Raw genomic sequence first — 117,885 nt, forward strand, 5'->3', positions numbered from 1 at the left:
CATCCTGTCACTGGGAACGACTTAAAAGAGTCCGACACCATCCTCTTGGCACCCACCTCTGAGATACTTACATGTATTCATTAGATCCCCTTCAGTCTTTTCTGACGCCCTCATAAGAGAGATGTTCCAAACCCCTAATAATCTTTGTGTCCCTTCGCTGACCCCCCTCCTGGAGCTCCTTGTCTTTCTTGTACTGCAGGGTAAATATCTGCTGTTGTGAGAAAAACAGTCTGTGAGAGACAGCATCCTGCAGGGGGCTGTGCATATGCTTAGTCCTACACACCATGTGCCGGGCTAGGCACGGGATGGGGACTGCTCTGGTTGTGAACCATCTCAATCCATCTCCTTTTTATTTTCTTTTTTCTTTCTTTCTTTTTTTAAAGCTTTTCCTGCTATGTGCAGAAACAATTGAAAATAGTAACTCCATTTTTTCTACCCAATCCCGGTAGTACACACCCAATTTGGATTAAAATAGTCAGCCTGAGGTTAGTAGTAGGTTGCAGCCCACATATCACATACCAAATTTAAGTAAAACTCATCAGCTTAAGGCTGGTCCTCTGAAATCAATTAAGAATAAGTCATAACCATTCTGCTCTTGGTATGCATGGTTCAAGAATTTTTGGACAAGGGCTGTACACAATAACCCCAGGAAGGCAGAAGAGCATCATCCATCAGATATTTTAAATCAGAGCCTCTCTGTTCTGCTTACAGTTTTATTTTGGCTTCTCGCCCCCCCCCAAATTTATCAGGTAAAATTGCTAAAGGGAATTGAAGAAAATCTTGATAATCTTGATCAGTCATTGTGAGATTACTGCCAGGTCATTAGATGCTTCCTGGCAATAAACTATTGTGGCATTCATTATAACACTAATTAGTTCCACATGGAGTCCTGCACTCACACCAATAGGCTGGATGGAGATGTTTGCCCACTTCCAGGGATCCCAAATCCTAGGCCAAGGAAATGCCTGGAGCAGAGCAGTTGTTATCTCCATGGAGGAAAGCACTGAAGTATTGCTAGCAGAGTATTCACAGCCTGTCAGGAGAGAGATTATCAAAAGACAGAGATCAAAGAAGAGGCTCATCAGAGGGATGTTTTTGATTTAATTAAGCTTTTTTTTTTTTTAGGAGAATTTAGCAGAGAAACAAAACAGCAGGTTTTTTAGACAACCAGTAAAGAACATTGCAAGGATTCTGGCTGCTTGTTGCCTTTCCACAAGAATGTCTTATACACTAAAGTATTGCAATAAGTGCATGGGATACACTCCCTGATGTGGAAAAATTACAGTTTGCACTCACGACATTCAGTTTAAAGCAGCTTCTAATTAGTTTTCCAAATTTCAGACAGTAATTAGTTGTACAAATTGACAGAAGATTTTTAAGGTTTTACACCATCCCACTCCATTCTTTTACAAAGAGTGTTGTGGTTCAGGATCACCTTTCCATAGATTCTTTTGGGGGCTTTGTGATGTTTTTTAAAATTTCTGTATCTTTCATATGTGCTATTAATTATCTACCCCCTTCCTTTGGTCCAGATTTTGTAATCCTTGAAGTCTGGGATTTTTTTCATTACTTTATATGTGAAACATTATGCCACCTGAATTAATTTCAGCAAGACACACTGGAATTACATTTTCATAGAATCATAGAATGGCTTGGGTTGGAATGGTCCTGAAAGATCATCTAGTCCCAAGCCCCACTGCCATGGGCAGGAGCACCTGTCCATTTTTCAGACAGTAAACATCTCACTGACTTCAAAGCCATATATAACTACATGTCCACTTGCTGTCTGGATTCAGTACCACCAAAATACGAGACAATGCCTGAGATATTTGCCCAGGAAGGCAAGTCAGATCCTCATCTTTCATCCTACCTGGGGAAGTTTCTCAAATACACACTGATCTAGTGTGAGCTCTCACTAAAAGAAGTTACAGCCCAGACTTCAAAAGTTTCTTGCTGATAGAACTAATAGCTAATTAGCTACCTACAAACAAGCAAACTGTTTAAAACAGTAGCACAAAGATGACCCAGTGGAAGTTGTTGAGGCTGAAACAGCAGAAGAGAGGTTGTTAAGGGCAATTTTATTGCACAGTCAAAAAATATTGTACAACCGAACAAAAATTAACAACCAGAGGAAAAAGTAACATATGGTACTTATATAGTTTAAACTAAGAGCCTATGAACAACAAAAACAACAAAAAAGGTATCCCCAAAAATTTTGAGTATCCCCAAAATTAGGGAGGTAAGAAGAGAGAAAAACAACAAACAGACATGTTCTAGTATTAAAAAAAGCTACTGATGCTCACTCTTCCAGGAACTGGCATAATCCTTGTGTTTGTCTGCATGCAAGACGCTGTGGTCAGGAAAACATTTTTGTAGAATTGGTCATGTTGCAGTGTTTTCAAATGGCTGATTAAAAATAAAGGAAAGCAAATCTTTGCATCCCAGAAGTTTTCTTTCTTTTTTTTCCCCCTTCCTTTTGTAGCATTTTATTCAATGAATAATTGTAAGTTTTGAAGCAATGGTGTACCTCACTTCTTTCTAACCAACTGTATTTTGGTTTTGGGAAGTACAAAGCCAAGTGCCTTTGGTTTTTAGCAGCCTTCCTCTAGAGCTTTCAAGTGATGGCATGGTGTCCTCCAGTGGTCTGGAGCAATGGCAGCTGGGGCTGCTGCTGCCCTTCTCTTTGCCCCTACTGACATGTGTCTGCCCCAGTGTGGCTCATGCTGGTAGAAGTGTAGTCCTATGTTTAAAAGTTTTCTATGACCTCAGTCATGGTGTCCTCCAGTGGTCTGGAGCAATGGCAGCTGGGGCTGCTGCTGCCCTTCTCTTTGCCCTTATTCTGCCCCATGCTGGTAGAAGACTAGTTTAAATGTTTTCTAGTTTTCTATGTTTAAAAGTTTTCTATGAAAACTCCTCCTCTCTAGAAGTGGTGTCATGGTATTTAGAAAGCCTGTAGTGGTAGGAAACTGGATGCTTTTGAGGTTCCGGCAGTGTTTGTAAGCTTATGAAGGCATCTTTCTCCTTCTGCTTTCTTTCTCTGTGAGTGACGTATTCTGCCCCATGCTGGTAGAAGACTAGTTTAAATGTTTTCTAGTTTTCTATGTTTAAAAGTTTTCTATGAAAACTCCTCCTCTCTAGAAGTGGTGTCATGGTATTTAGAAAGCCTGTAGTGGTAGGAAACTGGATGCTTTTGAGGTTCTGGCAGTGTTTGTAAGCTTATAAAGGCATCTTACACTTTCTCCTCCTGCTTTCTTTCTCTGTGAGTGACAAAGGTAGAGAAAGATCCATCCAAGACCCTGATGTGTACCCAGATCCTGAAACTGCTGTTGTCTGTCCCAAACACTGATGAGTTACTTCCTTTCTCCCATGTTACTTCCCCTCTCGATTTCTTGGCAAACATCTTTCTCACACAAAAATGTTATCCCCCCCCTTCACTGGCGAATTCAATCCCGACCCTCCTACTATGGGCTGCCATCCCAGCTCTTATTCCCAAGGCAGGGAACAGGAGGCAAGTTAACTCCCTGCTGCCCAGGAAGAAATGCCTCTGCATCCCTTGGATGACATAAACTTGCAGACAGTAATGCCTGCCACCACAGAAATCTTTCTGGTTCTTGCCCAAGAAACTGACAAAATCTCTTAAAAGGAAAGCAGCTGCTGCTGAGCAAGCTGTTCCTTGAGTGGGAGGAGCAGCTTCCAGCTCCTAGATCCCATGCAAAATCCAGTGTTTATGAAATGGCTAAAATTCTGAGAGATGCTATTTTTGTTTGTTTGTTTACTTGATCGAAGTAAATGTTTACTTAATCAATGTTTGCTTATTTAAACAAAGGCTAGAAAAGGACTGCCCTGGAAAAGCATCATGAGAGTCCTGAGACATGAAAGCCAGAGGAGTACAGGAATGATCCAGTGGAAATAAGAGCATGATTCTGATGTCAGCTACACAGGTCTTAAGCCACTGCAATTTATTTTTGTTTAGTTTGAGAAGGGTTATTCCATTTCATTGCACATGCAAAAAGTGAATTAGGTTCTTTATAACTCACTGGTTCCAGCATTAATGCCTGGAGATTATGTAGCTGGCTGCTACTTCATTTTGTTGTAGAGTTGCTTCATGTTTTAACGTCTTCTGTTTATGGCACTTGGATGGTTCAGTCACTCCCTGCTGAAGAGAAAAATCTGCTGGAAAAGGTTAGAGGGGAGTAAACCTCTACAAGATGCTACTTGCAGCTTGACTACCAAGAGCTCCAAAAAGCACCATCATTGCTATTGGGCGAAACCTGGGAATTGTTTGTGTAAAGCTTACCAGCAGGCTTCTTGTAGGACCTTGTAAGAGATGCAGTGTTCCTAAAGTATTTGGGAAACATTTTGACATCTCTGGCATTAGAGATGTATGTTTGTCAAGAGGGTCAAGATTACTCTCCTTATTCACTGCTAATCCCCAAGGCAATCTCCTATCAAAGGAGTGAAAAATGATGCAAGGCTTCTCATTCTTTTCAAATGATGTCCAATAGCCTCAAGCTAGTGATAGTGCAACTTTTCTCCACTGTTAGATGGGGAAAGAATTTTTAAAAAAGCTTTTTGCTTACATCAGAAAAACAGAAGCTATGGTATAACTTGAGAACACTGCAAATACCATAGCAAATTAGGCACCAAGAGGGGACAAGAACTAGCTAAAGCAAAATATTGGCTCAATTAAAGAAGAGACCTAAATTAGCTTCAGATGGATTTAGTATGGAAGCTAGGATTAGGGCTTTCTAAGTCTTTGAAAAGCTCAGTCAGAACAATAAATAATTGTAAATTGTAAATAATAAAGGTACAGCCTTATACAGGTAAAAAGAAATTTCTGAGAAGTCTTGGAAAGCAGAAGTCAAGACTCAGTGATCCAACAGATTATTTGTCCATATTGCTAAGTAAATTGGCCAGTGGGCTGGGTTTGGCTGGGGTAGAGTTAATTTTCTTCCCAATGACTGGGATGGGGCTGTGTTTTGGATTTGTGCTGAACACAAATTAATAGGATTGGTAATACAGACATGTTTTTGTTATTGTTGAGCAGGGTTGACACAGATCCAAGGCCTTTTCCGCTCTTCATACTGCCGTGCTGGGGAGGAGGCTGGGAGCATGTGGGAAACTGGGAGGAGACACATCTGGGGCAGCTGACACCAACTGACCAAAGGAATGCTTATTTGACATCATGCTCCATTTATAAAGTGTGGGAATAAGGAAGAAGGGGGGGACATTTGGAGTGATGGAGGCTCTCTTCCCAAGTCTCTGCCATGTGTAATGGGGCCCTGCTCTCCTGGAGTGGCTGAACACCTGCCTGCCCATGGGAACCAGTGAATTTACTCCTCTTTTTGCTTTGCTTGCGTGTGCAGCTTTTGCTTTGCCTATTAAGTGGTCTTTATGGGAACTCGCGAGTTTTCCAGATTTCACCCTTCTTCTCTCCTCAATCCCACTGGTGGGGCGGAGAGTGAGTGGCTGCCTGGGGCTTGGTTGCTGGATGGGGTGAAACCATGACAGCCAGTCAACACCAGCTGTTGAGGTTGGACATCAGGTCACAAAGGAATCAAGTTAGAGCTCTTTCTGCGGAGACTGAAATAATCTATATAAATTTATGGAATCAGTCCAGCAAAGTCAATCCACTTGCTGCATCCTGGAAATTCTTTATACTGTGTGAATTCATACAGTAAGTTCTTGATGAAAGCTCTGTATCTTTTTATCAAACTCATTTTCCACATGAACCTTATGAAAACACTGATGTGAGCTCACAAGGCTGCACGAATCCTTTGTCGTGTATCATTCCATACAAAACCATGCCTGAGCATGCAGGTGTTTGCAGTGTCAACACCAACCCAAACAAAAGGCTGTTGTGATTTCCTGTACAAGGCACAGTTCAAAACAGGGGCTCACTATCTGGGGGATATTCAAGGCTGCAGTTTTGTCATGTCTGTAGCTCTTGTAACATGCTCTGTTTTGCAGGTCCTCATTTGGGCTGCCAGTTTTGAGAACAGTTTGTAAAGATGGTGTGACAGTTGTCCTGAATGAATCTCTGGAGATGACAAGACATGTCCAGTTTTCTTTTGGTGGTGCTGATATTGGTTTGCTGGGCTCCTTTCATGCTTCTGGCCTAGGTGACACCTGTTACTTGCTGCTTGGAAAGGGAATGTGAAGGTCAATTATTGGTTGTCTGGTTGGAGTGACAACTGGAGATCTCTACTTCAAAATTCAGGCAGTCTTTGCAGCAGGTGGGTGATACCTTCTTGCCTTCCAGCTCACTGCAGGAGCAGCCCAGTCAGGTTCTCATAAATTACAACTGGATTCACTGAATAGACATGCTGTTTCCTTCTAGCAGTACATTCCACAGTACACTATTCTTGTATAGAGTGGTGCAGTATCTGGTTTACCACCATTAGCTTTGTATGAGGTGAAGGAGCCTGTGTTTACTACCAAATGAAAGGAGAGCATACACAATTCTCCTTTTAATTAAGCTTAGCCTTATAAACTATGAAAAGGGTTTTATATTAAGGCCAAAGTTTTATTGTCAAGTAAGCAGGCTTCTATTGTGCATACTGCCAAGGGGAGATAAGAGGGCTCTTGTACTTCAGAAATTTGTCCTGCCAAGTGAGCATCAGGTTTGTCTAAAACATACCCAGCATGTGCTGCCAGCCAGAGCAGGTTTGAACTTACAATGATTTTTCTCATTAAATCTGCAGGCAGTGAATGTACATTGATGGGTTCTTCCTCTGGTTATAGAAGACCCAAACAGGGACCTTCCAAACAAGGCTCAAATGAGAATTTTCAAATGAGAATGCATCTATCCATCCTGACCTCACGGTAGTTTAGGCAGTGAGAAGGGTGTCTGTAGGCAGCTTGTGGTGTCGCTCTTACCTTTTTTTCTGCATAAGTGGAACTGGGTGTTCATTAGGAACAATCATGAGGCAACTGCAAAGGAGAAATTAAAACCCAATTGTAAGCCAGGTGGTGTAAGAGGAGATTTATCTTATGTCTTAGTCCTTACTCTTACATACTACAGTTGATTCCTCTGTTTAGATTTAACAGTGAAAGGGATCTTTGCACTCCCAATAGAAGACAGGAAAACAATATGAGAAAGGAATTTCAGAAGGAGAAAAATCTGATCATTTTGATGATGAGAAAGAAATTCTCATCAATCCATAAAATCTACAGAATAAAAGACAGAGTTACTTTTTTTTTTCCCTTTTGTTTTGTTTCTGCTATGAATAACGTTTTTGTGTGTTGAAATGAGCTTAAGTCTGAGTTTGGGAGTGTGACCTCCCCTCTTCCCACCACTAGTCTAAACAGCCCTGAAATGCAAAGGATTTTTATGTAAATCCAAAATTCCCTTTTTAGGTCTATGTCCTTCATGAAGATGAATTAACCCTTAAAGAAACCAGCAGTTTTGCAAAGTTTTGACACAATTTATAATTATTGCTTGTAATGATGTTGGCATTTTTCATTTCAGGAAAACTCCTTGCTAAATGTTTATTTCAATTTCCTTGTACAGCAGTGGTAGTATCGCCTGTTTATGGACCTCAGAATCTGGCTCCAACACAGATAATCTCAGTTTCTGCAAACCTAAAAATAAATAACAAGTTAGTGTGCTTTATTTTGTAGGGTTTTTTAATATATATTAATAAAATATTTTACATGGGGGAAAATAATTCATTACTTGATCAATAGCTTTAATTTTCTGATGAGGAGTAATAACATAGTAATCTCTTCAAATAAGCAATAACATGTCAGGACCTTAACTACACAAGGAGACATTACCCTGACTCAACTAATAGCTAAGAAACTATCTGGAGGAGCAGGAACTGGAAATATGCTCAATGCAGCCTGTTTTATCAGTCCAGCTATTTTACCCTCCTTCTCAATCAGTTCTTGTGGTTTCTTTAAAGATGATGGGTACATTAGGTCCAAAAATCCTGAAGTACATTAGGAGGCTTTAAATGTTATTTTTAGGGCAATTAAATGCAAAAGAAAACTTCTATACTAGGTCTGCACTCTAAGGGTCTGCAGACTTACCTTTGTCACACATAGATTATGGAATCATATCTCTCATTTTCGCAGTTAGAAAAGTTTTAAGAATAGGTGAGAATAAAAAAGTAATAGAGTAGTAACTTGTGAAGGTATAGCTTAAAGAGAACTAGCACTAGTTATCGTCAGCAAAGGAATCAGCAAAGTGAAGGCCTATCTGCACAGCAACCTTAAAGAGAAGCTACCATTGTCATAATCTATTTTATGATATCAGAAGGGTGGTAAAATGGATTAGAAAATAAATCTGATGCTCTGGCAGAGACAAAATATCATTTCACCAAAACCCAGAAAGAGTCAGAAGTCTCATTTGGGTGTTAGAACATATTAAAAAATTCTAGTTCAATCTTCAAGCCTTGGTTGAAGTGAGTTTGAGCTAGTGGTGCCAAGTAATTCCTTTCAGTAAGACAGGTGGCTGGAATGGCGATGTGGTCCCTGACCCCCTGATCCAGGTGTTCATGCAGTCATTAGCAAGGGAAGAGCCTAGCCTGTGAGCAATTTGGACTTTATGTGAGCCACTGCTGTTGACTTCACTTCTGGGCATGTGACTTGACTGTAATTCCTCTTCTGAAAAAGCTCAGATGAACTGCATCTTGGTGGGAATATCCCTTTGGCTCCTACACAGAGAATGGGAGCACTTGGGCATCTGGGTGACTTAGGTCACAGCAATTTCCAATAGCCTGAAAAGTAAGGAAATCAGACCACTGGAAATAAGAAAGGATCTGGGAAGCTGGGTCCCAAATGATTTGCACAGAGGATGAGGAAAAAATTGAACTACTCTCTGGCTTTATCCTGCAGGAAGGGAAGGTTAACAATACTGTGGGAGTTCAAAGAATTCCATCCAGATGCAGACCTGCCTGGGCGTGTTATCCCACAACACCAGAAAGTTAATAATGTCTTATTTATTCCATCACAGGAGCGAAGACATGGAGATGTCTTTGAGGAGGACACCTATGGCACACCTATTTTTGGACTTGTCACCCAAAAAAAAGCTCACACCAAGAGCTGGTTGACTGGTTTACCTAGTCCAAGGGAAGAAGTGTGATAGGTGAGTAGTCAGGCTCAATGTCTGGATGCTGTGTTAGTGGCATATCAGGAGTAAAATGTGGAAGAAAAAGGAATGCAGAGATTTTTGAAGATAAGATTACCTAAATCCTGCCTTAAAGCAAGACATGCGGCTCCCTGCTCTTATCTTCATGAAGGATCTGTCTGCAGATCAAAGAAACAAAATCAGGCTACAGCTTCTTTTTTCACTGCCTCTCCTCTAACTTGTACTGGCATGCTGTACACTGCTTGCTTTTGTGTTTGCTTATCAAAAGGTATCATGAGATAATTAATGCATATAAGCCAGAGCTTTCCAGGAGAAAGAAGTTTTCCTTTATTTTCAAGATCTTAATATCCTGAAGTTTTGTTCCATGACTGTTCTGAGAACTTTACAGATCAACTTTTCATGGGTAGCTGAAGGACACCACAGCAAGTGCAGCCTTCTATTTAATCTATTTCTCACTGAGGCAAATTACAAACTGAAATCTTCCCTGTGTATTTAATCTAATATAAATCTTAAAATACAATTGAGGGAAAGGATGTAATACATTATTTGAAGCTAATCCATTAACCTATAGGTTAATAGCATTCATACCCTTAAAAAAAATCACAGTTGATAGGAAATTCTGAGAACTAAGTAACACCTTTGGAATATTATCTCTCTATGCACAGGTCTTGAGAAACAGCAGAGTACTTTTCAAAGGAAAAGGTGGAAAGCCCTCTGAAAACATTGTGTCTGCGCCGATTCCTGTACCGAATCCTTTCCAGCGCTAGGGGCAGACCTGGAGCCCTTTTAGCTCCTGGTAGCAGGAGAGTTCACCTTCTCCCTTCTGTCCGTTTTGTACGAATGTGAGTCATGCAAGCTCCTTCTCCTCCAAAAAACTCTTCCTCTTGAAACAGGGCATCCACAGCCTTCACTTTTATTTCAGTAAGCTGTCCCACCTCACAAATGCATGAACTTTGCCAAGGGAGTAGTTAGGACTAGGCAGGGCCGGACTAACAAGGTGGTTATGCCCTCCGAGTGCATCAGAGTGCAGAAAGCAGGGATAAAGGCAGAATACTCTGTTCCTACACTGTAGCAAGCAGTACCTGATTAAAAAGAAAAAAAGATGTAATTCTTGATCAGGAGTCAAAGAAGAATCGAACGTAATGTATTTAAACAGGGGTTTCATAAATGTAACAGCTTGATTTTTAATAATGGAACTCAGGACAGGATTATCCCTCTCCCAGGATGAAGCCCTCTAAGCAGGGCTCAGTTTCTCAGTGTTAGAGCTCCTTGTTCTCAGTACGAGTGGCTTCTTAGTCTCAGAAACAAAATCAGCACTGTGGTTTTCAAAATACTGCCTAGAAGGAGATGCAAACAGGAAGAGTGCAGAGAGGGTGAGGTACATGCATGCAAATGTACAGTCACAGCATACCCAGCTCAGTATGCTTATGGATGCCAAATTAACAGCAAAATTGCATTTCAATAAAAATGTTGCAGCCACTCCATTAGGGAACAGATAGAATTTTATTCTGTGTTGCAAGTGCACGCAGTGTCCCTTTAAATCAATGTTATTTTTATTAATATTAATACTTTTCCTGTCTTTTACTTCCAACAAGTCTGACTGTAGTCTCATTGCCAATGGAATATCTGAGGGTGAGTGCTGCAGCTTTTTTAGTTTTTACTTTAATATTTTCAAAGGGGGGTTCACTGGAGTAAATGACAGTTGGAATATACTGAGGTTCTCATGGGCTAAATCCATCTTCATTCAGAAAGAAGATTTCCTGTGTGCTGTGCTTGACAAACATATTACACTAAATCAGTACTTTGATCCCACCCAAATTCCAATACCACTGTGCATACTTTGTCTGTCTTACTTTATGAATCACTCAATAAAACACACCCAGTTTAAGATATTATTGGCAATGCTACAGTGTATGTACATTAAATCTCATTTTAAACAGAAACCTTGGAACCTGGAATGTTTCCAGTGCTTGAATCCAAGAAGAATTTGAAATGCATAATGTAAAGCTTCTTAATATACCTGACACCCTTCAACTGTTCCCACAGTTAAAAAATATGACAGCTTACATTTGTACCTCAACAAGGCACCCAGGAGGTCAAGCCCTATATGATGGTAAAAGAAAAGGAAATAATCATTTTTATATCAAGTAAGCAAAGCTGATTTGAAAATTATTGTAAGAATCAGCCTAGTCAGGAGCTGCTTTAGGGCTGTAATTGCTCTTTCACATCCTAGCTAATTTAATTAAACTAGGAAATTATTTTTGGACTAGACAGGTCTTCAAACTTTTGGTACCTTCTATTACAAACCATCTGGCCCTGTACGTAGTCAGATTTCTTAACTCATACTTTATCACTGTCTTCTTCAGAAGTTATACATGGGGTTTTGTGTGTATTTGTATCCCCTATTGTTCTGTGTACATTTATTTCAGATAAAAAAACTTAATTCTTTGGATTCCCTCCTAGTTCAATAGCTGAAAATTTCAGTGTAGGAATCAGCACATGTCAAGAACCATCACTGAGTTCTTCTCTTTATTTTGGGTAGCTTTTTGGTGGTTGTTTCCTCAGTTATATAATTCTTTCCTCATAGTCTGTAATCCTTTTCTAACATTACAAAAAAGATAAGCATTGAGTCTTTTTGGATATTGTCAGCCTTCATTTTGAGAGCAGCAATAGTTCCAGTTTTAATTAATTCTTCAGTGAAAGGACCTCTGCTATATTTTGCATATATTTGCCTAGTCTCCAAGTGTTGTGCCACAGTCTGTCCGTACCTCTGTCTGGGCTCAGTGCTACATGAAGTGTAATTACACAGTTGCTGATTGAGGTGGACCGGGAGCAGAATGAGCTCACGTCAGGAGACTGAACAAGCACACACATCTGAAGGCTGCCTCCTCCAGAGGTCTAAAATACACGTGTGTAACTGACCCTGAAATTCAGTGCTCTTCCTGCAAGAGCCAGGGTTATCTAAACAAAAGGTTCTTAGGAAGTAACCTCTTGACTTCTCCACCCCTCACATTTTTAAGGACTGACAGGTCCTAGCACTTGCACAGACCAGGATAACAAGCCGTGTCCCACAACAATCCTTCTCCGGACATGCTTCACACTGGCACCTACCTCCCTTCAGATCAGCAAAAAAAGAGCTTGGCTGCCTGCATAGGCATGTACCCAGGCCTCCCTGACTAAATGCATTACACACTTGCTGGCAGAGTAGGGTGCCAAGGAGATTTCCAGCCAGCTCGTATTCATGTGGGTTATGAAAGAGTGCTACTCCTGAGTCCAACCTAAGTCCAGTTAAAATATGACAATGGTCTACAGACAAGGTGCCAGACTACACTTTTGCCAGGATTTCGGTTTTGCTTCTGTTTTATTTTGGAAAAATTCAATGTGAGTATAAGAAAATAAGCAAGAAGGTTCAAAAACTGTCAATGAGAGCAGAATTAAATGTGCTGCATACAGCAGCTTGCTGAGAGGAGCTTGGAATGGAGGAGAGTGGGGAGAGCTGGTGCTGAAGTAAGAAGAGAAAGGATTTTAGGAAGGGACCAGTTGGAGAGATGTGAAACTCATGGAAAAGAAGGTTTGGGAGTAGTAATCATTCAATCCCATTTGTCCCTTTGAGATAGGTTCTGGGATTTTGGTAAGTCATGTCTGGTTCAGAAGAATGCAAGCCATCAGCTTACATGTGCCAATATCTAAGTAGATCTAACAAGATGCAAATTCAAACTCAGTAAACCAGGAAGCAAAGGAGTGAATAAATGCAAATATATTAATCTGAATATTGGGTTAGGTATTTCCAGGCAGGGACTAGTTGGGTGGGGAGGGGAGACTGCGTGGGCTGAGGAAAGGCTGGAGAGCCTGGATGGCCCAAGGGCTAATCTAACAGGGAGGGTCTGGCCTGGCATACAACTGAGCTGGCACAGTAGGAACCATGCATTAAACTGCTACTTGTCATATATCTAATGGCACCAGATAGCAAAAAATACCACAGAAGATTTTTTTGTGTGTGTGTGCATTTTATTTTATGCACTAATTGTCATCTCAGCCCTCAAGCAGTATCAAGTACATCACTTTGCTTCTTTTGTTCTCTGTTTCTTTACCCGTAAGATGACAATAATTTGTTTCCTTTCAAAATGATTTGGAGATCTAGGATGAAAGGTTGGGAGATAAATGTATCTACTACAATGATATCCCAGCTGCACATATTGGTGGTTGCTGGAATTTCTTGAAATAGCCAAAATTCACCCTTTTTTTCCCCTATCAAAGCAAAAAATACCAAAGTAACAAAACAAACACAAACAAACAAATGCTTCCCTCTCCCCCCAAAAAAAAAATTCAACAAATTCCCCCCCCAGGCAATTCAGTGAGGAGAAGATTGAGTTTCTTATTGCTCAGTCTTGTTCCCTTCTGATATGACAGAGAGATAGACACCTCTGAGAACCAGGAAATCCAGAGCTAAGGTAGAGCAGTACAACCTGAACTCTGCATTGTTTGATCAGTGATTCAGTCTTCCTGTAGCACACTTATGCATGACATTGTGGGTCCTGAAGCAGAACATCTCAGAGCTGCAGCACGTTAAGTGCTCTTAAAGGAAAACCTGTGTCCAGGTGAGGGCTACTGAAAGAGGAATCCTGCACATATGCTGCAGTCAAACTCTGAGACCCATCTGCTCGAAACAGCCCCTGATGCAGTAATTCTTTGTGCTCTTTCACCATCAACTTCAGCAGCTGAAGGGTCAGATACAGACAGACTTTCACTTCACTGCTGTTGAGATGACAGACCCCTCTTTCTTTGGTCTTTGGCCAAAGGAGTTGTGGATATCACCACTTGATCATGGTCTGAATTGAAAAATGAGACATCAGGACTTGTCTCCTGACTTTTGCCCACACGGCTGCCATCTCCATGTCACCAGTGCAAGAGATTTACTTGAAAATTAATGCCAAGAGTCACTGGCTGCTCCAGGTGCGCCTTAATTCCACACTGGGATGTACCTCAGGTGGGTATTTCCTAGTTATAAGAGGTTTGAGCGTCACTTGAACTTGCCACAGAGTTTGCTGGTGACCTGGAATGACATGAGGAACCCACAAGGCAAACTTTATATTAACCAGGCTCTTTCTCAGCAAGTTTAGGTGTTAATTTATTCATGGTTGGCATATTGTGTGTTTAAAATCCTTCTGTAAGGCCTTCTCTGAGAGCAGTGGTAGCTGAACTTTAATGCTAAAGTCACCAGGTTTGCCAGTAGTCACCAGCTCAGACTCTTGCCCAGGAAATAGCAAAAATTAAATAAAACTGAGTGATGCACAGTTAAAAACTTTTGCAACCACAAGGAGTACAGATATATAAAAAAACCCAACCCAAAACAAACAAAACTCCACCCCTCTCCAGTATTTTTATTGGAGGGGGAAAAAAGAACAGGAGTAGGTAAGGGAAGAAGAGAAGGAAAAGGGAAAGGAGAAGAAAGGAAACATTTTAGGATGAACACATCTTTTTAGCAGAAATGCTTTACTATATTTTCAAATGCAAATTGACTGTAAATCCCAGACTTCATCCCCTGGGTTTTCATATGTATCCATACATATTAAAGGTATGTGTGCTTCTGTATGTATATGTTTCTTAATCTGTATATTTACTTTTGGGCCAAATTTGGTTAAACACTCCGTAAAGAACAAAGCAATGTTCCAGAAAGCAAAGAGTGAATGGTTGATCCATCAAGGACAACACACGCAGGCAGAAGGAATCCAGGGGGTGGCCAAGAAGACAATGAGTCAGGATTACTCAAGAGGATAAGCAGTTGCCTTGGTGCACAGCAGTCTAACCCTGATCCATTTCTTGATAGGCTTCACAGGAAAAGAGAGTTTTACAGAGGAATCCAAAGGAGGATAGAGAGATGGCTGCAGATATTTATGGGAAGTTCTTCCCACACATGAAGGTAGCCTGGGAGAAATGCAAAGCAAGTTCATATATGGACATTGAAAGCTGACACTATCTGATCAGACCTGCTTCTTCAAGCAAATGAGCAAAAAAAGATAATAATACCTTAGATAATAAATAAAATAACATGGGTGAGTTCCATGTGCAGCAGTGTTTTTGAGCCTGAGGTCCTTAGACCCAGAACAGTTTTAAATGAAAAGATGTCACCAATCAAACTGTAGAATAACTTGTTGCAAGTATGTCTCGGTGGATGTCAGGTATATTGAAAGGATTTATGTAGTAATTTATGTAAATACTACACTTTTACTTTATGGAAATATCTTGCTGATTGCTATGAACTTTTTTGAGATACATCCTGGAGATAACAATGCAGGTGTCTTTTATCATGTGCAAAGGATCTTGTCAAGGAGTCTTCCATTTGTATCCTTCCATCCCTAGGCTGAAGCAGTGGTGTAGTGTGTTTTTTTCCATGAGATAGAGTGTGAGAATGTGAGTCTATCATTCTGCAGTTCTTTACTTCCCGGTGCCTGTAAGGGTACTTAAGGTGACTATGAGAACTCCAGCACAAAATCTGCTAGAATGTTTAGGTAGGTGTTATATTACTTGCTCCTTAACAGGTCTTGTCTAATAAAACAAAGCTGTCATGAAAATTTTCTTCCCTAATGAGTTGTGCTGGTTTGGAACGGCCACTCATGTGCAAGAGTCAGCATCTGTCCTACACTTACAAAGCTCTATCTGCCTTATCCGTGACCAGTGGCAGGGAATCTTATCATCAACTTGAACTTTGGATCAGACCCTGAAGGGCCCTCTGGATTTACTGAGGCCAACAAGTTTAGAACTACCTGGTTACTTATTCATTAAATGGGATTTTTCATTGCGTGTTGGCATTAACCCTTTTTTGTTTGTTTGTTTTAAATAATTTCCCCCCTATCATATCATGAGTGTTGTCACTGTATGAGCCAAAGGTTTTGCCAGAGCTCCTGCTCATGGAGGAAGAGACCTTTCCTGATGGCTCTTAGTGATGGTGCGGATCCAACTGTACCTGAGGAGCAAAGCCTGATGTTCCAGAGGTAACACCAAGCACAAAACCCCCTGCAATTCCTGAACAATTGTAGCACACTGGTCCTTGTTATCTGTGCTATGTAAATACCACATGGTCCTGCCTACAAAGAAAGAACCAACAACCACTGAAGATCACAAGAACATGGGAAGATCCAAAATTAATTTATATGATCTTATGTTCAGTGTGACAGCTTGCAATTGTCATTGCTTTATTCAATAAATTATACATCCTCTCTTTAAACAAATACACATAGAAATTAAAAAAAAATCCTAAATACTCTAGTAATCTATGGCTTGTGAGCATTAGTGCCTTTTCCTAAATGGTTGGAAAAAGGAGTCAGACCCCTTGATCCATTCAGTAAAATGAAGTACATCAAATTTTAGCTGTGAGAGAGATTCTTAGATTCACTTCTAATTAATTCAGTGGGAGCAAAACTGATTGTGGGGAATGATGCAGAGGAGATGTGAGAAAACTTCCTGGAAATAACTTGCAGTAATAAAGATAATAAAATGAGGTCTTGAAGTACATCTAATTTCTATTCTAAGTCTATTGCTATCACATCCAGCATTGCCAGAGATTTGTGATGTCAAATATTTCCCCTGAATCTCGTCTTAAATTACACTGGCAGAGAATAGCATGATTCATACAACTTAGTCATGGTGAATTTACTTGATTTACTCAGATTTTGAGGTTATATATCTGAACAAAATAAATTGTTAGATAATCAGTATCCCGTAGGCCTTAGTGGCTCATCCAAAGATTGAACAGGTGTCAAACAGGACAGAGCTTGTTCTACAGGATTGTAAGGAAAGGGATGTATGGATTTTAAAAGAAGATTTTCATTCACCATGGCAAAGAGAATGAATTACTATGGAGACTTAATCCTTGTACAATTCACCAAATAAAACCAAAAATTATTAAAAAGCAGCTTACAAGACATACTATCAAACACATAGTTAAAAATAGTGCTTATGAAATTGCATCTTTTTTTGCAAGCAAAAAAAAATTCATTTTGCTTTTCTGTGTATTAACAACTTCATCAGTTATTATGGAGGTTTAAAAAGAGACTGTGGAAGACTCAGGTAATATGCCCAGGTAGCACTAGTACCAGTAATGGTCCTTTCCTCTATCAGGTGCCCTGGTTGTCAACGGAATACAGAATTTGTTTCATCCAACACTTGTAATATTCCAATTTACAGTGGAAAAAAATCATTGCAACAGTTGAAAAGAGAACCGTCAGCAGTGACCAAAAGGTGCAGTCAAAAAAGCATTAAACCATGTGCACCTTTGTGTCTATGTACACCTAAGCTGCCTGTTTTTAAAGCAGAAGTCGGAAGGCACAGCGGCACAGTGGGGCAATATCCTGTGTGTTTAAGCCATGGGATCCCAGCTGCAGAAACTTGGCAATTGACATAAGGAGGATGCTTGCGGGCAACACGGTGGTGGTGGTGGCACGGCTGCCTGTCACAGAACCATTAGGGTTGGAAGGGACCTCTGGAGATCATCTGGTCCAAACCCTTGCCAAGGCAAGGTCTCCTAGAGCAGGTGAGGAACACATCCAGGTGGGGTTTGAATGTCTCCAGAGAGGGAGACTCCATGACCTGCCAGGACAGCTTGTTCCACTGCTCTGCCACGCTCAGTTTGAAGTTCTTCCTCATGTAGAGGTGAAACTTCTTGTGTTTTCGTTTATGGCCATTGCTCCTCATCCTGTCACTGGGAACCACCAAAAAGAGTCTGGAACCATCTTCTTACCACCCATCTTTGTGATATTTATATGCATTAATGAGAACCCCCCTCAGTGTTCTCGTTTTTAGACTAAACATTGCCCACCTCCCACAGCCTCTCCTATGAGAGAGGCTCCAGACTCCTAATAATCTTTGTGGCCCTCCACTGAACCCTCTCTAGTAGCTCCTTGTCTTTCCTTACTGAGGAGCCCAGAGCTGGACACAGCACTGCAGATGTGGCCCCACCAGTGCCAAGCCGAGGAGGAGGAGGAGGAGGATCACCTCTCTGGACCTGCTGGCCACACTCTGCTCTCCGGTAGGTCACGGAACCTTCCTCCCCAGGCAACCCCACGGCGTTACGGCGTCTGCAAGCGACCCCACAGTGACCACGGCCAGGAGCACCTTCGGGACCCTTCCTGCAAGTGACCCCGCAAACTTCACGGCAGGGGAAGCTCCGTGGCCTCGCCTCAGCCCGTCGGCGGGCGGCAGGAGGAGCCCGAGCCCCGAGCTGGCGGAGGAGCGTGTAGCACAGGTGAGCGGGCCGGGGCGTACGGCCGAGCCCGGGCGGCTCCGGCCGTGAGTCAGAGCGCGGCGAGGGGAGGCGCGGCCGCCTGAGCGAGCGAGCAGCGAGCGAGCGAGAGCGGCTCCGCCGGGCGGAGGCGGGGGCAGCGTGTCCGGCCCAGACCCCTCCTCCCGCCTTCCTCTGCCCGCTCCCTCCTCCCTCCCTCCCTCCCTCCCTGCGCGGCTCTCCCGGGGACGCGGAGAGGCGCCGCCGGGCCCGGGGCCTGGACCGCACGGGTGCCCGCCCTCTCCCACCGCCGCTCCCACCGCCCGGCCGCGGGCTGGATGTAGCCGGGCGCCCCGCGGGGGCTGCAGCAGCAAGATGGCGGGTAGGCATCGCCCCCCTCCCCCTTCCCGCACACGCCGCCTCCCCGGCGAGGCGCCAGCCCTCCCTCCTCTATCCCCCCTCCTTCTCCTCTCCCCCGCCCCGGCTTTGGGAGCGCTGCCCGCCGCTGTCCGGGCTCGGAACGCAGGGGCTGCGGGGCGGGTCGCGTCGGGGGGGCGCAGCCCGCGGGCGGGGCAGGGTCACGCGTGGCACGGAGGGTCGGCGGGCGCAGTGGCACATGGTGCGTGTGTGTGTGTGTCTCCCCCACCGCAGATCTGTCGCTGCTCCAGGAGGACCTGCAGGAGGAGATCGACGGATGTGAGTGGGGACGGGGGGGGAGCGGCGGGGCGGCTTTCGGGCGAGGAAGTGGCTTCCGCGGGGGAGCGCCCAGGGTGCATTGTGGGAGGCGGCGGGGAGGAGGAGGAGGAGGAGGAAGCAGCAGCCATGGCCATGCTCCGCGCTTCCCGGTGTCCATGACCCGGTCCCGGTCGCGCGTGGGGCTGCGCCGGGCGGTCCCGCGGGGTGCGTTGGGCGGGGCGGGGGCGCCGTTAGCGGCCGCCCGGAGGGAGCGAGGGAGGGGGAACGAGGGATGGAAGCAGGGGAGGCTCTGCCTGCGGGGCGGCGTCCCCTCATGGCCCGGGCACTGCAGGGCGCCGGCGGGGAGGAGCAGGAGGAGGCTAAGGCTGCTGCATCTGCAGCAGCGTGTGGGTTGCTCGTTCCTTTTATAGCTCTGTGTTTTGTATATGTCTATTTTTTTTGTTGTGTCCCCCATGCTTCCCCCTCTCCACCCCTCCCCCTCAGGCTTCCTCTTCCTTGTGAGGGGTCTGGAGCACATGTCCTGTGAGGAGCGGCCGTGGGAGCCGGGGGTGCTCAGGCTGGAGAAAAGAGGCTCAAGCAGGGACCGAAGTGCTCTGCACAGCTCCTGAGCGGGGGCTGTGCCCGGGTGGGGGTCGGTCTCTTCTCCCAGGCAGCCAGCGACGGGAGAGAGGCCATGGCCTCAGGCTGCACCTGAGGGAGGTGCTCGGGGGAGGCTCAGGCTGGACACCAGCAGGGATTTGTTATCAGAAAGGGTGCCAAGATTTTGGAATTGACTGGCCAGGAGGCCGTGGAGTCTCTGTCCCCGAAAGCGGACGTGGCACTCAGTGGCATGGTCCAGTTGACAGGGTGGCGTTTGGTCACAGGTTGGAGAGACGATCTTAAAAGTCTTTCCACACCTGATTCTGTGAGTCCTGACCCCGCTGGAGAGGTCTGTGGAGAAGAGTTAATGTCAGGGTGCAAAGTCACAGAATTGTGTCTGGGGCTGTGCAAAATTGGTACTAACTCGGGGCTGAGAAGCCTTAGCATGGCAGACTGAGATGCTGCTCAGGTGAGAAGGTGCCTGTTGATCGTGTCAGTACTGAGGGAGCTTCTTGGAAGCAGAGGAGGATGAATTTTGGGTGGAAAGTGAAAATGGAAGTAGAGGCAGGCGCCTGCCAGAGCCCCTGGTTGCTGCCTGAAGGTGTTGTGTGTGCTGTGCAGTCTGCAGGACATCCTCTCACCAGGGCTGGAGCACAGGAAAAAAAAAACCTTGTGTTTTGTGGCTTACATTTTTAGAGGAGAGCTATTTAAACTTTTTGGGATTTAACTGATACATCTTCTTTTTCACTTTTGTCAGCTGACATTTAGAAGGCTCCTATTGTGCTTTGCTGGCACAAAGAGGGAGCCTTTCCTTCAGGCTTTTTTTTTTTTTAATTCAGTGTGATAAGTCGCTGTTTGAAAACTCTCTGTGATTACAGAGGACTTTTTCAGAAGGGGCACACTTAACAAAAATATAAAGTGTATTCTTAAGTTTCCACTTAGATTATGTTTTTAGTTGACTGTAAGACAGGAATTGAAATTATCTGTAGTCATTGGAGGGGTGACAGAAGCTGAGGTTCCTGGTACTGGTCTTACTGTTATGGTCTTCAAAAATGGAAAAAAAATGCTGGGATATATGACTCAGTCCAGATGAGAGCATCCTGAAGGCAGAAACCATAGAAATATAAAGATTTGAAACCTCATTAAAAATTACTGAGGTTTTGATGGAAGTAGATAAAAGCAAATGTCTCAAACTTATGCATGATATTTTTGGAGGAAAAAACCAGGACTCTCTATGAATCAATATGTGCAATTTGGGTGTAGTTCAGTCACACAGTGGCTTTTATGGTTCTAAATTTGACATGTTTTTGTTCTTGGGTGGTGTCTGTGTGCCAAAGAAAAATAATACAGATCAAGGAGACTGTACATACCTAGTCTAAAGTACTGTTTCTTGTGCAGTATTATTTGAAATAGCTGTGTTTTGTACCCATATATGACATGTTTTACACAATTGTGGAAGTGTTTCCAGTTGGTTGGTTGCACATATGAAAGAGACAATTAAAAAAATAAGACACAGAGTTGCAACTCCTGCCTGAACCCCACCCTACACTATCCCTCTGCTGTAAATATTTCAAATGTTTGCAGCTCTTTCAAGTAGCAGAGTTAGACACTGGTTTAGAGGTGTATTGCTGGAGTAGTAGAATGCAATAGTGATAAAACTGGAAGTGCTGGCAGCTTTTGTGTCTGTGTGATTCTGCCAGCTGCATTCTTGCTAAAAGTTGCTAAGCTATACTTAAATAAGAGAGAAATAGTTGCAAGCATACCTGTAGTCCTGGTTGTATAATTTAGGAGGAGGAATCAGATGAATGTAAAATAGTCTGATTAATTGACTGGCTATTTTGAAAAGTGAACTATGTTTTCAGTAAATTTTTGGGCTTTTAACTGATCTGATATCAAGCAATAGCAAGATGTCTGTGAAGGGTGTGCTGGAGAAGTCAGGAGTGTTTAAGACTGGATGTGCGTGTCAAGGTCGGGTTTGGACATCTGAAGCTGAGTCTCTGATTGTGCATATGGCTCAGGACATTTCACTAGATTGGGTATTCATCTGTAGCTCATCAGTGAGCCTAGGTTTGAGTCTGAATCATGAAAATTTGTTGTTGTTGTATTGTTTTGTTTATTTCCCTTTGGTAATGAGAATTTCCAGTGTTTCCTCCTAAAGAAGGAATCATTAAGGTGACTTAAGAGCTACCTTTTGTTGGTCATGTTCTAAAGCAATAGGAGAAATTCCTGGAGCTGAGCAAACAACCCTGCACAGTTCCTGCTGAAAGTAATGAACCAAATATCTGTGCATCTATTAGATAGGCAGAGTGAAGAACAGCTGTTTTATGATCTTTGTCTTTTAAGGTTTCTGGACTCAAGTGTTTTACTGGAAAGTTGGAGTTTAATCAACAACTTGTACAACTGTACAATTTGTTCTTCTCCTCATTCATTATGCCAACTTGTTGGAAGCTAATTAACCTGAAATATAGAACAGTAAAATATTATCTCTTTGGAGTACTGTTTTAGTAGCTGCTTGTGAAACAAAGTTTACCTTTTCTCTGAAGAAAACTTGATAAATATTTAGGTTAATGAAACATTCTTAGATTTCAACAGGGAGCAGTAAATCTGCAGTTGGAGTAGTATATCAAAATATATGCCGTGGAAGGCATCTATTAAAAAAAAAAAACCAGCCTTCCCTTTGTTGATTTGTTTAAGAGGTCAGAGATTAAACAAGAGCTGTTCTAAGAAAGGCTTTCAGAGAGTGGTTGATAAACCAGCTGGATTGACTTTTAAATAATTAATTTCAGCTTTGGTTTGCATTTCTATTTTGAAAGCTTGGGATTATTTTTCTGCTCTTGGTTGCTTGGTAACCACTGGAAAGCTCTGATTTTTTTTTTCCTTGAGGTGAATGCATACTTTACACCTGGTACATTAAACAGATGATTGCTTGAAGTAGTTACATAGCTTGCAAGTGAAATGGCATTTCAGTATTTTGATTTTAGCTGATATTTCACTTCTGTAGATACAGCTCCTGATGTCAAGCCTGCAATAATGATTGAAAAAATTCTGGTTCTTCCAGAATTCTTTAGGCACTGGCTTTTCCTTGTTTGCTTGTTTGAAGTAAAAGGAAAAATAACTCAAAACCAAGACAGTGAGTATACCCTGGCTGAACGTACAGAAGGCTAGAAAAGAAAAATTAATTCCTAGATGTGTGTTCTTATCGTGAAAGACAACTTAATTGACTCTAACCCCCCCACATAAGGAACATACAATTGTATTTCATTTATGTGAAGATAAAACTAAGCAGAATCCTTGTGTGATATCATCCATTAAAGGAAAAAAAGAATAAAGGCACCTCACTCTACAGACAAGCAAGTGAAAATTAAAAAAATCAAAGTGGAAGCCTGAAGAAGAATCTCCATCCCACTACTTGGATTGTTGATTTCCTTGCTCTTCTGTCTGAAATCTTGCACAATATACAAAAAGCCAGGGAAAATTTGGCTTTTATTCATTCGTGCCTACAAAATCAAAACAGAGTAGTATAACTGTCTAAGATAAGTACAGAAAAGAAAAGAAAACAGGCAGCAAAAATGGTTGAAAAGCAAACGTGGGCTTGTGGAAAATGAAGTGTTCTTTATGAGTCTTGCCAGACAGTTTGTGCTCCCCCCTCCCCTGGCTGTTTCTGAAGGCTGAGCTGATCAGTCCAGATAGATGAAATGAGACGTACCATGATGCTGACGTCTTTCAGTCTGACCACTGATGTGTGCAGGATGTGTGCTCTAAAAAACAGAGCCATCTGCAATTAGAATTCACATTTGGGAAGGGGATAGCTGTATTCAACTTGTTATTTTAATTGTGATTTCAATCAGGAGACAAAAGAAATTTTGGGCTGATGACTGGTTTTAATACTGTTTTACATTTGTTTATGGAAAAAGTCTTTGTTAGTGATAGCTGATAGCTGCATTTGCATGCAATGTCAGGACTTCTGGTAGTTGCAAGTATACATGCATGCTTTGGTGGTTATGTAGCTTACTCAGATTGTGAAACTTTACCTTTTGTCATGCTGACCATGTTGTGTTTCCTCTTTCTGTACACTTAGTTTCCAGATGTTTTAACTATAAATGCAGGAAATGGAGTTTTAATATCTACACATTGTTTAAGACAGTTCTAGTTTAGAACTGTTAAATGGGTTTATGTATATATATATATATATACATTCTTATGTGTAAACTTCTTTTCTATAGCACTTACTGCTTTATTTCTTTAGCAGTAAGGTAGTTTTTGCAATTGGCAAATCTAATGGTACTGTGGATGAAACAGTTCTAAAAACTAAAATCAGAGTAGTGATGATCCAGCATAGCTCTATTTTTATTATTGAGTTCTTTTCCATTGATTAAAAAGGGAGGACAGGTCTTCCTAGCCTTTTCTCCCAGCAGGCTTCTCAGTGAGTGAAACACTTTTTTAGCTGAGCTGAGGAAAATTCTCTTTGTGCATCTGCAGATGTCAAAAGCTGTTTTATCATTGATGCTATGTTCTTTTTCCAGGTGATGAGCAAATCATCTGGCATTAGCAGTGAGCTTGTGTTGGTTGAATGCTTTTAATTAAATTATTCTCTTAGACTTTGGGTAGGGCACAAGTCTCTTTCCAAATGGAAGCTAATAAAAAAATACATTTTAAAACTATATTTTAAGTTTTAAAAATGTTGGGTTTTTTCTTTGTTGTTGTTTTGTTTTTATAAAATCAGTCTGTATTTCCCTGTGGTGTCAAATCACAGTCACAGCTTGATGCTGTGTTGTAGTTTTTATTCTCTGGCAGTGAATTATGCTGGCATAACATGCATTCAGTATATTAAAATTCACCTTCCCTTTCCCACAGCTGTACATAGTAATATCAGAAGCTTTTGCACTGTGGTTTCTTTGTTCCTTCACCATAGAATAAGAATTAGCAGATTTTGTTATGCTGGTAGTTGTTTTGTATAGGCTGCACATTGTGTCACTCTTAGACTTAATTCCAGCTTTGAGTACAGCTAAATTTCCAACATGAGGTTCAGATGCCCTGTTGCAGTACTGACCTTTTGGTCCCATCACATTCTGAGCTCTGGTGAAAGAGTGCTGAGATAGTTTGAGTTACTGGATTGGCATTTAAGCATTGCAAAAAAGTAATAACAGAAATTAATGGCAGACTTTCTGTACTGATTGGAATCAGTTCTCTGGTGTGACTGAGATTCTGCTCCTTTGGGAATCCAATAACCGTTCCTTAATGCTAATGAAGCACACTTGTTAAGTCCATTGTTTTCCCTAGAGATCAGGGTTTAATTCTCCCAACACTTGGGTTCATTTCTTTGTCTTTTATTGTGGTGATTGACCCTCATAGAAACTGGGAGACTCAGGTGGATGGCAGTGTCCCCATGGAATTCTGGTTTTAGTGGTCTCAGGTGGGTAATGGTTAGTCTCTCTTTCTCCAGCAACCACTTAGGATCCTAGAGAAAAGAAGATGATGTGAGGAAAGGATTGTGCTTGATTTGGTGTAGGCTAATGAACCTTTCTCATGCAGCTGCACATTTTTTCTTCATTACACCTAGTAGAGGTTTGAAAAAGAAGTAATTTTCTAGGCTTTCAGCTTTCTGAGGCCACTAGCATCACTTCTGATGTGGGAATGTGCTTTTCACCAGCCAGCTTTTATTATTCCATCTCTGGCAGGGATCCTCAGTTAAGGTTGCCAGGTTTTTTTTTATTTTTTTTTCTTATGATTTATCTTCCAGGGCTTTGGATATTCTCCTCCTTCTCCCTTTCTCTCCCACTTGCAGCTAAAAAACAGAGGGAGTGAAAGAGTCATGAAGGAGCTGGAAATGTTCAAAATCCTGGGCTTAAGGTAGTGAAGCCTTGGTGCTTGCAGTTATTTCTGACTGCTGACCTATTGTGGAGCTGGCAGACTGCAGTGTGTCAAAGCTGAAATGCTTTTCTTTCCTGTGTGTGCCTTTTGCTGCTAAGACTTTCCCTCTGTGTGGGCAGGAGGTTTTCATTGCAAGAGTTATACCATGAGCAGAACTGGATGAAAGGATAGCTTCTGCTTTGAGAGCTGCAGGAGCAGTTCCCTCTTTGGAAGAGCGAGGCAGGGACAGCTGCCCCTAAAGGTTCCCAGAATATCAGTGCTCTCTGTCTCTGTCTTTAGAAGGTACAGTATAAGAGAAATGAATGTGGCTGTTCCTTGGTTTGAGAGGGATGGTGCATTTCTTTCTGGCAGTAGGGTGTTTAAAGAGTGTCAGAATATGTTTGTGAAGGGTGTTTGTTTGCAACAGCAGAACAACTGCACTGATGGTTGAGACCACTGGTTTGGTGGGTTTTTCTTACTGCTTTCAAGGTAAAGAAAATAGAGAGGGAAATAGTAGCATAAGTATGCATTATTCTCTGTACAGTTTTTGGAAAAGCTAAATAGATTAAGGTATAAAATGGACGTGGTATATGAGTGATGTTGCAGGCTGTTGAAACATTTTTCTCTGATAAACAAATCCGCTTAGGGAATATTTTTTGTGTTGTTGCCATAGTGCCTGAACAGTTCCCAAATATTTGAATGGAAGAGAGGACTACCTTTTCCTTCCTCTAGCCTACAGGAGGAACAGCTTGATTAGTCTGTAGGGATGGGTTCTTGTGCAAGTAATGTAAACATTAAATTGCATTGAAATGAACACCCCAACCATGTTCATACTTTTTTTCAAAGAGTGAATCCACTGTGTTCTGTCCTGCTCAACCTTCTCCCATAGACCAGTTTTAGACTTTAGACTGAGCACAGAGAGAGCCCATCTAGAGTTGTGAAAGCTGTCAAACAATGTCTCAAGACCATTGTCTGGGACTTAAGCAGAGAGAGGAAAAGTGCAGTTAGGAAGTTGAAAGGGATTTATGTTGCAAAGCCATGTTTTATAGCATATGGATGTACTGGTTGTAGAGGTTGCTCTCTCTGCAGAGTTTAGCCCAAGTAAGTGTATTTTAGTTATTGTGATGATGCTGTCAAAGTCCCTGCACAGTGGAACAACACATCGTAACTCATGGTGTCACATTAAGCACTGCTAAGCTTGCACAAGTCTTTGGAGTGTTTGAGCTTTAGCTGCTTGCTTCATGTCTCTCTTCCTTCTCCTTAGTCCAGTGTTAAGGCACATAGAGTTTGAACTTGGTGGTTTTGTGTGTACCAGATACCCAGTTGTGTGGCAGAATTTGAACATGGCCCCAAGCACAGTGGATGAATGTGTCCTATTGTGGTAGGACCAGAGAGAACATGTTGGTTGAAGATGGAAGTAGGATTTTCCTCCCAGTGGTACAAAATTCTCGGTCAGTCATAAGGTCAGTTAAAAATCCCATGAACAGCAGTGCTCTGCAGAGAGAAAAGGGATACCTTTTATTGACAGTAACGACCTTGTAGAGGAGAAAAAACTACCTTAGAGGAGCTTCCTACTTGCAGTAGCTGGCTTTTGCTTCACTCCAACCTCATCCCACAATTCTTAAGTGCATGCAGTTGTTTGGAAGGGGTAGAAGACAGGAACTTGGATCGCAGGGAACTTGAGTGCCTTGGTGATGGGCGTGACATGCTCCCTACAGGAATTAGCAGACAGAATATAAACTGTTGATTGTTTTAACTGGTAGCTTGGATGTCCTTCTCTTTGTTTCAGTTTCCTCTGGAGCAGCTTTTGTTGCAGGTCAAACTGTTAATCGGTAGAAGCTGCATTCAGCTGTTGTGCAAATAAATGACTAGTGAGCAATATGAGACAGAACTATTCCTTTTTTTTTCAGAGCAAATCAGGATTTTCAATGCTGCTTGCGTATGCCTGAAAGAAGCAAACTTGTGTGTAGCTCCACCTCTTCTCCTTGCTAAAAAAAATTTGTGCTGCTCCTTGTTTTCTCTTGGTGCAAAATGCAGCTCCTGTGGCAGCTTGATAGCTATCTTTTTGTGAAGGCCTTTGCTAAATAAAACTTTTCTCATGGCTTGTTACATTTGGGCAACTGGGTCTTTGAAATTTGCTGTGCCATGCTTGCATCAGTTTTGTGTAAAAGCAGCTGCTGATTTTTTGATTCCTGTGTCTTTCATCTGCTAAGTGTTCCCTGTCCCTAGCCCTCCAAACTTGTACTGAAACTTTATTTTAAAGAGTTTGCTGTGTCTGTGCTTCTAGCTGTTAGTAAGCTCTGCTATCAAAGTGCTGCATAGGGGCTAATGTGGTAATTGCATCAGAGCTGCTTTGCATTTCCACCTTTCTTATCTTCTTCCTTGCTCCTTCCTCTCTACTCCTTCTGCCCAACCCCCAAACCCAGTCCTGCCAAACTTGGAGTTCAGACAACAAAGTCTGTGCATACAGGTGTGGTAACTTGACATTCATAAGAGGCTTAATTCTGATAGTGCTCCATGGTTTGACGGGCCAGTTTAGCGGAGAAACACAGGAGGAGAAGGGTGGTTCTTGTTTCTGCTAATATGGTAGGTGGGCTGCAATCTAACATTATCACTTGCCGTGGTGACTTTTGCCGAGTAGAATCACACATCTTGTGGCTTCTCAGTTGCATTTTCAGTCTCAGACTACAGCAGGAGGAAAAGAGAGAAAGTAGGTTTTAAGTGTCTCATGGAAAAACCAGCTTTCTGATGGTGGATTCTGTGATGACCAGTGAATGATGCCTGGATGGGGCAGGCAGGGTGGTAGAATTCAAGCATGACAAGCACATTTTGTAAAATTTGTGTGATTGCCATTGCAATAGCTGTAGGTTAATGTTACTGAAGCAGTGCAGTAAATATGTGGTAGCAGATTAATCTGAAATAATGTCACTGGAGCTTTCATCTGTGTTGTCACCACAGAAAATAGCTGGGGCATTGTGCAGTAGGAAAGGGTTAAGAGTAGTGAGTTCAGCTGTGAGCAAATGCAGATACTTAAGCATCAGTACTGGTGCTGAGGTGAATTTCTCTTTGCAGCACATCAGATGCAGTGCTGTTTCTTACAGAAAGTTACATAGAAATGAATGTGTTTACAATATTGAAGGGCTGAGAATACTACTTGTGTTCCCTGAAAGTCTGAACCTAAGGTAGGTTTATTCTCTTTAGCATGAAGGGCAGTAATTTAAAACAAAACCTTCTGCTGTTATTTTGTGGTCATGATATCATATGTCTGGGCTCATAAGATTACAATTCTTGCTTTACAGTTACGCAGAAAAATTACTTGCCTGAACAGCAGAACAGAACTCAGTTCTTTCTGCATATAAGTGCTGTGTTATCCTGAATATCCATGTGATAACAATTGATGTAGGGTGTAATAAGTAGCTTATACTAAAATTGAATAAAAATTTGTCCGTTTTAGTAGATATATCTGCCACATAGTTTTTGCAATAGATCTTGAGAACTCTTTGGGGATGCAGAAAATAAAATGAGAGAACTGTTAATGTTAGCTGGAAATATTGAATCCTTAAAGTTGTTTGTTGTTCAGCTTTCAGAATTGAGAGTTGCTTATTTTTTTAAAATAGACTTCTTCTCACTGAGTTTCTGTGCCAAAACAAAGAAGAATGTTTCTGCCGTGAGGCTCATAGGAAATACAGAAGAACAAGAAGAATACATATAGGCCTCGTTACTGAACAGTCTATGGCAGAGAATTGTTCCTGCATTATTAAGAAAAAACAGTAGTTATGTTTTTCAAATGTGATTCTGTGCACCTCTCTGTAAAATATTCAGTATGAGAGACCTTTGTGAAAGATCCTGTGAGGGTGAGATACGTAGTAGAAAAACCAACTCCCTTGAAAATTGGCCTAGAGGCTGTGGTTTTATAGGGGACTGAGTTTTAAATGGACCTCTGTTTTGTTATTGTATGCTCAGCCAAGCTTGGCAGTGGTTGACTAAGCACCCCTAAATGTAGTCTGCCTCAGCAAGATTGCTGTATAGTTCACATTAGTTAATAACTGTGTCATGTTATTGTTGTATCCTTGCCATAAAACAGAGGACAGCTTAAGGGAAACAGCAGAGCTTAAAGCAGGGAGTGTTAATGTATATTTTCACACAGCACAGTATGGATCGGGTGCAAGATAGATAGACAAGCTTGAGCAACTTCTACAAAAAACATTCAAATGTTTTGGTAGGAAAATGAAGGTACACAGAGAAGTTCCTTGGCTTCTTAACAGAAGTTAATGGCAGTCAGACATGGAAGCAAAAGGCAGTGCCTGCCTTGTTATGTGATGCTTCCTTGTGTTTGGCAGTCATTGTGTACAGTTTTGAAGAGAAACTTCAAGACTTTTGTCTGGATAAATTATGAATGTATTCATTTTGCTCTGCTTTGGTACTTGAATATATGGAAATAGAAGCACTGTGTTTGCATTTGATATCATCATGCAATTGCTGTTTCTCCTCCTGACACCACTAGTGACTTTGAACTCCTGGGGATAGTGTGTTCTTATGGAAGCTCCTGTTTTCTCTAGCTCTACTTTTGCATGCTTATGTGTGAACATGTAAGACCAGATTAGAAGGCAGTAAAGGCTCTGCACTAGCAGTAGTTTTCAGTGGTGTCTTGTAGCTTATATGCTTTCTGTAGATTTGGTCCATACTTGTACCTGTTTGAAAAAGTGAAGAAAAACAAGAAAATCGATCCCTGGCTTTTCTGCAGTAGATAAGTAATACATGGCCCTGTCACCTGGTCTGCATTCTGAAGCAGGAAGAAATTTGTGTGTTCTGCATTTGAATTAGCCAGAATTTGTACTGGTTTTGACCAGCATAGAGCTCAATTTCTCTATAATACCTTATCTGGGACAATGTTTTGGATTTGTGCTGACACTAGTGTTGATAACACACTGATGTGTTAGTTACTGTTGAAGACAGGGCTTAAACACTGTCTGGCCTTTTTTATTCCTCATGATGTCCTCCCCGTGAATAGGTTGGAAATGTGCAAAGTATCCCCATATAAGCTGCCTTGGGGAACTTTAATGCTGTCCCAGCCAAAACCAGTACATTTGTGTTGTCTAGGGGTGTGGGTTGCATTTGTAAAATTCCCAGAAGGTCCTGTGGTACTTAGCCAAGTGCTCAAAGTTGGGTGGCAATATTCAGTTAATAGCCTTTTTGGTCACTGTTTTGGTGTAAGGTGGAGGGAATAGCACAGTGACTTGGTTAATTGAATAATGCAAAGTATGTCCTTTATGCATTTTAGATGAGGAGTGATCAGATGTTGGTGATTCGTGTTTGTGGCAAGTTGAAGACAAATATCCACTTGAGGGGCTTTGTTGCAATGGGAGTTCTTTGTTAGAATGGACTGTCTCTTGACTTGGACAGATGTTGTGGAAGTGAAAATAAGTATGTAATGTAACCGTAACAGCACTTTGCTAGAACTGCAATGCTTCATGTGCTGATTGATTTCTTCCCTGTATGATAGTTGTGTTAATCAAGATGCTGTCATTTGAATGATCTCTTCTGTGACTATGAGCTGAGACGCTGGAATTATTTAAATAATAAATGCTGTTTGGTAGCAGAGGCACATCAAACTCAATGTAGTGCTAAGCCTAATTTTGCAGTTCGTAAACTCAGCAGAGCTAAATCCACACAACTCAGAGTTTGAACTAGTAGGAGACATCAAACAGATAAATTGTAAGCAGATGCTCGTATTTTTATCATTGGTATTTACATCTGATATAGAGTGGATTTAGCAGTTGGGTTGACTTAACTGGTTTCATGAGGCAAAAATTGTAGAAAAATAAATGTAGAGGGTACAAGGAGGATCATAGAACAAGGCTGAGGTTGAGAACAGGGAAATTGAGTGAGTAAAATTGGTGGTGCATGTAATGGTCAGCATTTTATTTTTTTGCATTCATGAGTTTGATAGCTAAATAATTATTGTCAGCTTGTCAGCAGTATAGGTATTTTGACATAGTTTCTTTAATTTATGTTTTTAAATTTACAGTATGATCAACAGACACTGAAATAATAAAATAGGACTCTGTCATCAAAGTCATTTCACTGTCTGGTTTGGAGAGAAAGAGGCTGAGGGGTGACTTCATTACTTTCTGCAGATTCCTGAGAATGGGAAGTGGAGAGGGAAGTGATTTAAGTTTTGGTCAGACCTGAGGTGGTTGGGCAGCTGGACTGGATGCTAGCTAAAGATCTCTTCCACTGAAATAGTCTAGGTGTGAGATGGCAGAACTAAAAACACAGAAAAATCCCTGCTTTCAGTTGGATTTGTGGGTTGAATTAAAGGCCTATGAGCCTGTGAAAGGATGTAGCCTGTTTCTTGTTAACTTAACCTGGCATAAAGTCAGTCCTAGCTTGCACTCGGAGTTCATTTTTACTCGCCTCCCACTTCCTGTGAAAATAAAACAGATTCTTGCAAAAAGCCCAAACTAAACAACAAAAATTAAACCCAAACAAACCCACAAACCCAAACCAAACAGAAGTTCAAACAGTTATGTAAACCTGGAGTTGCTAAACACTTTCCCTTTGTGTTGCAATAGCTTTTTGCAGCTGATCTTTCTTTTCAGCCTTCCCTTCCTCCCCCTGCAGTTTGTTGTTCTATCCTCTACCTTACAAATATCTAACACCACTAATTCCCCCTCTCAGATTGCTCTTCTGTTTCCTTTGACTCAAAGTACACTTTCTTCCTTTCTCCCATCTCTTAGATTGTTCTTACACACTTGCTCTTCCGCCATCACTTTTTCATTTGATTTCTGGCAAGAATTTCATGTCCTATCAGCAACTGCAAAATCTGATCTTTTGTGCAAGGACGGGATCAGTTGATGTTCGTGGATTCCCTATGTATAAAATGGGAGAATTACTTTGTAAAAGAGTGGTATTACCTTATTTTATGTCTAAAAATGTAAGTCTTCCAGGGCTCAGTGTTTGTCTTTTGACATTTGAAGTACGGTAAGGAAGATGTTCAGGCAGTGGTAGCTGTTTATGTATTCTGAATGTTGAAAATAATGACACACTATTTGGTAAGCAATTTATATAGCACAGCATAATTGCGTGGAAGATAGAGGACAATAATATTTTTTTCTTCATTTTTTTTGAGTTTATTTTAAAAAAGTAATTGTTGGACTTGTAGGTCTGCCTTCTGATCTATTTGCAAGTTCTGAAAAGGCATTTCAGAGAGATCTGGGTAGACTGAAGAGTAGGGGTAGTGTACTGTAGTGTTGTGTTTTCAGGACTAATGGAGGTGACCTTTCTGACAGGTGATCTCATTTGCAGTCAGAACTGTGTGTTTGCTGTGGGGCTGAGTTTTGGAGCAGTTTTGAGGGCATACAGAAACTAAAAAGGTGGTAATTCAAATCTTAATTCTTAAGCAGCTCTGCAAAACATGATTTGACTTCTTTCCACTTCTTTGGTTTTATGTCGTATATGAAGTTCCCTGATGATTTGTTGGTTAATAATTATGCAGTAATTGAAGTGACTTGTGCCCATTTTATTTAGTAGTCAGATCTAGCAATACACCGATTTTTTTTACATGCCTAGTTTAGATTTTTCTGTTCTAGAACAAAGTCTTTTTGGTCTGTTAGATCATGTTGCATAAACTTTGGGCTACCTGCAGCTATGATTTGAGTATGTGTCTTCAAAAAGCTGACTTTGTAATTAGATAAAAGTAATTTGCTTGAGAAAATTGTAAGGTATAAAAATACTCAGGAAGTTTAGTGATGAATCTTACTGGGAAACTTAGAGAAAATTACTAAAAATCCATTTGTACATCATCAGTCACACTTTTATAGAAAATACTTTATGGGGCTGGGGAAGCTGGTGGGAACAATGTGATGCAGTTACTAAGTATGTTGTCAGTGGGACCTTGCCTAGACTTTTATATTTCAGACCAACAACAGACATCATTTAGTGTCAAACTACTGTGATTATAAGGAATATTTCTGATGTCTCTGATAGTTGGTGTGGATGACTACAGCTCAGAGTCTGATGTGATTATTATACCTTCAGCCCTGGACTTTGTCTCACAAGATGAGATGTTGACGCCTTTGGGAAGATTGGACAAGTACGCTGCAAGTGAGAACATATTTAACAGGTATGCTTTTTAAATGTCTTGTCTGGCTAATGGTATGCAAACTGTTCATCTGATTCAAATCTGGCTGAAGTTGATTTGCATGGAATACAAATAATTTCAAAAAACCCAACACCTTTATGAAACTCCAGCTTCTATCCCTCCTTCTTTTTGCTCGTGTGCCTCCTACTTAGAGAGAGCAAAATATTAATGGTAAGAGAAAAACATTAGTTCACCTTTTAAGCAACTGTAGTAAACGACTTCTTGAACTTCTTCCTTAACTGGAGAACATAATTTAGGTTTTTTTGCAGATGCTAGCATTCCTGTTGGCACAGGACTGTAAGGTAATAGTAAACTCCATCCATAACTCTGTGTGAAAGTAAGTTTAAGAAAATACTTCATGAACGGTCAGGAGAGCATAATGAACAGCCAAGAGATTGATTCTAAAATAAAGTTCTTGGCTTTCTCCCGGCAATCTCCTCTGTAGTTTACAGCTTGAGTATTGGTGCTTCTGGTTATTGGAAGTGAACTTGCCCAGTTAATACTGTGTTCTGCATTTTCCCCTTTTTATTTTTGTAATGCCACTGAGATGGTTGTTTCATTTAAAAGCACAGGTATTGTAGCATACTTCAGACAGACACACATCCCACCCCACTCTATCCCATCCTCTTGCACTCATATGATCTGCACTCAAATGGAGAAATTCAAACCCATAGTTTATTTTAATTGGAACTGTAAACAGTAACGTGATCACAGAAATATATAAAATACGTTAACATTGAGATTTTCTGGTATTTTATTTGAACAGTGTTTAGTTTGGGCTTCAAGTAAGCCTTTAATGAAGTGTGTTTGCTTTAATGTTGAGTTCTTAATACAGTAATATGCAGAAGCAAAGTCTGTGATCAGCCAATTTTCTGGTATTTTATTTGAACAGTGTTTAGTTTGGGCTTCAAGTAAGCCTTTAATGAAGTGTGTTTGCTTTAATGTTGAATTTTAATACAGTAATGTGCAGAAGCAAAGTCTATGATCAGCCGCCCAATAGGATAGCCTCTGTTTTGTTGTTCGTGGCCTGGGTTTGGAAAGGATTTAGCCCTGTTCTTAACTTTAGTCACGTGAACTGTACTTAAAATTCCACACTACGTGTGTGAACATACCATTGAATCGAAGCTGAAAATTGCAGAATGGTTTCTCTTGTTATAACCTGCATAAACCTGTATGCACATATAAGTTCTGAAATACATGTCATTTTCAATTTTTGTTTTTTCCTGAAATCCAAATTTGCTGTATTTTACAATTTAAGATGAAATTGGCTCTTATATTACCAGGAGAGAAGTTTTGCATGTTTTGATTTTCCATGGGGAGGGAGGGAAGAAGAGCTTTCAGGCTCCAGGTGACAATTCCATAATAAAAGCCAATAGGGAGGAGAACAAACTCAGAAACTCAAGTTGTGTATCTTGAATTTTAACAAACAATGCTGTTCCTAATATCTTACTGCCTAGGAAAAAACTGTGTCTGATTTCTCAGTATGGATTACATTGGATATGGGCGTGCATAAACTGGGAATCCTTTTAATTGCTCTGTCCAGCTTTATGCATCCTGTGCTTTCCTGCAGGGAAAGGTGGTCAGAGTAACTAGTTTTTCCTGATTTTTTTTCCTCCCTGTGTTTGCTTGTTTGGATTATTTTTGCTGGTACACACATTTTTTAATCCTAGCTCTCTTTGTAGGCCTATTGTGTTATGTAGCATAAGAAAATACAGGAAATAGCAAATGATAATTATTAGTGGCATAACCGAGTAGCACTTAGATCACAATAAATGATAGTGACTACTGCAGTCAGTTTATGATGATTCAGCATTAGTCAGTCTCAGAATAATAGGAGGGATTTCTGCTAAGCAGAGGAACTGGAGCATTTAATATGAAAAAGATTAATTAAATTACATTTGTTTATTCCTATGTCTTAGTATGGTATCAGCACATCCAATTACTAATGAGTAGTTTAAAAGTTTTAAAATACTGTGATTGAGTTAATAATGTTTCAGTTGTTTCTGTGACCTGGAACCTGCATTTCTGTGGAAGCTTCATATTACACATTCCAAATTCTTGAAACATAATCATTGAATCTGGGTAAATTAGGGTAAGATGTTTCTTTTCCCTTTAATTGGATGAATTTGCTTTAAGTATGGCAGGTTTTAATCTTTAAATTTCATTTTAGGTATTACTTCTCTTTGCATTTGGTTTTATTATCCTTTTCTATCTGGTTAATCATCTACCCGTGCAGCATATTTGCAGTCTGTGATTGTATTGAATGATTAAAATGAAGGGATTTTTAACAACTGCTGCAAAAGTCTAGTCTCCTTTAATTGGACTCCTTGAGCACTCATGATTTCTCAGCCACTTGTTCTGAGATAGAAATAAATCTGGTCTGTGTTCAAAAAAATTTCAGGAAATGAGGCTTGGAAATAGGAATGTCTTCTTTGTTTAAATAGGTGAGATTTCTGATAGGAATAACTGAAAAAGAGAGAAGTAGGGAATCCTTTAACAGCTTCCCAAGTGGTGGAAAGTGTTGCTTTGTGACAGCTTTTGGTATGTTATGGTTTACATTTTTACTGGTTTAGGTGTTGCTCATTAGCACCACAGATGTTGCCTATGAGAATGGAGGGGAACCTGACAAATATTACAATAAATTACCCCTGTTTGTCTGAAAAATAAGGCTGGCTGTGGTGTGATTATTGAAGAGGCAGCCTTCAGTTCAGATTTGAAAAGCATCACTAGGATATGCCTTAATAATCCAGCATCACATTGGGCAAGAGTAAATATTGAGCAGAAGGCCAAAGCCATCACCCTAAACCACAGAGTCTTCTTGTGTCTGGTAGCACTGGTGTGTGTACATACATATAAGGATGATGATTCTCTTTTCCTACTCGCTTTAAAAACCAGTTGCTAGTTGCTGGTGCAGTTTGGAGCATAGCTCTTTTGGGGTTTTTTTTGGTCTTAAAATCCCTTGTGGGTTTTTCTAATCTTTATTGCCATGAAATTGCTTCCATTCCTCATTAAGAAGGCTCAGAAGTGTAGAACACTCATAGTGAGGCAGTTCCTGAACACAGATCCTTCTTTGCATAAGCCTGTGAGGAATTATTGCTGCTTTTTCTCTTCAGACCAAGGCACATGTTGGCAGTAGCACTGTTTACTGTGGTTCCTTACTTGCTGGGACTCAGTGGGTTAGTTGACTTGTCTCTCACTCTCCAAGACTACATTTAATATGTAGGAGACACGTGTCCACACAGGCTGGTTTATGAAATTGCTTCATCTGTTCCTCTTCTCTTTTCAGAGGTGTCCAGCCCTTTAAAAAGACCAAGTGAACTCTGCTTCTAGGTTAGTGTGTCATGCAGTCTGTTTCCCTCTGTTAGGGTTTTTATGGCTGAATTTTAACTGTGTACGAAGATCTCTGCTGAGAGATGTACTTCTGTTGAGTTGAAAAGAGTGAGGGAGAAGAAATTCGTTAAAGGCAAATGGTTTCTTCAGTTTGTTTTTTTAGAAGATTTTATACATCTGTATGTCAAAACAGTTTAATTTTATAGTTCTGCAAGTGGCCAATGTGACATATTTAAATTACTGATTTTCAGTAGGAGAAAATGTGTGCTTAGCTTTGGGAATTCATGGAAACCTCCTGCCTTTCTCTGATTGCGTGGAATTGTGAAGTTCTTGAGCTTCCCTTGTGCACTAGGAATGTAACCACCTGTTCTCTTTTCAGTTGTTGACCACTGCTCAAGTTCACTGCTTGTAGTGAACATAATAAAGGTTAGGTATGCATCTGCTCTTGTCTAGAGCAGTGCTGTTTGTCAACAGTGCTTTTACCTAGGCTGTATCCTAGCAGTGTTACTGTCCTTCCATTCTGACACTTGACACTTGCTACTTCAGTGTTTTGTTGAGTTACCAGATCTCGCAGTGTCTTGGACGCTGTTCCTTGGCCCATTCCATTATCCTGGGATAATTCTGCTAGCTCTCTGAATTGACATGTAACCCACGTTATCCAGTAGGGTGAGAAAAGTTATGCCATTGCAGGCTGTTTTTGAGGAGAAAGGTTGATTGCCACACATTCCCAGCTGCATTTAGGGCTATCTAGGTACCTGATGGGTATGACTTTGTAGCATAGGCTGCAACAGAACCTTGGATGACAAAATCCCAAATCTGACTATATCTCATCACTCATAAATTAATCGATAGAAAATTGTACTGTGCATTAGAAATAGTAACTGAGTTGATTATGATTTATTTCGTATTTTCTTAATGTTTCTCCTTTGTGTAATGTATGTCTTAAGGTACACATGGTTTGGGTAGTACAAGTTATTTTCACAGTATGTACCCACCACTCACAGTATGTACCCATAGCATTTAAATGAAGTTTGACTTTTAAATGTCAACCACCATTGGTTTAAATGTCAGCTGTAACACCATTGGTATAAGAATCTTTGGCTTGACTGTTCATGCTTTTATGAAATAAATTCAGAATTCTGTATAAAAACATTTTCATGATACTAGTGTTACTTTGCTTTGTATGGAACAAGTTAGGTACTTCATAGATGAGGATGGATGGAAGGCTGATTCTGACTTCCTAACATTCAGCTCCTATTTGCCCATTTAGCTGATGATTACTATTTCTGGTCTTGGGTGGCTGCTTTCTCTTATCCTTGTAAATAAAAGGGATACTTTTAATGTTATATTCAAAGCTTACAGTTCTTCAAGATTTTGCCAGGTATCAAAGTAAGAATTCCCAAAGCAGGGCTAACTAAACTTACTATTATTTATAAATTAAATTTTAAGTGAATATATGTAAAATTCTATTTGGTGTAAGAAACTTCTATGATTCACAACTTTTTGATTTAGCTGTATTTCTGGACACAAATAATGCTGGTTTTTAATCTTTCTTGTAAACTAGGCAAATGGTGGCTCGAAGTTTGCTGGACACTTTGAAGGAAGTCAGTGATGATGAGAGAGATTGTATTGCTGTGTTGGAGAGAATCAGCAGATTAGCTGATGATTCAGGTAGGTAGCTCTGAACATTTTACTGGGTTGATGTGGGAAAATCAGAGGTGCTAAACCTGTGTTTAGCACAGGAGCAGTATGTTCTTTCTCTAATATTCAAACTAGGCTTCTGCAAATTCAATAAAATAGTGTGCAATTTAATTTTTCTTAATCATCCCCCAAAGATTACTTTTTTCCATACTATTTTCATCAAAAGATTTACACTCCTTCAAAATGTAGGACTGCAGCTTTCCAACAGTATATTTCTTAGTAACTGTTATTATTTACTTTTGCTGTTCAAAAGATCTACATGATTATTTTAGATTTGTAGATCAAGATTAGTTTCTTGGCTTGAAAATAAACTTGGAAACCATCTGTGCGACACTGTCATAAGTTTTGATAAAATTTAAATGCTGAAGTTGTTAATTTACACCTTTTTGGGCAACCAGGTGTGACGGTAAGAAGCAGCAAGAATTGGTAAAGGTGCAAATACAGAATCAAAGAATGGTTTAGGTTGGAAGGGACCTACAGTGGACAGGGACACCTCCCACAAAACCAGGTTGTTCAAAGCCCCATCCAGCCTGATCTGAACACTTCCAGGGCTGAGGCGTCCACAGCTTCTGGGTAACCTCTTCCTGTGCCTCACCATTCTCATAGTGAAGACTTTCTGCTACCTGCCCTCTTTCAGCTTGAAGCCATTACTGCTTATCAAGTCACTACCTGGCTTTGTAAAAGGTCCCTCTCCAGCTCTCTTTCAGGTCTCCTTGGGTTCTGGAAGGCTGCAGTAAGGTCTCCCAAGAGCCTTCTCTTCAGGCTGAACAGCCCCAGCTCTATCAGTCTTCTCTCATAGGACAGATTCTCTGTCTCTCTGATCAGTTTCATTACCCTCCTCTGGACTTGCTGCTACAGGTCTACATCCTTCTTATCTTGGGGTCTCCAGAGCTGAATGCGGGACTCCATATGGGGTCTCACCAGAGCAGAGGGGCAGAATCCCCTCCCTTGCCCTGCTGGCTGATGCTGCTTTTGATGCAGTTCAGGATGTGTTTGGCATTCTGAGCTGCAAGTTGCTGGGTCATGTCGAGCTTCTCATCAACCAACACCTCCGAATCTTTCTCCTCAGAGCTGTTCTCAGTCTGTTCTCTACTAACCCTGCATTGGTACCAAGGTTTGTCCCAACCCTGGTGCAGGCCTTTTTGAAATTCATGAGATTCACATGTGCCCACTTCTCAGGTACATAAAGGTCCCTGTGGCTGCTCTGCTTTCCCTGCAGCATGTCAATCCCACCACAGAGCTTGGTGTAGTGGGCAGACTTGCTGAGGGTGCTCTCCATCCCACTGTCCATGTCACCCACCAGGATGCTGAGCAGTGGTGGTCCCAGTATTGACCCCTAAGGAGCTCCAGATATCATTGGTCTCCCTGTGGATATCAAGCTGTTGACCAAAACTGTTTGAGTGCAACCATCTAGCCAGCTGTTTATCCACTGAGTGGCTCTCTCTCAAATCTGTGTCTCTCTGATTTAAAAACAAGGACTTAGTGAGCTAGTGTCAAATGTTTTGCATGAGTCCAGGTACATGATGTCAGTTACTCTTCCCTTATCCACCAACACTTTAACCCCATTGTAAAAAGCCAACAAATCGGCCAGGAATGGTTTGGCCTTAGTGAAGTTGTGTTAGCTCTTACACATTATTAGCTCTTACACTCCTTATTGCCCACGTGCCTTCTCACAGTTTCCAGGAGCAGCTGCACCATGGTCTTGCTAAGGCACCGAGGTGAGGTGTCCCTGTGTCTTCTTTTTTCTCTTTTTGAAAATGAGGGGTTTGTTTTCCCTTTTCAGGTTGGTGGGAACTTCACTGGACTGCCACAATTCTCAAATACAATGGATAGTGGCTTAGCCACTTCTTCCAGCAGTTCCCTCAGGACCTGCGGATGCGCTGCATCAGGTCCTGTGGACTTGTGCACCTTCAGGTTCCTTAGTTGATCTTGAACCTGATCTTCTGTGGGCAGTTCTTCATTCTCCCAATCCCCACCTTTGCCTTCTGGGACTCAGAGAACTTGTCACTGAAGACTGAGGGAAAACTGTCACTGAGTATACCTCAGCCTGCTCATTGTTTGGGGTAACCAGGTCTCCCTCTTTCTTCTAGAGAGGGCTCATATTTTCCCTAGTCTTTCTTTTATCACTGGTGTACCTATAGAACCTTTTCTTGTTGCTCTTAACATCCCTCACCAGTTTTAATTCTTTGAGGCTTTAGCTTTCCTAACCCAGTCCCTGGCAGCTTGGACAATTTTTCTGTATTCCTCCTAGGCTACCAGTCCTTGCTTGCACCCTCTGTAGGCTTCCTCTTTTTTGCTTCAGATTGTCCAGGAGCTCCTTGTACATCCATGCAGGCCTCCCAGTGTTTTTGCCTGACTACTTCTTTGTTGGGATGTATTGGTCCTGCACTTGGATGAGGTGATGCTTGAATATTAACTAACTTTGTTGGGCACCTGTTCCCTCAGACTGTATCCCATAGTACCTCCACCAAGCAGACCCCTGAAGATGCCAAAAGTCTGCTCTTTAAGGCCAGTGTAGTGAGCTTGCTTGTGCACCCTCTTTGCTATGAGTAGGAGGGCTCTGTAGATCCAGTGTGTCTGTTGCTACTCAATACATTGGGACTGCTGGAATGAAAGCATTTGGAATGAAAGGCAAAAGCAAGAGAAAAATTAAAAACAAATGTGAAAGAAAAGGAGTGCTTAAAAAGTCATGGGGAAGTGGATAAAGGGAAAAATTATGTGGACAGATCTGTGCCAGAATTCTGGCTTAAAAATTATCTAGAAAGAATTAAGGGTTTGATTTCAACATAGCTAGATACAGCTGACATACCAGAAGGAAGAAAGTCCAGCAGCAGAACATCAGAAAAGATCTGGTCATTCTTTTGTTATTGTTGGTGTGCTATGAAGATAAATCTGTATTAAATCTTGAGTGAGAAGAAAATGTTTCTTCTGTTTAATGTGTGTAGTTTTTCTCCCTTCTTCTGGAGCTGCAAAAGATAATGCTTCCCAAGGGTAAAAATATATTCTGCTGATTTCTGTTATTCTGTCACTGTTGTCTTAATTTAAAATGCATGGTTTTATTTTTCTGTTATTCTGTCACTGTTGTCTTAATTTAATTAAAATGCATGGTTCTGAGGGAATGTCCTTGTTTAGCCAGGAAAAGTAGCCTGTTGTAAGCATTACATAATTGTATTGAGTACCCCTCCAAGGATTCTTTAAAAAGGAAAAAAGTCACTATTCACTTACAATAAAATGTGTCTTCAATTGGGAACAGTGACATGCTACTGTTTATAGAGTGCTTTCCTAGCAAAGCTCTGCTTCTGAAATCTGCATGTACAGTTGCCTGTTTGTGTGGCCCTGTGAATGGTTTTGAGCATCAGACACTTTCTGAAGCTCCACTTCAGTTTAGAAAATAGGACAGATGTGTCCAAGGGAAAAATGTCCTCTTGAAGCAACTTGTAGCCTTAGGCTTTTCATTGGTGACCAACTAAGTGTGTCAAATTGAAGTTTATTTAGGCAGAAGTGTAGTGGAAGCCAAGAGTTGAGCTCAAATCAATTTGTTGCCTTTAACGAGGGTGGGGTACATTTTTAGTCAGGGCTGATATTTTCTCAGCGTCAGTAAAAGCGGCAGTTCAGGCTTTTCCTGCATTGTAGAAGTTGTCTCAGATCTGCCAAACTAGTAGCGCTGGATTCTGCAGCTGCCCCACAAATTAAATTTCTGCAAACTTAACTGTGAGTCTTGTGCCTCGAGCAGTTGCAGTATTGGACTTGGCTGGTTTCGGTAAGACAGGTTATTAGAATAGCCTTGTGCTTTAAACCATGTGAAAATTCATTAGGGAACTAGATCTGCTTTGTATCTTCTTAATATATGGGCTTGACTGTTACTCATACTGAAGCACAGTGGGTTTTGGGTTTATTTTTGTTTTGTTTGGTTTTTTGTTTTTTTTGTTTTGTTGCAGGGGATTTGGGTTTTTTTGTGTATGTTTAAGGTTGTTACTATTAGACTTTTTAATTTTTGTCTTGCTTCTTTCCATTTACAGTATTTCCCCCCCATTTTGTCCATAAAACATAAAAGCCCCTGAATTTGGAATAAGAAAACATTGTAAAAGTGCCTGTGTGTTTTAACTTGCTTGGTTAGGGCAAGATATTTGTATGGGTAGAGCCATTCTGGAGTCAAACCTTCACATTTAAATAAATAAAAGTAAGAACAAACTTAGAAGTCAAACTGAACTATGACTAAGTACAAGTCACTGCATTTCTAATTGTTGATGCTTGTTAGTCTTATGCCAGTTCTTTTAAATTTGGAGCTCTTTGTCTTCTCTTGTCAAATCAAGTCATAGAAAGTGAGGTACTTTTCCTTTTTTTTTCAGTAGTTGGTATAATGAGGTTGGAATTGGAGGATATACCCAGGATACACAATATCTGTTCTCTTTCTGGGCTACTGATGCTGACTTCTAAAAGAGAGGTGCAGCAGTGAACTAAAAATACCAGCTATCCTAAAGTTGCCCAGGGAGTCCTCTGTCCTGTTAATACCTTGCAATTTCAGAAGTCTTGTAGTGGGGCTGATGTTTTTCAGACATGGTCTCTGCTTGAAAAAGAATCAGTCTCAAGGGTTTTTTTAAGTTCTTTGAGTTTGTGGTTTGTTGGTTTGGGTTTGGTTTTTTTTTTATTTTTAGCTTTTTTTCAGGTTTGTTTTGGTTGTTTTTAATACCTTTCAATAAGCTGGGGCCACGTTTCTGTGTTTAAAAGCAGGAGAATTTCTAATAATTTTTGTTCTTCATGTACTGTGATAAAACTTTAAGAACCTAAATGTCATCTTGGTTGCACTAAATACTGTTTTCACATGTAATAAAAATAATCTTTACAAGAAAAATACCTGGGTCCAAATATGATAGTAGGATGGAAGAAAATTATGAGAGTATGGTTTGCTGTGATTGATACATATATTGAGATACCAACTGGCTAGCCAAGACACATTTTTTGAGGCATCAGAGTAAAAGCAAATGTCAGCTCTAAAACTGGTTTTATAAAAGCTTTTTGTAAAAAAAAAAAATCTGAAAGAAATAGCTTTTGATGGAAACTCATTTGGACCCTTTGAGTAGAGTTGTAGTGAATTGTATTTTGTCAAAGAGAGTTTTGATTGCCATTATGTCTGCACATACAAATGATATAAAGTGTGCCTTCTGCTAATAGGGTAGTTTGGACTCTTGGTAATGAATTGGTTGCAGTTTACACTTGTAGCCTTAAAGTCAATCACAACCTTAGAATGTTGTGTTTCTACTGGCAAAAAATGCCCACTTCAGGTGGTGCTGGACATGAGCTGCTCCCAGTGCTGGCAGAACACAGGATTTGCTCTGCCCTGGTGTCATGTGCTGCTGTTGTATGTATATGGCAGCACAGAACAGCTGTTCCATGGAGGAAACCCATCAGTGGCATTTGGGGAATAATCCCCTGCCCCCAAGGCCCTTCCTTGCTGAAGAAAGTTATTCTCTGAATCTGAGTTATTTGTAAGGCTTCAGTGTTTGTTTTCATTGCTGTAGTTGGGTGTTGATGTTAAATCTGTAATTCTGCTGTGGAATTTGGGTATTTTCCAGTCCTAAACTGGACTTCCCTGCTGTCTTTGGTTCCAAGTTTGCTAGAACAGTGACTGCTAAGAAAGGTACCTTGTACTGCTTTTGAATCTGCTGTTCAATCACTTGGTAATTTCTCTGTTTCTTTAGGGATTTTAGGTATGACTTCCCACTTAGATGTTTTTATGGTGTCTTTGAATCTATACAAGCTCAGAAGTAGTTTGGCATATAAGCTTGGCAAATGTAAAGTTATCCCCCATAAAAACCTTTGTTAGATTAAAAATGCTTATCTTTGTATTAAGATAGCTGGGTCCTCTTCATTTTCAAATGTACACTTGCCACAGGCTTGTGAGAGCTTGAACAAGGGCCTCGTGTCTGAGTTATTGACTTAAGTAAATAAGTATAATTCAAACTTTTTTTTTTTGGTACCAGCTTGTGAGTGGCTTAGATGACACAAGATTTCATCATTGTATGCTGAAGTACAATTAACTGGCTTTGAAAGTTAGCCCCAGCCAGAATTACTGCATTATTGGCATTTTGCTTAGTGTGCAAAAGGCTCCAGAAGCTTTAAATGTTATTTTCTGTTGTTTCTTTAAAAGTGAAGGTCTGCGTCTTCGTTTTTAAAATACTTATGTAATGTAGCTTACTGTGAAATAGATACACATAGATATCTTTTTAAGAAATTATGATGGGGAAAATAAAATGACATCCTGAAGGGCTGGTGCTTCTTTGTCTGAATATAGCCAGCTAGGATGTTTTCTTCTGAACGAAAAGTAATCTCTTTACTGCAAAGAATCAGTTGTAAATGCAGTTTCCAAAACAACCTGATTTTGAAAACAATTATTAGGCTATTAATTGGTCATTAAATTTTGAAGCTCTATAATCAGGCTTCTTAATGTGGATGGCCTCACAACCCTAATTACTTAATAGTGTGTTTAAATGGCTTTATTAATGTAGGTTCAATTACTGCTGTTGGTATTTTGAGACATGCCAACATTACCTGTCAAACAGCACATATTGCAAGCATTTCATGTAACAAAAATCTTCATATGTAAGCAGTATTAATGGGAATGCTAATATTTGCCTTTCCCAGCTACCAATATCTCCAGCTGCATTTTCTTCTCTTCCCCATCTTAATTTTTCAGGATTTTTCATATCTCATCTCCCACCTTGTGCTATGCTAAAAATTTTCTCCTGTGCTTGATGTAAACTTCTTTTGCCTCCCTGTGCATCTGATGAGTGATTAACAGTGACTTTACCCTCCCTCATTACTCTGTGTTTCACTCCTTGCTCTGCCAGTCAGTAATGAAATCCATTTCTGGTTAGTGGGAGAAAAGAGCTTGACTACTGAAGCAGCACATGCATCAGACACATCAGCCTTTCTGCTGGACTCCTAAGCTAAAAGGGATGGGCTCTGGTTGCAGTGTATTTCCACTTGTCTAGCTTTTATTTTATCTTCAAAAGAGGTAGGGAGGGATCAAATGGGATATGGTAGAAATCAAAAGGGAAAATACATATGTTTGTAGAAGGAAAAAAAGAGTGAAATGGAAGGTTATCTTTGGGGAAAGAAGAGGATAGATCAAGTTGTGGCAGGGGAGGTTTAGGTTGTATATTAATAAAAGGTTCTTCACCCTGAGGGTGGTTGGGCACTGGAACAGGTTCTCCAGGGAAGTGGTCACTGCACCAGCCTGACAGAGTTCAAGAAGCATTTGGACAATTTTCTCAGGCACATGGTGTGACTCTTGGGGTGGTTCTCTGCTGGGCCAGGAGTTGGACTTTAATGATCCTTCTGGGTCCTTTCCAGCTCAGGATATTCTGTGATTCTATGAATTACTCTTTTATTTAATTGAAGTGTTAATGCAAAGCCATGCACTTACACCTTTCCCTGTTGCTTGCAACCCTTAATAAGAACAAAGGGCAATATTATTAATGTTCAGATGTACTTAAAACATCCATAAAAATTGTCAGTTAAAGCAGCTTTAACATCATCAATGGTTGTTCTTCATATACAGATTTACAACACAACAACCTTACAACTCCTCACAAATCTAGTGGAAATTTGCTGCTTGTATTTCAGAATGGTCATAGTGGGATAATGAAAGCACTGCAGACTTTTTTTAATACTGTACGTTGCTGCAGAATAAAGCATTGTAAAATAAATCTAGTTGTGGGGTGGCTCTGAGTAATGACTTCATTTATAAATAGCTGGTCTGAAGCAATTAGTTGGTGTTGCTCTGTGCAGTTCTAAAATAATCCCTTTTTAATTTCCAGTATGCAGCTGATGGTGGTGCTTTACTTCCTCATAGCTGAAGTGGAATAGAGAGTGAACTGAAGCCTCAGCAGGGTTGAAATAAACATTACACATTTATATATCCAAATGGAGTGTATGTGCTAGGAGTAGCCAAGTGAGCTTGCGGGCACTTTACATGAGAGATGGTGTCAGATTTTAGGGGAAATGTTTTTTTTCATGGATGACAAAGAAATAGTTAATTACTTCTATGATTTTGGAGTCAGTTTAGTCATATTGATTTGAAAGGTCATTTGTGAAATAGCTGAAACTGAGGGTTTGTTGATGCAGAAAAAAGTCCACCCAGGTTCTGTAGATGCTGATTTGAACATATTGATGGTTTTGTGTGATTTGGAAATGAAGAGAGGTAGAGCTATGTCATTTTATTCTGGAAAGTTCTTTTCCAAATTATTTAATGAACAGAAGAAATGGAGGCTATTTTCTGTCTTCTGTCATTCTCTTCTGCTTGATTCCTAAAACTCAGTTCAGTGCAAATAGATAACACACAAGATATGATAGAATGAAATAAAATGCTAATAGAAAAAAGTCCACCCAGGTTCTGTAGATGCTGATTTGAACATATTGATGGTTTTGTGTGATTTGGAAATGAAGAGAAGTAGAGCTATGTCATTTTATTCTGGAAAGTTATTTTCCAAATTATTTAATGAACAGAAAAAATGGAAGCTATTTTCTGTCTTCTGTCATTCTCTTTTGCTTGATTCCTAAAACTCAGTTCAGTGCAAATCTGTATGTAGATAATACACAAGATATGCTAGAATGAAATAAAATGCTAACGAGTAAGGAAATCTAGTCTTTTATATTAATATTTCTTTTCAAAGGTTTTGTTTTAACAAATTGCGGGGTTTCTTTTTAGTAGATTGCTGCTTTAAGGAATAGATGGAATCTGTACTTTCAAGAGGTAATTTGAAAAGATCAGCATTTAAAAATACTTCCTCTGCTAAACAGAAAAATTCTGTTCCAGGCAAATGTTATGTAGAACCTAGCTGTACACAGAGATTTTTCCAGAGTGCCTAAAATAGAAACTTGATGTGAAGCAAAATTCTCCTCCTGGTTTGTTTATACTGTGTGAAAGCCTGGTCCTTGACTATATTGTACAGTGCAAAAAAACCAGAATGCAGACTTATTCCCCAGCTGGATCAGCTTATGCTTTGCAAAGCAACTTGTAACTGCTGTGCACTGTTCAGTGTTGATAACTGCTGGTTTTGGCAGAGGCAGAGTTAATTTTCTTCATGGTGACTAATACTGGGCCATGTTTTGTATTTGTGCTGGAAACCGTGTTTAAGTTGCCTTCTTCACTGGGAATGTGAGAGGAGCTGATACACCGCTTCCCATGGGCAGAGAGCTGTTCAGCCATCCCCAGGAGAGCAGGGCTCCCTCACACCTGACAGTAACTTGGGACCATAAACACCACCATTCCAAACTTCCTCCCATTCCTCCTTCTTCCCTCAGCTCTACATGATCAGCATGACACCATGGTCTGGGGTGTCCCTGTGGTTAGGTGGGATCAGCTGTCCTGGCTGCTTCCCCTCCTTGTGTATCCCCTGCCAACTGCTGGTGAGGTGGGGTGAAAGGCAGAAGAGGCCCTGGCTCTGTGTAAGTGTTGCTCAGCAATAACTAAAACATCCCTTATCAACCCTGTTTCCTGCAAAAATAAAAAATATGGCCCCATACCAGCTACCATGAAGAAGATTAATTCTGTCCTGGCCAAAACTAACGCAATGACCAAGCTGTAAATTTGGTTTTAAACAACAGGGAAGTTTAAACTGAAATGGCAGACACTGTTATGTATTGAAGCCTCCTGGAATCCCTGCTTGGAGCTGCCAACTGTTCAAGCTAAAGACAAAGCTGAGGAGTAGATGAAGGGAATGAGAAAGCTCTCTGACTTCAGTGGACTTTTTTGGCATTGTTGCTTGGATCTTAAGGAAACATAATGCAAAAGAAAGCTCTACTGTAACTGCATCAGACTGCAAGATTAGGCTCTATTCAGTACACACTGGAACGTATGCTTCAGCCTTTGGAAGAATTGAGCTCTTATCTAAATTGGTAAGCTTAAGGTTCAGGTTCTTGCATAGCAGCAGTAATTCCCCAGAACAGCACAAACGCCTTTTGATGGCGAATTATGGTGTTGTGTTACACAGCCAGTTCCCTACACAGCACTCCTTGTTTGTTGCTTTGAATCGACCTTCAAAGATCCCAGAGCCGTGTACTTAAAAGTTAGGGAATGTAAGAACTCAGGTGACTTTACAGTTCACTCCTGGGCATGAATGTTTCAAATCTTTAATTGCATTGTCTCATCTGCCTGTGTTCTTCACAAAGCCAGAGGTGAGTTGGTAGCTCAGGAAGAAAGGGGCTCACTTTACATCTGCAGGTCGTTAGTATTGTTAGGCAGCTGACATAAGTGCTGCATAATAGATGAACCCTGTTCTGAAGGAAAAGGATCTCGTGATTTTGGTACATCCTGCACTCTTACTGGAGTGCTTCATAAAGAAATGTATAAATCCAGTTTCACAGCAAACCTTGTCAATTTAGGGAAAGGGAGTGTTGCCATTGCTTTATCAGTGGGTGGGCAAACTGTAGAGGTGCCTAAGAGGTATGGAAACAGTCTCCCTGTTTTTAGTGCCTGGTGTCCAAAGTGTGTACACAGCTCTTGATATGCTTAATACAGAGTTCTTGTTGACTTTGATTGCAGACCTATTTCTTCAGCATCAAGACAGAGTTCAGACTGCAATCAAATGAGTAGTGTGCAAATTACTCTGTGAAGAGCCTGGCTTGAACATTTTGCTCATGTTCACACTAGGCAGACAAATAAATTGGCTTTCTCAGTATTTTGATTCTTCCACTCAGTTCTAGCACCTTCTTTTACCATTGCTTGCTTCCATCATCAGACAGTTCTGCTACTTGAGGGAATTGCGTGATTGCACAGGGAGATCAATATTAAGTGCCAGTTCTTGCTGTTTAATTATGCTGCTGTGGTGAGGCAAAAGCTGCATCAGCTAGATCAGTTCTTTGATAGGATTTATTGTCTGGCTGCATGAACAGTAGCATTGGCATAAATGGAAGCTGCAGGTTTTGTGTCTGGGAGGGTGGGAACTGCCCAAAGCAAATTTAGAAGCCATTTAAGAAGCGCTGCTGCCAAGCATACAGCCTGAGTCAGATTGATTTTGCTTACTCTCCATCCCCTTTAACCTCTACCCTCTCTCCCTCCCTTCCCCCAGTCATCTTCTGTCTGCCACAAGAAACAAGGCATGAGTCCTAAGATGGGAGAGCAAGACCCTAGGGATAAGTGTTGTTACAGAAGTCTCTTGTGCCGCTTGATCATGTCCTGGGCATGTCTTGAAATAACAGTCTTCTGGGAAAGCTGGGCATGAGTTCCTCCAGCCCTGGCTTTGGGCACTGGTTCCTATTTCTTGTCCATTAAGTTCCCATCCTCCTTGCCAAGCCTGATGGTTCCTCATCTTGCTCTGTTTGCCATCTTCACCCTTTTCAAACAAATTGCTCTTGGGAGAGGGGCTGTTTTCAGAGGCTTTTCAGAGATATTTTGCGATAAAGAAAGAAATTATACTCAGCAAGGAAGGTCTCTTCCATTTGTAGCTGCTCTGCTTTCAGTGGATACTGGGCAGTTGCAAATGGAGGGTACAAGGCTTCTTTAACTCAGCCACCTTTGGACAGGTTGTCGCACAGGTGAAAAAAAACCACATTGATGTGTCAAAGTTGGCATGTGTAAGGACTCCTTTCTTAGGCACATTTCAAGCCCCTTTTCCAGAACTGAAGAAGCCCGACCTTGTCAGGTAAAAGGACCAGAACTGAATTAAATGTAGGAAGAAAATAAATATTTTTTGCTGACTTGACTCTTGAAAGCACCCAGTCTACTTTGCTTGAACCCCCTACACCACCTCATCCTAATGAACAGTTACACCTTCTCTTCCTTGTGTTCTAAGGACTTCTCTGGCAAATTTTTATAAGGAAGCAAAAGATGAGTTACTACAATAGGAATATTTTCTTTCTTTGCATTAATATGATATGGAGACTCCAACTTCCAGAATTAATGATCTCATTAACTATTAGTTTGTCCTAGTTACAGGTGCATCTTTTGGTCAGCTGTTGCATTTAGTGCTACAAGTGGAGTGTTCGATCACGAGACTAGAGTTCAGCATTTTGTTACGGTGTGAATTTTTGTTAGATCTGCTAAAACTTGCACATAGTTTGTATAGTGTTCTTTGGGATCTGACTTCTTCAATACAAGCCTCAGGATGCCGGTACTGCTTATGGAGTTCAACCTGCACATGTTTCAGAACATCTGAAGTTTAAATAAAAATGTTTTTCTCCTGTGTTCTCCTGATAACATTTGGGAAGAGATACAGAGCAGAGATACAGAGCAGATTGGAAGACATTTTTTTACTTTATGGTCATGAACAGCAAACCTATAAAATATTGATTTGTTTGAGACTTCATTTTGTATTCTGCAACTTGGTCAGCAACTCGTAAACTTTCCAGAGCATCCCTGGAAGTGTTCAAGGCCAGGTTGGATGGGGCTTTGAGCAACCTGTCTAGTGGAACCCCAACCCCCAGGGGTTGGAACTAGATGATCTATAAGGTCCCCTTCAACTCTGATTTTGGTGTGTATTTCTATAGGAAAAGTAATTCAAGTCTATAATGAAAGAACTGTAGCCCATAGGCATTTAATTACTTTGTGTGCAGTGATCTTTTCTGTTCTCATTGTCCTCAGTGAAGAAAAGACTGCACACAGCAGGGGACTTGCTTTGTCTTTGTTATGTTTTATTCAGACCTGAGCTTACACTTGTAGCCAGTGTTCAAGAATGCCAAGTGCTGCACACTTTTCGCCATGTTAAATACAAATGCACGTTGCATGTTTCTGCTTAGCAAAAGGTTGTATTTTTAATGGTTTATTCAGACCTGAGCTTACACTTGTAGCCAGCGTTCAAGAATGCCAAGTGCTGCGCACTTTTCGCCATGTTAAATACAAATCTGCTTAACAAAAGGTTGTATTTTTAATGAATCATGTTAATTACAAGTATTCCAAGGAAGATGGTTCAGTTTATACCATTAACTTTTACCTGGACAACTTTTAGGTAAAATTCAGTTAAGGCATATATATCTATCCTGTGACATATACATCTTATTATTTAAAACATTGTCATGTTTGAGAGTAACTGATGTTATGTCTTGTAGGTAATCAGAGACTATTGGTAACTGCATATATCAGCAAATCCTGAAAGGGCAGAAGTACTTAGTTCAGATTTTTTTTTTATCCCCATGGAGAAGTTAGGCACATAATAAGGTCCTGCTTCTTAAAGTGAATCTGTTTTTCTAATAGTTGAAATTGAATCTATGTCTGTATTGTTTCTTTTGCTTCTTCTCTCATCCCCCAGATATATGAGCATATTCTGTGGAGATTAGGATTCATCCAGGCAGTGCGCCATTTCTTGAATTTAAAAATATAATTAAATATTTCTTAAATAATCACCAGCTTTGGTGAGAAACACATCTCAAAGGTTTAACAGAAGCAGCTGGGAAGATGCAGGACCTTTTCCATCTGACAATTACATCAGTAGCCTTAAAAAGCAAAGAATGAAGAACAGCATCTGTGGTTATGGCTGGTTGTCCTGCTCAGTGGGATCTTTCCCATCTGAGAGGCCGTGGCCCAGACTCCCCCTCAGTTCCTTTCTTCTCACAGTGCCAGTTCTGGGCTGACTTTCAATTTAGGAGGTTTCTGAGAAGTAGGTGATGCTTGTAGAGAGTTTGGACAATTCTGTACTCCTTATGTTTGATGGCTGGCTGTCTTACACCTCTTCTTTTTTTATTACTAAGCGTGTGAGACGTGACTTAGTAGGTCGGCAGCACAGAGTGTAGTTTTATCTGGTTTTGTAAAAAGATCTCAAAATGGAACACTGACATGAACACTTGAGACCATACTTTGTATGTAGGGCACTGTAAGAAGCTTACTCTTACAGGATCTGGGAGCTGGCTTGTAAACATACATTGTGCCATTGTTTTGGTTTTGTTTTGACCCTTACAGAGCCGACAGTGCGGGCAGAACTGATGGAACAGGTGCCTCACATTGCTATGTTCTGTCAAGAAAACAGACCTTCAATCCCTTATGCTTTTTCCAAATACCTGCTGCCCATCGTGGTGCGATACCTCGCCGACCAGAATAACCAGGTAAGTTTCCTGGAGGAGTAGTTTACTAGCTGGTGAAATACTGTTGTGATGCCAAATTATTTAAATTTAGCATGGTACAAGTGTGTTATATTTTGGGTTATAAGGATTTGTAATGGACATGAAATACATGGTACTATAAATTTATTTAAAGAAAATATTAAAGGAAGTGAAATGACAGGTTTTTACATCTAACATGATCTGTCCTGATTTGGGGGCTTTTATCTGAGATTGCATTCATATGGACAAAATTAGTCATTTAGACAAGCTTACATAATTTGAATTCCGGAAAAAATGAATAGTAGTAATAAAAAACTGAGTCCTTTGTATAATAAGTTTAACACCATGGTGTATGTCCATTACCAGTTATTTGTATTTCAGTCCTATAAATGTTTTGGATTGAACTTATGTGGTTTGTTTCTCTGCATGTATAAGTTATCTTGTCCAAAGCTTTCTTGAGGCTTGTCCAGTCATTCAGACTGGACTAATGCTAGTTGAGACATTATTTTCAATATTTTAGACCTCTGGGGTTTGTCACTTTTTTCCTTGCCCTTTTCAAAATTTATATAGTTAAAAAATAACTACCCAAACCTATTTTCCTTAGTAGTTGTTTTGCTAATTCATGTATAATACAACAACTCTACTTTTCTGTTTGATGTTCTCCTGCTAGAAGATTCTGTGATTGTTTTCATTGTGTTAACCTCTGTTGAATAGTTCATTGGGCTGTGGATCTCTGAAACAAAGAGCTCAAAGGTGTTTCCAAAATTGCTGCATTGCAGTATGTGTAGTATCTTGCTGTATGTAGTGTTTTCTCTTCTGGTGAAATTACTCCTTTTGGAGGTAGGGCTTAGCAAGCTATGACGTCAACAATGGGTATCTTATTTTTACAGAATTTTTTTTTTTAATGAGACTAAGCAGAATTGTGTCTCAGAATTTAAAAGCATTAGAAATAAACAGTTTCTCCTTGCCAGGCTGTTTCTTGTTATTCTCAGAAAAACAGCATTTGTTTTGTAAAATTCATCTTCCTTAGAAATTTGTTACTCTCCATTAATTGCGCTGCTTTTTCTTCACACATTTGTATGAGATGTGCCATGACTGCTCTTTTTGACATTAAAACAAATAGTGTGTGAACCCAAGAAACACCTGCACATTGTCAACTAAAGCAGGTATCCACCTCCATACTTCCCAAAACACAGGACAGCCAATATGAAGTGCTTGCAAAAGCACTTGTGGAGCACTTGTCCTCTCATTGTGTGCAATTAGTACTGCTGTGTGTTGGTATATTGGTACAGCTTCCAAAATACAGGACACATGTATTTCAAAAACTCCAACTGTCTTGGAATTGCTTGGTTCAATTTTTGCCTTTTTATGGCAGGTCAGGAAAACAAGCCAGGCAGCGTTGTTAGTGCTGTTGGAGCAAGAGCTCATTGAGAGATACGATGTGGAGACCAAAGTGTGCCCTGTGCTGATAGACCTGACAGCTCCAGACAGCAACGACGATGTGAAGACAGAAGCTGTGGCTGTAAGTAACAGCAGTGCCAAATCACACGGCCAAAAGTTTGCCTGAATGCTTGATAGTGCAGTGGTGGTGGTGGTGTGTTTCCAAGTTGCACAACCATTAACCAAAAAAACCCCGTTATATTCCCTGTCCATAACAAATCTGTAACTTCTACTGTGCTGTGTCAGTGCTGTATACACTGGTCAAGTTAAGATTTAAATTCCATAACTTACATTAAAAAAAAAACCCAGCTGGGCAAGACAGTGCAGGGGATTCATTTTATTGACTCCTAAAGCATCTGCTGTGTTTGCTTTTTAGTTTTTTTGAATGTTTGTCTGTTTATTTTATGGAAGTTTAAATTGCCTCTGTGGAAAATTTCCATCAGTTCAAAAGCTTTAATGCCTCAGTTCTGTTGCTACTTGCTGTATGTCTATTCTCTTTATTGACTTCGTTGTGTTTCATTGGACAAAGTAATAAGCATCTGAGTTGATTAACTCATGGTTGGTTGGTTGGTGGTGTTTTTTTTGCATTAGACACAACCTTTGTAATTAAAATGTATGTGTTGAATTAAAATAGTAAGCAGATTAGTTAATTTATAATGGAGAAATGGCAGATGTAGGCCCTTTTGTTTCTTTTTTTATTGCAATTTATATTGATGCTTTCTGGTGGGTGAATTTTTTTTCTGTTCTTTTTGCTTGAGATAGACCTCATTTAATATTTTACTTTCCTACAGTGGCTGGACTGATAAACAATAAAAAGGCACCAGCACTGTTGCATTTGGCACCAAATTTCTAGTGCTTCTTGGTGAAGCTTACAACTACATAAGGGAATAAAGTATAAGCAGATTAGTTTTATCTGTCTTCATGGTTTTGAAGGTATTGAAACTTGACAGAAATTTCTGTACCTCATCAACCCCCTACAGGTTAGAAAAGCCATCATTTGTTATAGGGGAGTGTATGTAAATAGTCTACTGACATGATGAGGAATGGTAAACGTAAAATTCTTTTTGCTTTTTAAAGCTTTTTTTTTTAAGTTTCAGTACAAATTAGAATGAAAGCAATTATAGGGAAGAGTTCTTTTTTTGGTGTGATACATTTCTTTGGGAGTTTTATGTTTGGGAGTTGCATATATGCAGTGTAGTGTTGTAAATTTAAACCATACAGGACTCAGAAGTCTCTTAAGCATATTAATTGTCAATAATTATCTGTTGACTGTACATACATACATTTTGTATTGAAAAAATAAAAGAATCATGTACTTTTTTTTTCTTTAAGGTCTGTTGGGTAACATAGAATAATTTTTAAGAGTCCAGTTACCTTTTTTAGTTGGGAATTTGATTCATTTTATTGGAAGATCAATGTCATCTTCTACACCTGTGTCGTGTAATGACAAGGACATGGGAAACGCAGTTCTTTGCAAAAGTGGCCGAACCTTTTGAATTCAAATGGGATTGTGTTTTCAATATTTTCCAGTTTTCAGTAAAATTATGTTCATCAGAATAGAGAGTAGATGTAAAAAGCCTTTGCTTAGCTGACACAGAATGCTGTGTTATGCAAGCATCTCTGATTAGTGTCTGTCTTGTCATTAGATTATGTGCAAAATGGCCTCCATGGTTGGAAAGGACATCACGGAAAGACTTGTGCTTCCCAGGTTCTGTGAGATGTGCTGTGACTGCAGGATGTTTCATGTTCGTAAGGTATGAATTATGAGCATCTGGTCTAGATTATCTGTGAAAAAATGTGTCATGTGCTTGGAACTTGCACGTGACTAAGAAACTTTCCTGGTAGATCTCATTTGTGACATGTATAAGTGAAAGCTGTGAGGGTTTTTGTATCTCTCATTTCCACAAATTTTAATATTTGACATGAGATGTTTTTCCAGAATCACTACCCTTATTACTAGAAACAAAGGAAGAATCTGCTTGTCCTTATGCTCTAGATAGCTGCTGTGTGATTGGGCATTTGTCCTTATGGTTGTGTTGGTAACCAGGAAAATGTGAAGCATTTGTGGCTGATACAGCATCAGCCACCTGAGCTCATATATCTATGCACAGATGGAATTAAAGATGCTCATTTTCATCACAGATGAAGTAAACCAGTATTCCATCACGATGTTTAGGTGTGGAGGCTGCACTTTGGTCTCACCCTGCCATTGAATAGCTTATTTCTCTTGATAGCTGCATGTGTTCTTTAATGTGGCAGCACCTCAAATACATTTTATACTCTTTTATTTTCATTTAAGTTCTGAGGTTCTTCTGTGATTAAAAAAAGATTGACTAATTTTGAAGAAAAGAAAATTATTTATTTTGGAAAGCTATGGAAATTGATGGAATGGGGAAATAGCTCATAATGAGTTTGCACCAAAACACGTTTTTCTGATTTTAAAAGTTGGGGTTTTTTTCCCCCCTTTGGATCTTGCTGTATTAAAACTGTGGTCTTTAGTCTTTATTTTTTGCATTCTGTCTGCAAGGTATGTGCAGCCAATTTTGGAGATATCTGCAGTGTGGTTGGACAGCAAGCCACTGAAGAAATGCTGGTAAGCCATTTCTTAAGGGGTTTTTCTTCTTAATACAATTCAGAAGTGGAGCCAGACAAGCTACAGAAGAAGGGCAGTTCATGAGAGATTGCAGATACAGGGGAGCATGGCAGCAGGGATAAAGTGCCGGGAGTGGTGAGGCTTCTGTATTGGTATAATCTTTTCAAGTCACTTTTCGTGCCTCAAACAACCTGCTGGAAAGGAAGGAAAGAGAAAGAAATGTAAAGGAAGTAAGTGAATGTCAGAAATAACAAATGAAATAAAGGAGAGACAGACAAATTCAAAATGGAAAAGCAGGGAACTGGATGGAGTGGTGAGAACAGGGTGAGAGCTGTGCACACATTCCTGTGGTGGGTCCGGGAAGCTAGTAGATGTTGATAGATTTGGAGACATGACAATGCTAGGGAGCAGAAATCAGCTTGGCAGGCTCTGGGATCCCTCTTCAAGCTTTCTCCTCTTGCAAATGTGGACAGTGAGCTTGTTAAGGACCAGCAAAGGCTGATGAATCAATGCCCTGAGTTAGCGAGGGACTTAATGGACAGAGTGTAAATGCAGGCATGACTTCAGCCAGAGGCTCTGCAACTTTTTGCAGTTGGCAGTGTTGGGACAGGTAGGCCTGTTGTGGCTCTCAGGCCATTTTTTATGCTCTTAAAGCATTTGCTGCATTTTTCTCTAGCTATAGAGTGATTTAAGTAATTTGTAGTGAAGTTTAGTTGTGTGGATTTGCATCCCATATGCTTCCTGATTTGGGCTGTAAATTGATTTCTCTCACACAACTGCCTTTGTAGTGATTAGTGTAATGAATTTGGATTAAAACTTTGCAGAGGGTGCATTACTATGAAATAAAAAAGTGATGATTATTTCATCTGAAAGCAGTAAAGTGTGGCAGGACAGCTGGGCTTGTCTTTCTATAACAGAAAATGCCAATTTCTGCTCTTCTTGGATTATTGTTAGGAAAAAAGAGGGGTGTAAAAAGCTGAATGATAAAATTTCATTTTATAATCTAAAAGCTTTTTTTAATTAGAGACAAAGTCCAGAATACTTGGCTGCAGAGAGCAGGAACAGCTGAACATCAATAACTGTGAACAAGGCTGTAGCAACAGCCATTGGATTAGTTAGATTTTGTCACTGTGCCTGTTGCAAAGCCAAGGCAGCTGTGCATGTCTGTGCCTCACCTGCACTCTGTCCACCCTTACCATTACTGTATCCAAAGTGCCCAATCACCTGAGCACCTTCAAAATGCTTCAGTTTTATTAGTAAAACCACTGCTCTGTTCAAACATGTTTTCTCTTGCGCAAATGCAGTCTTTCTCTCATTCCCCCGTTCCTCTTTGCAGTTAATTTCCTGCATTGTAGGATAGAGGGTGTTGATAAATCTAACAATGAAAAGTGTAGGTAGAAAAGGAAGTTTTTTTCTTTCTGAAGATGCTGTTCCTTTGCATTTCAGTAAGAATCTTACAAAAAAAATCTGAAATGGTCTCTCGCAGGTAAAATGTTAATCATAGAATCAAAAAATGTTAAGGTTTGGAAGAGACCGTAAAGATCATCTAGTTCCAGCCTCCCCTGTCATTGGCAGAGATGGCTTCCACTTGATCAAGTTATTCAAGACTTTATCCACCTGGCCTTGAACACTTCCAGGTTTGGGGCATCCACGATCTACCTGGGCAGTGTGCTCCAGTGCCGTACCACCCTTGCAGTAAAGAATTGCTTCGTAATAATGCACCAATATTATTTTTCTTGTGCCTGCTTTAAAAGAATGGTGTAGACATGAGGTCTTGTCTTATGATAGGTTTGTTGGTCTTGGAGGTATATTTGAAGTTGGACTTTTTGGGGGTATAAATCAGATTTAAGAGTTAGTACTTCCTTGCTATTCTTTAGACAGGTGAATTTTTCTTATCTGTATCTATAAGTAATATGAAAGCAGCAGATTAGAAGCATGGTGCTACTGAATGTGTGCTCTTTGTCTTGCAAATGTTAACCTGTGCATCTGAGTATGAAGGTGGACAACCAGGTGAAGAAAATGAATGTGAAAAGAGAACTTGTTTTGAAACAAGTGCTGCTTATTAAGACTTGCAAACTCACTCACTGTATTCCTAACAGCTGCCAAGGTTTTTCCAGCTCTGCTCTGATAATGTGTGGGGAGTTAGGAAAGCCTGTGCTGAGTGCTTCATGGCAGTTTCTTGTGCAACGTCACAGGAAGTCCGGAGGACAAAATTGTCAACCCTTTTTATTAATTTGATTAGTGATCCTTCACGATGGGTAAGAATTGCTTTTTATTTTTTGAATAGCTGTCATATTTGAAGGATTTTACTGCAATACTCTATGTGGAACTTCTCATGGGTGTGGGTAATCTAACCTATTCCATGCACCTCCAGCAAAATTGTTCTTAAACTGGTTAGTTCATTGATAGGTGTAGAGAGTCCCTCACATTTTTACAGCAGCATGTAAGAAAAACTCTGTCAGTGGAGTAGCTTTTTTTAGCTACAGAATTGCCTGTGTCTTAACATTGCTGAGAATCATTAACAAAACTGAAAAAATAATTATGATATACTTGTTCTTCTTCAGGTTCCCTACCATGTTGTTTATTGAGGGAGGGTGTGGTGGAGTTTGCAGTTGGTTTGGATGTTAATTGGTTTTGGGTTTTGTGGGTGTTTTGGATGTTGGGGTAGGGATGGTGGGGAGTTTGTTGTCAATGAAATTTTTATTGTTTCTTAAGTGATGGGTTTTTGTTTGTGGTTTTTTTAGGGAGGTTGGGTGGGATTTTTTGTTGTTGGGAGGGGGGGAAGGTTGGTTTTTTGTTTGTTCGGGGGTTTTTTATTTGCCATCTTGAAGATTTACTCTTAAACCTTAAGTTTGTTACTAAGCAGACAGTTTCCAAGAGCAAAGGATCATCTTCACAGAAGCATGAGCTCATGGATCTTGGAAAGTCATGCAAGTTTTAGTCCAGCAGAATTAATCAAAATTGAGATAGAGAATTGTTGAGAAGACTAGAATAAATAGTAAGAGAAAGGAGGAGCAAATGCACTGCATAGCCAAATAGGAAAGGGAAATAAATATAATGCTTATCAGTCAAATTTCTGAAAGTGAAATGTCTGTTTACTGTACATGATGTTTTTTTCCTTTTAGGTTGTTAAATTCTGAGCTGAGCTCTCAAATTTACTTTCTTCTATTATCTAAACAGATTCTTCCTCCTTTGGTTGTGGGGAATAAGCCTGTCAGTTTAGTAACCTGTGGTTTAACTGGTTTCACCTTGCTTTTTCATTTTTCTTAACATTTTTTTCAAACTTGGCACTCTGTAGACATCTGGCTGATTCCTTCCAGACAAGAGCCTCTGCTCTTGATTTCCGTACTAGGCTTACGACCCTTTCAATTCCTAGTAGCAGGCATTTTATGTTTTATAGGACAGCAAGATTTATATATACAATTTTGTTTTTTCACCTTGGGCCCTTTCCCCTAGGTTCGCCAAGCAGCTTTTCAGTCTCTGGGGCCTTTTATATCAACTTTTGCTAATCCATCCAGCAGTAGCCAGTACTTTAAAGAAGAAGATGGTAAAAACCCAGAAGATTGTGATTCTGCACAGGAAAACAGGTAAATTTGCTAAATCTACAAATTATTTTTGCCTCCGTGTTCTTCTTCTCCATGAACTGTTAGTTTTTCTAACTTTCCTGGATGAATTGAATATTTGGTAAATGGAAAGATCTGGATCTTCTCATCTTCACAGACCAGAATTAGGATATATGTTCTGTGGTGAGATGACTGACTTGATAGACAAGGGAGAGCAGTGTGTACTGTGTACCTGGATTTTTTTTTGACATGGTCCCCTGTAAGATCCTTGTGGAGAAGCTGCTGAAGTTTGGGTCAGATGAGGAGATAGTGAGGTGGGCTGAGGCCTGCCTGCCTGGCTGGGCCCACGGGCGCTGGTCAGCAGCGCGTAGTTGAAGGTCACTGACTGATGGTGTATGAGACTGATCCTGTCCTGTTTAGCATCCTCTTTAGGGATCTGAATGGTGGAGCAGGGTGTAGCCTCACAGGTCTGCTGATGACACAGACCAGGAGGAGTGGCTGCTTCACCCACAGGGTCGTGCTGCCATCCAGAGGGAGACCTGGAGAGGCACACTGGAGAGGGTACAGTGAAGGGCCACAAAATGACAGGCTGTGGCATCTCTCCTATCAGGAGAGTCTGAGGGAGCTGGGACTTCAGCCTGAAGAAGAGAGGGCTCACTGGGGGGTCTTACCAATGTTCATAAACACCTGAGGGGAGAGTGAAAAGAGAATGAAGCTGGACTCTTTTCAGTGGTGCTCAGTGGCATAACCAGAGTCAATGGCCACAACCCCAAACACAGGAGGTCCCCTCTGAACATCAAAACCCATTTTTTTTGTACTGTGAGGATGACTAAGCACTACAAAGGTTGTCCATGAAGGCTGTGGAGTATCCATCCTCTGAAGTTCTCAAAACCTGTCTGGTTACAAGTCCTGGGCAAGTGGTTCTGGTTGCCCCTGCTGGAACAAGGAGGTTGGCCCAGGTGGCTTCTAGAGGTCCCTTCCAATCTTGACCCTGTTGTGGTTCTATGACTTCTGTTTTGCTATGGTGTAAATAAATTTACTTTGACAAATAACAAGTTGAGAGCATGTGTGTGAATTTTCAAGACCATAACAAGTCTATTTTGGTTTTTTAATGTCCATTTTGTTTGGCATTCAACAGTGAGCAAGTCAGGACCACGGAAGATGGCACAACGGATGAAGAGCACAACAGGACAGAGGATCTGTCTTCACATTGTGATGATAGTGATGATTTTGCAACAAAACTTGAAAATGTCATAGAAGATCAAAATACAGTGTCAAATAACTCCAAGAGGGAAAGTGATTTCCAGACTGAATCATCCTTCCATTGCACTTTGCCTTCAGAATCTTGTGGAGAAATGGCAGATGAGAACGAGCAAAGTTCTCATTGCTGTACAACAGATGTGCAGGAGGCTGGGCTGAATTCACAGGAAACCTCTCTTTCAGAGCAGGAATTATACAACTCTTTCCATTTCTGGAGGACTCCACTTCCTGAAATAGATATTGACTTTGAGCTTCAGCAGACTTCTGATATAAAACTCGATAGAGAAATTCAGGAACTCACTATGCCAGTGTCTCCAAGCATTCCTATGGCAACAAGGAAGGAATTAGAAGAAATGATAGAAAATTTGGAACCCCATATAGATGATCCAGATGTTAAAGGTATGGTAAAGATACTGAAGCATTTTTAATGTTTGGAGGTATGTGTATGTTGCTTCAGTAGTTTCTGCTTTAACCTCTTAGTTGTTCTAAAAGTCAGAAGTACTGTTTTCTCCTGGTCCTCAAAGAGACTGGGGAAAATTGATCGTCAACTAAAATGGAATTTGCATTTGTGTAAAGATGTTTAAAAGGAGTGCAATTCCTTTTATAAACTGAATGCATGTGCAGTTAGCAGTATAAAGTTCTGACTGCCTGTTTTGACATTATAATCAAATAGATGGTTCAAAGGCATAAGCTGTTGATAAGCAAGTTTATTTCTAATTAGCATACATGCAAAATGAGGCAGATTAAGAGGGTTTTATTTTTTTAATTATCAGTGTGAATTATGGTTTTCTTTTTACACATTTTCCGTTTGATTTGGATGAAATAGTCTCCATTTTTTTCTGCAAGGGCTTTTTTATTGCAGTCACATGTATACAGCTTTAATGAGACAAGTGTGTCAGATCAGGCTGATAATTGATCTAAGCCGAGTTCTTGAAGTGAACACACATTCTCCATTTTAAAAGCTCTTGAAGAATGGAGAAGGGTTTCATAAGTGTGACAAGGTGGTGGAGCAGCTCTTCAGAGACACCTCCTCAGCTAAAAGGACTTGGCTCTTCTACAGATACTTACTGGAAATAGGTTTTTCTTGGTGTTCATATGCCGAATAAATTCTAAGACATATTGGGCTTGAGTGTTGCTGTCAAAAAGTCTGGAGGTGCCACTAAGGAGGAAGCCATGTTGTTTTGGAGCTGAAGAATCTCTAGGAGGGAAGCATGCCTCTATACCAGAAAAAGTAGGAGGAAAAGAAGGGGCATGCTGGGGAAAAATATTTTAGAATAAACTGATACTGCTTTCAACTTTGTTTTATTGTTAGTAGGTTGATATGCTAATAACTTTTCTTAAATCCATTTTGTACTTTTATTTAATAACTTGTTAAGTCGGCAGATAAAACTTTGCTTTAGGAGTGCTTTGGGCACTAAGGAAAGAGGTAAGAAAAAATTTCACCCTTGCTAATGACTTCAGTCTTCATATAACCCATCTCTGAAGCCAGCTGCAGAAGCTTGCAGTGCTGTTCAGGTTAACTTTATAAAGCTGTTGTGCCTATAGTTAGAGAACATACCTTAGTGCATAAATTACAGTGGTTTATGTAAGCATGTAGTTGTACATCCAGAATCGTCCTGTGTTACGAGTTTGTTTATCATGTGTTCATGTCTTGTTTTGGAGCAGGTTTTTGGAATTCTTTTTGTTTGTTTGTTGGCCTCTTGACTGGGTGTCAGGAGATATTCTGTGGAGTTATTGACCAACATTTGCACATTTAAGTGTAAGAAAACTGTTACTAGGTTGTCAACACCATGGGTTCCCCCACTCTGACTTGGTCAAGGCTGTGTAGTGAAACCCCATAAAACATTCCTCCTAAATCTTCTACTCTTTTTCCTCTTGCCTGTGCTCTTGTTATTCAGTCCGAGTACTTGAGAAGCTGGAATTTAACAACATGCCAGTTTCAATTTAGTAACATTGCAATTTTAATTTTGCACAAAGTGCAAGTAATATTAATTTTGCATGCTTGTCTCAAACACTGTGGCACACACAGAAGTGGTAGAGAATCCAGACTGTAGTCTCTGAGTAGCTGACTTAATGCCTGTGTTTTGAATCTTACACTTGCCAAATTGTGACAAAAGGTAGGCTTGCTCTGGGGGTGATCCAGAAGATCAGAGCCCTGTCTCTTTGCTCGTGGCAATATAATCTAAAACTGTTGTTGCAAACTGATGCTATAAATATTCAGTCAAAAGCTTATCTTAGTTTGTTTTCATGGAAATTTTATGAAACTACCTAATTTCACAGATAATTTTGTCTCCAGTATACATGGCTTACAATGTATGCCAAACAGCTTTGGTCCCAAATGGTCCGTAGGGTCTTACCCTGCCTGCACTTCCCCTCTCTGCAAAGCTGGCCATTATGTTTTTGAGTCTTGTACTGTGAGTAGGCTTTGCTTTGACAGCAATGACTGAGCAAGCTAGGAGGGTTTTTTTTCCTCTCTTTATTTCTTTTTAAATTCCTGTGATCTTTTTCTTGCACTTATTTTCTTCATTGGCTTGCTGTCACCTAAGTCCTGGACTCCTGCTTCCATGCTGTGCTCCTGTCTTTATTGCTGCATTCCCAGCCAAGGGATGGGAGTGGAAGATGCTGTGTTCTCTGTGGTGGGTAAGTGGAGGCCTGCCATACTGGAGAGCTTCCATGGGTACACATCTTCTGGCTTCTATAGCAAATTGGCCAAGGATCCTGAAGGCATGACAAGATGAAGCGTGGTTTGGGAATGAGACTGCAGTGTATGATGTTTTGCATGTATCAGTAAGATAAAGCTGTTCAGATGACCTTGTCTCTGGCTGTACCTTGCCTATCTATGCTTGACTGTGCAAATTCAGTAGCCTTCTTTTGACATGGGTATTTGGTTATTTCTTTTTTCTTTTTTTTTTCTTTTTTATGTTTTAGAAATTTATGAGAAGAAGAAAATTAATTCCTGTTGTGTAGAATCATAATGGCACAGGGTTTTTAAAGTTTCTTAAGATCATAGTGAATTTTTATTATTTGACTTTACAGGATATCTAGTGATGGTAATAAGGTGCTGTTCTTCACTAGTCAATCAGAGGAGGTTGATTATTTCTATTTTGCTAGTTGGTTTCAGAGCCCATCCCTGACAGCTGAGGCAGATGTGATTTGGTGCTGGAGTTCAGCCAGCAATTATTTTTTCTGAGTCAGAAAAAGATGAGGTTTTTTGGGTTTTCTTAGTGGTTTTTTTTGTTGTTCCTTCCTCCCATCACCCTCTGCTTTGCACTGGATTTTCATCTCTAGCAGCTACTATACCTTTGTACCCCTATCCCCTTCCCTCCACTTGTATTCCCCTTCCTATTTCCTTTTTTTTATTTTCCTTTCTCTTTCTTTCTGGGTTTGGCATTCCTCTGCTTCACATGTCCCCATTCACCCTTCTGTGTTGTGTGAGTTGCTTCTCCCCTCACCTGCTTGCATCATTACAGCAGAAGTATTGAGAAATAATAACTCCGTTTTTATCTGAGGAGTACCTGAGTGTACCCTGCCAATGGGAAGAGTCAAAGGAAAGGCATCACCAGGTTGTGCAGCCCAGAGTATGGCATGTTCAGTGCATATCCCCATCTTCCAGATGTCTTGGATGCCAAACACTAAGGGGTCACTGTTTACATACACACTGGTCATGGTTGTGTGGTTTTGGTTTGGTGTTTTGTGTTGGGGGGTTTTTTTTGGGGGGGTGGTATTGGTTTGTTTGGGGTTTTCTGCAATGCACCTCAATAGAGCTATTTCTGTTTCAAGCCTTTGGTTCAAGGCATGGAGACTGATGAGATCTCCAGCAAAAACAGTTCTTTAACAGTAATCAGTAACCATCATAGAATATTTTTTTCCCTAATCTCGTTCTAAAGAAAAGGATAAACTGCTTCACCTGAATCTCACTCTTCACCTTGGGGCTTTCCTTCCAGAGCTAGCTTATTGCCAAAGTGGTAAATCTGAGTAATAGGTGGTTGAGCAGTCAACAACCAAGATAGAGATCCTGTCTTCTCACAGGCAAACTGCTGGCTAGCAGAGCTACATGGGCTGTGCAAAGTTAAGCACTGCTATTGTAATCCCTCTCGAAAGGACCTTTCCAATCCACTGGCCAGACATCTGGAAGGTCTCAGACTGGGAGAATGGGAACTTGCACGTTCCTGTGAAGTATGCCAGCTTTTTAAAAATTATAACAGGGTCTTTTTTCAGGTCACGTTCTTCCAGTTCCCTGAGACTGCTGCTGTCTTCACTTCCTTCAGAGTTCGCTTTTCTTTCCTCAGATGTTTTTATTCTTTATTTTTCCTTCCACAGATGCTTTCTTCAACTGGCTTTATCTTACAGTCTGCATAGAAAGGGCTAAATCATGTAATGTCAGCTTTCCTTAATATTATTAGGGGGGATAGGGGAAGCCTGGCTTGCAGGCTACTGAGGCTAACTGTGGCCTAAGCCAGTTAGTTACAAGCTGCTTTGCCAAAAGGAGACCTAATATGGACAAACCAGCCCAAATGTGGGGTCAATTGATCCCATTCCCTTATAAGAACTATGTTTATAAGTTAGGTTAGTGGCACTGCCTGCAATAAAAGTCTAAAATATGTTGTTAATGGAACAGGTGAGGAGTAAGTGGAGAAGAAACTCTGTTCTTCTGTTTTAGTTACGTCATCTCTGTGCCCATTATTGCAGCCCATAGCTTTTGCCTCTGAGTAAGAAGTAAGGCTAAGGAAGGCAGATCCTTTAGAAAAAAGAAAGAAAGGAAAAATAAAAAAAAAGAAACATCAATGTCTTCTAGTGAAACGTCAGGAAAAACAGAAAACAACAATAAGGTTTATTGAAAGAACAGAAATTCCCGAAAACCGAGAAATTCAGTAAGACCAGACAAAAATGTGGCTTTGAATTTACAGATTGTACCAGTTATTTTAGGATGCAGGTACAGTAGCCAAGACTAAATATTTTTTGTTTAAAAATACATCTCACCTGGAGCAAAAGTTGAAGAAAGAGTTAATTAATGGTCTAAGATCCAGTGAACATTGCCTTTATCTGAGCAAAGCAGTTACCTGAGTTCTGTGCTATGTGCAAAACTGGCCTTTACACTCCCGTTTTTACTGATGGTAGTTGTGAAGGCTGGTTAGCCAGAATTCCCTTCTTGAAGGGGAATTCCTGAAAGGGGAGCCTTATCCTTTACTTGAATTTGAAATGATTTTCTGCAAACCACTGCCTGTCTCATGTCAGTAGGAAATCTCTTCATGAGAGATGAGAAGCAGCAGTAATGCTTGGCTCTTCTTTTAGCTAGGACCTGAAGGTGTTTATGGACTAAAGGACATTCACCTTTCAGTGAGTGGCAGCACTTAAGTCACAAATAAGCACTGAAAGAAGAAAGAAGGCACTTGCCAGTCAGTGAAATCCTTGGGAGTTTGGCTTCTCCTGTCCTTCATCCCCACATCTTGGGATTGTAGAATTGACAAGAAGCTGAGGAAATGCACATTTTTGCCATATTCCTTCTAGGGCAGGCAGAGGAAATCAGGATTGGTGTTGCCTCCATCCTGTTAAAGCAGCCCCTAAACAAGGGTGGTCCAGGTGTGCAGGCTGACAGTGGGGCATGGGTGGGGAATATGTCTTGGAAAATTACCAATTACTGCTGTAGATACTTTTGTTACTGTAAGTAATATTTGGTGCTCTCTGTGGATTTTTCAGAAAATACATAAACAGTGTTGAAGCAGTATGTGTTTACCTAGTAGGGTAAGCTTTCTTCACTTTTAAGTGAAGGTGAGAGGAATGAATATTTTTCATGAAGTTGTCCTTCATATTTTTCAGAAAATACATAAACAGTGTTGAAGCAGTATGTGTTTACCTAGTTAGGGTAAGCTTTCTTTGCTTCTAAGTGAAGGTGAGAGGAATGAACATTTTTCATGAAGTTGTCCTTCACGAAAGGGGTCTTCAAGAAAAATATCTCAATGTACAGCAGAATTATTTTTCATTTCCTTGTTTGATTTCTCTAAATTAAAATAGTTTGAAAATAAGCCAGGCATTTCTTGCTGTAGCATAGCCACTTATTTTGCCTGGTTTTGAGGGTGGTTTATTTAACATCTAAGTTTTGGAAAAATTTATTAACCTTGATCTTTTTTATCCTCATGGGTCTTAGAATACACAAGTTCATTGTCAGTGAAGTAATACTTAAAGGGTAAGGCTGTAGCAGTTTTATTAATATTAGAAACTGTAAAATTCCTTATTTTTATATATTTATATGTAAATTATAATACATATATTTAAACTATAGTTTTCATATGTTTTATAGTGGAAGTATTAGTATTATGTTGGTTACACTTTAAGTTTTTCACATTTTGTTTTTCCTGTTGTTGAGGAATACAGTAATACAGTGAGAATATCCTTGGGTTATTTTATCAGAGATTTGACAGAGTTAGAGAGTTAGCATTGTGTATTGTAAAGACTTGTCTTTATTCCTGCTCATCAGACTCTACCAACAAACCAGTGAACCCACGGTGTGTTTCCAATTTTTGCTAGATTTTGCTAAGGCTTCTAATCTAAGATTTTGCTGAGTTAACAATTTTTGTTTCTTGTAACAGTTGTATATCATATCTGTTTCTTCTATCTACAAATGTGTCCAACTTTGTTTAGTACTTGATAACAACCATATTCAAAATGCTGGAGGGAGAAATTCAGATTTCTGTAGTTTAGTATGGCAATATGGGATTAAAAAGAAGCATATGGGTTGTAGTGTAATTTCACAGTGAACATTTAAGAAACCTTGGAAAAGACAAAAATCTATGAGGAACAGATCTTCCGGATGGCTGGATAAATTTAATAAGTGAGGAGATTATTCCTTCCTGCCTTCTTGGAAAGAAGTGGAGGAGGAGAGTGGCAGAGTAGATTAGTCTGCACTGAATTCTGTGTCACTTGCAGCTGAGATTGCCTCTGATACCTGATATCCAAGGAGCATTGCTCAACAAAGCTTTTTCTAATTGCCAGTAAACAGAGGGATGGAAAGCAAAGCACTCTCAGACCTGCTGGATCTTTTCCAAAAGAGTGGATAGCACAGTATGAAGTGCTAATGCCTTCTTTAGATGAATAAGAGAACATCATACAGTGCAACCTTCTTATTTGTTTGGAGGATCCAAGAAGGCTGAAGTATTTGGTCTGGCATCTTTCTATACAGATTTTGCTTTAGAGTTGCTATTAAAACGTAAGAATTTAATGAAGATATATATAGGGAGGAACAATCTCTCAGAACTGAAATCCTTTGTGTATTACAAAACCTGTTCTCAATCTTTATTTGAATTACTTTGTCCCTTTTTCTTAGTCTCACCTCCCACAAATGGCCCCGTCTGTAAGTTAATATTCATGGGCTGTTCTGTCCCAAAAAACCTGTTTGCACCATTAATATTTACTAAAATTGTTAAAGAGCCGATCCTGCCATTACAGCAGTCTCCTTATTCATCTCGAATTACGGGGTTTGTTTGTTTATTTCAGCTTGAGGGACAAATTTCACTGGACTGTGGTTTGGTTGAGTACCCTAGAAAAAGAGTGGGGTGTTAATCTAGCACTTAATTGCTCACTAGTTTGGGATTTACCAATATGATCTTAAGTTGGTGTACCTCTCCTGTAGTTCCTCTGCCATCTTTCAGTTAATTAGTCTCTGTCTAAAAGGTGAATCTGTGGACTTGCTAAAAGTTTTATTGCGGTTTGGTCTCTCATGTATTTCTCTTTCGTGTACTGCAGCACAAGTGGAGGTGTTGTCTGCTGCACTCAGAGCATCCAGTTTGCACCCTCAAGAAGAGACAATGGCCAGTGTTGGCAAGGGAACAGATTCACAGACTGAACTAACCATCAATGACCAACAAAGTTTTAAACCTATACTGGGTGATATTGTGCCTTTAATTGGTGACACTGTAGAGGTAAGAAGAGAGTTTTGTACTTTGTTTTCCCATTAGGATTTCCAGGGCTCCAGTAACAGAGCTGTGATTTGCATTCATGTGATGATTGCAGCCAAATGCTTTCTACTTTTGGCTGATGTGGCATTCCCTTTTGTTGGATGGTATTGAAGTGCTATACTAAAATGAAATGACTTGTGTTGGGTGCCTTTGTTTTTGCCAGTTCTGTGCTTGTCCATGTAAATTCTTTCAACTGTTTCTGTTAAAATCTCTGTTGTGACTGTTGCATTTGGAGATGTTTTAATGCTACCACATTTTATTAATGGGAAAGTGCCTTGATTAAAATAGATCCTGTACTGATAATGAGTGAATCTTCTTCTCCAGTGCCCCTCCCTGAACCTGGAGAATGAGATACTTTGTTCCCTGTGAATTGATTTATGATTGTTTACTGGTCTGCATGAGAGAAGTTCAGGACCTGCAACTGAGATGTTGTGTGGACTGAATCACAGAATCACAAGGTTGGAAGAGACCTTCAAGATCATTGAGTCCAACCCATGCCCTAACACCTCAACTAAACCATGGCTCCAAGTGCCACATCCAGTCTTTTTTAAACTCATCCAGAGATGGTGACTCCACCACCTCCCCAGGCAGACAATTCCAGTACTTTATCACCCTTTGTGTGAAAAACCTTTTCCTAATATCCAACCTATATTTCCCTTGACGCAGCTTGTGACTGTGTCCTCCCATTCTGTCAGTTGCTGCCTGGAGAAAGAGACCAACCCCCACTTCACTACAGCCACCTTTCAGGAAGTTGTAGAGAGTGGTAAGGTCACCCCTGGGTCTCCTTTTCTCCAGGCTAAACACCCCCAGCTCCCTCACAGGGAGTTCCTCACAGGGCTTGTGTTCCAAGCCCCTCACCAGCCTCGTTGCCTCCTCTGGACGCAGTCACGCGTCTCAACATCCTTCCCAAAGTGAGGGGCCACTGGACACAGCACTCAAGGTGTGACCTCACCAGTGCCCAGTACAGGGGGAGAATGACCTCCCTGCTCCTGCTGGCCACGCTATTCCTGATACAGGCCCGGATGCTGTTGGCCTCCTTGGCCACCAGGGCACACTGCTGAAAGAGAAAGTTACTTTAGCAATCAGTAACATCTTGAAGTTTTTTTAATTTACTTCTTCAGCCCTTCTCCCTGTTCCCTGCCTGACTGGTATTTGATACTCTTTTCTGTTCTTTGCTCTGTCAGGCCAAACCCACTACATTCACTGTATATAATGCCACAAGCTCAGGTGGTATTAAATGCTGTTGCTGTTGCAGAAAGCAATGGTTCCAAAATAGGCTCCATAAAACCAGAGCAAGTGATTTGTTGAATCATACTACTGAAATTGTGTTTTTCAGATGAAATTTTGACAAGTATCTTTGAAACGTCTAGGAGTTAATACCAGTTCATACCAGTTAATACCTTCTTTAATTAGAGCGGTGTTTCTTGATGGCATTTAATTAACTTTTTCTCTAAGCTGTTGGACTACCATCAAGACCAAAAATATACGAGGAGTTCAGGAATGTGACATTTACTTGGTTACTGCTGGTGATACACAATTGTAATTTAACTCTACAAATGTGGTTTGTTTCAAAAATACCAGCCTGTCTCCAATTTCTTTATGTCAGGCTCAAAATGCTTTTTTTTATTATAGGATTTCTTCTTTCTAATGCTAACCTAAAATTACAGTGTACATTTATTCTCCATTCTTAAGAATTTTGGGGGATGGTGAGGGTGGTGTTTGTGCAGAGGGACCTGTCCTGTGTTTTGTGTTTTTGTATACAGAGTATAGTGCTAACAGAAAGTTTAAGAACCAGCCACATTGCTGGTATATGTTGATTTTGCATGTTTCAGTTTTACACTTTAAAAGGATGGTCTTAATCTGTCAGTTTCTTGTTTGTTACTGGCACTGAATCAAGTCCTCATTTTACAAGTGAGCAGATATTATAGAGGTGACCTAGAATTCTGGGAATCAAGCTGTGATCTGTTGAGCAAGTAGACTGTTGCCCCTAGCAGTGAAGAGACCTCTGATTTTCATAGGTGGTTGATGGGATTTTTTAGTTTAGTCAGGGTTTTGTTGATTTGTTTCTTCTTGTCTTTTCTTGAGTTTTTTAAGTCTCAGCATAGCAGTGTGTCAGTAGGGTACTGGACACTTGAGAGAAATCAAACTCCAGCATTTTGTATTTGAATGCAGCCTGCACGGTTCTGCCCATACACCACTAAGCAAAACCACAGGCTGCTTGTCCTTTGGCAGCTGTATTGGCTCATAAAGGAGTTACTGCTGCATGTTAAAGAGAGATTCTCTATTCAAATGAAAATAAATGATGTAATAGAGTGGACCAGTAAGATTTTTGGGATATGATGAAGCTTGTTTGTTGAGGGCAGCTGTTTATTTTTTCTCAAGAGGCACTGTTTTTATTTTCTTTAGGTTATATGTTCTTTATAAGGGTTGATAAGGGGATGAATGTTGGAGTCTGTTTTTATTTGGAGGTAGAGGGAGAATGGAAGCTGGGCTAAAACGTTCCCACTCCTGTCTGGCACAAGTACCTCTCTCTAGTAAGAATAGGATGGATGCCAGAAGGAGAGGGACCCCTGACACTGGCCACTTCTTTGTTTGGGCCAGCTGCTCCATCAGGAAGCACCAGCACTGCCTGTCCTGGTGTGCAGCCCTTGACACAGAGCAGAGATCTTTGGAGCACAACCCCAGAGCTCTTGTTACACAGCCAAGGGAAGCTTAGCCTTAGAGATCTCTAAGGCCGTGGCAAAGATTTTGCATTTGGTACACAAGAAGCTTTCAGGCTAAACCCTGCTGAATTTTTATGTCCTGGCTCTGTGCAATGCTCAGTTTGGTGTGTGCATGGAAAAAGATGGAACTTCATTTTTGGGGATGGAGATAATGCATAACCTAAGTACTGACTGATGGCTGTTGTTCTTCTCTGCTGAAGCTCTTCCTCTCTGGAATGCATATTTGACTTTGAAAGTGGCTGAGTGAAAACATTCCCATCTGTGATACCCTCCATTATATTCAGTTGTTTGACTGGTTCAATCCATAAAGTGTGATTTTATTAAAGCTTAAGCTTTTGGAACTGAGCAGGGAATGTAAGATGGAGTCCTTTCACTTCTATTGTAACAGAATGGATGACTAACCTCTGCATCCGTGCAAACTGGCAGCTCATGGAAGGCACTGTGGCTAGGTGTACTGGCTGCCTCATAATTCCTTGATTTGCAAGACATCAAAACTGGTGACTAGCAATGCTGAAAATAATCTCTTTTTCCGGGGGGAAAAAACCCAAACAAACAAAAGGCTAAAAAAGAGTGAAGGAGGAATTAACTGTCAAACTAAAAATCCTGCAGAGATAGTTTTCCAAGCCTCTGGAGGTTTTACAGTTGGAGCTGTGTGCTGCTGGACACATTTAGTTATGGAGTTGCTTGCAAATCTGTTCTCCCCTTGGGTCTTTAACACCTCCTTGCTGCTGCTTCCTAAGCCTGACAGGTGACATGGGCTGCTGTGGCAGAGATACGCAATTGCCTCACAGCTCTGCCTGTTCTTTATCACCTGTAATTATACCTCAGCAGCTAAAATTACAGCCCAGTGCTTAGATGAAAGCAGCTCGTGGAGAAGGAAAAAGCAACTGTCTGAAGTCAAACCAAGGAAGACAGATTATATGCTGGAGGCTTTTTTTGGAAGAAATTTGTAGTTTGCTGGAAAATTCTCGTTGTCAAAATCTGAGCAGCTGGTGGAAGTAGGCGTGTTCTGGTTGCTTGTGTTGACCCTAGAAGCTCACCCTGCAGCATTTGTGAATAGATAGACCTTGGCTCAAATCTAGCAAAAATGCTTTTGTCCTGTTCCAGCACACAGCAGCCTGATCTACTTTTCAGATATTCATTGCATTCTGCTTGAGATCCATGGTTTGTTAGCAAAGCCCATCGTATCTGGGGAGCTGCACTTGTACTGAAAGCGTTGATACTGCATCCCCCCAGCAGCACAGCTCATTGCATCCCATCACACCTCTGCCACTCCTCAAGGCCCAGATGTGTAGCCAGGGTGCTAAAATGATTGCTGAAAAGGATTTTAATAGGGCTGCTGAGAGAAGTTATTGCTCTTGTCAGCAGCTGTGGCCAAGTAGGACTCAGTTTTATAAGGTGAAGCTTGTCCAGAGAAGATTATAGAATAATCACCTCCAGGAAAGGTGCAACAGCATGAGTCTTATCAGGTTCTACTCTTCAGTGTGAGGGTGGCTTTGTTATGACCATTTTCTAGCACAGATCCAAAGCAACAAATCCATCAAAATCAGCTGCAGGTGGTTTCTTACTTTCCATTCAGGGGAGAAGCAAAGGGCCCATATGTTAGTTATATTTTCCTTAATGCCGTCTCAAAAGTACTCCTCTCCTGTGATTTTCATTCCATAAGAACCAAAATGGAGCAGAGTAAGAGAAGCTTCTGTTTGAAATTGAAAGCAGATTTATCTTGCAGACCTTTTGATTTTGGGCTGCAGCAAAATGGTATTTGATATTAATGCATATATTCCTTTAATCTAAGAAATAGACTCTGAGGCAAGGCATAAAGCACTTCTTTATGTTGGTATTTGTTTTGTGTTTAATCTTAGAGTGTGTTTTATGTGACCTTTTATTTTCTTTTTTTTCACAGACTATGGATTCTACACTTCACTATATTCATAATGATTCAGATTTGAGTACCAACAGTAGTTTCAGCCCTGAAGAAGAAAGAAAATCCAAAGTACAGGTAAATGACAGTGACTTCTGGTTTTCCTATGTGTAGCAGATAAGTGGAGTTTTTTTGAATATATATGGGTATTTCCTTTATCCCCTTTTTCATTCAGTCATTTCTGACATGATCTAGTTTCTGTTAAATATCTCTTAAGTAGTTTTAAAATAGTCCTTGTTTTCAGAGTCAATGGCTTCATTTAGCAGTTGCTTCTGTTACATTTATGCATGAGAGATGACAATATTATTTTGACATGAGATAACACTTGTCATAGATTTTTCTATGGTTTCCTTTGGTTTAGTTTTTGATGGGAACCGTGCTGTAATGGGAATTAAGTTGTTGAGGAAACAGGATGGGTTTTTTTATTGCATGTTTTGAGAGAAACCACCCCCACCCCTTGATAGCTTTTTGCAGAGCAGTTTTGGGAGTGTTTCATTAAGCTGGAACTGCCTCTGATATTTTTTCCAAATGGAATCAAATGTTTGTTGTTCTGTAGAGTGCATCAGTGTGACTCCTTGACTGGGAACCTCAGTCCCTGCTTGTTCTTGTCAGTGGAGCTATTCAGCAGCTGTGTTAGGCAAATGCTCTTGTGCACCCCTTAATAGAGTCAGTCCCTGACACAGCTGAAGCAAAGGCAGTAGTAAAGAGGTTTTCACAGAATTTTGGTTCAGATGCTTTGATTCCTCAGTGGACAGAAGGATAGTTCTTCACCAGAGATCTCTTTGTCTCTGGAGAAGCCTCTTTCTCCCTGTTGACTGTTCAGGGAGTCTGGGAGCAGTTGAACACACTGTACTCCCTTCCCTGCTCCCCAAGGCATTTTAATTTAGTTTTCTTTTTCCACCTTCTAAGATTTTGAGAGAATTAGGAAAGGTTTTTTGAGCAAATCACATCATTTGCTGTTTTACCTGTCTTCATGGATGACATAAAATGGCCAATTTGCACAACATGTGAGCCTGAATGTTTGCAAAGGGTAGAATGCAGTCTTCCCATTTCCTAGACTCCCTAAAGAGACTTGTCCATTTGCTCTACTCTTGAGTTGGTCTGCATATTTCCAAATAGTCCCCAGTCATGTTATTGTTTCTTTTGAACCTTTTGGTGGAACTTAGCAGATACAAAACTGTTGTGCTCTTATTAAGACACTGTAATTAAATAATATTCTGTAGTTGTGGGGAAAAAAGTGGGAAAAGATTGCCCAGGAATTATGTGAGCCTTATGAGGAGGCAGTGGAAATAGCGTGGATGCTGTGCCTTTGTCTTGCTGCAGGATGTTGTACCTCAGGCCTTGCTGGATCAGTATTTATCCATGACTGATCCGTCCCGCGCACAAACGGTGGACACGGAGATCGCCAAGCACTGCGCCTACAGCCTGCCCGGCGTGGCACTGACCCTGGGCAGGCAGAACTGGCACTGCCTGAAGGACACCTACGAGACTCTGGCATCTGACATGCAGGTGAGCTCAAGCAGTGAGCAGTCTGAAATGCTGAGATGTGACAAAGACTAGTTGGAACCTCTGTAATGGTATCTCTTGTTCACTGGATATTGGGATGCTGTGCTTTTTACACAGAGCTTTCCGTCCCTGGGATTATCCTATAAGGAATGATGGTGCAGTGGTTGTTTCAGAGGAAGCAAGGCGGGGGTGTGTGGTGCTCAGGCAGTACAGAAATGGGCTGGTTAAAGTGGGAGATGGATCTCCAGTAGGAAAATGAGGACAAGTTTCTGATTTCCTGTGCATGCTTGAGATCTTATGGCAGTGTCTGGGAGCCTCCTAGGTTTGAGAATTTGGGCTGTGCTGTGTGTGAGCAGACATGGCCCTGCAGGCATGTCTGGAGCTCAGTGAGTCAGCCTCACACCAGGCCTTGGTGCCACATCCAGTTAGTCATACAGGAATAACATTGCTATCACCATGCAGCAGCACTGCTGCTTTAAAAACAAATCCTGGAAATAGCAGCATTTTCCTTGTCGTCAGGTGGTAAGGAGGTGGCTTTCTGCATTTTGTGGTTTACAGTTGTTTCCCAGACCTCCTTTGTTTCCTTTTTTGGAGATGCTCTTTTTATTTTTTTAAATATTCTCAGACTGCTTCACCTCTGTTGAACTTGCTTCTTGCTCTGTCAGAGCAGCATTTCTCAGTGATACATTGTGAGTAATTTTATACATGGCTATTGCTCATGTTTTCCAGGCTCCTTTGCAGCCATTAAAAACAGCCAGCTAATAAATTTAAAACACAAGTATAAACAAATTGCCCTGTGTTCAGAAGTGTCCAAAGCTTATCGCCAGTCTAATCTGAATTAAGATTGCATCACCAAACCAGGGCAAAAGAACAGTGCCCATGCTAATTGGAAAGTGCTGGTTAAAGAATAGCTGCTATTTTATTTTTAAAATACTTTCTTGAAATAATTACTCAGATTAAACAATGTGCCCTCCATTTAGGGTGTCTGAAAGCTCCACTGGTCCTTGGGCTGCTAAGCACTGAGTGTGAAAGAGACTTTACCTATTATGGAAGCAAAAATATCCCAGCTGAAATATTGTGGGATATATATATATATATATATATATATATATATATTACTCATTTAATTTTAAAAACAGAATGAGAGAGTAGTAGCATGAAACTAATTTATGCTGAAGACTTTAAAGGAAAAAGTAATGTGTGCAAGAGTACTGATGTCAGGTATACTATTTTGCTTCCTAGCACCTGGAAAATGAAAATACTTTGATGACTTATATTTGAACAGTTCCTTGATATTCAGGTGGAAGAAATGATACCTTGTCATTTGTCTTCTCTTCCATTTTCCTTTTTTATTTCATTTCAAATTTCCAGTGTAATTTTCAATTTTTACATGAGACACTGTAAAGATATTTGTAAGTAGTGGAGTTTGCTGGGAGCCCAGCTTGGATACCGACCCTCAGGTTTGACTGGAGCACTTTGGATCAGTAACATTGTTTTATTTATGTTGCAGTGGAAGGTTCGGCGGACACTGGCATTTTCTATACATGAACTTGCCGTCATCCTTGGAGACCAGCTTACAGCTGGAGATTTAGTTCCTGTCTTCAATGGCTTTTTGAAGGACCTAGATGAAGTGAGGATAGGTGTGCTTAAGCACTTGCATGACTTCCTGAAGGTATGTCTGTGATCCTGCCCGTGTAACTCTGTGGCAATCTCTGCAGATATCTGTTGAATATATGTTGCAAGTGATCTGTGTTGCTGCTGCTTTATTTTCTCTGAAGAGCTTTGTTCATGTTTATTCAATATATGATTTTTTTGGGGGGACTCTAATCTGCCTACACGGCTTACTTGTCAAATTTCTGTAGAGGTTTCTCTGTAACTACCTCATTTCTGGAGCTGAGAGACACAAATCCTAAAACTATCTTTACTGTTTACGCCTCCTTTCTTAGAGTAAAAGGAGAGCCTTGTCACATTTTCCTCTCAGTAGTTCCCATGTGATTTTACAGTCTTAAGCATTACAGGGTTTAGCCCAGGAAAGCAACACTGTTGCTAAAGATTTAAGGTTTTTAAGTAAAAAGAGTGTTTCATTAGTTGTATTTAAAGCTCTTTTTCTGTCTGCTGATTGTAGCCTGTAGGTCTTTATGTAAGTTTGTATTTACTGTTTCAGCTCCTGCATGTTGACAAAAGACGAGAGTATCTTTATCAGCTTCAGGAATTCCTGGTGACTGATAACAGCAGGAACTGGCGTTTCCGTGCTGAGCTGGCTGAGTATGTGGTTTTCAGAATGATTATTTTCATTGTTGTGGATATTTTAAAATGTGAAAATCATATAATAGATGTTTTGCAGTGTTATTCCTAATTCAATTTTTGATTAGTAGATGGTCCTTCTCCTCCTCCACGTCCCCCTTGCTTAAAAATTCCCGGTAGTTATATTGTCATTGTTGTGAGTAAGTGACCCACAGTCCAGATGATGACAACTGAAAAATAGATTTTGCTTCCCAGTAACTTCATTATGGCCACACTGCATATTTGATGGGTGTTGTCATATAAATGATGATACTCAGTCAAGCTGCCTTTTTTCTTACTGTGATATACTCTTTTGGTTCTTCTTCCATCTTGTAGGCAGCTGATTTTGCTCCTAGACCTGTACAGTGCCAGGGACATCTATGACTACCTGCGGCCCATTGCTTTCAGCCTCTGTGCAGACAAGGTGTCCTCTGTCCGCTGGATTTCCTACAAGCTGGTAAAGCAATCTCAATAATTGGGATGTCAGACTTCTCAGGGTTGGTGGTCAGGAGGCAATTTTTTTATTTACTTGTTTTTTTCTTCTCATTTCTTCAAGGTTAGTGAAATGGTCAAAAAGCTGTACATGGCTTCAACACCAACCTTCGTGGTAGACCTCATGAATGAACTTGTTGAAAAGTTCTGTAGATGCCACAAATGGTCTGGTCGGCAGACTTTTGTCTTTATTTGCCAGGTGAAATGTCTTTTCATTTATATTCTGGGGGTTTTGGGGAGGTTGATTTGTTTGTTTTTGTTTGAGAGGTGGTGGTGATCAGAATTAAGGGGACTGGAACTCTGCAGCTGTCCCCTGACACTATATTGGTGAATATTTGAGAACTTTGTTTCCAAGGGAATAGTTTCATGGTTGTTTTTTTCTGTTTCTGCATAGATCAGCTTGACTGCATATTTAGCTTAGTATATTGGCACCAGCTCATCAAATCTGATATTGAATATAAGAGCACAAGTGTAGCAAAATAATTTCTGATTTGGGAAGCTGCTTTGTTGCTCAGTATGAAGTGAGATTTGTATAATAAATCTTTAGAAATCAATCAGTAGCTGCTGCCTGTACCTCTTCAACCAGCTTGTGCAGCTTGGTCAAAACCCAGTGCATTCTAGCAGAGCAAACAGGAGTTGAAACTAGCTGGGATCCCAAGGAAATGGTCAAATTTGGAGGCTGTAGCAGAGGTGTAGGCTGGGAGCCACTGTGGCTGCTGCCCAGGTGGACAGTTCTTTGAAGTGTTTGGAGAAATGTGAGCTTTGAGCTTATTTAGAGAAATGTTTCTGTATAAGAGGTGTTTATTGATATTAACCATTTTTGTCTCAATATAGTATCTAGTTCAAACAAAGACTAAATTAACTGTGAGAAGGATTGTAAAGGTCTTCTGCTTTTCTTTCCTGTTTTCAAGTGGTACAGTGATTTAAAAAAAAATAAAAGGGGAAAAAAGGGAGTTCCAGGTTTCTGATTATGTGTTGAGATTTCATCCTCCCTGTGCTGAAATTTAATGTCATTGCCTCTGTGTTCCTGCCAGACTATCAGTGAAGATGACTGCCTGCCCATGGACCAGTTTGCTGTGCATCTGTTGCCACACTTACTACACTTGGCATCTGACAAGGTTCCAAATGTTCGAGTCCTGCTCGCAAAAACATTGAAGCAAACCCTTTTAGAGAAAGGTTAGTGGCAGAAGGAGTTGCAGTGGGCTGACTGCATAGGGGTTTTTTGTCCCTCAGTTTTCCTAAATTCACCTGGGAAGGAAGAAGCAACATCAGATGTGGGCTGTTGTTGCTTTTACCATCTCTTTGGTGTGAGATGTTACCTTGGCTGACATGAAGCTATGACCCTGTTGTGGTGTCCAGCCTGCTGAGGAAATGAGTTTTTGCTCATATGCCAGCCTGTTCCTTTGGTGTCATTTTCCATGAATGAGCTGCTTGGTAGAGGTGTCACCAGAAAGCACAAGTGAGCAGCTAGCATCTGTGAAGCTGTTGAACAGTGCCCTTTATTTAGTTTAAAAAAAAGTTGATATTCTGCGTAATAAGAATAAGAAAGAAAAATATACACAAATATAAACCACCATTTGTTTTCTCTTTGGGGGAGAAGAAATGGCTGTTGTTTGGGCTTTATATTTTATGGTAGCAGTGGGAAGAAAGCTTCTGTGGATTCTCTTTAGGGAAATAAACCATGCAACTCTCAAATTGCAGAGTGTGCTTAGGAAAGCATCCCTGGTGCGTTGCAGGTGCCAGAAGAGTCAGCAGTGCTCAGAGTCCAAAGCGCAGTAAAGGAAAGCAGCATGAGAAGTATTAGGTTATTCTCTAAAACAGCACTTGGAATACTTCATCCATTTCTGGTCACTTCCACTCTCAACACCATACACTGGCTTGATGACTGCTGAGCACTTGTGCATGCTGGCTGAGGAAGCATATGGAGACAGCTGAGATGGATCAGCTGATGGGCAGATTTATCTCCTGTTAACTGTGCCAAGGATGTCACTGTTCTTCCTGCTGTCATGTGGCATTGGTGGTTTTGTGTCCCCCGCATGGATAGTGCACCTCCATTCTGCATTGCCACTACGTAAATTTATGGCAGGTGGTCTCTGCCTCAGAACTGTTCTGTATATGATTAGGGAGGGTGGATAGATTGGGAAATGCAGATTTAAAAAGTCAGTTCAGGAGTTTTTAAACCTCAGATTTCAACTAATCTTCCTGTGAGCCATTTGTAGCTACACTGCTTTTATGCACCTTGTGTCGAATGTTGGAATTTCTTCCACTCTTATTTCATGTTATCTTAGGTCTGTCATTTGATAATTACTTGGCAGGGCTGGCAGGGAAGTGGAGTGGCATGGCCATGGGTGGATGGTATCTTTCCTCTGTCACAAATACAAGTGCTCTCATCTGGAGTTGCTTCCAGGCTTTTCCTTCCTCTTTGGCCATGGAGTTTTGTCACCTTTTTATACTGAAGGGCTGTAGAAATCAAGTACTTGAACAGTTAGAACAACTGTACTCTGAAACACTATTTTTTTAAAGACAAATTCATAGATATATTTGGAAGTGTCTTGTGTGCCTACTGAGATATTCCAGTTAGACTGTAAGAGTGCACTGTCCTCTGCAATTTTGTATCTCGGGGTACACGCTGAGGTTGGCATTGAGGTTGGCTGTCCTTTCCTCCCATAAGTTTTGTGCATTTTCTCTTACAGAGTATTTCCTGAATTCTGCCAACTCTCACCAAGAAGCTGTGGAACAGACAATTATGGCTCTTCAAATGGATGGTGACAGTGATGTCAAGTATTTTGCGAGCATCCACCCTGCCAGTACCAAAATTGCAGATGATGCTATGAGCACTGCTTCATCAACTTACTAAGTTCTGAATGTTGCTATAATTAAAAAAAAAATTAAACCAACTATCCTCAAATGCTTCTAAAATGGTTGATTTAGAGCAACCTGTTTGGAAGGAGGGATTTCTTGCCAGATTTAACAGGTGGATGTTATCTAAACCTGATAACCAGGGATTTTAAGTCAAGGCAAAGTAAACATACCTGTGTCAGCTTGACTTTAGACAAACACTGCTCAGAGGATTATTTTTGCCACCGAAGCCTTAAATCTTCTGTCTTCCTGAACAAATGAAACTTGAATTGGCAGATCATTTTCATTGTAGAAAGGATGTGATGATTTCCAGACACCTGCATTGTTTCTCCTGAGGAGTTAACTTAGCAAGTATTTTCTGTAGCAGCTGATGGGCGGGATGGCCAGAGAGGCGAGTTTGTACAGAGACTGAGACCTCCAGTATTAGAGCTAAAGATTTTATCAGTCAAGGACTTGATTTGTGTGCAGCTGGGCACACCCTTAAGTGGGAATAGCTTTGATGTTTGTAAATGGGAAAAGTAGAAATTTGGATTTCTCTTAAGGGCTCAGTGCTAACACTAAACTAGAATCTGATTTTAATCCTTAAATGCAGCATATTGCTGTATCCATTAGCAGAAAACTTTGCTGAGTACCTGTGTCCTAATTATTTTCATGCTGGTCATGACCTAAAGGAAATTTATTAGCACATGTACTTTAAGTCAGGTATTTTTAACTTGATCATGATCAGCTCTGAAGGTGCAACTTTTTTTTTTCATATACTGTACATATCTGTGAGCCTCCTTGGAGTGCTGCAGTCTAATCATGTTGTTTAAAAGCTGTTGTGATACAAGTTGTTCTCTACTTGTCCAAATAAAATTTATTAATAAGATGGAAAGAAATCTTGTGACCTTTTTAAGACATTAAAAAACAAGTTTGAAATTTAAGTGGACTTTTTCTTTGTGTTTTCTACACTTTGGTGGCTATTTCAGGGGCAAGGGGTTTGCTTAATGATCATGAAGAATTCTGCATTTTGAGATGGAATATGCTACAGCACAGAAGTACTTTGACCATATTGTTGAGGTTTTGCTGGATTCTTCCAAGTGTCTGTTTTGCTTGGGAACCTGTTGCCTCCAGCCTGAAATGCCATAGTGGCTGGAAGTCTGAACATCCACCTCAGTCAGACGTACAGAAAACTGTGAGTTCAAACTGCCCTTAACCTGCCTGCAGTCCACTAACTGCTTTCCTTTCCTCTCATTTAAAATTACTGATCCAGTATCTCCTTCTGTCTTCCAGGGACAGCTTCCTTAAATCACCTTTCTTCCAGCCTGCAGAACCCAAAGTGTGTGAAGCTTTTTTTTCCCTGAGGAAGTAGAAATGGCTGTGGCAGCTTATCTTTGATGTATTTTAGCAGAACATTTTCACTTATCAGTCAGGTACCTGATGCCCTGGCAGTTGAGCCTTAGGAGGCTATCTTTTTTTCACCTCCTGTTTTTTTTTTTGGAAAATAGATTATTCTGCAGTTTTTTCTCTTGTAAACAGAAAGTTGCTATTTATTCACTTATCAGTCAGGTACCTGATGCCCTGGCAGTTGAGCCTTAGGAGGATATCTTATTTTCACCTCCTTTTTTTTTTTTTTTTTTTTTGAAAATAGATTATTCTGCAGTTTCTTCTCTTGTAAACAGAAAGTTGCTATTTACTCCCCAGAGGCTGCTTTTGTACTCCTTAGCACAGCCATGGAGGTGGTTAGGATGCAGAGTCATCTCTGTCTGCTTTGAAGTATGGTGGGTTTGGGGTTTTTTTGGGGTAGGTTTGATTTTCTAAATTCTAGGGTTTTTTCTTTTAGGCTTGAGGATTTTTGTGGGATTTCTTTATTACTTTTTGTAGGTGTGTGTTTTTCATCTGCTTTTTTGGTGTGGGTTTTTAATATGTAAATACTTTTTTTTTCCTATGCATGTCCCTTTTTCTTTTCAAATTTGGCAAAATCCCTGGAGGACTAGGCGGGGTGACAGCAGATTGTGTGGAATCAGGGAGCAGTGCAGCTCTCCCTGCTGCCCTAAGGAGAGCACCTGGAAGTGACTCATCTTCTCCCAGACCAACGATTCCCATTTTACCCCAAAAAAATTTGCAAATATGCAAAGTCCAGTTGATTTCTGCATTTTGTTCAGAGAACATAAATCCCATCATCTGAGGGGTTTTCTGCCTGTCTGTAATGATAATTAAATTGGAGTTGAGTCCTGTGTGCAGTTCCTGAGGTGAACAGGGCTGTTGAGACCAGAGGATGGTCCAGATCATCCTCTTGACTGTGAATGGAGCACAGTATTCACTGGAAGAGTATTGGGGTTTAAATCCCAGTATTTGGAGTCTGAAATTAATGTGGCCCAACCTAATTCCATCACTGTACTGTTCCACAAGTCCAGTGAAATGAAGGATTATATCTGATCCCTTTGGTATTTTCTAGTGACTTCAGGGTAAAACACTTCTATGTTGAAAAATGAGACAGAAATTCTGGATGCTTTATTTATGCAGTAGTGGTGCAAGTCTAGGAATTTGAGGGAGAGTTTGAAGCTTTTCCTAAGGGAGACTTGAGTGTTTTCAGTTTCAGAGTGCCTGCATCCCCCTTCCATGTAACAACTTAGGACAAAGCCACTTCTCTTCACTGAAGGTAATCTTTTCTCCTCCACCCAGCGTGTCATGGATCCATCCCTTTTCTGCTCTGTTTGATGATTCCCAGGAAGCAGAGGGGAAGGAAAGACTTGCTTTATTGTCAGCATTTCTCTAGAGCATTTGATCTGCAGCCTGAGGGATGTGGACTCTATTGCTGAACTCTGATAGGGGATTTTCTCATGCCAGCAGTGTCAGCAGTGCCAATAATTCAATCTTTGTCGTGTGCCTGAGGAGATGGGGTTTGGGGAAATTTGATCTGCAGCCTGAGGGATGTGGACTCTATTGCTGAACTCTGATAGGGGATTTTCTCATGTCAGCAGTGCCAATAATTCAATCTTCGTTGTGTGCCTGAGGAGATGGGGTTTGGGGAAGTGTGCATCCTTGTTCTGAGCACTGTTAAAGGGTGTTGTTTCTTTTCTGGAGCAGTGTCTGGGGATGCCACCAGAGATCCTGCTCAATTACCTCCTGGGTGCCTTTCCCAAGGAAAGATTTGAGCTCTGTACCTCAGTTCATTTCTGTTTTGGTCAGGATTTCCTGAGCAGAAGTGGCTCCCAAGTTGTCATCTGTTGGTTCATGGTTTTAAAAAGCTGTATCATCACTCAACCTTCACCTGCGTGGTAGAATACCAGATTGGTTCTTCACAGGCAATTTTCATTGTTTGCCATTTAATATTTTGGCTCACTCATCTTGAATCTTCATGAGAATTCTTCACAGGAAACTCCTTTTTTCCCGATGTCCTGGTTGCAGCACTGCCTTTCTCCTGCTTGCTGTTTTCCACAGCAGGTTCTCTCCCTTCAGTTGTTTCTCCCCCAGGGATCCATTAGGATTTTGTATGGCCATTTCCTTGCCACACTTGCCTGCAGATTTCATGCCAATAAAACTGGCAAATGTCTGCAGCTCTGTAAAGGGTGGGGTTGTTTATAACCAAGACATGAGCAAGGCTTGGAAACTGGTTTTTTTCCTGCTCTGAATGTCCCAGATGGCTGCTGCACAAGTTCCTGGCCCCGTGGGTTCATTAGGACAACAGAACAGCAGGGTACTTGTTCCAGCCTTGTTAGTGCTCGGCCCCTTGTCCCTGTGCTGCCAGAGGTCAGGCTGCAGAGGTGGAGGATTGGAATTGCTGGTGGAGGGGCAGGAGGGCCAAGTCTGTCCCACAGCTCAGACACTCTCTGATTGACTTCCCTCCTGCTGGCAAAGGCTCCTGTTAGTCCCGTGTCATTTGCTGGGGAAGCCAGTGTGCAGCTCACGTTTTCTGACCTGGTTTCAGCCCTTTGTTGTGAAGGATGAGAAGTCTGAGGCAGGCAGGTGGGCAAAAGCTGGTTCTGTATTCCACTCACTCTGTCCTCCTTGATACGATGGGAAGGGTTTGTCTCCCTGTCTGTGCCAGCATGGAAAGGATATATCAAGTGATTAAATAATTTCTTTATGTGCAGAGTTAGGACTTACTGAGAGACTGCCTTAAAAATGAAAGTATGACAGAAAACCTCATTTTGCATGATTTTCTCCCCCTGCCTGAGTGCCTTCAGATTCTGCCTGTTAGTTTTAATTAACATTCTATTTAGGTCAGAAAAATAAAGAGCCCAAGTAAATGGAATTATTTTAGGGTTCAGTTCTGTTGAGGGCTACATCTAGCTGATCAGAATACACTGTCACTTAGCAGAGATAAATAACCAAATATTTAAACATCTTACAGCTCTCTGATCATTGTCTGCTTGAAATTCCATGACCCATTTCTGCAGATGTGTAGTAATGTTTCTGTGTGGGAAATGCTTTAAAGGGATTACCTGCAGGTGCTTTGGGATTGTGCCTGTGACAACTGAAGGCACTGAGCACACTTCTCTGCATGTTTTTTTGCAAGGTTGAGAAGAGATGCACTGTTTGAACATCAAAAGGAATTTCATTTATTTTTCAGTCAGTCTGGGTTTGCAGTGTAAGAAAAACCCAAATAAACTCAATTTGAGTAAGGTACCAACAAAGGCACAAGTGGGGACCAGGCCATTTTTCTTGTACTGGTCATTGATTGATCTCATGGTTTCTTCTTCTGGTCTCTTAGCTGACGGTTTTGGGTTTTTTTCGTTTTTTCCAGTCACCTCCTAGATCTTTGTGCCCGGCACTGTTTCCTACAGGCAGTGCTGTTAGCAGGAATGTCCTGCACTGGGATAACACCAGGCAGTGACTCTCAGTAGGAGTGTGCCACAGCAGGAGCTCCTTGGGACTCCCAGGCACATCTGTGTGTCTGCAAGAGGTGTTCATTGGTGCAGAAATCTGGGATGCAGTATTCCCAGCTCTCAAATCAAAATGCTGGGATTGCAGACTTCCATGGTGATCTGCTGGGATTTAGATGAATGAGGCTCTAGCTGTGCTCAAGGCGCCCTTCCCCTTCAAGGACCAGCTGTGGTTCCTCTCCTGGACTAGGGAGTTCAGAGAGAAGAGGGATTTGGGAAGAGAAGGTTTGCAGGGTTGGTCTGAGAACTCTTGCGGTTCAGATGGGGAATTTTTCCAGGCTGTGGGAGTGGGGTTGTTTGGTTTAAAATCATATGTTTGTGCAGTGTAATCCTTTGGCAGACCTTCTAGCTCACGCTGTTAAGGCAGCGGCACAAGAAACTCCAGAGGAAACGTGGCAGCAAGTCCCTTGTGCCAGCAGGGACAGTGCCGAGGCAGAGTGCCCCGGGAGGGGCCTGGCCTGGCAGGCTCTGTGGGTCTCCACCTCTGTGAGAGGGTGGGGCAGCAGCCGAGGGCTCCGCCGAGGGACAGGAAGGACAGACAGCCATGCTCTGGCACAGGGGGCCGTGCTGTGGCTTCTGCTGTTGGAGTGTGTTTTAAAGAACAGAGTGGAGAACTTGTGCTCTTGGATATAAGCCATGTTTGGTCTGGATGAGGCATTTTTCCCTGTGCAGATGAAACATTGGGAGTAAGAGCTCTTGCTGAGAAATTAAAACCTTGACAGATGAAACTTGGTCAGGCCTTTTTGGCATCAGTTCGGGTTGAGGCTTTAATTGTTATCTAATTTTAATTGAAAGAAATTCTTGACTTCAGTACATAAATTTTAAAAATTACTAGTTAACTCATTAATCTGAGGGGACAGAGAAATAGAAGTGCCCCCAGTGCTAGTGTAGGTACAGTGAATAGAGGTGGAAACCTTCTGTACAGGAGTCCTTTATGTCCATGGTACAGGACACTGAATTTCTGGAGGCCCATCTAACATTTTATTTTTTGTAATCTTTGAGTAAATAAAATAAACAACCCCAGTTGTTTTCAGCTGTTCAGACAATACCAGTTCACTTCAGGCTGCTTTTTTCAGGTAAAAAGAGGGAGGGAAAAATCCTGCTTGGTGTGCAGATGTCTGAGGCTGTTCCAAGCACAGCTGCAGTATTTCAATGGCTGTAAAAGCTGTCATGATTTCAGTAACCTGTGGGCAAACTCCTGCTTTGTGTCCTGACTCATATTGGCACAGGAATCCCAATGATTTGTTCATACAGGCTTCCCGATCCCTTGGGCTGATGTGACCAATCTGTTCCGGGCCTGTGTTGGAAAGGGCTGTCAAAACAAGCCAGGTGGGTCATTGTCGCCTGTCCCATCACCTGGGCACCTCTAGTGGATGTGCTCACATTTCAAAAAGGAAGCCAACGAGCCAATCACTCTCAGCAATGTTAAGTCCAGAACAGTAGAATTAACAGTGGAATTAATGTAGTGAGCCTTGTGACCAATCTGTTCCGGGCCTGTGTTGGAAAGGGCTGTCAAAACAAGCCAGGTGGGTCACTGTCACCTGTCCCATCACCTGGGCCACCTCTAGTGGAAGTGCTCACATTTCAAAAAGGAAGCCAACGGGCCAATCACTCTCAGAAATGTTAAGTCCAGAACAGTGGAATTAACAGCGGAATTAATGTAGTGAGCCTGGTTCCTCCCTCATTCAGTAAATGTAAATCAGTGGTGTTTTGTCCAAAGGGTTTGGCAGGGATTCTGTGCTGCACTTGGCACACACAGGCTCGAAGGTGTTGCAAAGAGGTTTAAGTCACCTCAAAGGATATTTTGTGCTCCTTTAGGACATGGATGTGCTTCATGCAGATGGCCAGGCTGCTCAGGTATTTTTCTATGGCCCTTGGGATTGAGAAATCTGTAATGTGATCTGAACAGCACACTCAGATTATTGTGCTGTAGTTACTTTCCACTTTATTTGAAATTAGCTCCAGCTTTTTTTGCTAATGATTCACAGCTGCCATGTGCAGACTTTCAAAGGGCTGCTGCTCTGTGCCTCTTTGCCTGCAGGCATCGGGGTGAGGAAGCCACTTCCATGCTTGGGGCAGTCAGGCCCCTCTGTGGAGGAGGAGCAGGTGCCCAGCCCCAGCCTCACCTGTGCTGAGGCACAGGACAATTCAATGAAACATCTCTCAGGTGCTCTGACACCAAGTTTCTGCTGCAGGGGCAGCAGCTCCACCTCTGCTTCAGACCTTACTCTGAGTAATTTTTCATAGAAACTTCTCTGCTGCAAGCACCTACCCAAGAAGAGTCACTGTGAGCTGCATTATGAAGTAGATAAAGGAGACACTACTTTCAAATGGCTGTTGAATTTATTTGCTTGATAAATACAATCCTAACAAAATAAAAGTTAACCAATATTAAGAGATTTGTCTGAAGAACATTAGAAAAATCCATGATAATTCAATAGGAATTAGTGTGAATTAAACAAACAAACAAAAGTTTAAATATTGCCAGCAAATATAAAATGTATGTAACGAAGGCAAGGGAGAATGCTTTAGTTTACATTTGTAATCTGATCACATTTTCTGTGTTTATAAACTTTTTTCCAAATTTTAAAAAAATACTATGCTGTTTTTCTCTATAACATATCAAAGCATTATTTGTACAAAAATCAAATCATGGCCAATGATTCACAACAGTGCAATAGATAAAGAATACAACCACATCCAACAGGTGCTGAAAATAAATATCCAGATTAAAAAATAAGATAGCCTATATGCACTCTGTGGAGTTTCTGTCTATATATGGATTGAGGGCTGAGCCCAATGAGTGTATCCAAAACATTAAAGGGCCCTTAAATGCCAGTGTGGGTGGAGGATTTGGGAGGGTAGAAGCACTAAAAACAAACAGCCAAACCAAAACCAAGTCCCAGGTAGCAGTGGTTGGTTTGTTGAACACCAACAAAAAGAGGCTGTTGCTGAAGCCCCGGTGCCTCCTGTTGGTGTTGCTCTTCAGGCTCATTTGGAATCCCAAGTGACTGGCATTTGTGCAGGGAAATGCTGTATTGCTTGGTCAGGCAGATACGTCCCAAAGACAGAACCACTCCCATCCCTGCCTACAAGCAGTGGCTTTTTCCAAGAGATGGAAACATTTAAAATGGATGAAGACAAAGCGCTTGGCTACATGGCAGCAGTGTGAACAGGGCCTGTCTCAAACAGGTGTGATGAGGGCGGTTAATGAGGAGTCAGTGATTACCTACACCGCTAAAGGACATGGACATTTCCATCACACGGGGACATAAATAACATCTCTCAAGTTTTTACACTTATTCAGTACATCTCAGAACAGAAATGAAGCTTAAGGGCATGTTAGGTAAACATGATACCCCACAGTCTCCCACTGTTTCAACCAACCCAGAATAAATTTAAAGCTCCCTTGTATATAATCTGCATCAGAAAGGTATCAAAGGCACAAGCAAGAAGTGACTAGGTTAATAAGCAGAAATAATGGTGAATGAGGATGAACAAATCCACAAGGCAAATCATTAGTAAGTGTGGGTGGGTTTTGTTTGTTTACTGAAAAGGAGATCTTCCAATTCTGCTCCAGTGAATGTAAATAATGATTTTGGTTTGAAATAAAACTGTTACTGAATTATTTTGAATCACCTGAAGGAAACCAGTCTTGAAATAATCTGATACTAACTGGAAAACTCTTCTGGCCTCTCCAAACTCACCTGAGTCTGATGAGTAGAAGCCACAAGTATTAGAGACAAAAGTCTCCAGGGCTTAAAAGAAAAGTTTCTTTACAGAATGTACACAGCCACCAATAATTTGTGCAGTTTGACTCAAATTACAGTAATTTGCACAGTTCGGTTGATTTTGTGCATAGCCAAGGAGCCGGATCAAATCGGAGTTTCTTTCCTGTCCTTACTTGGCGATGGCTTGACTTGCTGCTCCTTGCTTGCTTTTGGCTGCTCTTTGGCTGCTTTTGTCTCCAGGACAGTGTCCCTCTGCTGCTGAGAAATGCCGCCGCGCTTTTCCGGCTCCTCTTCCTCCTGCCCCTGCTGCTCGGATTTTGCGCGCTGCAGCAGGCGGAGCTGCACCCGCAGCTCGATGATGGCCTCACGCTCCTCGTGAATCGCTTGGTTCAGGTGATTGTTCTTGATCTTTTAACAAAGGGAAACAAACATCAGGGAATGACAGTACGTTCCTCTGACACAGCAGTGCTGTAGCTCAGGGGTGTTTAGCACTGCTGGCCCAGGCAGCAACAGGGACTCGCACAGAGCAGTGATTTAAAAGTTGTGTGGGTCACAAGCCTGGGCAAAAGTGATGCACACAACCAGTCTGCACCTGTGCAATCACACAACCACCACAGGACAAAACCAGTGAATGCTAAGAACCAAATCCTACCTCCAGTTCCTCATTCTGTCTTTGCAGATCCTCCAGGATGACCTGCAGCTCCTCCTCATCTTCACTCTCACTTTCACTCTCGGAAGAGTATTCCTCGGTTTCACTGCGGCCATGCTGCTGGCGACTGAAAGACCAAGGGCAAATTCCACTTTAAACACTCCTTGAGTCTGCCAGAACTGTGGCAACACAAGAGACTTAACTTTCATCCCCTCAATCCTCTGCCAATGGTTTAAACAGCAAAATCAGACTTCCCTTTCAAAGCTTAATTTAATAAAGCAGTGATTTCATAGGGGGATTTTTTTAGTGTGCAGGGTCAAGTTTCCTTTAGATTAAAATTCCATTGTTAAAACAATAGAAAATATCCTGCAAGATTCAAATTTGTCAAGACTTCAATAAAAACGAGTGGCTTTCAACTGCAATGTTCACTGGGTGAGCTTTTAAGTGTGGTTTGGAGTACTCTTTCAGCAAAGCATTTATGTCCTTTTCATCACAGCTGCTGTCCTGGCCGGGCTCTGCTGTGAGCTGTCCCCTTTACCTTTGTATTTCAGCGATTTCTGCTCGGAGCCGATCTATTTCTTCCTTCTCGGAGGCGATCTGTCTGCGCAGAAACTGCTCCATGGCCAGCAGCTCTTCTTGTTCTGTTAAAATCTCATTCTCCTGCAATGATCAGTTAGTTCACTTAAAGCCTTGACTTTATTTCCTACAGGAACATACGATAAGTGTGAGATGATGCTGTTCTCTGAAATACTTTCAGTGGCAGTGGTTAGCATGTCTGCTTTGAACTTTGATCCATCAAGACCTCAAAGCAAATAAAAAGTTCAAACCCAACAATGTCTGTTCTAAATCCTCAAGATAATCACCATACTGAATAGTTGTGGAGATGACACACCAAATCCTGGCATGTTTGGCTGCCTTTCCTTAAATCACAGGGGAAAGCTCTAGCCAACCCATAAAATAACTAGAAAAACTGAATTACATGTCTTTGATCTTCTCCCCTCTGTACTTTCCTCCTTATATTCATTTTCAAAGCTACTGGGGGAAGCAACAGAAGGCAAAAAAGCCAAAACAGTTGCCTTATTTCCTTTGACTGGCAGGAAAGCAGCTAACAGTACTGAACCTGGCTACACTGGGAAGTGGTGCTTTCTATGTACATGAACAACAAAGGCCACTTTTTTCTTTCTCAGTGTCTCCTGTCTGCTGTTAACAAGAGTCTCCTCAGCTCTGGGCTCACTCTTGCAGTCAGCTTTCCTCCCCTGCTTCACTGGCCATTAAAACAAAGCATTGTGGTTTTAATGGACACAGAGACCCCTCTGAGCCTGCAATGTCCCCTCGGCATCAGAAGGGACAAAGGATTGTTTAACAGATCTGAAATATAAAATACCATTACCAGGCAAACAGGTAAGTGCCTGCCAGCTACCTGTGCAAGCAGAATATTTATAACTTCTTCATTCTCATTCATTTCTTCTTTGGAGACATCCTCCTTTGAAAGGCTAGCAATTTCTTGTGCAATCTTTGTTTCACACTCCTGCCAGAGAAAGAAAACAACATTTAAAAGGACAGCTTCCCTGGTCAATGTATTTACTCTAAAAAAGATTTTTTTGAATGCATTATTTTTCAAATTTAGAACCACCATCACAGTTGTCTTCCAAATTTTGAGCATGGTCTGTCCCATCTGTGGGACATACAATAGTTTAAAAAACACTTCTCAGATTTGTTAACCTCAAGTCTTCCAGTAATTCCTCTTGGTACTCCAGGACTTGATTTTTAAGCATGTCATGAGCACGTGCCCTAGCAAACACTGAGGTTTTCATCACACACACATTTTTTTGTGAGCAGCTGTGAAGATCTCCCTGTCTCTAGGGAGAGCCAGCCAAGGAGAAAACACAATTGCTCATCAGGCATGTAAAGTTAAAATGGGAAAATCTGCAGCAAAGAAGATTGAAAGGTGTTATGATCTAACTGGGTGCCTCTGCATTGCTATGGATTAGGATCCATGATTTAGCTGTCTGGCCAATAAACAGGAAAGTTACCCACCTGTCTCTTAGCTTCTCTTAATTTCCTTTTAAGAGCTGTTAAGATTCTCTGCACCTCCCAGAGTCTCTCTTCTTTGGATAAGTCTTTTATCCCTGCCTGCAAGTCTCTGTGTAAACAGTTCAGAAGGAACTCCTAGAAAGATTGCCAAAGAAATAGTCTTTAAATATATTGTAGCAGGGCAGGTGGAAAAGGAAGATCTTTCTTGTTTTGTAGCAATGGGCTGGGAGTTCTGGTTTTCAAACCTTGACATGTCCATGAACAAGTGTTAACACACACCCAGCATGGATCCAGAGCCAGCTGAAGAGCAGTACTAAAGAAACCACCCTCCCTCATGGCTCTCCTGACCCTCCTCCCACAACCAAAGTATTGACCTACATAGCAAAGCACTCCATGGATGACACAGCTATGAGCCTCACAAGAGCACAACGACTTCCACACATGAAAAAGGAAAGGAAATCATCAGGCTCTTCCCAGTCTTCTCACTGATAGGATAATTGTGATGAACTTAAAGCGCATGTTACAAACATAGAAGAATTTTCTGCTGACTGTATAAAGCCAGGGCAAAGATACACAGAAAAACACTCAAGTTATTGCCAACCTGTCGCCTGATTTCTTCTTTGATGCTCTCTTGTGTTTCTGGAAGTGCTGGCATTGTTGCCATATTTGACCAGCGAAGAGGTTTTGTCACCTGCTTGAGGGTCACATTTCCAAAGAACTCTTGAACATGTGTAAAAAACACATACAGGACACGGTTGCTGATCTGAAAAGAGGAGGATATTGGTTAAGATGATTTATTCACATCATCTTTATCTGCAAAACACAGTGTCCTCCAGAAACAGCAGCCTTTAGTAAACCTTTCAGTGAGCTGCAGTCATATCAGTCTGTCCTGAGATTAAAATCTGGATTGAACAAGATCTTTACTTTCAACAATGCAGTGCTGCCTCAAGGGATCAATCCACTGTTTCTCTTAGCTGTGCATGTGAGGCATTTTCATACTAAACTTGGCATCTTCACATCTCTTAACCTACCAGAATTATTTCCACCACAGGTAGACATAGAAATGCATTAAATCTCTTTGTACTCACATAAAGACAGACAGTTAGAGGGAACATCAACCCTACTGTGTTATACCTGATGGCTGGCTATACCTTCTCTCTCTTCCCCCAACCTTTAAGTATTCTCTACAGCTTCTCTCTCAGATGACTTAATATAGTAGAAAAAGGTAGTATGCAAATATCACTATATTCCTTGTTTTAACCTGAGACAGAAGCAATTATAATTATTTTGATATTTTATCTTCCATTGGCATCTAAAGAATTATCCTGAAATAAATATTAGTGTGTCATTACCTGCACTTCAATTGCTAAGATCTAGTTACCAACAAAATGTGATTGGGCCTGCATTGTTTTACCCTAATTGTTACTTCTTTTCCTAACTAGAGAGGTATCTGGCATAGCAAAAAAGCCAGGAATAACAGCTGGCCCTTCTGCTACTGGGCCTCCACTTGGGCCTCCATTTGAACTCTTAATTATAAAGTCAGGCTTTTCTAACTTGTGGAGTTTGCTCTAGAAGATCCACACCCAATAATGCCACGTTTTCATCATGCACAGGACTAATTCTGAGCTGTATTTAATTACATATTTCCAAGATGTCTATTATGGAATCAAGCAATCCAGAAACCACAAAATCTTACTGGAAAACCAAGACAGTTGTTATTTCCCAGCCATTTGGCTACAGACAACAAAGCCATTTTACCTAAGTCACTACTGCACCAGGAAGATCTACGTGCAGGACAGGGTTCATCAGCTTGATATTAAAATTAAGCAACAATATTTAACTAAACTATCACTAAATGAAAACCCCACAGAAATTGCGTATCTGTATGAATTATTGAACAAAATCAACATTAAATTACTTCCTCATGACAGAATTGAGAGACAGCAGTCTTTGTAATACTCTGATAATAACCCAAATATCAGACCCACAGTATGCAAGCCCACACACAGAAAGTCTTTTGTTCCCCCTTTCCCAGCATTTTGGGTTCCTGAGGCATAAAGAGGAGCTGTAATTTAGCTAAACTGTATCAGACAATACCCACTTCCCACCTGCAAAAGAATTCCTACAAAGAAATCTTTCTTGGGCTGCAGTTCTGCTCCGAGCCTTGCTGTGTGGTGCACGTACCTGAACAGTAGGGCTGAGCACTATAGAAATATTCTGGATGTTCATTTTTGTTTCCAGTTCCTTTGCAATAACATGGTCCATATGCACAATCAGCCAAGAAATCAGGAGATGGTTACACTCTGGCAGCTCTTTGAGCAGCTTCTGGCACTCCTGGACTTTCTCAGCTTCTGTGCTCTTTCCACAAGCATCTTCAAAGCGGGGCATGAGCTCTTTGGTAAGCAGATTTTCGGGCAGTTCCCGTAGGTACTGTTTGAGCAAGCTGGCGACTGTATTGGGCTCATATTCTTCCAGGTTTGGAGATTCTTCACGATCATAGGCTGCCTTCAGCTCGTCAACTTTTGATTTTATTCCTTAAAATAGATCAAGAATTAAGAAAAAATTTGCCTGTAAGTGTCTAATAGTTATATTTCAACTTTTACTTTTGGAGATGCCTTTATTTCGCCTCTCCTTACAATTTAAGATAGTTGAGAAACACCTTTCAAAAGTTATCCACAAGTGACAAAGTGAAAATTGTGACTCAAAATTACATGGTCACTGGTTCTAAAAGCACTGACTACTCCTATGAAGCCAAACCAAAGCACTGACAGAGCTCTGAATTAGAACTGGTGCCAGCATTCCCTTTCATCAAAGAACATAAAATAGAGTGAGGAAAGGCTGTGAACTTGAGATCAATTGTGTATTTGCATTAAGCTTCTTTCTGGCTGTTCAATTATCCATCCCTCATCCAGGCAGCAAATATGGTTTTAGTTCAGATGCTGTGCAACAAGTTCTACCTATAACAGCTTTCCTTTATCAAAAAAAACCCCACACTTTTTAGTTTCCAGATTTCCAGCTGGCTCTCCTCAGAAGAGGAATCTCATGCAAGACCTTGATTTGAGGCACCACATGATTTAAAACTGTGCTCACAATTATTCAAACCAGCCAAGATTTTCTACAAGGTATTTGTATAAACTCAGTGACATTCCTAAGCTTGGGGAAATTTCATTCTTGCAGTTCAAACACCCACTTGAGTTACACCAACTTGGTGCACAGCCCTGGCTTGGGCTCATACTCAATGAGCACAACTGGGCACATTCAGCCCCTGGAAAATGCCAGGAAAACATGCTCGGTTTCATGGCCAAAATAAGCACTAGCTCACAACAGCTGCAGGCCACTAAGGCACGGCAATGCTCTCTCTGAGCTCTCAATCTAAACAATCCTACACGCACAAGAGGGAGCTGTTGCACTGGAGAACATGCACAAAGGACACACCAGAAATTAAGGAAAACACACCTGTGAAAACTCCCAACACAACGTGTGTAAAAAGACAAGCAACCAAAATGTGTCACTAGGCAGGACTAAACAACTGCTGAAGGTGCTGCAGTATTTCTGCATGCCCACCAAACACCATGCAGATGGACAGCATGAAGACAGTTAATGAAGTCTTTAAAATAATTTCATTACTGGTTTGCAGTGCTGGGTAACTTGACTCAAAATGCTTTTCCTGAAATTCCTTTCCTTGCTTGTTCTTGTCCCCTCCAATGTACCCACAGAAATACTTACAGGAGCTGCATTTCTGGTGCAGCTCACAAATAAAGGGACTGTTTTGTCTAACCTGACTAAAACTGAGGTTTCACTTATGTAAGCTGGTGTTACACAACTACCACAGTTAATTAGCTGCTGTTGCTAACCTTAATGAAACTTGCATTTTCTGCTTATTAGCAAATTTGCTGAAAGAAAAGAAGTTTACCAGAAAAAAAAATACAATGTGAGTAACTGGAAAAAGTAACTTAGTGGGAAGCATAAGCAATGAAATAGTTTTGGCTCATGTTTGCTTTTGCAATCAGCTACCATTGTATTTCTAAAGCAGAAGAAAGTATACAAGTTGGCCATACTAACACATTTTATTCATTGCTACCATCCCACGACAAAAGGCCAAAATAGGTGTGTTTTTACTGCCATTAAGTAGTACCACCACATTATCAATTTTTTCTGGTACATCAGACCTACAAATTTGCTTCACTTTGGCTACCTGATTGCCTTCTGGATAATTAATGGAGCTACAAGCAGTGTACCTAGATGCTGGAAGTGATAAAATAATAAGAAATTTGCAAGTAAAGACCTTAGGAACCTGCATGTCAGTGTGCCCAGAGTACCTGAAACTCTGTAGATGCCTTCACATTTCATGCCATACTTCTCTACGTAATCTATACATTCACGGAAAACTGCTGGCAGGCGGATGCCATCATACATCATGGTCCTGTCTACTGCGTCAGACAAAGGAATGCCAAACACGGGTCTGTGACTTGGAACATCCACTTGAGGTATCTCTGTCTCTTGAATTGGCTTTTTCTTTTTCTTCTTCTCTTTCCACTGTTTTACAACATCTGCTGCAGTTAAGTCTTTTGACTTTTTCTCTTTGTGTTTGTCTTCCTTATGTTTTTCTTCCTTGTGTTTTTCATCTTTGGGTTTCTCTTTTATTTTAAAATCCTTCTCCTTCTTTTTGGAAAAGCTGGGTTTTTTGAAGACATGTATTCCCTTGGACCGCTTCAACTTGGAAGGACTTTCAGCTTCATCACCGGAACTGTCCTCTTGAAATGCAGCGTAACCTTCCGCTGTTGGGCAAAGCAGGAGAAGGGAAGGGGACAGCTGTGAGTTTGTTTACTTTCCAGACATCAACAACAAGAAATTGCATGTAAGGAGGAGAGGGGAGAAGCAACATGAATTAAAAAACAGCACCCATCTGACTCCTCAGAAGGTTTTCTTTAGTTGTTACACACTTGAGTGGACAAGGATTAAATCAAGTTGTATAATTACATCAAAGATAAGCCACAGAGCTCCTGCACGATCTAAACAATGAATACTTTATATACTTACTCATAATGGCTATGTCCATCTTATGGGCTAGATTCCCATCTAATAGTCAAGGAAATGCAAAATAAAAACAACTGTCTGGCAACTTCTCTATGTTCCTGCAATCAACAGTATAAGAGTTGCTGTTAAGGATCATCTACTGCATACACAGAAGTCTAACAAATTTCAATTAACAACAAACTAAACTTTAGGCACTTAAAGCCCCAATCCTTTTCTAGAATATTATGAATTTAAAGACAAGGATGAAGTTAATAAAGTTTCAGCCTCAAATAAAATACAAAAAACCCACCCCAAACATAAACCAAAAAAGCACTAGCACTTACTTTTCACTGGATGAATAACACAATTCCAGTAACACTAGAACAATACCTGCCCATGAAAGTGCAGATTTGCCTTAAAAAGCACATGGGAGAGATTCAAACAAGTCCCTGGGCTGAGCACACCATTCCAGCAGCAAACATCCAAGTGCTGTCTAAAACATGCACCAGGTGCTTTTAAGTCACTACGCCTCTGCAGCTGGCCCTGCCTCACCTTCAGGCAAGAACACAAAAGTCTTTAATGCTGGATTACAAAAAAACCCCAACAAACACACCAACCAAAAAAAAAAAACCAACCCACAAACCCAGCAACATGTATGCAATCCAACACAACTTTCAAGTCCACTAATTTTAATTTCACATACATAGTACACTATACAAGAAAAGTAAGCCTGAATCCTGGTCAACAAAGGTGACATTTGACATGCCATCTGCACCAGCCAGGTGCCCCAAGGCAGTGGGCAGCAAGCCCCCATTAAGAGCCCTTTGAGACTCTTCCACGACCTACAGGCAGAGCCTCAGTGTCAGAGGCAGCACTGACAGCCAAGTGCTCTTGCTGCCTGAATAGTTTTGGGCAGAGGAAAATTACCCCATTGATAATATGCGAGCATATCACGCTCGAGACTACAGGTTATCATTTTTTCCAATATCTGCAGAAGAACCAGGGGGCATTTAGTCTTTCCTCTTTCCAATTCTGAACTACACCAGACCGCAAAGTTTCTCAGCATTTTCTCAGCATATAAAAGAACTCACTCTATTTTGAAGCCTCCTTGACTGCTCTGTAGAAGCTTGTAATAGTCAAACAAATATAAGAAACGTATTAAAGCATGGAACTACAATAAGATAATTACCATTGTTGAATCAGCTCAGTCTTTGCAGCTGATACTCTTCCCTAGGACTACCAAACACACTTTCCTAGAAGACTGAAAAAGACTGTGGAACTGTTCCTGTCCAAGTGGATTTTAACATAAAAATGCAAACATTAACTGAAGGCCAACCAGCAGCCAGGTCTTCTCCCTGCTTATGTCACTAACTGTTTTTTGTAAACTAAACCCAGAAATGGGCAAGGATTCAAATTTCACTCTGGTACAGAAGCAACTGCAGATCCACCAGCTACAGGACAAAGCAGGAGCACACATCTTCACTGTGTTTTATGAGAATGAGACAGGGCTGGCACCAAGGTTCAAGATGAACTTCAGAGATGTAATTTCCAAACAGAGAGCCAGATGTCCCCCAGAGAGAGCCCCAGAACAATCTGCCCTCAGTCTTTCCTCCTGGGTAGCTGTGACAGCTCCCAGTCACACAGCCTGGGGCTCCCACACGCACACCAGGAAGTGTCAGCACTGGAACACAGGCGGGGAGGTCGATGCCACCAACAGAGCACTGCTCCTATGTCCCAACATTGCACTCTGCAAGCCCCAGTGCCTTCCTAGATCTGTGGTAATGTAACACCAGCAAGAGAACATTACTGAAACTGGTATTTCTTGAATTCATGAGAAGACATGAAGGAGCAAGTTAAATACAAGCTCTGCCTTTTAAAATTTGTCTCAGTAACATAAGTCAAAGTCTAGAAACATACACTAATACAGATTCACACAGAATATCCCACCCATACCAAGAGAGGATTTGCACGTCACTCAATCAGCCTGATTTTCTTTACTATACTTTTGGTTAAAAAATTGCTGTATCCTTTTCACCAGTGTTACAATATATTGAAATATAAACAATTTACATTTATACAGAAGAAAAATTACCAAAAGTGCTTTAAAAATCAGGTAATTTTAAATATGGAAAGAGTATTACCTAGGGTATAGTAAACTGGTATTTCTGTTCACTGTTTCCTCAAGACTTCCAGTACCAATAGTCCCCATTTTCCCATCACTCTACTCTATGTCACTGACATTTTCCTCCATCTATATGAGAACAGTACTAATGTAATAAATACTCCAATTTCACCAGCATAATGACACAGCATAATCTGCCAGTTCCTTTTGTTAGACCTTCCTTCCATAAGCATGCCTTCATTGCAGTTATTTTAAATGTAGTGCTTCAAGTACAGCCCTTATGTTACTGAGAATTATGAAAAACCCTTTAAAAAATAATAATAAAATTCCAGTGTTACTCTGGAAAATGTAGTTTACAGGCTTATAATCTTTGTCATGCAGCAAGTCCACTGTCTCTATCAATCTGCATACTCGGGAATACTGTGCTCTCATAACAAAGCACTAAAATTATGTTGAAATATTTATTGTTAACTCCAAGGGTGGCTTTATTCAGAACTACCACTTATCAAACCTACTGCAAGAGACATTTTGTCCATCAAGTCTCTGATGGGTTTTTAAGTAATTTAATACTCTACAGATGATTTGGCTCCCTAGGGAAATCTGCAGCATCTGTAATTAATTCACTGAAAGAAAACATGGATGGCTTTTACATACAAAAGAATTAGTAGGTCAAATATGACTGAAGAGCAATGCAAGCATTAGTTACCTAATGTCAGTTTGTCACAGGGATTGTCATCAGATTGTACAGCATTTCTAAGTAAAACTAAGACACACAAATGCACAATGAGCTTGGATAGATGGTTTCTACTTCTTCTCTTTGCCCATAAGATACATTTTTACTATCAACAGAAACTTCTACCTTACAGACACTACCAGCACTCACTATCCAACTTTCAATTAGATCAGTTTGTCTTTAGTATTCACTTGACTCACTGATGTCAGCACAGCACTCCCAAACAAACTCTGCATTCAGATTACTCTGCAGCACCATGCCAGCAGAGCAAATAAAGCTGAAATAAGAAATTTGTCTGACATTTTTTTTCATTTACAATAATCACTGGCATTGAAAGGCAGACTTTTAAACTATCTGCAAATGGTGCTTTGCTGGATAAACACAGTGGTATGTAGAAATACAGTGATTTGTCAGCAGAACAGGATGTAGCAACACACCCTATTTATCCCAAAGATAAACCATGACATGAAGAGCCTCAAATCTTTATCAGGTGTAGAAAATGCTGATAACTTTTTAGTCTGTAGATCTGAAAACTGTATTCAGAGCTTCTCCACACACCAGACAGTAAAAATAATGTTTTGTTTGCAATAGAAGTGGTTTGGTTTCAGTCCTCATCTACATTCCAAAAGAACACAGAGGATACCCTGTCCAATATGTTAAGGATCTGTCCATCAAAAATATTTCCTGAAATTTTTCAGAAGAGTTCATACCAATGATCCTCCTAACCTTTGATGTGATAGTTTAGTACAATTCAAACAATGCTCCCATTTTCTTGAAAATTGTACAAAGAAAATAAAGATTCTTGTAAACAAAAAAAAAATCCTAGCTGCATATTGAACCCATTCTGCCCACCAGCATCAATCTCAGTAATAAAATGAATAAGCAGAGTAAGATCTACTACATACAGACTCTTTATCTATAGAAATTCTAACAGGTAGAAGAGCTTCTTCGGAAGTATTTTACCATAACATTTTTCTTCTGCAAGCAACTGCATATTTTATGGCTTTATCAACATGTGATTAGTGACAGCTGGTTAAACATTTTCAAAAATCAATTACAGTGGTTGCTGTTTCAGATAATCCATTACTGCTTAACACAGATCCATTTTTGCTCTCCTGCTGTCAAAGGACAAGTTCTGTTTGAGTCAGGAAACGGATCTGATTTAAAACTATGCCAGTAAAAAGAAAATTCTTTTTAATCCCTACTAAGTCTCCTAATCTAACTCACTCTACAGCCAACCAACATCCAGTCTATCATAAGAGAGGGGAGAATAAAAATTAGTGGCTGAAACATTTTTCCAGTAGCCGATATTCCACATAAAAATTTCTAATTTTCTATTACCTCTAAAACATTTTTAGCACTTTTCCCCCAGAATAATTGCTGTGCATTGTTAGGTTACTGACACTAACACGAAAAAACCAAATCATTGAATAACTGTATCTATATACAAAGATATGGAAAAGGATATTTTGCTACCACACAAAAATGCTTTTGTGATATAGGTGATAATAATGAAGCTAAGAGTACATTACTCTTGCAGAAATGATTTACCTGAAAAACCAAACTGAGTAACTTTGGGGTATTTAACCTTCCCTTCCCTTCCCTGCTGCTCTTCAAGTACTTCTGAAGTTTACATTTAGAGTATTATCAAAACAGCTCAAGATTTTTGTGGGATTAAACTTAGATACAATTTCAGTTGTTAGAATGACTTTGTCATTAATTCACTAATATTGCAAGATCAACAAACACTCTGTCATAATGTAGTGTTAACTTGTCCTTTTTCACTGACATGTTCAGTTATATTTGTTTATAGCCCAAACTGCATGATCATGGCAGGGTATGCACTGCTCAAAAACAAAGCAGGTAGTGAGAAAAAATGAAAATAAACAATCTGAAGACATACGAGAGAATTGAAAAGGTGAAATAAAATGAAAAATCAAAAGGATGGAAGGAACAACAAAGGAAATTCTAATTTCTAATTCCTTCCAAATCTAGAAGGAAAACTCTTAAAATCTGCCATGATAAACAACTGTACAGAACACTTGTAAGTGAGAGAGGTGAAGTGTCTGTTGAGGGTATATTTACAACATGAATTTTTTTTGGAGCGTATGAGATGTACTGAAAGCTTGGTATGTAACTTACTCTTCTATCTGACTGGTAATTGTATGACAAACATGTATTAGGGCCAAGAAATGCTGAATGTCCTTTACATTAGTGCTGCAAGAGATGATTTTGTTCTTCCCATATTTTGAATTTTTGTGTTCTTTGAGGACTTTTTCATACATTTAACATTTCTTTTAAGTAACAGAAATTGCTTTACATCAGCTATAAAATGTGTTGCAATCTCTTGTGGGAAAAAACAGTAGCAGTGCCAATGTGCACAGACCTGTGTGAATTTGCTGAAATAGCATTTTTCCTCCTAAACAACAGCCTTCAGCTACACTATCACCAGGAGACATCCTGAATTCCATACAAAGAAATCCACACAATGAAAAAAGTTGGCATCTACCAGTTCCAGATTTAGACATGTGCAATACAGAGTTCTAACAGAAAGCTGGACAGTAAAAAAGCAACTACTGATAGCCTGAATTTAGACCTATCCAATCAATACCACATTTTCATTGCCAATTCAATAATCTGTATTAGGCTAATATGGTTTACATTATAGAAAATCACTAAGGAATCACTCTTCTAAAAACCTGTAGGAATTTCAACTGTTGGTTTTAACTTGAGGATGCATCTTTGAGTTACAGTATTTTTTAGGTACACAGTTTTTAGTTAAAATAGCCATAGTCCTTCTTAACTGTGGTAGAAACAATTCCTGCATTCCAGGAAACTGGTTTGATTAAAAGCAGTGCAGTGACAGCAGATTCTTAAGGAATGATTATTTAAATATGTGCATGCATATTACAAATAGTCACCATATTAATTCTAACAGAATACTGTCTCGCTGTTTCTGATCTTCCAAATTCCACATCTAAGAAGTAGCAGGATACACTGGCATCAGAGATACAGACATTTTGAAATTTTGCTAAAACAAATATAACAAAGTACTAGCACTTGGGCTGGGATATTTAGGTTTCAGAGACTTGGACAGGAAGGGTCATTCTGGTACTGAGAGTGCTCAGTATCAGCTTACTATTTCCAAGGGCTTTATTCTTTCAGAATATGTAGAAAAACTTTCTTGAATAAAAGCTATCTCATGTTTCAAACATTTTCTGCACAAATCTAAAGGTGGGAAGTAATAGTTCTGTTGTTTTGGAAGAGGGGTAAGCATTTAAGAAATTTCCACTCTGGATACTGATACACTGACAAAGGATTCTATATTCAAAGCTTTACCTTCTTCTAACATTTGCTCAGTGAGTTCTGGAAAATTCAGATCTCAGTGCTGGTTTTCACATTTTTGACCTCTGCAATAATACTTTGGCACTGCAGGAGGAAACTGCATGATCAGACTAAACTGAGAAGCTAGAGGGAAAAAAAATGGACAGATTTTATGACTGCTCTAATAATGGTGCAGCGTGCACATGAAAACTTGGGATGGTACACTGAATAAGGCAAACACTGAATAAGGGAGACACATGGGAAAAGGGCTACAGTTGTTCAAACTGCTTCTTCCAAATGCACAAGTCTGCCATTAAGATCAGACATACAGTTTTATTCAGCGATGTTTAAAAATTGATGTATTTGGAAACATGTTTGAAAACCTCCACTTAGAACATGAAGAACCACTCCATGCCAGGATTTACCAAAGCATCATGAAAGGTTTTGGATAAATGCACTCATTATTAATTCTGGGCACATCCTTGGCACCTGTATTACACAACAACAACAAAAAAAATTAAGGTATGGAGGTTTTGGCAAGAGAAACAGGTGCTGCACAAAGTCTGCTTGTAGAAGTCTGAATTAACTTCCTCCACATTGAAACAAATTTAAAAGATCCCACTGGGAATACTTAGCAATTTTGAGAGAGAAAAAAGGAAAGAGAACTTGAAAGCATTGAATTAAAAAGAGACATTGTCTACTCACTTCTTTTTTCTTTTTTCTTAAATTTTCCTTTCTTCTTCCCATGCTCCTTTTCATCATCAGACACTATATCTGGAGGCTCATGTAAGCTGTCGTGAGGTGGTGAAGGCTCACCGGTGCGGTACAATCCAGGGAATTTTGTAGGACTGATTTCTTCAGAGCTGGGAGTACGAGCAAGTCCCCCACTGTGCTCTACCCGACGGTGTTCACTGGGGCTGCTCGTGGGAGGCAGGAAGCACTCGGTCATTCTGATACCCAGATATCAAAGCGAAATCTTCTGCTACCTGTCCATCACACCTGCATCAGAAGAAAACAAAAATCAAACCCACACAATTTTAAGCAGTGGGTTTCAGAACACCTTGCTTAGAGCTTTACCCTGAAATCATAAACAGCAATACCTTCTACAACAAGAGTTCCAACTTCTGTCAAGACACAGTAACACATCAGGTCTTCAGTTCAGTGTTTGCAGAATTTGTTCATTAACTCCTGAGCCATATTAACATGAGATCTGCCATTTTAGCCATTTCTACTCTATGATGTATAAAACATATATATTAAGTATCTGAATATTTTAACTGTTGAAATCTTACAAAATTCATAGGCAGCTTGCATACTGATTGGTAGTATTTACTAAAAATTAGTTTGGTAACTTTAATTTTTTTTGACATCAAATAGATTTGCCTGGAAGCTCAGAGTGTTTGTGAGCACTGCCCTTAAGGCAAAGATCATTTTCTTCTTTCCCAAGCATATTTTATAGATGCAAATAAGAACTTGCCTAGCCTGTTGCAATAAGGGGGGGAAATAAAATAAATATAGCTAAAGCAAATCCATCTTTTAATTATGCTGCTGCAAATTAAAGAAGGTAAAAAAATGATTATGCTTTTCTGGTATACAACACTTTCCCCTCTGAAGAGGCTGTATCACGTCATCTGCACCCAGATGCTGGTACATTGTTTGCTTGGGAGTTACGGTCAAATAAAAGCTTATACAACAATTGCTAAAGGAAGCCAAGGCATAAATTCTCAGCAGTGGAACTCATAAGCAAAATCTCTTCATAGCACAGATAAATTTCAGAAATTCCACAGAATGGATGTGCTGTATGGGACACTGCACCTCTGGAGACCACTTGGCGGGATTTGGCCTCTTGTGTCTAAATGGTCACAAAGGATACATTCCACAACACTCTTCAGCAGTACCACTCAACTCCAGGGCTTTTATTTACAGATTGGTAGCATACAGAAAAAATAAAACTTGGTGTTGTATTCTGCCCAGTTAATAATTATAGATGAGTCCAGCTAAGTGAGTTTTGGGGAGGGTGATTTGTTCACATTTTTGGAGTTCAAATTATTATTTTTTTTAAAATTCTCATCTTTCTGCTCTCTGTATGCAGATCAGAGTGAAATTTTAGAGTATGTATGCAACAGTATCTCCCTACAGGAGCTCACTCACAGTGCTTATGGAAATTACCAGTTACTCAGATCAGAATTTGAACAGGGCACAGTAAGACACAGAATTGTGATGAGAAAATATTAATGAAATCTTTATTTAATACTGTTCATTCCTTATTCCAGCTAAAGCAGAGGCACTGGCTAAAAATTAAGACAATGGGGTGTTTTTGCAAATGCAACAAATTGAGACTGTACTTATGTTTCTTATTTTTTTATTTTACAGCTTCAAGAAAGCATTAGTTTCCTATATGCAACATTGCCTAGGCCTTTAAATAAGGGAGAAATTTTATGATGCTCAAATTATGTCAAGACTTATCAGCAGAAGAGAGTTTTTAAGCCTACTGAAAAAACCTCTTTCACTTTATTAATGGATGCTAATGTTCTACTGCCGTATAAATCCTTACATTTTCTTTGGCTTTTACCATTTTCTTCTGACAGCAATAGAAGACAGAAAAAATCATGGACCTTCTAGGGATTTTGAGAAGGAACATTTCTAACAGGCTTGCTCTTCTGCCAATTTCTCTCTCTCAGACTTTTTCTTCCCAATCTGTTACTGCTTCAGTCCTGCCTCCCCTCTGCAGCAGATCCCTTCCCTCCGACTGCTTCTCTTCACCTGTGCAGTTCTCATGTGTCAGGACATTCAATAACTCACTGCTGCCACATGAGGAAGGTCACGCTACTCCCCCCATTAACTCTCCTCTGCCTCCAATTGCAGCAGTTTGCTCTTTTTGAGATTATTCAAGTTGCTAGCTGCCCCAATGGGCCTCTGCTGCTGAGCTGACTTGTGGAAGAGCTCAGCAAGCACTAACAGTGCTTGTGAAAGTGAAAAACAGAGAAGTGGCAGAACCACCATGACAGGACTGCAGCCTCTCTCTTTGGGCACCTCTGCTTTGTCACACAGCACACACAGCTTCATCTCCTCAGATTTCAGTTATTTCTTAGTATTTATAACTTAAAACTTTGATTTCCACCAAGTGTCAGTACTCCCATAGCTCTTGTCTTGACTTAGCACTCTGTTTCACCTTCAGTGTATCATAGACAATCTGATCTTCATCTGCTTTGGTCTCTGTGACTCAAGCTCAGTTTCCAACTTTTCCCTCATCTTGTTTTTTTATTTGAACAGTTCTTACTTTCGTTCTGCACACCATTTCCTTGCAGATAAAGTTCTCTCCCTTCTTCCTCTGTTTCTTCTACCTGATTAGTTACCAGTCCCCACTTCTTCCTGAATGTTCTCTGCTGCTGTTTTTTGTTACTTCATGATTATCTACCTCATCTTTTCACCTTGTCCCCATTTCTCCCACTGGCTCTCAGACTCTCCCCAGTACCACAAGAAGTCCCTTCTTACCTCCCTAAACAACAGCAGGCTCCTTGACTCCCACCACTTCTCATTCACTTGACATTTGACTCTTCTTCCACAGGAGCCACAAACGCTGTTACCTGACAGGATCAGAGAACTTCTCGCACTTCAGGCACCTTCTCAGACCTAGCCACTTTTTTCTGTACTCCCAAAATGCAGTTTCTTGAACCACCTTCCTGCTCAACACTGAGTCGAGCCTTCAGAATAACTAAATATCAAATAGAAGCCTTCACTGAACATGGGCAGAATTGTGACCTTTCCTCTATCCCCCAAGGAAAGACTAAGTTATAGGAGATTTTAAACATGGAAAGAAGGTACATCATTAACACAAAATACCCTAGCCATCATGCCATCACCACCTTTCTAGACCATAGACTAAGCACAGGAAAGTGGGTTGGGGAAAAGAAGGACGATGCCTGCACAAGCAAAATAATGTGGTTTTTCAAGTCTCATTTTTGAAAATAACCAAACTCTTTCCTAAAAAAAATGCAGTCTGAGCTGCTTATTTAGTAAGTAAAGATGAGGTTTGGAAAAACCATCGAAAAGGGAAGACAGAGACATGACAGCCAGCTTTAAGAGATCTCACTTTCAACAGTGTATCATCTAAGTCGGTATGAACACATTAAAGAGAGGCACAGTACGAAAGACCAAATTCACAGCTCTTTCACTCAGTACAGAAGGCTCCATTATTTCTGTTTTGCACGGAGTCTGTACTGAGACTTTGTGCTTTGTAACCAATTGCAACAGCAGAAGCAAATTAGAGCAGGTGATTGCATGCACAGATGTTATTTTGTAAAGCTTCTGGGTGGAATGAAGGATGTAGATTTTTTTCTGCAACAAGTATTATGCAAGACCACATCTGAAGCACAGTGGGTGTCCCCTGGTCATTCCATTTTGCCACAAACAGACACCCTCTAAATACCTGGGTGTTACATTGAAAATAGTCCCAAGAAGTCACTAATCAAAGGATGGAGGCAGAGAGAGGAGACTCACTCAGCTTCCAGTACCTGCTCTATCACAGTTATCCAAAAGCAAGACACAGAGCACAGCAGTACCTCACTCATCACCACAGACCTTCAGTCCAAAATATCTGCACATGTGTGAAGGACCTGATTCTTGCAGAAATGAGGCACACCATTTTTGGACAAAATATCCTAGTGACAAACACAGCTCCATTTTGGAAAGCAATGAACCATAAGAAGAATAAAAACTATCACTTGTGGGCTAAGTATGTCAAAACACTTCAGAAACCATGAGTGGTACTCCTATAACTGTTGAGACTTTGGAATAAGATGAGAAGATTGAATTAGAATTTATTTACCAAGACTATACAAGGTCTGTATCACATCTAAGTTTTGTATCTACTGCATTTTTTTACAACATACTGAAAAGCTTAATACAAATCACTGTTTTTATTTGAACACTTCTTAGATGGCCTCTGATGTAATCTTGACATTTGGACTGCATGGCAGCATTTCAGTCTTTCATTTAATAAGCAGTGGCCAGGTATAAAATCAGTGCCTTTTCCTTTCTTTAATAAGGCAACACAGCCATGAAAGGAGAAGGAATAAGGAAGTACTTCATGTAGACAGGCAAAGCAAGTTTAAAATTTCACAAGTCACAAGTAATCAGACAAACACAGCATTAAGTAACTCCCCTGTGAGTCACACACTCTTCATAATTGGCAAAAATTAAAGCCTCAAGAAGGGACTTCACAGAATTTTTTTGATAGACTAAAATACAAACAGTTCAGCAGAATTCAGCTCCTCAACCTCAGATTACTTTACAGGATATGTGATGCCATGAGAATTGGAAAATTTACTTCAAAGGAGGGTGTATAATCATACAGTTGAAGTTACATAGGAGCAAGCTGTACATTTTTCAAACTCTAAGAGTAGCAAACCCAGCTTTTGTGTGGTCTCTCATTTACCTGTAGATGGATAAAGTCTGCCAGTTACAGCACCATCCAAGGCATTTCAAGTTTGGCTCTGAGAGTCCATTCCAGCTCAGGAGTGATATACAAACAGACAAAACTACTTAGCTCTCAGCAATCAGTGAGCTACAGACCACATCCATATCTGAGTGGGCACTTGGAGGAGCCAGCTCACATTTAGAATATGTAGCTGTATCCAGAATACTCCCTATTATTGAGGGTATTCCAGCTCTTCAATAATCTAATCTGTTGGGAGCCAGTCTTCAAATAAATAATTAAATAATACCCTAGACATTTCAGAAATATCAAAAATAAGGTTTCCACTCCCATTATGACAAAGTCTTGCAATCACATGAAGATAAAATCTCCAGATATGTGGAAGCACGTGTTTTCCAGTTTGTTTCACTTCAGGGAAAACAGTATTACAGCCCCTAGCCTACAAAATTCTGTAGAGCTCCATCAGGATGCAATTCACAGGCTGTCTCCAAGACACACATTTTGGAAAAAACAAAAATGTGATCCCTGGAAGGGATCCAACCATCAATGGTTGAATGCTTTGCTCCAGGAGAGAGCATTGGAAAGAGCTGGACCAGAACTGCCTAGGAAAAGCCCCTGTCCCATGGTGCTGCCTCCTGCACTGGCTACACTGTCACACTCCTATTTTACTGTAACATCCTACTTCCCTGGAGAGGCAGGCTGTGACAATTTCTATCCCACTACCGCTCCAAAGCAAGCAGTCTACAAGGAAAGTCTGGGCACAGATCTTTGTTACAGGGTAACAACCAAAGCCCTGTACAGAGGGTACACAAACTATGCCCCACATGTGGCTTCCCGCCATGTGGCTCATTCCATCCTTCAGGGATATCACAGCAAGTCCTCCCACTTGTCTTTCCCCAGCTGAACCAACGGCCATGGAAGCAGTTTCAAAGCACTGCACTACATTACAATCACAACCAAATATTTAAGAGGCATTCTTGCAAATAACTGTGCAGCTAACAAGCTGTTTAATTGCTTTGCATGGCAGCTTTGTGAAGGAACAAGCAGAAGGCCTGAACTCCGCACCACGAGGCAGATGGGCGCTGCACCCAGACCAGACTTCTGCAGGAGAATCTTGACCTGCACTGCAACTGCTGCTGCCCACCCTGAGAATCATTTCTCATTCTCCAAACTTCTTGGCAATGTGCTACTCTGCTGTTCAGGATCCTCTGATTTTAACCCCAGCAAATCTTGCTCTTGGTTCCCATGGTCTTGTCAGCACAAAGTAATCCAATCCTCCAGTAACAGTACTCAAGCCCAGTACATTAGTTTCCCACTCCATGGTTTAGTCACACTCTTCCCCAGGCCCTCTCCATTTGCTTCCTCATTCCCTTTCCAGCTGTCCAGTTCCTTCACAATCAGGACTGCACCTCATCTATCTCACAATCTTTTCCTCACCAAGCAGGTGTTCACAACATAGACCTGTGCAACACCAATTTCACCATTCCTGTTCTCCACACCCAGTGTCTCATCTAACCTCACCTCTTGGCTGCTCACTGTTTCCCAGGTTTCCCTCACCACCTTCTATTTCTCCCACACTCAGTTCTCATTAAAACTTCTGCACATTATGGGCCACACATAAGCAAGGCAATCTGGGAGGTCTTCTCCAGCCAAATGTAGGTTCCCCCTCTAAATTACAAATAGCACAAAAAAGGTTTGCCTGATTACCAAAATATTCATTATTACAGAAAATAGAGATTTTCTTGTTAGTTGAATTCTCAGAAACAGTTTGAGAAATTTGGTTAGTGCTTTTAAAAAAAATAAAATTTGAAGTAACAGCTTCTGAACAAAACTTTTCAGCCCAAATTAAAATATGGTAGCTTTTGATAAGACCTGAATTACTGAGAGCTGAATTGAACACTACAACTGTCCTGCTAACATACTGAATTAGAATTTATTTACCAAGACTATACAAAGTCTGTATCACATCTAAGTTCTGTATCTATTGCATTTTTTACAACATACTGAAAAGCTTAATACAAATCACTGTTTTTATTTGAACACTTCTTAGATGGCCTCTGATGGCCTATACTTCTGAAAACCACCACTGTGCAACATATGTAATATCCATTATTGCTTAGACTGGCTTTAGAATTATTCCTGGTGTGACAATCCTGCCCCTTCTCTCTTGTCCCAGTTTGTCTCCAAATTCCCACTTGTACCACCAACAAAACAGAAAGTTTTACTTTTACTACTTAACAAAGGAAGGCAGAAAAATACAACAAAAGGCGTGCAGTTTACTTTCTTAACAATCACTGTACACAGAGTATGACCATGAGTTTTGTCTGCCCTTGAAACTGTATCCAAGTCTTTTTACAATTCACATTTTCTGACAAGCCCTTCAAAGAGTAGTCTAGTCCCCAAAGGTCTGCAGAAAGTTGTACAGAGATTATGATATTGCAAACTAATACTAATTGTTATACTTTAATCAGTTCCTGGGCTGGATCTCTTTAATGACAAATTCCCCTGATCAGAGATTTGAACTACAGCATTGCTCAGTCACACTCCAGTACCTGAATGCAGCCAGCTTGAGAACAGCTGTCAATTTAGTGGAGTCAGGGGAAAAAACCAAACATCCTAAACCCATGACTGGTTGAGCTGAATGTACTACAAATGACATTAAAAAAGCAAGTGCTATTCGGAGTAAAAAATGCAAAATGAAGCAGAATAAAAACCAATGGATTTAGCATAAAATATTTTACAGGAGTTTTAAGCATTTTTGCTGCTCTTTCAACAGCATCTGCAGGCTACCCATGACAGATCAAACAGAGAACAGAATCTAGTTTTCCAGAGGCCAGAACTCCACACACTCAGTTCAAACACCAAGTAAAAAACAATTAAGCCTATAAAAACTCTATTTTTGGGTTTTGTGGGGTTTTTTTAAAGAGAGTCTTAGCAAACACAAGCTAACATACTAGAAATGGAAAGGGTAAACAGCAATTACCAGAGATTCTTTGCTTTGGATTTAACAGTGGCAACAAATCTGGGAATGCCGTCACACCAGAAATGCACACTACAATGCACTGGCTTTTCTCTAACAGCAGTAATTCACCTGGCAAATTCAACAGCAGCAGTGGAGAGGCAGTAAGGGGTTGTGAGGCTCCTGCCAGCAGCAGAGTTCAGGATCTCTGGAACCCTTGGGAACACACTCAGCTGGCATGTGTAGGCAGGTGCCACTGCTGCTGCATCACCGTACTGTGCCAATTATAAGGAAACCAGGATGGCGTGTGCCCCTCTACCAAGATCACTTCACTGGTGTGTCTGCTGGTTTGTCCTTTGAGTGCCACCTGCTGCCACCCTCAAACACAGAATGCCACAGAGAGCCTTGCCACGCTGTGGTGACTGCATAAACCTGCTTAACACGTAGAGGGAACGGCAGAGCACTGGGGCTGCACGGAGAACTGCACGCTGATCCAGCCAGTGTGGCTTTTTATCCACTATTCAGCTATCATCTTTCAGACTGGACATAGAAAAAAAATCGTTTAGAAGGATCATTCTTCTTCACTGAATTGGGTGAATTGTGATCACTATTTTATTCATAGAATTTTCAAACAGCAAACTTTGCAGAAGTCACTTCATAATCCTTTAACTGGGAGGTCAGTATAAACAATCCAGTTTACCTTACCAAAGGCAAAGAATATTCAATTCTGTGGCCTTATCATACCCAGAAAGAAGCAATTTCTGAAAGTATATTAATGGCGCACAAACCTTTAGGGCTTGAACTGTGAAAATTAACTTTCTTATGCTTTACATTGAATTTTTGCCACCATCTATTGAACACAGATGAAAAGATCTATCAATTACAGGATATCACTTGAACTGACAACTCTGTAGCAGAAGAGGAAGCAAAGAACAGCTTTGCTTGGACCTCTTTATAGTGTGATACACGACACAGATGATCAATTTCCATGTATGATTCTTTTCATGTTAAAACCCTGCATGTTCCAGTGCAACAACGGCAAAACATGTTCAGCTTCTAGTGAACATTAAATGGAACTATGGTGGTTGAGGTAAAACCATTCTACCAGAACAGCAGAAAGGAAAAGTAAAAGAAGACTTTGATTCAGAAACACTGTTTATTTTTAGTGATTATTTAATAACTGTGCCTATCAGTTGATTATTTTTAGTCTGTCTATGTCTATCACCTTTGCTTTTGGCTTAAGAGTTTTGTTTACTATCAAGCTAGCATCAATGGCTATTGACCTGGAAATCAGCCTTCACTGGTTGCTTTATTAAGCCAAATTTGAGTAAAATCAAGCACAGACTGAGACTGGGCTGCACACAAACATTTTCCCAACTTAACAATAATGGATTGACATGCAACATTTCTGTGCTCCCAACGCAGTTTTTAGTACAGCCTTATTGTAGATGCAGTTCTACCCACCAAAACGTTTTTTCTGATGTAGTTTGTTTTATTTTGAGATCTGTTTTGAGACATGCCAACAAAATAATTGTTTTCCTGATCCGTGTTATGTCTGCAGCAGGAACCTGCGGGGAATTGATGTCAATGTCTTTCAAACTCATGTTATATATTAAAAAAATAAATAAAATTTAGCATGGTATGTTACGTTTCCGTACAAGAGTAGGGCTACACCATCTCTTCTTCCCAGGCATATTCCCATTAATGCCAGTGACAACTCTTCATCAACACCACATGAAGGATTTAGCCTTTCAGCAAATTTCTGAATTTTTAGGGTTTTTTTTCAGTACCATACACAGACATGGGATTAACAAGTTCTGTTTTCCATGTCTGCCCCAGATTCACTCAATAGCCAAGGGGAAAGTCAATTTAAATATTTACAGGCTCAGCAGATTATTAATTATGATTAACATCACCACCTCCAGGGCTGAGATGTTGCAAAATGTCACGCATGTGAACACAGAAGACATTCAGAAATACATGAAAGGCAAGGTGTGGCACCACCCACCATGGGGCAGCTGTTGGTCTCTGCAGAGAAAGCAGGAATCTGTCATCCATTAAAATGCCAATTACTGGGACAGCAGCAGGACACACAAGTTCACAGTATTTGCCTTGTCCTCCATGCCAATTTACCTAGTCAGCCTTAGAAGAAAGCTTATATCAAACACCTGCCTTCTAGAAAAATGTATAAACATCCTTAGAATTTAAAATTAAATTCACATGTACTTTCTAAAACAGGTTTCATTTAGCTCAGTTTGTAGCATCTACTGCAGCAATTTTCAGCAATCCTACGTCTTGAGAATATCACAAAAAAAACCCCCACACCTTAAGAAATTCACTGATTGATGTTTTCAACCTACTTGTCAAATATAATAAAAATTAACTGAATAATAACATACAACATTAAAAATACTGTATGCTTAGAGATGGAGGAAATTAGTATTAGTATAGTATTTGGTAGCACAGGACCAAACAAATCCTGATTGCCATTCCCAAATCTGTTGTGTTGCCTTGTCTAAACACAAGTCATGCTGCTTTAATCAAAATGAGAGCAGATAGTTTAATGGAAGCCCCAATACACCTAAGACCAAAGATGGCCTTTGTCCTATCCCTCCCTCAAAAGAAGATAAACTGCCTCCATCAGTGTAAGGCAATTTTAAGAGCGGTGAAATCCTTGCACATAAGTACTAAAACCTACCAAATGTAAGAAACCCACCTGTCGAAATATCCACCAACAACTGACTAATGATACACACTAACTGCAAACTTCTTTTACATGTTTGCGGATCTTTTAGATGTCAAGTTTGACTGAAATAACATTAAAACCTAACTACCTAAAGGATTTATCAAAAATGAGCAACCAATAGAAGCCCATAGAAAACTGCAAAGAAATTTGATAACAGACCAAATAAAATATCATAAATTTTAGCACACAAAATGAATGATGTAGGTAAAACTGATGTGCCTTCTCCACTGCTTTTGGGGGTGTATACAGGTTCTGACATATTCAAAGGTTACATTTGTGAAAGCCATTGCCAGAAAATTAGTTCTTATTTATCTTTGTGAGGGAACACGCATTTAAATATACATCCTGGTATATCAGTCACACTAATATACTGAACCAGCAAAGAACTTCACAGGTTCCTCACTTCCTCTTTCAGCTGCAAAGTTGAAATTTGTTTCCTCCAATAATGTTTCAAAACCTGACTGCTTAAAACGTATCTGCTCCCCAGTGGTACACACCACATGAATTTTGGAGAACTGCAACCTCAAATTTCAGGATGAAAACTTCAGAAGCATGACCTGTGAAAGATCTCTACACCTAGAATTAGCAAGTGGCCAGGATGGAGAAAACTTAAAGAGAATTTGTCAAGACTAAAACACCTAAAGAACAAGAAAAGCTAAAACCACTGGACTGAAATAATCCAAGGGGTTTCTGAGTAAATCTGTTCAATCACTTGGTATTTCCCCCCCCAAGGTTTTAGTCCACTCACTCAATTAAAAATATCCCATAAAATATGAGAAGCTCTTTAGGCTGTCTTAAAAGAATGGCATCTCCTTTGAAGCCACCACAGCTGAAACTCAGAAAGGAAATTACACTCTTCTTTGAATCCAGTTAAAAAAAAAAGGTATTTTGGGTTTGGGTGTGTACACATTAGCATTACACTTTTATATACAGCATTTGGTTCACAACATTAAAATCTACTGGAGTAGTACGGATATAGTAAATATCTGTCAACTTAATTACCTTCTATCAGTAATGATACACTACATTAATATACTCAGTATTAAGTATGCAAAAGAAGTATATAGGATGTAGGAAAACAGTAACTGAGAATTATGAATTTCCACAGTACTCATGGCAGAAAACCACTACTACTACAATGAAATGAGAGAGTTTAATTGCTGGCATGTTTAGCACCAGAATTTACATTTAGCACTCAATTTAATTCATGCTAATAAAACTCACTGAAAGTTTATTTTCATGGCAACATCCAGAAAAATTCTGCACCTGACTGCTGATCCTTGTATTTACAAAACACAACAGGGCAGGCTAGAATTGTTAAAGTAGCAACAAACTTCACCACCAGGGTAAGCTAAATGTTAAATTTCACAAAAGCCATTAGAGGATAAACATTAAATTAAGCCATTAGAGGATAAACATTAAATTATAGCTTCAAACTTATAGTTCTATTTTATGAGTTAGATATGATTTTAAAGAGAAGTAATACCCTGGAAATTTTCTTACTTATTATTTTATGAGATAGAGCAGCTGCATTTTTTCCACTGTGATATCCCTTTTTCCACTAGTGTCGAGTTAACAATTATCATCATATGTTGTGTTTTCAAAAATCATTCTTTGAGCTCTGGTAGTAGAGTCCTATGATCAGTTCCAAGAGCTCCTTTCTGCCAGATGTCTTGTCTTTTAGTAACTGGAAAACCCCAGAGATCCTACTGAACTGTGAAACAGGAAGAAAACTTCATGAGCTGCCTTCACCTAGATAACAGAAACCTGTGAAATTTTCATACTAGAGAAGACAAAATGTACAAAAATACATTTGATCTATACATAACTAGTGGAATTGACTCAAGAATTAGTCACTGCTAAGAAATGTACAAAACAACGAACATGAAACTAAATTTATTTTCCTTAAAATAAATTTCAGAGTTGTCCAACCCTGCATTCTGATTTGGAATGTCAAACCTTACCACCCAGCACTACTCCTCTTTCTTCCTCTGCAGCAACCATCTGGCTGTTCCCACCTCATGCAAACAGCCATCACTCATCCCTTGCTTTCCTTGTGTGCCTCCAGAGACCAGAATAGCCAGTCTAAAAAAGCTCTGTTCCTTGTGGGCGAGAAAGAGAATAAAGATGGCAGAGTGGATATGAGAATCTGCTCCCACTGTGTGGGAAGCTGACCCCTCCACAGCACTGAAGGGTGGACCTATCCCTATGAAAAGCACAGCCCCCAGCAGCCAAAACAGGGCATCCGTGCCCCTGCACACAGGGCCTGCCCCGCGAAGCAAGGCAGGGATCACCTACAAGGTCACACCATAAATTAATGTGTACCACCAAGGATCATAATCCTTCTTTTAAAGAAATTTTCTCTTTGCATTGATTGCATAAGGTCTATATTTCTGCCTACCTTCCCAGCACTTACAACAAATGGACAGACAGTAAGCTATTAACAATTAAGGGCATACCTAAGGATAGATGAAGGGACTTACATCACATTCTACAATTATCAGTATTATATCAAAATAATTGCATTATTTTATTCTGCACTATTTCCTATTTCTGTAGAAAACAATACTAAATTTGCATATTTAAAATATATTTTCTCTATATTTTTTTAAACTGGGCTAAATATCACATTACTATTAACACACATTAACAATTTGCTGTATTTACTGATTTATATTATTACTGTTTTAGCATCTGGCAAGCATTTTTTCTTTACTATTATAAAATTACATGGTTAGTAAATAATTAGTTGCTATTTTTTAGGAAGGATCCTACACCAAGCTGCTTCTGGAAGAAACTAGGACATCTTCATTATCTGTACTTTTGTTTATTGAGCATCACAGGAACTAGACATGGAAAAAATACCAAATCATGTTCTCTATTTAAACACACCTTAATTAGTTATCAAAGGAAATACTGCTTGTAGGTGGTGAACTGATTGCTCTAAATGCTGTGATCTCATGGCTTTGAATTTGCAGATCTAGGTCTCTGATGTATATGTGGAACTCATTATTAGATAAGAAAAAGAGA

At 40.4% G+C, this 117,885-nt stretch overlaps 2 protein-coding genes across 11 annotated transcripts; one reads left to right on the forward strand and one right to left on the reverse strand.

Moving 5' to 3' along the window:
* Positions 1 to 17,033: 17,033 nt before the first annotated feature.
* Positions 17,034 to 82,159, forward strand: PPP4R1 (protein phosphatase 4 regulatory subunit 1). Of its 9 annotated transcripts, none has more exons than XM_039706093.1 (20): positions 17,034 to 18,693; positions 18,963 to 19,007; positions 33,426 to 33,561; positions 38,474 to 38,580; positions 52,505 to 52,647; positions 54,020 to 54,166; positions 55,731 to 55,838; positions 56,612 to 56,677; positions 58,777 to 58,935; positions 60,134 to 60,264; positions 61,379 to 61,899; positions 69,241 to 69,416; positions 74,079 to 74,174; positions 75,420 to 75,605; positions 77,113 to 77,274; positions 77,767 to 77,867; positions 78,222 to 78,342; positions 78,442 to 78,576; positions 79,412 to 79,553; positions 81,071 to 82,159. In XM_039706093.1, the coding sequence occupies exons 1-20, from the start codon at positions 18,687 to 18,689 to the stop codon at positions 81,232 to 81,234; spliced, it is 2,853 nt and encodes a 950-aa protein (XP_039562027.1). In that variant the 5' UTR covers positions 17,034 to 18,686; the 3' UTR covers positions 81,235 to 82,159. The 9 variants fall into 9 exon arrangements, with proteins under 9 accessions (XP_039562027.1, XP_039562030.1, XP_039562029.1 ...); XM_039706096.1 differs by having other exon boundaries at positions 33,477 to 33,561; XM_039706099.1 differs by lacking the exon at positions 17,034 to 18,693 and adding an exon at positions 36,866 to 36,909 and having other exon boundaries at positions 18,991 to 19,007; positions 33,477 to 33,561.
* A 6,268-nt stretch (positions 82,160 to 88,427) lies between these two features.
* Positions 88,428 to 104,731, reverse strand: RALBP1 (ralA binding protein 1). Of its 2 annotated transcripts, none has more exons than XM_039706184.1 (9): positions 104,419 to 104,731; positions 96,838 to 97,296; positions 94,703 to 95,052; positions 93,120 to 93,281; positions 92,522 to 92,653; positions 91,905 to 92,012; positions 91,023 to 91,144; positions 90,488 to 90,611; positions 88,428 to 90,243 (listed from the first exon to the last, which is right to left on the reverse strand). In XM_039706184.1, the coding sequence occupies exons 1-9, from the start codon at positions 104,660 to 104,662 to the stop codon at positions 89,980 to 89,982; spliced, it is 1,965 nt and encodes a 654-aa protein (XP_039562118.1). In that variant the 5' UTR covers positions 104,663 to 104,731; the 3' UTR covers positions 88,428 to 89,979. The 2 variants fall into 2 exon arrangements, with proteins under 2 accessions (XP_039562118.1, XP_039562119.1); XM_039706185.1 differs by lacking the exon at positions 104,419 to 104,731 and adding an exon at positions 97,559 to 97,652.
* Positions 104,732 to 117,885: the final 13,154 nt, after the last annotated feature.

Source organism: Passer montanus, unplaced genomic scaffold (assembly GCF_014805655.1).
Source record: "Passer montanus isolate IOZ18808 unplaced genomic scaffold, ASM1480565v1 scaffold19, whole genome shotgun sequence".
Lineage (NCBI taxonomy): Eukaryota > Metazoa > Chordata > Aves > Passeriformes > Passeridae > Passer > Passer montanus.

What these genes read in the sequence shown, in the direction of transcription:
- PPP4R1 (XM_039706093.1), top strand. An exon ending in TCGCCGACCAGAATAACCAG is followed by an intron (nt 52,648 to 54,019) that starts GTAAGTTTCCTG and finishes TTTTTATGGCAG; the next exon opens with GTCAGGAAAACAAGCCAGGC. An exon ending in TTCCGTGCTGAGCTGGCTGA is followed by an intron (nt 77,868 to 78,221) that starts GTATGTGGTTTT and finishes TCCATCTTGTAG; the next exon opens with GCAGCTGATTTTGCTCCTAG.
- RALBP1 (XM_039706184.1), bottom strand. Translation starts at nt 104,662, where the DNA reads ATGACCGAGTGCTTCCTGCCTCCCACGAGCAGCCCCAGTGAACACCGT. An exon ending in TGCTCAGCCCTACTGTTCAG is followed by an intron (nt 93,282 to 94,702) that starts GTACGTGCACCA and finishes TCCTCTTTTCAG; the next exon opens with ATCAGCAACCGTGTCCTGTA. An exon ending in GAAATCGCTGAAATACAAAG is followed by an intron (nt 90,612 to 91,022) that starts GTAAAGGGGACA and finishes TTGGTCTTTCAG; the next exon opens with TCGCCAGCAGCATGGCCGCA.